General features: G+C 39.8%; 4 protein-coding genes across 12 annotated transcripts; 3 read left to right on the top strand and 1 right to left on the bottom strand.

Annotated features, from left to right (window-relative positions):
* The first annotated feature begins 17,355 nt into the window (after positions 1-17,355).
* DCAF4 (DDB1 and CUL4 associated factor 4) lies at positions 17,356-31,014 on the top strand. Of its 3 annotated transcripts, XM_059849619.1 has the most exons (14): positions 17,356-17,479; positions 17,675-17,791; positions 19,401-19,498; positions 21,137-21,294; positions 22,622-22,704; positions 23,315-23,417; positions 24,202-24,345; positions 25,038-25,087; positions 26,329-26,408; positions 27,982-28,077; positions 28,193-28,290; positions 28,981-29,157; positions 29,781-29,895; positions 30,613-31,014. In XM_059849619.1, exons 2-14 carry the CDS (start codon positions 17,682-17,684, stop codon positions 30,804-30,806), a joined length of 1,506 nt encoding a protein of 501 aa, XP_059705602.1. In that variant the 5' UTR covers positions 17,356-17,479; positions 17,675-17,681; the 3' UTR covers positions 30,807-31,014. The 3 variants fall into 3 exon arrangements, with proteins under 3 accessions (XP_059705602.1, XP_059705601.1, XP_059705603.1); XM_059849618.1 differs by lacking the exon at positions 17,356-17,479 and having other exon boundaries at positions 17,509-17,791; XM_059849620.1 differs by lacking the exons at positions 17,356-17,479; positions 17,675-17,791; positions 19,401-19,498; ... (1 more) ...; positions 22,622-22,704; positions 23,315-23,417 and adding an exon at positions 23,873-23,956.
* A 7,836-nt stretch (positions 31,015-38,850) lies between these two features.
* Positions 38,851-61,766, bottom strand: ZFYVE1 (zinc finger FYVE-type containing 1). Of its 2 annotated transcripts, XM_059849616.1 has the most exons (13): positions 61,625-61,766; positions 60,796-61,017; positions 60,123-60,659; positions 49,289-49,793; positions 47,269-47,483; positions 45,491-45,597; positions 44,578-44,686; positions 43,914-44,011; positions 43,698-43,815; positions 43,192-43,362; positions 42,243-42,423; positions 41,637-41,750; positions 38,851-40,546 (listed from the first exon to the last, which is right to left on the bottom strand). In XM_059849616.1, the coding sequence occupies exons 3-13, from the start codon at positions 60,618-60,620 to the stop codon at positions 40,314-40,316; spliced, it is 2,349 nt and encodes a 782-aa protein (XP_059705599.1). In that variant the 5' UTR covers positions 60,621-60,659; positions 60,796-61,017; positions 61,625-61,766; the 3' UTR covers positions 38,851-40,313. The 2 variants fall into 2 exon arrangements, with proteins under 2 accessions (XP_059705599.1, XP_059705600.1); XM_059849617.1 differs by lacking the exon at positions 60,796-61,017 and having other exon boundaries at positions 61,625-61,764.
* Positions 61,767-65,508: 3,742 nt separating this feature from the next.
* RBM25 (RNA binding motif protein 25) lies at positions 65,509-97,953 on the top strand. Of its 2 annotated transcripts, XM_059849613.1 has the most exons (19): positions 65,509-65,635; positions 71,981-72,101; positions 75,775-75,824; positions 77,258-77,428; positions 77,721-77,778; positions 78,961-79,121; positions 81,458-81,640; positions 83,867-83,920; positions 84,174-84,257; positions 87,814-88,091; positions 88,941-89,157; positions 89,460-89,549; positions 91,181-91,254; positions 91,971-92,121; positions 92,472-92,796; positions 93,774-94,048; positions 94,480-94,578; positions 95,269-95,316; positions 96,370-97,953. In XM_059849613.1, exons 2-19 carry the CDS (start codon positions 71,996-71,998, stop codon positions 96,460-96,462), a joined length of 2,517 nt encoding a protein of 838 aa, XP_059705596.1. In that variant the 5' UTR covers positions 65,509-65,635; positions 71,981-71,995; the 3' UTR covers positions 96,463-97,953. The 2 variants fall into 2 exon arrangements, with proteins under 2 accessions (XP_059705596.1, XP_059705597.1); XM_059849614.1 differs by lacking the exon at positions 83,867-83,920.
* Positions 97,954-100,996: 3,043 nt separating this feature from the next.
* PSEN1 (presenilin 1) lies at positions 100,997-126,408 on the top strand. 5 transcript variants are annotated; one of them, XM_059849612.1, is made up of 12 exons: positions 100,997-101,081; positions 103,628-103,771; positions 105,470-105,508; positions 108,336-108,592; positions 109,856-109,997; positions 113,617-113,684; positions 115,296-115,516; positions 117,357-117,455; positions 118,751-118,834; positions 119,674-119,847; positions 121,854-121,972; positions 122,273-126,408. In XM_059849612.1, exons 2-12 carry the CDS (start codon positions 103,688-103,690, stop codon positions 122,426-122,428), a joined length of 1,443 nt encoding a protein of 480 aa, XP_059705595.1. In that variant the 5' UTR covers positions 100,997-101,081; positions 103,628-103,687; the 3' UTR covers positions 122,429-126,408. The 5 variants fall into 5 exon arrangements, with proteins under 5 accessions (XP_059705595.1, XP_059705593.1, XP_059705592.1 ...); XM_059849610.1 differs by lacking the exon at positions 105,470-105,508; XM_059849609.1 differs by lacking the exon at positions 100,997-101,081 and having other exon boundaries at positions 103,631-103,771; positions 105,402-105,508.
* The last annotated feature ends 1,313 nt before the right edge of the window (positions 126,409-127,721 follow it).

The following is a 127,721-nucleotide window of genomic DNA, read 5'->3' as shown; positions in this document are numbered from 1 at the left end:
TCCCAAAGGTGGTACTACATGACTTCCTCTTGCCCATGATGAGAAAATGGAATGTAATACCTTGCTAATCAATCTTATCTCTTATAAGCCCAGTGCACACAATATAATTATGATTCTAAGACAGGTTTAACATTTGGATTGAGCATAATGAATAGCACCCTACCTGAGAAAATTAACATCTGAGAAAAACAAACTGCCACACTCATCCAGATAAAGTGCTAACTTTGAATCTGCTGCCGATTTGAACTGCTTCACCTTTCCTTCCTTACTGATGACACCACCTCAAAGAAACGAATCAGTATTTTGCTGTGACTATGTTTTTACTCCACTATGATGATTTTTTTTAATAGAGTAGGCAGAAGTGAGCTGTCCAGACACAGCTTAAATGTAATGACTGCAATTGTTTTCTTTCAGTATTCAAGCTTTCTTGTTTACAAGAAATTTGGTCTTTGGAACAAACACTATGATAAATAGGCTGCTTTTGTAGCACATGCAGGAGTTATACAGCTAACAATAAAACCAGTCTTTTTAACTACATGGAAAATTAGATTCAGCATGAAAATATCTCACCTGCTAATTTTTTTTAGTTCAATAATATTTGTGAAAAGCTTTTAATTTTAAGGGGTTTTTAAAATAACTTTAATAACACCTTCAATGGTTTCACCCCCTCTTCCATATAAATACAAAAGAGTTATAGTATTGCAGTCTTTATTATTTTTTCTTTCCTTGTATTTTGCTCCATTATTTCCAAAACTATCATTAACTTAAAATATTTTTCGCTTTGTAAACATTTAAAGTCAGAAAAATAAAATCTGATGTTTTAAAATAAGAAAAAAAATCTGATGGATGGTTGCACTGGAAAGAAAAACATCCTCAAAAACAGCAGTTTAGAATTAGTGAGGGAGTAAGAAGTCACTAGCTCATTTCACTGCATTGATTGGCCAAAAACCAGAGGAAAATGGTAGGAAGAGGGAAATAAGATTATTTTAGCTATGTCTTAAATCCTGCTAAACAGAAACAGCTTCAAAAGTGTCACAAAACTGTTCTTCCATTTCCTATCCAACATTACCTTGGTAGAGGAGAGAAACAGCAGAAAGTTGTGGACTGACCTGGCTAAAATACCAGTTTAGGTCAACTTTCAAAGTTGATGACTGCAAATTTCAGTGAACAAATGCAGTACTGGTATAACATAAAATGATTCTGGGAACCAATCAGTCAATAATTGCAGTCAATGTCACAATGGAGCCAGCCCTGATTTACTTGCTCCCAAGTCTCCCCAGCTGGAGCCTGTGGAAATAATCTGATATAAACTTCCCCAAGCCAAACAGGATCTCAGATCAGAATTCAGAATAATTTTGCTGATACTTTTTAACCAAGATAACCACATTGGAAATGTCCTTTACATAAAACCAGCACTGCTACAGGCAATGTGTTATTTGTTGGGCTTTTTTGTTTGCTCTTGTTTTTTAAGAAAAAGTAGATCAGCTTTGCTGTCAGGACAGTTCCTTCAAATGCAGTAGCCACGTCTGCAACAGGAAGCTCTGCCACACAAGTCTTGCTCCAGCCACCCTCCTCACACATCTAAGCCCTTGTGTCAAGTCTTCTACTTGTTCAGGCTTTTGCTAGAGTTGACAGGCCTTTGCTGACACTGGGACTCTGTGCTGCCTCAGCAGAAAGCACCTAAGAAGAACTTGTCAAAGTTTATTATGAAATCCCAAAGTGACATAAAAGGCTGATGGGACACTGCTTGATGCAAGGTCCAGACTTTTGCTCCCACTGATGATGCTTATTAGGCTGTTTCTAAGACTATCCTGTGGAATCCTTGTGCCATTCCAAGAAAGACTCCTAATGCAGGATTTACCAGGCATCTATACAGACATAGGGACAGATTCTCATCTTTCATGTGTATTACTCATATGGGCCAGTTTCCAGTGTGCCCAGATAAGCTTTAGAGGCTCCAGCTTCCTACCCAGTATGCCCACGAACCATACACTCTTTCCCTCACAGTGCTACAAGCAGCACTCACAGATACATATTTAACCCATCTTCAGATCCCAGGCTGACAGGACAGGAAGGATTCCTACCCAAGAGCTGAGAGTGGAATACAAGTCTGAACACAACATCATCACATAAAACTCCATCAGGCCAAGTGTGCCACATGCAGAAAATTCAAGTTCCCTGCTTTGCTATTCCTTCCAGTGCTTGCTTGTGATGGGGCTTCTCTTGTTGGTTTTAAAGGTCAACAGCCAGATAGGAGCATGCCAGCCTATACCTTTGAGAAAAGAAGGCACAAGCACCTTCAGCATCAGAAAAAAAAACCCCAAGAGACCTGTGAAAGGAAACCTTACAGCACTTCGAATATTTTCACACCTGACATGCCCAGGAATGATCAAGCACTACAGTTTTTAAACTGGGCAAAACTTTGTAAAGCTGTGTGTAAGATCAGTCACCTACTAACAACAGCATCGTATATATGTTGAATTCTGCACTCCCTTGCAAAACCCAAAGGGTTTGCTGATCTCACACGTAGCAGAATGTTTCCTCTCAGCTGGTGTGTATGGCTAAAGTCCTTACGCAATATAATTTAAAAGCACTAGGAACAAGTCTGATAGACTAAGAGCATCTACAAAGAATACTGCAGTGCTGTTGCAATGGTCCAGCTTGCAGAAAGTAGAACAGCTTACCAAATTATTATCTTAGGGAGGATTCTCCCTGCTTGGCTTCTGCAAGCATCAGCATCTCACTATAAAATGCAAGCAGTGGAAATTCAGTCTTCAGGAGCCCTGTGCCACCAACGGCCACAAAATAAAGCCTCATGATTGATTACCCAGGTTATGACACTTCAGAAATGGTATAGCAAGCATAACTGACCTGCAATCTTTTCCACTCCGCTTTGGCGCTGCAACAGCTTCTTATTCTTTCCAAGCCACTGGCTAGTTCTTCTCCGAGTTCTTTTTATTAAAACCTTTTATCTCCCCACACAGTAACAACTTCTCCTAGCAAGCAGGACCATCCACTCTCATCACTCTTCTAGACAGAGGCATTGGCCAAATCCACTTTGGGAGAAGGGGAAAGATACCACAAACATGAGTTGTTCTTGCATTTGTTATGGGAGAGGTGCTTATTGCTTAAGATCACTCTCATAATCAGACAAGCAACGGTTTCTCTTACTCTATTTATATAATTGGAATAACTCACTAGCCAACACTTTTCCCAGCTAAATGCATGCCAACCTCCTGAAATGAATTCAAACTTCTGGAGCATGGAGGTTATACAACAAGGGTCAGTATGCAAAGCCCAGTGCCAGAGATATGCAGCTGTTTCCCTCACTCACACTCCCTCCTTCTGATTATTGAACATGAGAATCCCAGTTGTATTCTAGATACAAATGCAAGCATGTTATATTCCAAAGCTGGGAACTATTCCAAACTGGAGTGCTGGGGACATCCAAGTTTAGCCTACTTGTTAGCATAGCACCTAGCATGCTGGAACCATAGGCATTCATTTCAAAGTTGCTGTATATTTAATTTTCTCTCCTCCACCCCAGAAATACTCTAACCCACCAGCAAAGCTCTGTTTCCCGTTGAATTCTTACAAAAATATCCTAAAACATCTGTTTAAAGGCTTGTGGAAGCTCTATAACATTTTCAAAAATCATATCAAGAAAAGTAGACTCTGGTTCAGCAAAACACCAAGACATTTGTGTACACATAATCATTGATACTATTCATTTGCTAGAGGTGAGCAATACTACTAAATATCTTGTGGAAATAAGCCTGGGAAGAGAAGTCACACAGGTATCAGACAGGACTGGAAAATAATTAGGAAGCAATGGCTGCTGAGATTTGGATATTACAAATAAATGATCTAGATTAGAGGATTGCATGACTAATGCCAAGTCACTAAGTCTAAGAGCCCATAACAATAGGACACCTTGGAAAAGCAGAGTGGAGTATTTTAGAGTGCTGCAATATAGCTGTGTAAGCCTCAACTCACATAGCCCAAATTCCATATATGGGTCTCTGCGTCTAGTGTTTCCTATTAGGTAACTCTGGGAGTTATTGGATTCAGGGCCCTAGGCTTAGTCTCCTTAAGGCTGAACTTTTGGGCTACAGATGTTAAAAACAAACAGAAAAATCCCTGCCAGTCAGGTTCTGTTCCTATTTTTAATATGCAATTCTAACCTAGAGGCTTGGTTCTGCCAAAGTCATCTTCAACAGGAGGAAGAGTTGTCCAACACTGTCATGATCAAATCCAGTTTATTCTGCCAGTAAGATTTATTCTGCATTTTTAGTGGTGTAAACTAAAGCAGAACATCATCTATGCCTATATAGAGCATTTAAAACATGTATGTTTCTATTCACATCTTCCGTGCAAATTTTCATATACTGTTCTCAGTCCGCCCAGAGGAGAAAGGGGTACTATCTAACATCAGTGTTAAGAGTCATGACCTGAAAAGAATCAGCATTTCTTTAAACCCATAAGCAGGATTGGACCTAGATACAGTATTTTGTAATGAAATAATGGTCTTAATCAAAACAAAAAGATAGTTTAAAGGAAACCTCCTAAGAGCAATGTGCACACAACTCTGTCCTGCTACACAGCCATTGCTTAATTTATCTGTTAACTCCCCAAACACACATTACGATACTGCGGGTGTGTCCGAATTAAGGCTCGATGTGTATTACGTGCGGTGAGTACCTCTGGGCGTGAGGCGTTTGAGGTCACGGAAAACCCTGCACGGCTTATTCCTGCCTCTTTGCCCTTCTCCTGCTCGTCCCGCTCCGCCCGCGCAGCGCTCCCCGCCCCGCGCACCTGGGCCCGGCGGGCCGGCCCCGGGGCGCCCCCGCGTGGCACTGCCGGGGGCGCCCTCAGAGAAGTTCAGCATTCCAACAATTTCAGCGTTTCCAGCAAGGGGAGTGAAGGAAGGGCCTTAAATTTAGCAGTCATAAGGCCCAGTGACTCTATGCCTCCACGACCTCGAAGTTCTGACAACTCTATGAATTTGGTGTGAAGTATTTGGCTTTACAAATTTTCTGTAGAAAACATTCGCAAACTGCTTGAGTCATGAAAACCTAGCATCAGAAAGCTGCTGGAATGCGGCAACCAAACACTCCCATGGATTGCACCTGTATTTCTGCAGTATTTGTTTCTCATCCAGAAGTCACTTGCAGCAGGTAGCGGAAGGGACAACCAGCACCCTTCTGCTCTGTGCATTTTCTCTGCTAAAGTACAAGGGCAGCAGGGCAGTGGGAGAAAGGATTCAGTTTCCAGTTGCTGGGATGAATTATAATGTAATCCAGGCAAAGGAGTGAAATTAAGGCTGCTAAGAAAACGCTTGTTCTAGCACCTAATTTTTCTTTTGGGAGGGGGGAGGGGGATGGTGGTAAGGGGGCCTAGACTTCGACACCATAATACTATTTATATTTTCTAATACGTTGTATATATGGTATCATATCTTTACATAGCTGTGATGGAGTATTGTGTACCACTCTGCTTTTCCACAGAACCTAAAATACATGTCCTAGCACTAGGACAAAGAGGTTACACCTCAAGATTCATATTTGGATCACTCTTTTTACATACACACACTGACATACACAAACACAATCCCTCTCCAGCATTTGGGCATGCACATACAAGCACAGACTATCAATTAACCTTTGAAATCATGCTGGAAGCCTTGGGACAATCTCAAAACTACATCTGAGAACCACTTTAAAAAAATCACTGCTATATACACAGCATTATTAGTTACTTTCCCTTTGCTTTACTGGTACAGAAATGCTCCTTGAAAGCCATTTTGTGAAGTGTTTTATCTGCTTTTATCTGTTCACTTGAAATCATAGTTCTGTTTGTAACACTTATATTATTCATACAGCAGCCAAGTTTGATTTTACAGGGATGATGATGATGCTTCAGGTGAAAAACAAAACAAAAGGATCAGAGGAACACCTACACATAAGGTAGTGTTCTCATGCCAAAAATTTTAGTGAGGAATAATCAGATAACAGAAGGATGAAAAACATACAAGACATAAATAAAGTTTAAATAAAGATCATCATATGGTGAAAAAATACTAAAGACTAACAACCTGTATTTGGGGTCATCCAGAATTTATAGTACATGTCCCAAATAACATGTCACTTTAGTTAGAGCCTATAGAGCCAAAGAAGCCTACAAGACATGTATTTAAGTCTTAAATCATAAGGAAGCCAGTTACAGTATTTAAACTGACTTTTCACAAATACAAGTGTGTCATTCAGTTTCCAATACTCTAAAAAAGCCAAAACCAGTAATATCATCCAGTGGAAACCCTTTACAAAACCAAACCTTTGATTTCAAGATCAGATATTTCTTATTTTAAGAAATTTTAAGTTCATATATTATAGCACTGTTTTCAATCATCAAAGTAGTTTCAAGCTTATTATGGAAATATTATTTCCTTAAACCAGAAAAAATAACACAGCAACACTTAATGCTTTTTTTCTTTTCTCCTCCAGACTACAAAAAACCCACCCAAACTTTCTCCAAGAATGAAGATAAACAAAACATTTACCCCAACCAATTGTCTGCAGGGGAAAAAAAAACTTTAGCTGCCCATCTCAAGCTCTCCCACTTAGCCCAACTTCAGCTGAAGTGGACACAGCTTGAAGGACAGCCCTACGGAAAGGATACTGCAGTGAAACAATTTGTCACTGGCCTTGGCATTAGGTCACCTGGTACTACTCTAGCATTTTGGAAGCTGCTCAGGATACTTCTGCTGTCACACTAATACAGAACAAATCCTTTTTTTCCCCTCAACCCTCCCAACCCTTCCCACCTCAGCCAGCCAGTAGCTGGTGACAGGGTAGGATGACATCTACCTGCCATCCAGGCTGACAAGAACCCACTGACAGTAACCAACCCAGGCCACTACCCCTGAGTCTAGGAAAAGAAATGTGCACACAAAAAGTCTCCTACAGGAAAGCAGGTGGTATAACAGGTTGAAACAAAATGCAAGGACAAAGTGAAACAAATGAAGACTTGTAATTTGTCCATTAACATCAGGAGTATTAAAGGATGTTGTCAAGTTACTACACCCCAAAATAAGACAGTGCCTGATTCACCCCTCAGATTAGTTTAGGTAGTCACATCACAAGTCTGACCCAGAATACTTATAAATTACCAAAAATTGTAACATGCATATTATTTTGATACTTTAAGCTAGTAGGTTCGCTTTGGCTCAGCAAAATGAACTGCAGTGGTGTGTTTTGTGCCTCTCAGGAGATTTGGTGTTCTTAGATAAGAAACCTCTAAATGCTACTCTAGGATTTAGTACCTAATCCACATTTCATAAAAATAATTCTAGAGAATGAAATAGGCTTTGCATCAGATCTGTCAGGGTGTGTCTTCCTCCTCCATGGCCAGTCTTGCCTACTTGCTACCTACACCATGACACACAGCAAAACTGGGACTGTCTGCAGCTTGTTTGGCTAGCCAGAGGAGTGAGCTGGGCCAAACTACCCCAACAAACTCCACAAGTCAAGTGTCCCACTTCCTGTAACCTTCAGAGATGCAAAGCTGCACAAAGCTGGGCACAAGAGAAGCACGGCTGGGCCATCCAACAGGATTCACTGCCTCAGACACCTGTTCTGTGCAGGTGTAGAAGTGCCACCTATGCAGCCAGAGGTTTACTCTGACCTACTCTTCCACTGGTGCTGTCATCCTGAAGTTGTCACACAAACACAACATAAATACCAGGCATATCTCTGAACTTGGAAAATAGAAGCAAAACCAGCTGGTTTCAGAAAGCCAGCACAGCTAGTTAGTAATGTTTTAAGAAATACTACAGAGTGACTTTAAACTGGAACTTTTATGAGTTCATTCTTCCTAATGGGTAGGATGAATTTAAGACATTAAGACTAGCACAGGTTAGATAAAAGAGTGTCTGTATTCCAATTGTTTATATCCTTAGATTGTATCTACTGTAGCATCACTAATAGAATGTATTCATGGCACACATTCAGAGAGCAATCAGAAAGCTGTGCATTTCTTCTATGCCACACCTTGCACACTGCAGCTTACTACAGGCCAGCAGCACAAGAGACCACCAGATTCTGCAGCATTAGCTAAGCCTGAATAAATTATTTTTAACTGCAACTACGAAGCTCTTATCCTCTTTAGGGACAACCACATTCTTTGTGTATGTGCTGCCTACAAAAATTTTAATAACATCTTTTCCAGTCCCTGCAGCACTGCTTGCCACTACGAGCAACAGGCAGAAAGAAATCAGGGCCACTTAGTAACCCCTTTCCAGTGAGATTTTTCTTTTCATCAAACTATTTTGCAATAATTCAGAAAGCCTGTAACCATTTCCTTTCAGTCACATTACATTTTTAGTGTATTCCAAGTTATTTCATCCACACTAGAACTGGGAACCTAGGAGTAATGGATTTTTCTCTAAGCTCCCCCATAAAGCAAGCTCCCCCTCAGTGCACCTACTGAAAGGGCATTGTAAGGTGGCAGAGGGTTTCTGTGACTATTTTCAATTAACTGTAGAGAAGCTTTGGAACTGAACTTTATTCTTCCCACATAACAGAACTCAGAAGTAGTCATCTTTCCCTTTTTTTTTTTTTTGTTTTGGAGATTTTCAGAAGATGAGGGGAAGAGGCAGAGGGAAATGAAAAACTGACTCATAAGACATTAAATGGCAGATAAAATGGTGACAAATTGACATACTTTAAAAAGTCCTAACACTGCATGTACACCTTCAGCCTCTGAATTACTTATTGCCAGTCAAGAACAAGATCTTGGGATATAACCAGGAATTATTTGAGAGCAGCTCACTACTGAACCACAAGTCAAAGACGACGCACTCTGGGCATTGTGCCACAACACAGGAATCTATAATGTGCTTAATTTCTCAATACTTTGTACAGTTTGTTAGAGATAGAAAAGGCACAAAGAAGGATAACCAGAATGCTCAAAAAACATAGAATAATTTCTGTACCATCAGTTTGTACAACCAAAAGTAAGAACAACTGTCCAGCTGTTTCCCAATATAAGCTTTTTTATCCACCTGTTATGGTCTATTCTCTATTCCCATTTCAAGTATATCCAACCATTACAACAAGAATCATTGCTTTAGTGATAGAATTGAATTCAATCCAAAAAAATTATGATATGTAGGTTATTTCTTTAATCTCTTTTTTTTTCTTTTTTTTTTTTTGAGAGAGACAAACATGTCAAAATAGTCTTTAAAATTTCTTCTGAAATGATCCCCCTTTCATTTCACAGGGCTGGTGACTGTATGCAATGGTCTGTAAAAAAAGTTACTGAATACCTGCATTCCTCCAAAAGCAATTTTTAGTGGATACTCTCCTCAAGTTAGAAGTACTGCTCTACTGGACACAGTATACATGCAGAACTAGCAACACTGTACAAAGGCATTAATCCGCTCTTCTAATTTCATCCAGAACACATGGGAGCAATTTTATTTCACTGATTTATCAATGTACAAGGTTCACCCTTTATGTTACTTCTTAGAAGTTCCCTTAGACTTTGAACTTACACACAACTCAGTGATAGTCTGTATTTTCCTTTTCTTCCACACTTCTGAAACAATTTGTTTCAGAAGTGCTGTTTTCAGCTGTTCTGAAAAAAGATAAAATATGTTTGAGTACTCAAAGTGAAGATGCTCTACCAGCTGATGTAATCACTCTTGGCCTTAGGAAAGCAGCCATTTTCTATAAAGAAAATAAGTAAACATTATCAGTCAACTTACACTGAGTTTTTACCCAGGTAGAGAAAAAGAAAAAAAAAACCACAACAAACCAAAAACAACATGCCACACACAACTACATCTTGCTGGGTTTATTAACACAGATCAAACCCTGTGGCCTGGTAGTCTCTTAAAGGCCCTGGAAGCTCTTAACCATTTCATATGGAGTTCTGTCATCCTTCCTGATTTCCCACAAGGTTATAGTACAGAATTTATATGATCCTACAGCCAGTTATTTACCTATTCTTTTTTCTTGAGGTCTTCAGAGCTTTCCTCCTCCCAGTTAGAAAGTGCTTTGCTCAGGGAAATAATAGCTCAGCCAAGTCCATAAACCATCTTCTATATCCTACCTCCTCTTTCAACTTCCATCCAATCAAGCTGAGAGCTAAAGTTTTTTTAGTTAGTCTTGGTTTTGTTTTGGAACCGCAAACAGATATAATACATCTTGTATGTGAAATAATTATTGCTTCAGTTCTACGAAGCACATAAGCAGTTTCAGTTGTTTTCAGACTTTCAAAGATCATCTTAAAAAACAGTGCTATGACTACCCTATCTGCAGTGTTGTTTTAATTTAGTAATTTATCTAATATTTCTTCCCAGAAATAGTCTATTGTTTTCACTTAGTGTTGTGTGTCTTGTCTAAAATGTTTTCATTTCATTATTTTCCATAGGTACACCAAAATGAGAGAGCATAAACTGTGCAGAAAGGTAATTGTATTAGTTTGTACTGATGGGAGTTCCTGCAGTGCTACTCCCATGGGCAGACTTCTGCACTAGGCACATGCTTTGAAATCTACAGGCTGGTACCTATACTGGTAGTCACATGCAACCATAGCTCCCTATTCCTGGCTTCTATTCAGTGCCCAGAAGAGCAGCAGTTTGAAAACCAGGTCCTAGAAGGGCTCCACAAAGCAGAGCATCTATGGAGCCAACAATGAAATAAGGCATTCCGGAGTGGAAGGCAATGTCACCATCCATCATAAATATCAGGGTACACATGCAATTAGAATGACCAAAGGCACAGCAGTCTAAGAATAAAATTTAAAACTGAGCCCCAATGATACATCTGGAAGCATCCAGAACATATAAATAGTAATATAAATTACTGTATTGTATTACATTATATATTACCATATAATGTATATTACTGCATGCTATTATAGTGATATAGGCATATAAATAGTAACCAAGACATGAGTAGACAATATACATTATCATTATGAGACCAGGTATCTGCAGATTATCTTCAACTTTCCTTCAAGCCATTCCCCAGTCATCAAAGAAACCAAAGAACCCACACATACCCTCTACAGAAGACAGATACATTGAGACTGCTTTCCCATGGTAACCTTCCCTCCTCCCACTCTTATTCCTTCAGGATATGCTCCTGAAAGTCCTCAAATGAAACTTGCTCACCCCACTTTACACATCAGTAGCAGGAAGCCTCCCACATCAGTCTGCATCCACTGAGCTGAGCTTCCTCCTCTTCCCGCCATGTTCTCCCTGAGAGAGGATTCAGAAGAGAATGAGAGACAAATTCTTACCTCAAACTTTAATTCCCTTTCCTTAAAAACAAACAAACAAACAAACAAACAAAAAAAACCCTAAACCCAACCCCAAAAATAAACCCTCCCCAAAAAACACTTGAAACAAGAAATTGAGGTGTGGGGGGAGGGAGACTAAGGAAGTCACTCTGCATCATTCAAACAGTACTTTCACACAATACATACAAGACAGCACAATACATACAAGACAGTTGAGGAAGCCTGTGCACCCATGCTCCAAAACAGTGTTCATTACTGTCCATTCTGAGAACCACCCTCATATGATTATAATGCCTCCTTGCACACAAGTCTCTCCAATTACTTGCTTTCCTCTGTACATGAGCAGAACATAGACTTTGAGAAATGAGGTGTTAGTAGCCCTGTAACACTGTGTCTTTAGTTGGTAGGAACTTCAATGATAAAGTTGTTTTCTGAAAGCAAAACACTGACTTCCAGATTGAAGTTTCTGGAGAAGGGTTATTTCGTGCAATATCATCAGTCTGTACATTTGCTCAAAGCCTCATGTATTTAATAGAGAAGTCTGCTACGAAAGATGATTCCTATGGTCTGTGTCACTAATTTTTCTTCCAATGGGAAATCAGCTGTCAGACCCCTGACATCTGCTATTGCTGTGGAAAAAGCAAAACAGTTCACCTCTCTCTGTATAAAAGTACAACCTTAATAGCCAAAGCAGGCAAGGGAGACTACGAAGCAACACACAAGATTTTGACCCCGAAAGAGCATACTTCCTTGGAGATGCTGACTAGTTCTTTTCCTGGCAAGTTTTAAAAACAAGACTAGAAATCAATCTTGTAACTGCGAGCATTTTGTGCATTAGAGGCCCATAAGCCAAACAAATGAGTTTGGAGGAAAAAATTAAAAAGATGCCACTACTCTAAAGACAGCATGATTTACACCAGGAACTTCACCTTCCAATGGAGATCTTGAGTTTTCCCCCTAAAAAGGGGCAGGACAGCATTATTCAACACAGGTTTCCTCACCATTGGGATATTCTACTCTACAATGGCTCTGCAAAGAATATTAGTTCCAATTCAGCATTCTGGCAGTGTAAGCCTTGTTAGCATTTCTACTTGCTTGACAGATCACTTTACCATCCGCAGTCATGATTTAAAAAAAAAAAAAAGTAACAAAGGAGCCAGTTTTTGTTTTGAACTGACATGTCAGACCTGTAGCATCATAGGAAACATGGCACAGCACAGACATCTCTGTGCTCAACATCACTTTCAAATCTCAAGCCTTCGAATTAGCATTCTCCCCACCCATACACTGAAATATGCGGTAATGAAGTTCTAGTTTTGTAGACAGAGCTATGTTGATCTATGCGTATACACACACAACTTTCATAAGCCTACACCACCATCAGGACAGGTGAATATCGTTCCACATTTAATAGTCCTTTAGACTGGGCCCACAAGTAATAATGACTGAAGTAAAAAAAACCCCAAGACATTTCAGAGTGTTAAGAAATGGCTCCTGCTGCACATAAAATAATTAGGATATTTAGCTAAAACATCAAAAATGTTCAAAAGGATTACCCATGTATCCAGCACTGTCATTTAAAAGACAACATGCTATTTTGAAAGAAAAGAGGGCAGACCATGGCAAACAGAAAGTCTCACAGGGGTTTTACAGAGACCATCTTTTGGAATGTGCTAGCACATCTGAAGAGACCCGTAACACCACAGCTCCATTTCTACCAATACACGGAACCATGTACATTGTTGGCACCCACTCCTGCCTGCATGTTCTGCAGTCCATCTTCTGATTATAATCAGAAGTAATAAAGTGCCTTCCTCAGTGGCATAAATAATTTTCAAATGCAACTTACTTCTGATAAGTTCTACATACAAATTATTATTTTGGATCCACAGGAAAAAGATTAATTCATTACTCATCAGACTATCCAGTAAATTATGTCTAAGCATTTCTATAAAGAAAAGCATTTAAAAGAAGGCAAGGTCTGACCCTCCTCCCAAAGATACTTGACTGGAAGAGACTTCAGATTTAATGTCAAAACAAAATTTGAATGTGTATCACTTATATATTTTATATATTATAAAAATTATATATATTTTATAACTAAAAGACACACACACACACACACATATATATATATATATATATATAAAAAAATACTAAGAGCTGGTACATATCTCATGGGCATGTTTTATGACCTCTCACCTGCAAGGTAGACAAAGCTGATACCAGGAAAAAGAAGCTTCACCTTCTCACGTGGAGGGAAAGTTGGGCTAAAATACACAACATCAGTGTCCCTAGACTTTAGGGCTATAAATACAAATAAATACACTTTTACAAAGGTATTAATTGGTGCATTTCTGCTTCTAAAATCGATTTTTATAGGGATTCAATACTTGTACAGAAGACCCTACAGAGCCAAGACACGGTGGTTTTGTGCAAGTGCACTGCTGCCCTCTTCTGGCTCAGCTCCCATTCGTTCCCGTCCTTAAAACACCCAGCAGACCTCAAGGGGAGCCGCACCTCCAAGACCATAGGACCGCTTTGGGAGCTCGAGATTTAAACTAGACGGAGTAAAAAAGTGGAACACAAACACATGCAGAATAAACGGAGGAAGTTACTGATCTTTATACAAACCGAACTGCGATAATTCATCACCTTAATTCCTTAAATTATACAGCAGTTTTTTCCTTTGTTTAGATGGAAGACATTTTTCCTAATATCCACTAAAAGGGTTGTCAAGAATTAGGACAAGCTGCAAAAACAGTGGAGTAATCATTCCTGGAGATATTTAAAATATGTGTAGATATGGCACTTGGGGATGTGGTGTAGTGGCAGACTTGGCAGTGTTTGGTCAGCGGCTGGACCATCGTAAAGGTCTTTTCCAACCGAACTGATTTTATGACCTAATGCCAGAGAATCCAAAAGTTATTTACTGCATTAACAGCAGAGCCTGGGGGACAACAGGGCATTCTGAAAACTAAGATCAAACAGCAACTTTCACAGAAGCTTTGACACTATTATTGCAGAACTGCTGCAGCTCATATTGTAGAGTAAGGACAAAGTTTCGCAGACTCTTAAATTGCTTTGATTTCAGCAGTATTAGAACAAACACAAATTTTACTATTAGACAAAATCCTATTTTTGATTACCCTGCATAAACCCAAGGTAATTCATGGGCCCAGGTACCCTTCCCATTTACCAAAGCTTAATGAGATGTCTTATGTAAGCTAAGCTTTAACAGGCAGCTTACACAGGTTTAGCCCCCAGAAAGCGTGAGACAAAATACACAGCTTAAGCCTCAGCAAAAGAAGAGCTTAAACAAACTAATTTTAATTTTGAGATGCAACTGCTAAGAATGAACACAGGCTCAGACCCTGCAGTTCATCTGAAAGGCAGCTCATCAAACTGTAGTAATCCTAAACCTACATTCAAACCCTAAAGTCTAATGTTATTGATAAAATTTGGTCTTTAGCGAATGTTTGAACATAATTTACAAATACATTTCAATCAACTCAATAAGCATAATCTGAACATATGTATTTAATCAACTACAGGGGTATAAACCCAGTCCCTCAGATCAAGGAAGTAGAAAATCAGCCAAGGTGGATACAGTGGCAGAGGGCACTCCTCAGGGCAGGATGGCCTGGACCAGTTCATGAACCAGCGTGAGAGGAGCAGCATTAAATCATTACCAGCACAAGCACAGCCAATTCCACAAACCCAGAGGGGAAACAACTGGTCACAAAGCAGTTCCCAAACTGCTCACACTTCTGGCCATAAGCTTCATTGAAGTTGGCACTGCTGCACAGCTGCGGGACATCCTACAACTCCAACCTGAGCATAGCCTGCAAAACAGACTCTGCACTAGGAAGGCCTCAGCTGAGTAGTGGTATATCCAGCTTTCAGGAACACACTTCAAGGAAAGATCTGCTCTCCATGAAAGGGGTCCAAAAAAGAAAGCAAGAATCATCAAAGCTAAAGGTTGCCATCTATCATATCCTAGTGGAATGGTATTCCTGAGGCAGTCTTCAATCTAGAGAAAATTTTCAAAAGGGACATATTTTTCACATTTCAAATATGAATATAGCTGCAGAGAGCAAGGTAACAAACTGTTTTCTAATCTACAGAAGGAAGAAGGAATAGCAGTAATGTTTTTAATCATCAGGAAACTTTTCAGTGAGATATAATAATAAATACTAAAATAAAATAATCAGAATAAACCAAACCAAAAGGCTTTAGGAAGAGGTTAGACAAACTATGGCTAAGGAACAATGTGCAGGTAAATGTGTGCATTTTACTTGTATATTTTATTTCAATGCATACAAGGAAAACCAGTGATCTTTGAAATATCTTCCAGTCTATTAACTTTCATAGTAAGTACCTGCAATACAAATGAGAAAACAAATAATTTAATGCACTTCTTCCTCAGTGGTAACTATTTCAGTCACAGGAATCCCTCAGCTTATAAGCAGCGTATCTTGGTCACAGAACCTTGAATATTGCTCACTGGACACCAGAAATTAAACAGATGAAACAAAGCTAATGAACAAAGCAGAGTATAACAGTACTTGCAAAACATTAGACATTCTAGACTATTACTCACAAGCCAGGAAATACCATGAAAAAAATCACTCCCTACAACCCTATGGAGTGCATAGGTGTACTAGCATCAAATTTATATATAGATCAAGTATCAACACCATACAAACCATCATTTTGTATCCAGTCAACAGCAATGACAGTTTTAGCAACAGTTCGCTTTTTGTACACACTCTTCTCCTGTTACTGCATTAAAATTCAAAATTATCTCGTGAAAGCTAAAGACCACTATCGTGAAACCACTATGAGAAACAGACCTAACCAACAAAACATGCCTTAGAATTAGACCATGCTGGTGCTCTGACTTATAAAGACAAAGAAATAAAGCTCACAAACTGTATATGCGAGCCACTGGTGATTTCTTCACCTGGTTGTATACTTAAGTGAATACTTTCCAAGACTATCTTTGCATTTTGAACTTAAAACACAGATCATGCGAGTGAGAAACAAAAAATACTATCTCCCAAAAATTACTCTCCTGCCAAGTAAGACAGCAAACTTGTGCAAAGTCTAAACATCAAAAATAGCAAAAACCCATTGCCTATTTTCCCAGTACTGGCATTTTTGTTTAAGTTATTAAAGCAACCAAAAAACCCTCTCATCTTTTTAGAAGCAAAAAGGCTAAACCATTATTTTTCCACTATTATTTTAAGTATAGCTTTTGTTTGTTTTAACCTTAACCATTCATTAAAATTAACAAACTCTTCTACAACTCCGGTTATAACTTTCTTTAAAGTCCTACATGCTAAACAAGGGGAATGTCGTTGTACAAAAACTGCTTACGGGCACCTTTAACAAACGATTAAGAAGAGAGGGGGTTTATAACTGACTGCCAGGGGATGATGGTAGCTACACCAGACCCTTCTGCGCCCGGAGCAGCCGAGGGGCTGCTACTGATCGCTGCAGCCTGAGCTTTTCCGCCCAGCGTGTGCCCCGACACTGCCCACCGGCAGAAGGCTCAAAATAAGAAAAAAATTAAGCACCACGAGGCCTCAGCCCGGAGAGTCACTTTCAAGACATTATCTCATCTGAATTCTTGATAAATTCAGAGCGGTTGTAACAGTGTCTGGCTGCCCACAGCCAAATGATGGCTTTGAGGGAGCCAGCGGCATAAGAGGAGATACCATTTCGGGATACCCTCAAAGCGCGGCACCCCTCAGCAAACCCCAGGCTACCTCTGCCATGCGTTGTTTCCCTACCGTGCTAAGCGACCCCAGCCGCCCCGCGCTCGTTCCCTGCCGTGCTAAGAGCCCCCTTCCAGCCCACACCCTCCATGCCTCAGCGCCGCACCCCGCGCCATCCGCCCGCCCTCAGCCCGGCCCCGGCCTCGCGCCGCGCCGCGCCGGGCAGACTTCCTGCGGTTGGACGGGCGAGCTGTCCGTCAAGCGGCAGGCGCGGCTGAGGGCCAATGAGGGCCGCGCCTGGGGGCGCGGGCGGGGTGCTGGCGCGGGCGCGGACGCGGCGGGCCCGGCGCGGTGAGCGGCGGCCGGGCCGGCCGGCCCGGGGAGGACGTGGGGGACGCTCCGTCATCATTGTCCTTCTGCCTCCGAGGTTTTGGCTTCAGCACTGCGGGGTGAGCCGCGGAGCTGGTCCGGGACTAGTGGGGAAGTCGACAGGCGTAGGGGAGCGCCTGTGCTGCGGGCGGTCGGCCGGCCTGGTCGTTACAGGTTGAAACTGTTTGAAAAGAGGCCGCGTTAAGAGACTTGTCTTGAGTGTTGAGCCGTTCCAGGCAAGTAGGGGTGAGATACCTGTGTATGTTTGCTTTAAGAGGAGAAATGCGGAGAAACTACCGTCGAGGCAAGGAGAGGCGTGGATGGAGCAGTCACAAGCGCAGCCACCAGCCCCCCCGGCACAGAAGACCCAGCTGCAACAACCGCGCCCAAAGGCAAGTACAGGCAGCTTGTGCTTAGCATGGGCTAAGCCGATGGGTCCTATGCCTAATTAAATGTGCAGAATGATGACTGTCTAGAACTGAGAGGGTTGCCACCTCAAGATCTAGTAGACAGTACTTCTGGTATATTTGTCATCCCTACTGGGAGTGGAACTGCGCTGATTTCTGGAAGTTTGTTGTGTGTTCACAACTGTACACTGATTTTAAACTGAGTTGCGTTTCCATGAGCCAGTCCTTTCAGCTATGCATTATCCATAAACCCTTCATCAATATGCAAAGATAGTTCAGGGAAGAAAAATATAATTACTTAATTCTACCTGCCTGTTTATTTTAAGCTTGAGTCTACTGGTGTAAAGTCTGTCATTAAAGGATCTTCCTGAATGTTTGAAAGCATGGTAAGCAATGTGGTAGTACCACATCTAACAGATGAGGAAACTGAAAGAAGGTCTCAGGAGTAATCCCCACCTTGAAAATTGATCCTTTCAGAAAACACGTTTTATATTTTAGAACTTACACTTGCCTATATTTGAGCTGGTTTTGTGGTTGTTTTTTCATTCCCCTGTACTTCCCTTAGTGCCTCTTGCAGGACTAAAAGAGGCTAATGCTTTGCTTTAATTTACTAAGCTTTTTTTTTTTTTTTTTGGAAACCTATTTTTAGAAAAAGAGACACACATATGAGTTGCCACACTAATTGTACTTGTGTAAGAAAACTTAGGAATGCAAATGGACACTGCTTCAGTGAGCAGAATTAAACGAGTTTTCTTACAGAGCTTTAAAGTTAAGTGCTTGGGTGTGATCTGGAGTGGTTTTGCCTTGGTATACCTGTTGTGTCCTTTTTTCAGGGTTGTATAATCAAACCGCAGTAGAACTGGTATTAGAAATAGAGTTTCTTTGTCATTTTGTTTTCAATAAATTATGGCTCTTGCAAAACAGCTTCACCTACTGCTTTTAAGATGACATGTAATAAGACCTGTCTTAAAAAGTGAGAATTGTGCAGATGATTCAGAAAACATCCTAGTGGAAATTTGCTCATCAGTACTGAATGTGCTTATGTATATTAGTTCAAAAAGAGGAAAGCTGCAGTTACCCCTGTAATGTTTACTGGAAAAGAAGAGGCTTTTCTTGGGATTTTCCTTAAACTTTTGTTTATTTTGCATGTTTCTAACCCTCATCAGAGAAATTCTTGTTATGGAGAGAATGGCAAGACATTTTTGACCTGACATCAGTGTTTTACCTACACTGTCTCTTGTTTTGTGTGGTGAAGACTTCCATGCTTTCAGGAGTTGGCTGTTTGTTTAATGTACTATTGCCCAGTTAATCTTTTCCTAAAAAAAGTTAGAGGCACTTGCAGAATCAACAGCTACCTCTAATGTATTAGCAAGTAATTTAAGGCTGCTATCAGTAATGTTCTTGAGAAATTTTTAGGCTGAATATTTTTCGCGGTTTTCATAGTTTAATGTGTGGTGATATGCAGGATGTGCTATCAGAGCACTGCAGAATGGTACTCCATTGATGTCAGTAACAATCTGCTGTCTAGATTCTTTGTGGGAAAGATGTGTGGGGCAATTGTGAGCCTGTCTTGAAGGCAATGCTATTTTTTTAGTCTGGAAGAAGAAGAACCACAGACCCCAGTGAATGCAGGTCCCAGCAGCAATGAAGATCCGTCTTCATCCACTTCAACTCAGAACTGTGTAGCACCAGGTAAGAGATGGTGTTTATAGGTCAAAAGTCAGTTCCTATATGCTGATTGTATGACAGAAGTAGTAATAACTGCATTAATAATAATAAGACAGGAGCCATACAAACAGTAAAGTCTGTGGAGAAAAGTAACATCAGGTGATACAAAAAGATGTAGTAAGCAAGGATCTAGAGAACAGAGCAAGATCACTTTCAGGCCCACAAGTGCTTCTCATGTTTAAAAACTTGTGTGCTTAGCCAAACTGATATAAACTAAAAAAATGCAATTCTGTTTTTCCCTCCAGAAATGCTGCTATAGGAAGAAAACAAACTACTAAGGAAGCAAATAAAATAAGAGAGCATATAAAAAATTACAGCTTGTGTTCAGTTACTCAGTCTTTTGAAAGGCGCAGCAATCCACCACTTTGTGGTGTGTCTCTTGTGTGATGTGTCTCTTTATACCTTCATTGTAGTTTGTAGTCTGTAATAAATAGACTCTGGTTAAATACTTGTTTATTTACAACAAATGATGAAGTAGCAGTGCTGTTGAGAAAGATGTCCTATTTACATTCTGGTTTCCTGACTCATTAAACAATGCTAGCAAAAACTAAGCCAGTGGGAACTTACATTTCTGTACAACAGAAGAGTCCTGGAACAACATTGAGTTTAAAGAGATGGTTTTTGTATATCACTGTTTCGTGTTGTGAGCATCCTAGGAGATGTATCCTGCAAGACATTTATTCCTGTGTAGTTACTGTATAACTACTAAATGTAGTGTTCTTTTATAAACTTTACTGATTCATTGACTAACTTCTTATTTTTGCTGACCTGAAAAAGTCTTGGTCAGTTGTGGTGAAGCTGAAACCTAAAAGATGCAGACAAGGAGCTGAATGGCAAGCAGCTGCAAAAAGAGGATACTTAAAATGAAATTTCTGGTAGTAAAAAAGTTTTTATTTAAAATTCTTGAAATGAAATGTTAACAATTGCCTCTGAATAAATTTCTTTGTCTTGAGACAATCTGTCAAAGTATTTTAAATCTGTCATAGTATTTTACTTGTCTGCCTCTGCATTCACACAGAGGGAATATCAGTCTTGTTGTGATAGAAGATTTTGCTGTATAAGAAGAATTTGAGTGTTTCACATCCCAGTTTATCTTTGGAAGGGGCCAAAATGTACTCTTGATTTTATCTAAATCTCTCCTATGTGCTGAAGAAAAAGGGTCTAGTTCTGGGAAGTGAATCATTTTATTTGAGTTTATTTGATACCTCACTGGCATTTTTTTGCTGTCCTACCAAGTGTTTTAACTAAGAATGTCCCTTTGTGATTTATTTATGAAGAAAGGTTGTGCTGCAGAACAAAAATAGTCTTTCTTTTGTGCTTTTCTGATTGGTCTGAATTTCCTCTTGGTCAGTGGTGATGTGCCTTCTGTAGCTATGTAAGAGCAATGCATTTGAACACTACAAGTAACCTCGTTTTTTCTCCTGTAATTTGCTCGTCTGTTCCCACTCTGTGTATCGTGCTTGGGACGTGTTCAGAGCTTGAGCTTTGGGTCTCACAACTCTCACATTCACATGAAGACGTGGAATATCAAAGAGCAATAAACAAACTTCATTATCCATCTGATTTTGCCACTTTTTCTCCCCCATGTCTCCCCCACTGAAGAACTGCCAGGATTTTATTATGACCCAGAAAAGAACCGCTATTTTCGCCTACTGCCTGGACATAATAACCACAACCCACTCACCAAGGACAGCATTCAGCACAAGGCAATGGAGTGCAAAAGACTGAGACTCTTAGAAGAGGAAGAAAAACAGAATCAGGTATGTTTTGAAAAAGATTGCAATTAGGTTTTATTGTACTCTGTCCCAGGACAGATTATAAACTAAAGTCTTGAAGTTCGGACAATTCAATTTCTTTTTCTGCTAAGAATAAAGTCCTTGAAGCCTTTTGTTTGGCTCTTCCACACATGTATGAAGTCAAGTCATTACAAACAAAAAAATCTATAAAGACAGAGGAACTGTGCTTGGAATTGCAGTTGTCTAACAGTTACACTTGAGTCAGGATAGTGGATGCCAGGTTTCAAGTTCCTGCCTTGAACTGGCAAAGCGGGCTCTTGATTTAAAGTTTTTCACATTTTTAATAAATTTATTTATCATATTCCTGAACCTTGAAGAAACAATACTAATCGTAGTTGATGGAAAGCTTTTTCTTGGAGAACTTTTTTGGACAATTAAAATCAAGGCAGGTCTTATGTTTATGTCTGGAAAGCCTGTGTGCTTTTCTTCATAAAGTGTTACAGTGAAATTAATGCTGATGCTGCATGTTTGTAATGTGAGTAAAATATCTAACAAGGATGCTTTTTCATTACTTGAAAAATATGTCTTATAGCTTTACAAATAACAGCTCAACTTATATGCTGTCATTTGGAAGAAATGAAGAGTGTTCTTTTTCTTAAGCAATGAAGTTCTCCAACTTCAGCTCTTCAGTCTTCAGCGTAAAGAACATTTTGACTCTCAAACACTTGCTTTGTCTGACCATTATCAAAAAGATTTCTTTCTCCATGATTCTGCTAAATACTCTATCCCTTGGTCTCCTCAGAAGGTGTTTGCACTAAATTCCAAAAGGGTTTGTGAATCATGGAATGGAATCATAGAATGACTTGGGTTGGAAAGGACCTTAAAGATCATCTAGTTCCAACCCTAGTGCTGCGGGGGGAATGGAAATGGAATGGAAAAGCAGTTTAGTACAACTGTAAGACTGTTTAATATCAGTCTCATTGTGATAGAAGATTTTGCTGTATAAGAAGAATTTGAGGTGTTGTCATGAAAGTAGAAGGTGATTTTGCACCTCCAGGTGATACTGCTGATTATGTAGAGTGAAGACAACGGCTGTTGGGGTTAAATATTTTTTCTCCAGGTTCTGTATTTACAGAGGCACTCCACATCTCACAGGAGTATATTCTTGTCTAGTTACTGCAGTAGATCAGGGAGATGGTGCTGGAATGTGTTTTATATGTTCTGAAATTTTAATGTGTGTAAGCTAGAGGAAAAAGTTATGTTAACATCCCAAACATCAAAGACCCACAGCCATGTTTGAATCTTAAACAAGGAAATAAACTGAGTACAGTTCTATGTTGCTCTCTTCCAGAAAACAACAAGGGCTGGACTGAACTCATCTGTACTGTTACAGAAAAGGCAGCTGGGTTTGCTCAGCCCCACAAGTTATTGCAGGTACAGTAATTTGATTTGTCTTCTGTTAGCAGTGCCAAGTTCTCCTGTTAGTGCAACTGTTTCTGTCTGCTTTTCTTGCATTTCTTACTGTTCCATTGGGATGAGGAGGAACATATTACTTAAAGTTAGGGAAAAGGTTATATTCTGTAATAATTAGATTAAAATTATGAGAATTCAAATGAGGAAGTTGTTTCCCAATTTTACTTCAAAAGAAGTCCATTTTATATATGTAAATGGCTATGCTGTTTTGTCACATTGTACTCTGAGTATAGCACAGCTTTTTTAGGATAAGTGCCTTTCAAAGGACATGACCATTTCCTTGCCCTCCTATCAGAACAGCAGAAGGCAAGTTAAGTTAGTGACTTGCTATGTTGCTGTTCTGGCTACTAAAGATGTGCTGGGGTTCAAAAATAGTGGGATGAAATTCCACACATGTGGAAGATGCACGTGTTCATGGGTTATTTCAGCATGCTAGTTATTCAGGCATTTTCTCTTCAGTGATTGAGAAGCATTCTATATCCTGGCCAGAATTCTTCTCATATGCATTAAATTTAGGCTTACCTGAATTCTCCTCTCTTCAACCCCCTCACCCTCCTACCTGCTTTTGCAGGCTAGTCCATGAACTAAAAGTGAACTGCATGCAGAGGAGGAAGATAGAAATTCACAGCCCGGATTCCTCAGTTGCTGGAACGAACAATTTTAAAATCATTGTGGTATGTTACGAGAAATGATAAGTCTTTAAGATAAAGAGAGCCTGTCTTCAGTGAAAATTCAGGCTCTTGTAATCAAATCACACAGGTCAAATGTAGCTTTTAAAGATATGTTACTCCTTCTCTGTCAGTTCTTAAAATATGTGCTTAGTAACTTAAACAGGTAGGGAGAGGCTGTTCCTTTCCTACAAAGGAAAATTATAAAAATGGTTGGTTATGAAAGCATTTTTTGTTGGTTGTTTTTTGGGTTTTTTTAAATCTGATCAACATGTTCTTTTGGAAGTAAGTTGGAGTTGAGTGGATCATTATTGTGGGGCTGGGAGGAGGAATGGAGAGGATCAAGAGGAAGAAGAATAAAATGAAAGAGGAGAATTTTGGGAGTGGCAGAGCCTGTGGTTCAGAGAATGTAAGTAAACATCAGTAATCACTTTACATTTCGTGATCTTTCATAGACTATATAGGAAGCTCGCCAGGACCAGCTCCTGGCCTTGTAAACAGAGCACTGCATAGATAGCTGAAGCCAGAAGGGACTCAGAAACAGTGTAAGTGTATAGAATTGTTAACATTGGAAAGACCATTTATTGTAAGCCAAGGACTGAATCTTTTTCTTATCCCCATTTTTTCTCTCTATGCATTTAAAAGGAGTTGGCCACTGATTTTAGAGGTGAATGGAAAGCAGATGGTATCAGAATTAATGTGTTGTTCATTTTAGATTTAATGCAACTCCCTCAAGTTGTTTTTCCTGTAAGTTTCCAGTGAGTGTGACTGGTAAGCTTTTATTTTACAGGCAGATGTTGCTTGTGAACGAATATTCACTGTGAACGATGTAGAGCATGGAGGATGTAAATATGGTATCATCAATCTCAGCGGTTTGGGGAAGGAGTCTCTCACTGTGGAGATGTATGACAACCTCTACTTCACAAACCGCAAAGTACTACTTTCTGTTCCTCCTTCCTTTGGTGGTTGCTTTCTCAGAACTCTGTACTGGGAGGCTCAGGTAGAAGTGCCATGAGGGTTGGGGAAGGGGCTAGGAGAAGAGAGTGGAAGAATCTAGAAGTGTGAAACTTGGGTAAACACAGAACCACAATAAACCTGTCCTGAAAGTGCTCAGTACCAGTGATAGTTGTCAGGAATGTTATACTACACTTGGAATGGAGGACTGCATAGAAGTACCAGCTTCCAAGGATAGTGATTACTTTAGATTTTGACTGTAGCTGGCAAAACAAGTTTGGCTGTCAAAACTACCAAGATTTGCATGCTTCTTTCTTAAAAATAATTTTGGGAAACTGTTTTTCCTTAAAGTTTACCCTTAAACTGTGTTTATCCTCCTTTAAATATGAGGCTTATTTAAAACAAGTTTTCGTGATCTCTTGGGGTTCTTTCAGGGATGGTCTCTTGAATAATAAGATGTGCTTGGTGGCTTAGTCTGTGTTTGGTTAGACCTCTTAATGCTGTTCTGTTGTTATGAGTATGAAGCTGAAATGCTTGTGCCCCGTTACTGAGTTATTTAGTGGGCTGAGGAGTTGTGCCCACTGCCTAATTTTATGTCATTTATGCATGGAAATAATCTTTCCTTAATTGAATTACAGATCACAAAAATAGTATGTCTTCTTCTCTCTGAAGGTGAACTCTGTGTGTTGGGCATCACTGACCCATCCAGATTCTCATGTTTTATATCCTTTTAAAAAAATCGGAATTGTCATTCAGGTTTCATAAGTCTACATCATGCTTCACAGAAAAACTAACTTTAAGGAATTCCTCTCCTGTAGTTCCCCCAGAAGATAAGTTTTCTGGAAAACAGCAGAAGTCAAGAAAATCAAAATATGTTGGAATTACTGAGGCAGATGTATGGTTCTGTTACAGATATATGTATAATTGTTGCCATGTTAATGGTAAATGAAAGACCATGTTTTCTGCCATGGAGAATTCCCACTTCATTATAAGTGGATATAAATGCCATATCCAAAATGATCTGATGTTCAGAAATTGGCTGAGGCAAAAGAACGGGAGCAGAGGAGTAAGGCAGCAACCTTTTTATGAAGTGAACCTTTTTGAAAGTGGGATGTTTCATTTGTGTTTAAAACCATCCCTGTATTACTAGGGATGAGAGGAGAATGGGAGCAATTCAGTAGCATCACCTGCAACTCTTAGAGCATGTTCTACAAGTCTGACTCGAGGAAGCAGTAATGAACAGTGCAGAGCCCAGAAGAGTGGGGAGGAAAAAACTGAATTTTGACATAGGAGATGGCAGACAACAGGTGTGTTATAAAGTGCCAAAAGAAATTACATAGAAAAGCATGGAATGGCGTGTGTGAAAAGCCAGGCAATCCCACACCAGCCCATCAGGGGCAGGAGCTCACTAGGCATGCACACAGCTGGGGATGTGTTCAGGATCCTTTGGTTTGGTGGGTTCGTGATTTCCCCTAGTTGAGTTACACATTTACCCCACTGAACTTGAAATGCAGCTTTCAAATTCTATTTGTACCTGGTATAGTCTTTATAAAATATTTAAATGTAATCTAAAGTGAGTTTTCCTTGCCTCCCATTTTTCCAATTTACCTCCATGAAAAACAGACACTACATATTAATGCAGTGTCATCAACATGAAATGTGAGGATGATCTATATAGGCCATGCTTATTTTTTGTTTTTCCTATCACTAGTACAATACAACAGTACTGTCTTTATCTTTCTGGTAGTGAAAATACACAAGCAAGAATTTGAGTTCTTTCTAGCTCATTCCTATGAAAGAAGTGTCACAACTTAGTTGTAAACTGTAAAGCACATCAGAGGTCTCAAGGAAAAGTGTTGTGAGCTGTAGCTGTGTCAGGACATTTTGCTTTTCCCATTTATAAGTATTAGCCAGCCTGTTCTATTCTTGGGAGAAATCAGTTTTCCTTAACTCACTTCAGCAAGCTGTGTCTCATGGGAATTGCAGAAACACCAGGCTGTGCCAGTCTGCTTCCAGCATCGTTGTTCAGCAGCACTAACCCAGGTAGGGTGTTTCTTGTTGGATTTTTGTCTCCAAGTTTTGGTAGCAATTATAGTATGAAAAGAGCACAAATGAAAGGTTATTCTTTTTCAGTAGTTGGTGATACTGTTGTATTCCTGTAAGACTAAAACAGCTTAAGAAGTGAAATGATGATGAAAGAATTTGAGACTTAATTAAGAAGCAGTATTCAGAGCCCTAGTTTATTTTTAGCTGCTGCAGTACTTGACTTTGGCAGAACACCTCACTTGTGCAGTAAACACTTGAGATTTTTCATGAGTAGCTTGGCCTGCAATTAATATGCAGAAGCTGCACACAGCAAATACTCACATTTCCTTACAGAATGTCCAGAGTCACTGCAGAATCCCTTCTCATAGCAGCTGCTTGGGTATGCTCAGTGCATAAATCAGAGGTGGAAAGCTGGTAAATATCTTGGCCCATAGCTCCTTGTACAAGCTCCAGCTCCAGTTGTATGGAAGCTTGACTGACTGGGAGAGTACTATGTCCTAAGTCTGGCTATAGCTCATCTATTTTGTTGAGTGTTCTTGGGGGCAGTACTTAATTAATTGGACCTTCTTGATAAATGTTAGAACCATTCTTCTTCAAGTCATTGCACTTGAGTGCAGTGACTTGAAGAAGCAGTGCTCTAATCTGGCTTCCATTCAGACATGATCAGTTAAATTTATACAGAGGAAAACTGTGATAGATAAGAGTAATGGACTAATTTTAAATTTTTAATGTCTTACTATATATACAGCCATTAAAAAATTTTGCATAGAGTCAGCATGAACTTGAATGAAGAGTCACTGGGGGTGGATGGCTACTAGGCCAGCATACCCAGTTGCTCTGTGAAAGATTTTAAGCCCTTCACCATAATTAGCTGCTGCGAGTTTCACAAAAGTCCTCTTGTCTAGTATATCCTATTGACTGTTCAGGTATTTCCAGATTTGATTTCCTTCACTCTCCTAAAAAGGTGTTTTGTGGGAGCCTTGCTGAGTAGATGCCAGGAGAAAAGTAGAACTTAAGCTGTCTAAAACTATGTTATCCATCCATTAATGTATGTATGATGTGTCATGAAGGAAGGGAAAACTGAGGTTGTAGTCTGCTAATTGGCATAAATTCTGTGCAAGGGCTACATGAGTAAGGATCAAATCTAGGGTTTTATTACTTAATTTTTTTTTTTTTTTAAATAAGCAGGCATAGAACTTACAGGTTAGGCTTTGGCTAATCTGTAGTTTATAAAGTAAATGTTTTTATTTCTAGCCCACTCATCTTTTAAAAATGGCTTACTTAGTGCTATAAGGTGAATGTTACTTTTCTCATGGTGAGCCCTCTGACTATTGAATAAATTTCACAGTCTCTCAATATCTTCTATTAACATAGACTGTAGGAGTCCCACTTACAGTCATGAACTTTGATTTCTGTTTTCTGTCTCTTGAGTACCAAAAGGATGCTAATTGGGTAACACTTTCTCTGCTTCTGATTGAAATGTTAAAAGAAATGTGACAATCTAAGAACCTGAGTTACCATCCTGTCCTAACATTTTATAAACACTTCATGTGTTGCTCCTGTCTTTTAGGAGATCGACCTGGAATGCTGTGCAGTTTCAAGATATCCACTGCCTGGTCCTGTGCTTGGTGCCTGAATCCCCAAGCAGATAACTGCTTTAGCACAGGTGACCTATCTGCAAGGCTAGCAACCCCCTCTGTCTCAGTGGGGAAGACTTCTTCCATCCATCTCCCAGCTGCTACACAAATTACAGCTAAACGAACATCATCTGTCTTCCTTAGGCCTGACACGACGAGTTCTTGTGACCAATGTAGTGACAGGGCATCGTCAGACGTTTGGAACCAGTAGTGATGTGCTGGCACAGCAGTTTGCCACACAGGTAGGGAGAACCAGACACCATTTTTTCAGAGCACTTCTTCATTGGTGGGCTCTTTGATCTGTTTGAGGCAGGACTTCTCATGCTGTACGTAATGTTGTGATGACAGCTGCTCTTGGGTGGCTGTTCCACAGCAGAGCTGATGGGGTCTGATGCTTGCACACAACTGAATAGCAACAAAAATATTATCTGATTTCAAACTGTGGCCAACAGGGGCAATTTTTGTTAAGATTACAGAGGTTAAAAGAAAAGGAAGTACAAAGAATGCAGTAATAACATGTAAAATTGTTTTGGTTTTAGCAAATAACCTCATTCTAGTAACACTCAGTGTATTGTCTCCATCAAGAAGGAGAAAGTTTCTGTGAAATATTAATGGACTTGTTTACAAAGAATAAGGATGATAAAATATGAGGAATATAAGAATTCCAGTTTGTTTTGCTATTATGTTAGACTGAGTTCTTGCTTACCTAGGCAAACTTTTACAGCTAAAGTAAATAGCTGAGGTTTGAATGAAACAAATTAATTTGCTGAAAAATGCTGCAGTAATTAAAATTCTGCTTCTTAATGCATCTGTTAAAATAATTTGACAACTACACTGTAGAGCTCAAAAGCATGACACAGGCTCTGTCTGTGTAACTTGTAAGACCCTTGCAGATGTTACACAGTATGCTCCTTTCTCTGGGATTCTCCCAGACCCCAGTGCTGTACAATGGCTGCCGTTCGGGTGAGATTTTCAGCATTGATGTGCGCCAACGTAACCGCAAGGGGCAGAGCTGGAAAGCAAGTCGTCTCTTCCATGGCTCAGCAGTTACATCTATTCACCTTATGCAGGCTGAACATTATCTGATGGCAGCAGATATGGCTGGAAAGGTATGGTTTTGTTGTGTTTACGATATTCTGTTCCTTTTAGTTTCTGGGAATTTACAGGTACTTATCCCACTCCCAAGGGCAGATGTCTGCTCTTAATATGTAATGTGGAACTGGGTGGTAGTTCCATTTATGGGTTTTCTTCCAGAGCCTTTTATTTATCACAGAATGTTTGGATTGGATGGAAACTTAAAGATCATCTGGTTCCAGCCCCCTGTCATAGGCAGGGGCACCTTCCACTAGACCTTCATCCAGCCTGGCCTTGAACACTTCCAGGGATGGGGCATCCAAAACTTTTCTGGGCAACTTGTTTTAGTCACTCACCACCTTCAGGTTAAAGAGCTTCCTAATATTAATCTAAAGGTACCCTTCTCAGCTTAAAGCCATTCCCTCTTGTCCTATCACTACATACCCTCATAAATTGACCCTCTCTGGCTCTCTTGTAGCCTCATTTAGGAGGAGGCTGCTTTTGCAAGCTGAATTCTCTCAGTCTGTCTCCACAGGAGAGGTCCTCTAGCCCTTCAATCATCTTCATGGCCCTCCTCTGGACATGCTCCAACACATCCAACCTTTGGGTGCTCTCTGCTTGAATATATCCCCTCTTAAACAATTTCTTCAACTTGCAGATAAAACTGTGGGACCTGAGAACAGCAAAGTGTGTGAAACAGTACAAAGGTCACCACAATGAATATGCTCTTCTCCCTCTGCATGTAAATGAGGAGGAAGGACTTCTTATAGCAGGTACGTTAACTTCTTCCCCCTTCTATTCGTATAGTGTATGATAGTGATTTTCTTAAGCCTGAGGGGTGTTTCTTAGGCACAGCTGTTAGAAGCTGTAAAGCTCTTAATTCTTTACATTTCAGAAAAGATTTAGGCTTAAACATACTGCAATATATTATGAAAATTATGTTATGGATGCATACCCACTGCAGTCAATCCTGTGAGGTGCTCAACAGCTTAATCTGCTGTGTCTTGCAAAAGTCGTATTATCCTTTCCACAATACGTCTCAAGAGCAGAGCAGAAAACACTTGGTTTTAAAATTCAGGGAAACAACATGTAAACAGGAGACTTGGTGATAACTTTATATAGAGACTGCATATCTTTAGTTGGTGCTTAAGTGGAGAATGTGGTGATGGACTGAAGCATTGGCATGTGAGCCTGACTCCTTGTAAACTGTTTATACCACTCAGATTAATTTTGAATACTCCCAGTTACACTCTTATTATTATTATTATTATTATTATTATTATTAATTTATATTTTGCATAGGGGCAGGAAAAGTAGCAATAGATGAAACAAAACCCTTGTTTTGTAAAGTATGGATGAGCACTTTGCCTTGTGTGGGTGTAAAAATATTCAGTGTGTTTTCTCCATAGATCTTCTGCTTCTGTGGTGATCATCTTGCAGAACAATGTAAAGTCCTTTTTGTGTAATGTTGAATTTTGCTTTCCACCCAGTTGGTCAGGATTGCTACACCCGAATCTGGAGTCTCCAAGATACTCATCTGCTTAGAACCATCCCTTCTCCCCACCCATCATCCAAAGATGCCATTCCTAGTGTTGTGTTTTCTTCAAGACTTGGGGGTAGCCGAGGAGTTCCTGGCTTACTCATGGCTGTCAAACAGGATCTCTACCATTTCTCCTATAACTGACATATTCTCCTCAGACCTGGTCTACAAAGCTGCCAATCTATATGTGACTTCAGAATCTTTACACCAGTCACCAAGCTGTTGAGTCATTATATCCTGCTGTTGCATCTGCTTTGCTCATCTAATTGTGAACCTCCTTCAGGAGTTCAGTAAACCTTGTTGTATACATAGATCTCAGACCTCTTGTAAATAAAAGCTGAACACCGACTAACTGTAGGCAAGATTCAGTCTCTCTGAAATCTAGCTGTAAGCCTGCTAAGCAAGCAACTTCAAGAGCCTCTGTTATGCTAGCTGAATGTGCTGTCAAAAGGCTGCTCTAACTTGATTCTAGTTTGGTCACCTAACCTTTAGCTGTGGTCATATCTGCCTCAAGAAGCAGGCTGGCCCAGCAGAGTGAAGCAGCTGATGTTGAGAAGCTGAACACTGTAAGTGCTGTGGGGCAGTTTGGAGTAGCTTTGGTTGGGGTTCCTGCAACTGCCACTGCTCCACCTTGGAAGCAGGTGGTTGGAAGCAACCATGCTCCATGGTTGGAAACAGTTCAAGGAACAGCTGTTTTCCTCACCCCTGCTGTCAATCCTTTTTGCTAGGTCACACTAAACATTGTGCCTTTCAGATGATGGTAGCATGTGACTGCCCTGCCACAATCCCTGTAGAAAGCAGCAGGCATGGAGTAAAGCCCCTTTTCTGGTGCAGTAGCAAAGCTGAATGCCCTTGTTAATTTATCAGGGTTTCCTAACCAAGTCCACACCCCTGACATGCAGTTGGTCGGCGGTCTGGAAGGGTGGCTTGCTCATGCAGCTGTAGCAGGACACAAGCCCAGTTGTACAGACTGTGTCTTTGTGATTTGGAATCACCTGTGCAAAGTCATTATACAGAGGTACAACTGGGCCCTCAGCTGCAAAGCTGTAGTACCAGCTCACAGTAACTGGATGATACCATATCTGTATTTGAGAACAATTACCATCTGCTGGAGCCTCTTCCTGCCTGGTAAACAGTCTGGGTTGGACAATTACCATCCTGCTGTCAGCATCTCTAGGAAGCACTGACCAGATCTGGAACCTATGAAAGGGTAAAGGCCCATCAACTAGGATGGGCTTTACAGGAAAGACACACTACACTCAAGTTTTCCAAAATTCTTACTAAAGGAGTGCCAGAACCATCTTTTCATCCTGGGATCTGCTTAGAGCATTCAAGTGTACAGTTGTGTCATCAGAGATGCTACTTCCCCTGGGGTCTTGCCAGCTCAGCAGATGAGCATACAAATGGGTTCTAATGACAGCCAGCACGTTAAGAGGGCACAGTGAGATGGCCCTGGCAGAGAGCAAGGCTGGGATTCGGCATTCCACGTGCCTTCTGCCAGCAGGCATGGGCTGCACATGCTCACAGAGATGAGTGCTGCTGCTCTCTACAGGTGTGGCCTCTTGCAGCAGTTCCTGGAGCAGCACTTTAACCTGGGTCTGTGTCCTCACTGGAAAGGGCTGCAACAGTGCTGAGCATCCTAGGCAGGAAGGGGCTTTCATGTCCCACACTAAGCAATCCTCTTTCTGCCTTCAAAGTAAGCTCCAACCAGCACCCTTTTAGGCATATTACAAAGTTTTCCAGCTATCTCATTTTTAACAGATATTATTAGTTTTGCACCTAAAGCTTTTGGCCAGAGCAATATATTTATGGAAGGATTGTACCCTGCCACCTTCATCCTAACAGGCCATCAGCTTTGTTTAACCTCACACTGGTGCATGTGTAAGAAAGTTCTTGCTTCTTACTTCTCTTGAACAGGAGTATTTGTAGTTTAAAAAGTGGATTAGTAAAACTGTTTAACCAGTCACAAAATGTTTTTCCCAGAGGAGAGAGTGAGCTGCAGCATAAGCACAGTGCTGTTAACAGGGATAAGGCACTCAGGGTTCTGGTGTGAGCTCCACAGGAGTTCATTGAGGACTTGGTGGTGCAGCCAAATCATCCCTTTGCATCCCTGCTAGTGGCCTGAGCTTGCTGAACACACTTCATGAGGGTGTCTCTGGCTTCTGAAAGGAAGCCTCAGAAGTGCTCTGCAATGCAAGACACTGGGCAGGGAGATTCCCTCTACAAGCCCCATGAAAACCTTAGTAGAGCCTGTAGGCTTTTGTTTCTTTCCAATGCATTCCTCTCTCCTGCTTTGCAAGTGACTTTGGATAAGAGGGAATTATTCAAATACAGATAAACCAGAAAGGGTAGGCCCTAGTAAAAACCCCCTCTGACCTGCAGGGCTCCACACTCATTTCTCCTGTTCTCTCACAACCGTCAGGACTAAGCAATGTGCTTGCTGTTCCAAGAGACTGTGTTCTCAGGAGTTCTTCTTGCTCACCAACACACCAGTGTCGTGTGGTGACCTAACCTTTCTTTGTATTTCATTTACCCATAAATCTATACAGAAGACAATAGAGCAGGAACACTCTCCTCTTGGGAGCAGTGTCAAAACTTTACAGTGTGAATATATTCTGTCAGAAATCGCTGCTGCAAGGGTAATCAAGATGAATCCCAGCAAATACTCAAAATAGTGTCTTCCCTCTTTGAATATACATTCAAAACCCCCAAATCTTTCTTCTATCCCATTAACAGCCAACTTGTGTTTTCCCATGGGCAGACTAAGCTGTTAATTCCTTACAACCATGGTTCCCCTCATACCTCTGGCTTTAGTATTCCTTTGCAGAGGAACACACTTCTTTCTCACACAAAACAGAGTGGGTACTGCTCACAGCAGAAGTTCTGTACTGCCCCTTCTTTCTGCAGACAGTGTTTATGAGACCAGGGGGTCTCCTGCTCTCCTAAATGGTAAGCCTTGCAGGCTGTTTCCATTCCCTCTACTACCTTTTGAAAACCAATGGACCTAGTTCCTGGTTGCTTTGCTTTTCAATTTGAGAAAATACTCCACGATTTGTCTTGATTGGTATGTTAATTTTTGACATTTTCTGTTGCATACACAATGATAAATGCACACAGTAAAACTTTCAAAAGCACTTGCCTTGCCTTAGTTAATAATGCATACTGCAACTAAGCATCTGTTTAGAAAACAGAAGTATAGTTAACCCCATCCCACTGCAAAGCCCTAATATTACATCTGATAATCAATTCAGTTGCAACATACTATAATATCGATCTTCTTGCTAGTAAACATGTGGTTCAAACATTTTCAGGTAGTAACCTACAAAGATAATGAAATCCCTTAAAGCAGAATTATTTCCAAAATTTAAATTAGAATTTAGACTCTTGCAGTGCTCTTAACTCCAGTAATTCCTGTTCTGCAAGAACAAGACCATGCAACAATTACATCCAGTTACCATGAGAAACACAAACTAAGAATTGTGGCCGAAAGGCATCTTACATAATTGAAGATAGTTTCATCTCTATGTTCCTTTGAGGGAAAATCCATACAACAAAAGAAAATAATTTCCTTTCTGTTGTTTCCAGGAACCAAGTGCACACACGTCCCTTGCAAACCCATTCACCCAACTAGTGCTTTTGCAGCCAACACTTCTAATTAAGCCTGCAAAAGCACTAAAAATGGAGAGGGCAAGCAGGGCAAGAAGAGAGGCAATTTGGCTTCAGTGACAAACAGCAAGCAGTTTAAAGGTAGCAGCTAAAGTATATTGAATAATCTCTTCCATCACACAGCAACAGTGGGGCCCTAAGGCAGTTTAAAATGAACTGCAACACTCTTCCTGTATGCTACAGTATCAAAACATTGTATTTCTTTGCCTCTGTGTCTCAACAAGGACTGAACTAGTGGGCAACTTCAGAAAGGCCACTGTGCTCCAAGCCAGGTTGAAGAACCCCTCATCCAGCAGACACCATTTCCTTGGTCCCACTGGTTCCCTGAAGCATGGCACAGCCTACCCAGCTCTCCTCACTGGCCTAAATGCCAGTGCCTCCCATCAACACCTCTCTCAGAAGCCACAGTCTCACCCTCGCTCTGTTCCATGTCCCCTGCTGCTATCAGTCATCTCTCAACCCTGATTAATAAAGCTCTTTACACATAAACCCCTTTAGGACCTGAAGGCATAACAGGTAGAAAAACTTCAATTTTAACTTGAAATTTCTAAAGCAGGGAAGAGATTTGCTTCTGGGTCTTCTGTGGTGGTGTTGGTCCCAATTTACTGCAGTACATGCATGCATGGTCATTTTTCCTCTATTATCCTGATGAATACTGAAACTAAGAGGTTAAAAAAATTCGATTTTGCTAGTCACCAATTCACATTGGCATTTTTGCATTTTTAAGTTTAAGAGGGACCTATTCTAACAGGACTAGAAAATAATGCATTTGTTATAAGAAAGGGAGCATTCAAACCCAACTACGTGCATAGTCTCAAGGTATCCCCTTACAGAAGCTGCTTTCAGAAAAGTTACAATCTAGCAGTGGAGAATTCAGCTTTGATCCCCAAACCTTCAGTCTCTAGTGGCTGCTTGCACAGCCACTTGCTGCTTGTAGTACACTGTATCTACCATACATACTGTGAGCTGAATCCAGCAGTCAACACCAACCCAAAGTATTTTCTAGACAGGGGTTTTGGGGTGAGGGCCTGGGGGGTGAGAGAAGCTTGACCCAACTGTTTAAAGCACTTTACAAATCAGTGTAATAATTAAAAAATGGAGGTCAAGGCACAAAATTGATTAACCTTTTCAAGTAATCAATTTTCAGGTAATGTCTGAAAATATAATCAAGATCACCTGCCTTTTCTTGTTGAAACAACTTCTTTCCTATCTCTTGGTATCATGGTGTCTGTGAAGCACTTCAATGCCTTCCTGACAAGTCATCATCTGCACATCACCATCAGACATATGTACCTGCTTGTCTCCAGTGCTGCTGAAAAATTGCCTTTTAAGCAGAAACAGAAATACTTAACCAGCTTTTCAGAACATTAGAAATCAGTATGTTTCAAAATCTCTGGCATTCTTGAAATTAGAACTATTAGAACTTCTATATTGCCACAATTAAAACATCTTCTACATAAGGACTTACACACACACACACACACACACACACACACACACATATATATATATATATATATATAAATAACTGGTTTTTTTTTTTTGCTTGAGTTATATCCAACAAAAAGAAAGTTAAAAACCTGAATGTATTTTAATTTTGGCTTGAGATAACTAACTAGCTGCCATTCTACTTTAGCTTTGTCTTTGTCACATTATACTGTTGATTTTGAAAGCCCTCATAGCAAATTTTAATTTATTTTGGCATTGACATAATTTCATTTTTGATGTACCTGCACTACAAGCAAATACATTTTATGACATAATACATGTACTGTTACTGACAGAACATCTATGTCAACATTGCTTCACCATGAAAGAGTGCCCAACTAAAAGTACAGGAGGGGGATGAAACCTGGATGACAGAAAGCAGATAGTTCTATCACTTGTCCAAATCACTCTGTTCTCAAATTACTGGCATGCAGACGTATTTGTTGGTGCCAAATTATATTACAGCCATCAGCAATAATTAAATGCAAGGACAATGCCACAATACATGGCATTACAGTGACTGACAATGGTAGTTGACAAATGAAACATGAAAATGATGAGAGGCTGCCAAAATTGAATTATATTAGTATTTAAACCTAATTGGGCTGGCTATGCTGAAAGCAAAAATATGGACAACAAAGTCTGTAGAACCAGGTGGGGAAGCGTGTCCTGCAATGTTAAAGCCCAGGCTTCCAAAGCAACAGGGGCATTTGTGAATGTCTCAGCACAGTCCTAGCAGACACCTGGCATAAATGCAAGGCAGATCTAACTTAAGGATGGTGTTTATTTCCACAAACGAACTCCTGTTGACATCAAAAGCTAGCAAGGGTTGTCTTGTCTTCCAGAACACAACCAAAGGTCCAATTCTCAAGGGACACAGATAGGAATGTACAGGATACCTTGGCCAACTTGAGCCTGTGCAACTTCACCTGCACTGGGCAGAACGAATGAACAGGAAAACCAGTGCAGGGAATGAAGGACAAAGCAGTTTTTCTTGTGCAAGTAACTCCAGCTTAGAGCCTGTTCCTGCCCTGACAACAGCTACGTGTTGTAGCCATGCTGTTCCACCATCTGTCCTCTGGCTGCAAGTCTCAGGTGCAACATGCACCTGGTACACATTTAAGCCAAGAATGGCCTACAGGGTTTGGATAGGGAGTCTAAGTAAAAATGTTGACGTCTATATGAAGCTTACATATATCTGCTTCACAGAATGACAGGGAAACCCACATCATCTACTTGAAGATGAATCTTCATGCTAAATTGCCATATGTACCCATAATGGAAATAAATCCATCAGAATAGAGCAATCAACAAGTCTAGACTTGTTCTGTGGTGCTTTGGATAAGGAATTCAGTTTTTCACTGGCACACACCTTTGCATATTGGCTAGTTCACATGATTGTTATTTTACTCAATGTTTTCCATAGCATTTCCTAATCAGAAGAGGTGCAGATGCAGCTCAATCTGACATAATAATCAATAATCAATCTGACATAATTTTTCTGACAAGAGATTTACATCAGTCAACATCAATCTAACTCAGAATAGGCTTTTATCATGTCACATATCAGACCAATTGAGACCAATTAATTATCCTATCAAGTAAGTGTGGTAATTTTAACTGCTAAAATATTAACATTACAGTGAACTTCAGTTGACCTAAGGGACACATCATCATTTTGACTGACTACAACTTCATGGTAGTTTCTTTTCAGTGTAACACACAAAGTGATGATCTTCTAGAAATTTCCTGAAAAAGAGTCTCCTGCTATCTTTGCCCTTGTCAATACAGAAGACTTTTTCACATGGGAATTGCATTACTGTCGGACCTGTCTCATGGTACTGTTATGAAACTCACAATTTGTGCTTTTGCATAGCTCCAGCAATGTTGCTGTGAACTTTTGACAGGTTTTCCAAAAACTCACTCTTGGCTGGTGCTACCCATAACACAAAGCATCTCTCCCAACAGTTCAGGAATAGAACGCTCACAGGTTTCTATTAACAGTCTGACCCCAAACACAACATGCTCTCATGAGGCTTTGGGGATTTTTTTTTTCCCCAGGCCCCAGGATTTCCATTTCCTTCATATTTTCTGTAGAGCTTTCTGTCCACAGACATCTCTTAGGGCTCTTTTATTTATTGAATCCTAATGTGTTAACACTGAATAGCATTGGGCTCTGCTAACATCTATCCCCTTTCAATAGCTAAGCCATTTAATTTAGTATATTCTATACTGTGTACTCACACCACCAAACAGTACCAGAAAAAGTAAGTGCTATTCTGTACAGGAAACAGCAGGGACCTTAAACCTGAAATCTTTTTCTTTTTTCATTTTGGAAAACAAAGATCCCAAATACACCTCTCAGCATTCTCCAGAAAGAATTACACCAAGCCTGCTGCAGTTCAAGCACTTTGTTTTGTAGAGAAACATCATAGAACATTCAGGTCCAGGATAATCTATCAAGAAGAATGGACTCTGATACTGACAGGTTGCTAAGTTACTAAGACCACATATATATTAAAAACGTTTATACATTTTCCTTTTGATTGAGTAGTAGTTCTTGCTTTGACAAGGAAAAAAAAATCAGACAAGTTGTTGAAACAGATGCCAAAGATTTTATACAAGGAATGTCATGGCTGCTTTCTCTTTGTGCATTAACATGGTAGTAAAGCTACATGCATAAACAGCACACAGGGCACAGCCTACAAACCAAGAACACATTGTTCACCCATTAAAAAAATAAAGAATACTTTGAAGCACGGAATTATGCTAGATGTACAGAATGTCTTTTAAGAGAGGATTTCTACCTACTCATGCCCTTACTTGGACAACAGTAAGTTTATGGCAGACTTTTGCTTACAAAAACATAAGACAGTCCGCAGTAAACTTGGCCAGTACCGAAGGTGTCCTGGAACATCTTCTAAGTCTACTTCCTTGTGTAGGCTGGATGTAGTTGTGAAGGGACAAACACTTTGTGAGCACGATCTTTCAGAGACAAAGTGAGAACCGCTTGTTGCAAGGAAAGTCAGTACACTTGTTCAGAAGATAAAGTTCTTTATAGCAGTTAATTTAATAATACAGTCTTAAAACAGGGTGTTGGGCATCTCATCACACAAGAGCACATTTAATAAGCTGGGGAAAAAATACCACAGTTGCAGGAGTCTGCATTAAACTCCAGCCACTCCAAGAGGAGGCAACTCTCATGTAGTAAAAGAATTTTTGTCTATGTAAGCCAAGAAGGGAGAATTTTAGGCTGTTTAATCCACAATGGTCTCATACTTCTTATAAGTGGAACCACAAATCCACAGTACATGACAGTATAAGTTAGGTTAAGTGGTGCTTTTCATAATAAAATCAGTGAATTCATTGCAGTCCTTTCATAAAAAGATGAAGTCCAGTGAGTGCCAGTTGCTAGAAGCAAAGAAGAAAGGTTTCATTTTCCAGGCTGATTTGTAAGTTCATATAATTAGAAGAAAGTAAGTCAAATCTGTGCAGTTTCTATGCAACCATATCTGAGAACACAGAGGCTTCACAGACTATAGGATCACTTAAAAAGTGGGGGAAAAGGAAAGTCATCACAACCCAAACAACTCAAACTTTGTATCTCATAATTGCCTACAAAACTTGTTCTCTTCTTCTGCTCCAGACAAAACTTTTAACTGCAATGATCTTGCAGAGAAACTTGAAGAAAACCTGAGTACATGAAAACATTGACAGGGAGAGAAAAACCCTACTACCTTTTGATCTGGTATTGAAGTTGAAATGTCAAGATCAGAATGCTTTGCCTCCTGCCATAGGATTTGCTTCACTTTTCAGAGCTCTACCCGTCTCTGTCAGAGTCTGTGTTAACTTGATACCTCTTGCACTGCAAGACCATTGCTCATATCAAAGTTCAAACAAACTTGTTAGTAAATCTGGGTTTAATCTTCCATGGCCAGAAGGGCAGCACCTCTAGATGCAGAGCTGGCTGAACTACCAGGTGTAATTCATATATCAACACTGGAGATTCCTGGCAGCACAGAGTCCAAACCTTCCTCACAGGACATCACGATCAGCAAGACATTCCAAAAGAAGAATTAGAAGGCCGTAATTCTGATCCAATACAGTAAGGAACACCACCATCCATCATTTGAACTAGGAATACTCAAAGCTTCATTTTCAACCATATTCCTAATGTACTAAATTATACATAGTTTTTATATATATATATATATATTTTGGGGGTTTTATTTTAATTGGAATAAAATACACTGGATTTTGGGTTGCTCATTTACAAGGGAGCTCCCTCCCTTTCCCAGTTAATTTGAAATTAAAACCTAGAGGCTGAATGTAAGCTCATTCCCAGTGTTCAAAGATGGATGTAACACAAGAGGAGGCCAGAAACTGGAAACATGCACTCTGGCTGCAACAGGTTAGAAGGTAAAAGGGAGACCAGATATTTTCATTTGTAACCCTGAGAACATAAGGAATTGCAAAGATCTGGAGAGCGGCCTGGGGTTAAAGGTCACCAGGCTTTTTATTGCAGTTAAAACAAACTCGGACCGGGTGATCCCATCCGCGAGAGGGAACCGCTCTGCGGTCGTGTGAGCACTCGTCACAGAATCCCTGGCCACAGGCCCGACAGTGGTGCTTGGAGAGTTTGATACTGAATTCCTTCCGGCAATTGTGGCAGTGCAGGATTTCATGATCTGGTACCCAGTATGCAGGTCGGGCAGCATCTTTTACCAGACCTAGGGAGGAAGTGAGGTGGGGGATGAGAAAGAGGGAGAACAAAATAATCCATGAACATGAGCATATCAAGAATGTACTCCAGTGGAGGCACTCACACACTGCAAGTCATACCGCTGCCATTAAGGGGGACGTGACCTACTGACAGAATCCTTCAATGCAATGAGCAGCCATTTAGAGTATTCTACCATTCTCCCACATTCTGCCTCTCTTCAAAGAGTAAACTGTGTCTCTTTTAATAGTGGCATCTTCCCTTACTCAGACTCTTCCAGAGGTTAAGACACTTGCTTTTCCCTACCTTCAGTTTCAGCTGTGGCCAAAAAAACTGCCAAGCCACCAAATCAAATATTCAGAAATGCATGTACTGTCTGAACTGAGAAAGGGATTTATTCTGCCCTTCATTGAATCAGAGAGCAAACATCCACAAAGGTGAAGGCTGGACATGCTGCTGTAGGCAAAGCAGCTGAGCAATGATCTGTGCAATGAGTAGGAAGTCAAGAACAACAACAGAAGATTCAAATGTGAAATGTTTGCTGACATACCTAAACTGCCACTCAACACAAGAAAGAGCAGCAGAGGTTCCCTGCACTAAGCTCACCATGAAAGATGAGACTACTAATTACACTTCCTCATCCTTACCAACCTGGACAGCTTCAAATTCTCAGCCCTCACCTCAGAAGTACCAAGAAGTACCAGCCGTATTCATCATCACATTTAAAAGGCACTCAGCATCTCTGAAAGAAAACCAAACCTGATAAAATGCTTCCTAATTGGCCAATCTTTATGGAACTTCAAATGGCAGGTCACTGCAGTGAATCCATCAGGGGAGCATGAATTACTCACAGCTTGATGCACAGTTTTGCATAACAGGGTGAAAAGAGAAAGTGTGATCTGCAGAAACAACATGCTGAAAACCAAGAGGAAACATCAAGCAGAAGAGGTCTAGAGGGCTGTAGAACTCTCAACCAACAGTGGTATCATAGAGGTGCCAGCCTGTCACACAAACTCTTGAAGCTTAATAACAAGTTTTGCTCTTTGAAAACAAAAATGCCTTTAGACAAAAAAACCCCATCAGAACAGAAGAGAACTCACCTAAGGGAATGTCCATGGCTGTCACCACCGCTCCAAGCGTGTTTTGCACAGCTTCCCCCACCTTCCTGGCAATAAGTGTACCCCCTTCCTCATCTGAAGGCAGTTCAGCCACATCTGCATGACACAAGAGTGAAGGGCTCAACACCTAAATCCACCAACCTTTTGGCCAAGTTTCAGTTAATTTACATTAACAAAACCAGCAGCAAACATAAAAGGCAAGTTGTAATCTCTCCTCAGCCTTTATGTTCCCCATCCACAATCCTGGATTGCAGAGTGTTCATTTTAGCAATAATGGACAAAATATGTAGTCTGCTGTAACATAAGCACCCCTGCTCTAATGTTAGCACCAGACCATTAGCAGTTGCTAGGAAAACAAAGTAAAGATACAATTAGAAAATAATTTTGTCAGCAGTTCAGGTGTCTGGTAGGGTCATCTTTCTTCCAAAAGGCATTGACCTCTTTAGCTTCCTTACCAAAAACTGTTTGGAAACCCAGTGTGAACAACACTGTCTACACCCACTGAAAATGGTTGTGATCCAGACATTAGGGACAAAGACTTCAGGCTAGTGCTCAGGAATAGTTCTGTCAGAATCAACTCAAGATTACCTAACTGGATGCCCCTGTTGTCATAGCAGTTGTCACACACACGCACTGGTGCTGGTCCCCAGCCTCGCTCAGGCACTGGACGGGTCTTGGAAGAACAGCCATCACAGAAGCCCTCTCCACAGGCCCGACAGTGATGCTTTGTGTCGTTATCTTTGAAAGGCGTGTTGCACTTCTTACAACTCTAATCAGAACAACACAGAAGGAAGAACTGTTAATTTGATCTTCCTGAAGCAATAAATAGAGAGCAGAAGCCCAGGATGGCAAGCTTCAGACTGAAATTGTGAATAATACAGTTACACACAAGACTTGGGTGCTATCAGCCCCATAACTTTACCCCAGGGAAGCGATTTAGAACAGTAGGTGTGTATTGGTTAAGCCAATACATTGCTACGATCCCTTTGTTCACAATCACAAATAAACACAGCCATAACATGCAGGGCTGAATGATAGATATTTGACCTTTGTGTGGGGTAAGAATTCAGAAGGCAGTTTTCACTGAAGAAGAATCTGTGTTCCCACAAGACACACGGAATCCTTTCCTAGTTGAACTGTTTGGGTCAGCTTTTTGCATCTGGAAATCGGAGTTTAATCTATAAAACTAATACTATCAACTGCAGTGGCCAGATTTAAGATGTTGATTATTTGCTTTGAAAAACAAGTTCATGCAAGCCAGGATTTTCTGTAATATTGCTGGGATAGTAGCTCACAAAGAGCAGGGAGAAACCGTCTCTTTATCAGGGCTGGGCCAAGTCTCTGTTCTTAATTTCTCGGGCTAAGTCAAGAATGGGAAGAGGAGAGAGCACTTCAGTTTTTTCAAAGTTGTAGGAGTAGGGATTGCTGCAGTAAAACAAAGAAGCATTTAGAATCTGCAAAGTACTTTCTTACTTAAAGAGTAAGGAAAAGGGGTTTTAGCTAAGCAAAGCCTTTCTCTCCAGCAGCTGCTATTTACCAGAATCTGAGAGTTGGGTCTCCAGTAAGCTGGGGCAATCTGGTCTGTCAGCCAGGAGGTCACAGCTTTTGTGGGTCCCAGGCTAAGTTCAGATACTGATTGGGCCATGAAATTCATGCCATCCAACAAACGCTGGGCTGCATTGTTGTTGTCTTTCAGAAATCCATCAGTCTGGAATGAAACATATATTGATTTGAGAATAAAAACAAGGAAAGCTTTTTTTTTTTAGATTCAGATGGCTCTGCAACCCATTACTCCTGATAAACTGGAGGGCAAGCAGAAGTAAAAGGTTCACCAGCCCTGCTTTGAAAGACAGAAGTAGGTAGGCAACTTAGCCATTTCAAGATAGCCCAAAGATGTCTGAAAGCCCTTACAAAGTCTCTTCTGAACAGCAGGGACCAGCTTAATAAAAGGCAATCTATTTTCTCCATCAACATCCAGAAGAACCAAATTAGCATGTGCATGGCTGCACACATACACAAAGACTATCCAGCAACCAGACTTACCCCTGGCCAGACATGCTCAATTTCTGTCCTCACTACAGTGTTCACAGGGTCTTGGTTGCCAAACCAGTACTGCCGGCTGCGATACACCACCCCGCAGTTGGGGCACTCGATCACGTACCTGCACAGGAGGAGGACAGGTCACCTCTCTGGCAAGTCCCGTGCACCAAGCAGCACAGAGACCACAGAGAGCAGAGACATGCCAGCTGCAGTACTCACCCTGACCAGGCATACTTGGCAAGGCCCAGCCATGGGGAATCTGTGGAAGCAGAGGTTTTTGGCACCACGCTGACCTCCATCCCTCGTTCGTAACAGGCCTACAACATAAAGGCTCAATTAAATCTACATTACTGGGAATCCAAATCTACATCTGGCTGCTGTTTGGCCACGTAAAGCATATAATTAGCATACAGAGGTCCACAGCAAAGGAGCACTCATCAGAACTCATTTAAAAACAAAGCAAAACCAAACCCACTATCATTAAGAACATCAGGGAAGTATTTCTGCATCAATAATGACCATGACAGTAGCCAAAAATTTTCCTGTATCCTGCACAGATCCTTCAGAAGAACTGGCTAATACTAAGCACTGGGCATAAACAAATAAGAGTAACTATGTCAAATATATAAAAGGTCAACATCACCCAGGTTAAGAGCAGCCAGCTTCAAATTTAGCTAGAAAATGACACATAGCACACAGAGCTGATGAACTCTTCTAGCAAACATACAAATCAAATAAGGATCAATTTTTCTTGTCAAGGCTATGAGCACCTCTGACATTAAAAATAGACAAAGAAAGAAAACAGGCACATGCCTGTGATATTCCTCATTTACTTGGTCATCCTTTCCTTTTTCATCCTTCAGACCTTGTCCTTGTATCTCACCTTGCAAGTGTAGACTCTGTTATCATACTGGTGAGAATATCTGCATCGACTTTTGGATTCATGAGGGACTCCTTCCTTTGCATGGTTCATGCTCTTCTTACAGCCACACCTGAGATGCAAGAGCAACTCATGAGTTGTTGTTCTTAGACCCAGGACAGATGTCACCAAGATTTCATTTTTACTGCTATCTTGCATTTTTATAGATATTGTGCCCTCAAACCATCTTCACAATTGTACATACAGCAATGACATAATTTATTTTTGAAAGGCAGGCTCTCCAGAAGGAGATGTAGCAACCGTTTCTCATACAAAGCAGCACCACACAACAATTCACTGCAGAAAATGCTCAGCATCAGAAGCATAACCAGCCACAACATTGTGCTGCTATACAGCTCCCAGACTCAGAGCACTGACTGCCATCTACTGCCCTTCCAGGCTCAATCTTGGGGCTCTTTTCAGAGAGCTACAAGCCAAGATCTAATCAAATATGGAGCTCCACTTAGACCTAGTCACTGAATACAGACCCACTCCATGATGTATGCTTTAGGATTGTTCATACTTCTTGGGCAATAAAAATGTCAGGAAAAAAACATCATAAAAAATTTCAGGGGATTTATTTAGACACTCCTTTCTTCCTGCCCTGCTTGCATTTGGGAAAAGATACGAGCAGCACAGGTTTGTAGTCATGCACAAAAATAGAGTGGGCAGAAACCATGCATCCAGCTGGGATGTGGCAATAGTGGCTGTCCAGTTCACATAAGAGTTGAATTTCAAGCTGATTTTGCCTGGAAGTACTAGCTGAGGATAGATGATGTCAGAATGTCACAGAAACTTTACATTCTGTGCTGCAGTGCTGCAGGTGGGGGCAGCACTATCCTCTAAGAGGATGGAGAAGCATTTCTTATCTACTTACCCACAGCTGAGGCACACAGAGGAACATGTGAAATATTCATCTGGAAAGAAAGAGCTGTGAGCCATCTGGTCATCAGGGATCTCCCCACTGAACCGGTCACTAAGAGCCTGTCAAACAACAAAGAATGAACTGGAAAGGGATTAAGGGCAATGAAGACCTTTTGCAAGAAAAAGCATGGATTCCTCTACTGGAGGGGGAGGCAGAGAGAGTACACAGCTAACAAATGTGTCTAAGTAGCCTGGAAAAAAAAAACAAGGATTGGAAATGAACCAAGAAGGCAATCTTGCACTTGTATGGAAATTACTTGAATACTTGTAAGATACTCTTTTTCTCTGCTCTCCTCTCCTTTTGTCCCTAGCTTGAATTTTGTAGTAGAAATGGGTGGTAGAAAATTGCATCCACCTCTGTGCATCCAATCCATGCTCAAAATACCAGGGTTCTTGCTAAATGGGCTTTGCATTCTGGAAACCTCTGAAAAGAAACTCACAGGATCACCTCCCCTCACAGGGTTGAGGTAGGTGAAGTGGGTGTATCTTTGCTGTGTAACAAGGGTTGACTGCACACACACACAGACTTGTGTGTACCTCTCTCACCACAGCTTCCCTCACATAAGTACTATATTTAAACATTTTATTTCACATAATTTCAAGGAAATTTGCTTCACATTGTCTTTTAAGTTTGACTGATACTGATACTTTTGAACGAACTCAAAAGTTAAAGGAAGTGGACAGAAATCTCTAGAAAGTCTTGTGTCCTCAGCAAGTGAAGCAAAAGAAGTTAATTTGTAGTTAGTAGTGATTTGAACACAGCAAACACTTTACTGGTCATGAATTTAAGTATACCAACAGCTGTATCTGAAACCAGGCTCCTTGATTAATGCAATAATGTCCTAGAAGTTAAACTAAAATTAATGATTCCAACTGTTTTTCCCCTAGCTGCCTGTCTGTTCCCAAATGCAAAGAACTGAGTACATGCCACCCTGACACTTCCCTCTGTGCTTCAGCTACCACTAACGCAGAGCAGTCAGAATTATCTGTTCCAACAGCTGTGACTAACACCAGAAAAGACTGCTAACACTACCCCCTTCTGCAGATATGTCCTGGCTCTGCCTGCCCCTCCCCAATGACAACTATGCTCTTCAGGCCAAAGAAAATATGATGTTAATCAGGCAGTGGTATGTGGAAACTTGTAGGAGACTGCAAATTTAAAGACCCAAAAACCCCTCTGACATCCTAGCATCTAAGAAAATCACTTGCTCTAAAGTAATACATCATTTGACGTGATCCCATCCTGTTCCCTAGCTACCAGCACAAGTCCTTCTTCCTTTTTGCCTCCTAGCCCATGGGTTATACTACTCAGTGTTAGGTTTCGCCAGCTATTAACTCTCCCCAAGTCACTTGCATTTCCTCCTCTTGTGCTGAGGCCAACTTTAGGAATTTTATTAAAAAAAACCTTCGAAGGTCTCTCTTTGTCAATCACTGTCATTAAGTACTTGTCACTCACAGCATCAGTTACTTTTTTCTTCCCAGCTCCGATTTATGATCTTGCTCAGTTTGGCTCTTTAATTTTTCTTCCATGGTCTTTACTGAAGTGTTTGTTTTGAAGTAAAAAAAAAACCTACTCAGCCTCCCTGGCTGTTAGACAAAATTATCATTCTCATGGAAGACTTGCATGCAAGTCTGCATTGCTGTTTCAGGTGCTCTGCCTTTCTGAGCCACAGCTGAGTTACTAGCAACAGTGGTACAAATAAACACTGTGACAAACTCTTCTTCACTTACTTTTAGTGCTTTGTAGATAACCCCGGGCTGTCTAGGTGACCGAGTAGTATTGTTCTCCAGCTGCTGCTCCACAGCTCGCCTAAGCCCAGAGAAATCTGTTGGAGGATTGTATGTCCTTGTTCCCTTGTAGTGAATTGAGCTGAAAGCCTCAGGAAAACAGCTTAGCTTCCGAAACCGATCCTGAATGAGCTTCTCAGGAACCTCAGAAGGATGATCTATATATAAGAGCATAAGCAAGTTCATATACAACCGATTGTTTAAAATAATACTTCAACTGCATAGTACTTTCATATGCAATATAGACCTAGTTTTCTTAATTAAATCTTCTAATACATCTGGAATGCAGTTATCATTATATTCTAAAACAAGGAAGAGAAACTTTCCAAAAGCAGTCTCTGTTTTGTGATACACAGCTTTAAATTCTAAGACTGAGTTTCTCAGGTAAAACCAGACACATCTAGATTTTGAAACACAGATATCCAGATTAAGGAGCAAGTTAGGACATAATACAAGGAAACACAATGTCAGCACATTTGTTAGTTCTTCTCACCAGACCATAACTTGGTATAGCTATTCTTAGCACCTGATAAGTGGAGGACATGAACCTTACATGGGCTGCCTGTTCTCCATGCCAACCCTGTAGCAAGGAAGACCAAGCCTTTATCAACAACCTGTACATGGCAAAGCACTTCAGAATGGGCCTCATCAGGTCAGACTCCACAGAGCCAACCACATTCTCCTGCCTGCTTCCAAGTACCTGCTGTACATTTCAGAATAAGGCAGGTCCCATCTTCCCTGTCCTAAAACTACATAAACGCACTTACTTCAATTATCCATTGAGACATGGTTACAGCTCTCTGCATATGCTAAGAGGCTTCTTTCCTATTCCTACTGTGATCAGAAGTGACCATAAAATTTTTTTTTTTTTTGGTGACCTTGACTTTGCATACAGGTGCAAAGTGTCCTCATGGGTCACTAAAGGCTGAACTGATGAAACAGCAAATGTCAACAACTTCATGAAAGGCTGAATTGCTAATCAGCAGATTGGTATATAAGGAAAGGACTTGCCTTATAGGTAAGTTAAAAGTTATTAAGAAGCTACTCCAATAATAACCAGAAAGAATGTCAAGTTCTTCTACTAGTTTAAAACCTCACTGTTTAGAAAAGCCAAAATGAGAATGTGGGTCAGCCAGGACTGCTGAAGTATTTATTACACAAGAGACAGCTCCTAGATGTTCAAAAACAGCAGGACTGAGCCTCAGCCGCTGTTGCCCATGGGATAGACTCGGGTCGGAGAAGTTCATGGAGAACTGTCTCCCATGGGAGGGATCCCACACTGGAGCAAGTAAAGGACTCCTCTCCCTGAGCAGCAGCAGGAGCAATGTGTGATGAACTGGCCATAACTCCATTCCCTGTCTTCCTGCATGGCTGGCAGGGGAGGAGGTAGACTGGGAAGGAGGAAGCTATGAGGGAAAGCTGGTTTTAAGATTTATTTCACTTCTCATTACCCTGCTCTGATTTTGTCAGTAATACATTCAATTAATATCCCCAAGTCAAGTCAGTTTTCCCCATTATGGTATTTAATGAGTCATCTCTCCCAGACCTTATCTAAACTGGTTAACTTTTCATTATATTTTCTCTCTCCTGTCCACTTGTGGAGGGGAGTGACAGAGCAGCTTTGGTGGGTGCCCGGCACCCAGCCAGGGTCAACTCACCACATCAGTTTTCACCTTCATCTGTTGTCTCACACATGCTCATGAATTTGTATGACGACCCCTCCTGTGGCTGGCAGAATTCATTACTATTCAGTACTGATGTTCAGCTGGCTAAGAGGATTATTCTAGCTGATTTGGAAGAGGGAATGCTCTTCTAGTTCCATAGCCTGGTTCCCAGACTGAAACCAGTGAGAGCAAAACCCAAATCACATTTTTACAGGGTAGTAAAGAGTGCTGAATATTCAATGCAACCTGATAGTTTATAGACAGTGTTTAGCACGTTGTAGTTGGAATTGCCTACTCACCAGAGCCTAGTAGCTTGGTGTACACAGTCTCGTGAAAGATGATTACACCCGGACCCAAAGTTGACAGAGGAACATCTAGGCCACAGCGAGCTGTGGTAGCTTTTAGCTCCTTGGTGAAGTGTTTTAAATAAGCCTCCGAGGCATCACCAAGGAATTTGAAGAGGTCATTGTGGAGCCTGTCAGCACGAGTACGGTAGATGACAAGGTCAGAGATGGCCAGGACCTTCAGCAGCAGCCGTGTTCTCTGGCTCAGGTTGACAGTGGCCCCCAGCAGGCCCTCTGTATCAATGACCACCACTTTGCGGACAGGGTCATAGGCTGCCCAGACTCCAACTGTGCAAGACTCCTGCGCAGGAGACGTCTTGAAGACTTCCCGGCCATAGAAGAAAGTGTGGTTAAGGGTGTGAGACTTGCCATCCCCTGTGTTCCCAAAGATGGACACTACCTTTAGGTGCTGGTCAGGACTGCAGTCCAGTTTCTTAATAAAGTCTTCCTCATTCCTTACCTTCCAAAACAAAAAAGAGAAAAATATTATAACTATGTAATTGGAGTAGACAAAACTGAAAACACAGCTGGTGTCAGAATCATAAGACTAAAAAGAGTGATTACCTCCTCTTCAGATTTCATCATAAGTTTCTGAAGCACCAAGAAGTACAAAGCAAAATACTAGAATGCATTTTTGTAAAATATACACATTGATGGGATTTATGTTGTTCCATCATGTTTGGAAGTGATGTTTTGGAAGTGATGCTTCACTGTGATTATGTATGTAGTCAACTCTAGTACCTCACCTGATTCTCTGAGACAGCCCTTTCAGACAAGGGAGCACAACATTACTTCCAAGTCTGTCAGAACAGCTACCTGGAGCATGACAGACTTTCTCAGTAGCACTGGTCTCCTGACAAGCATGCAAATTCAAGAGTGAAAGAGGGGATTGCTTTTACCACTTTAACTCGCCTCATCCAAAGAGGTTGAGCACTTGTTTAGGTACAAAAATCTCTGCCATGCACTTGTGCTGCACCTATCCACAGCCAGGGGTTCTCAGACACAGACTGTCCTATTCCCACTGCTCACCAGCTGATCAATCCTTCATCTGGAAAGTCGGAGCAGAGAGGAAGCAGCAAAACTGTGCACTGCAGTCAGGTGCTTGAAACAGGTCAAACTGGCTCTCACAGAAGTGCCACAACTACCTCAATGATCCCTTTCATAATTTACTGTATCGTACTTTAATTAAAAGATAAAACAAAAGAACTCACACACACAAAATCAAAAAGAAGTGTAGGTAACTTGCCTTTGGCTTTACATAGTTTAAGTGTCAGGCATTGTGCTGTCTAGGCTAAAGAACTGGGCATTTTCTGTTCAGATACTGGAACAACAGGAGCAGATAAACAAGCAGTGAAATGGGCTAGGGCTCTGTACAAGAGCCTGCCCTTATCTTGTTGTAGAATAGGTCCTTGGCTTTCACAGGTTTCATGCTTCATTCACTTGTTTAGCTCTTACTTTTCTGTCTTCCAACAGATTTTATCTGTATATTATATGACAGGGAAGAATATGACAAACACACTTTTTGAGAAAGATTAAATTCATTTTCTTCATCTCAATTCACTCTTCAAGGAATCCCCATCAACTGGAAAGAGCAGGGCTTCCATCCCCTCTCACCTGCCACTTAACTTCTGGAAGCTCTTAGCTATTTTCATCCTGCCAGTACAGTTGGAAGATCTCACAGTCTATGAACCAGAGAGGCAATGAGGTAATAAATGGTTTCTTTGAACAAGCTTATTTGTACATCAGCAAATTAGTTTAAGGCTCAGCCAGCCCTATTTGCTTTGGTCACATCTATCAACAGCACCTAGACTTTGAAGGAAAATAAAAATCAGCCAGTGTGCCAAAACCATAAAAAACAGCCAGTGTGCCAGATTGTGGTTGGGAACAGCATTCACAAAGAAAACCTGTGAGCTGTGGGCTTGCAGTAGCTTCTCACAGACTCAAACTATTCAAGGCAGCCTCACAGTGTAGAAGAAAACAGGAAACAAGAGACATCAAAATGCTCTCAAGAGAATCTTTCCTGGTGTCTGTGGGGGAACATCAAGATACACTGAAATTACAGGTGCACAAGAAAGGGTCTGCTTTCTTGATAGCTGTGATTATTAGCTTATCATCAGGAAGGTAGCTTAGATGATGGATGCAGTTTTGTGCACCCAGCAACATAAGTGCAACAGGCTATTAAAAATGCAACTGGAAATTCCCTACTTTTGCCCCAGAAGAAATTTTTGTTGATATCTACAAGTGTCTCTTGTTATCAAGTGACAAAAAAGATTCCCTGTGAGGAAGAGAAACTTTCTGCTATGAAACCCACAAGATCAACAGAGCTGAGAGATGGTCCCTAAACCACAGTAATTCAAATCCTGTTTCCTCAAAGATCTTAGGCTAATTCAGGTTGAAAATGACCTCAGGAGCTCATTACTTCCTCTGATTTTCAGAGTCTTCCAAAACAAGAGATTTTGACCATAAGCAGGTGCTCAAGAAGAATCAAAGCTGACTTTTAAGTCCAAGCATCTCTAGTTTTCTACCTTAGCTTGCCTCCTATACCTTTTCTTCTGCATGACTTTCCATGGAAAATATAATTTATGCCATTACTCAAGTCTTCCACATATAACTTAAAATTCATCATCTAATTACTCCAATTTGATACATAAATAAGTGCCTCTAAAAGACAAATTTCCTGAAAGTTTGATGAAAAGGGACAACAAAGTAGAAAAGAAAGACTCCAATAACCTTACTGAGGAAAGAGCATGTCTCATATCTACCCCCTGCCACCTCCAAGTCACAGTAGCAAGCTGAGCAGTCTTGCCCACATGTGTTAGCCAGTAAGCACACTAGCTGGGCCATCAGAGCACACATACTGCTTCTTACTCAAAAGGCAGAAAATGTGGACAAGCACTAGATAATGGGAAGAAGACATCCCAGAAATTAGACTTCATTAATTCTACTGGTCAAAGAGTTACTTTTTACTAAGTAAATGTTTTACAGTAGCCTGACAAAGCTTCTGCAAAGGGCTGTGTCAACAGATTAGTTTCTAGAATTGTGTACGTCATACGAGTAGTTCCAATCTGGTATTCAAGAGTAAGTTATTAATCACTTATCACTTATTAATCACTGATCCAGTGAACACTTAAACACATTAATCACAATTGTTCTCAGTGATCTCCTGGCCTTCAGCCAAGCTGACAGTGGACATCAGTATTTTCAGGTCTGGAGTCCTATAGAGCCTCAAGCCCAAATTGAAGGACTTGACATCAGATGGAGAGAGGACAAAATAAAGCAGGGGACAGACATGCTACAGGGATCTAAGGTTAGATTCTCACACTTAGATCTTATTCCCCATGTGGGTGCGGGTCTGGCTCAAGCAAATGAAAGCATATGTATTAGAGGTGTTTCCTAACCTGAAGGGTTTTTTTCCTGTTTATTCATCTTCACTGCAGTACCACCTCTGGGTTCTGTTGAAAATTGTTATCAGCCACAGTACATACCCATGGATAATGCTGTCCTTGAACTGAATATATTTTTCAGACCAAAATTATCCTGTTCCTTCCCACAGTGCTGGCATAGGAGTTCAGGTTCAATATCTTCATGGGTTTGCATGGAGCTTAACAGCATGAGTTTCAACAGGACTTACAGGTCCCTGCAATGAAGGGCAGAGGCTGCCCATGTGTGAGGCCCATGTCCATTATAATAGAACTCTGAGAGAGGCAAAGACAGAAGAGTTAAGTCCTGCTTAACAACCCTATTTTAAACGTTTTAAGACAGTGGTGGAAAAAAATCAAGAAGATTGGAGGTAACCCAGTTTGACTGGACTCCTCCCTTACCCAAGAGGCAATACTGACTGAAATATTGCTATTACCAGGTAAGTTAACCTTGTAGACAACAGCTAAGTTATATCAAACTTCTGAAAGCAGAAAAAAGACTACAAAATCCACTAAACTGTTTGCTTGCTGAAAAAGTACTTTTTCAAGGACTGAAAACTAATAAAGACTTTGAGGTGAATGCAACTGCTGCAAAAATAACACTAACATAATAGTATCATCTAATCCTAAAAGGCAACACTAAACAGTGATGCAGAAATCATGGTTTTGTATCCTAAATACCTTTCAAGTTCCTGTAGTTATTAATTTGGCCACAGAGCTACCAACTACCACCCCAAAGTCACAGTTCTAGCAGCAGAGACCACATCCACATGAACAGACTTGCACAGATAACATCAAGTCAATGAGCAAGTTCATGCTGTCTTCCTAAATACTCCTAAGAGGAACTCAATTACCTGTGTGGACACTACTTACACCACTGTCCTTATTAAGAGGGGCATTTACAAACTTACTTGTATAACAGTTGCTAGAAAACAGTAAGTCTGGTTATTTTCCCAATTTCTGGGTGTTTGAACCAATCAGGCCTAAGGACTCAATCTTCTGCCTTTATGTGATCTTACAGCAAAGCATTAACAACCCAGGTAAAAAAGCCAGAAGTGTGTACTGCAGTGACATCTGCCTCCCAGTGATCACTGCAGAAAAAAGAAAGTGAAAGCAATGGAAAGGACAGAAGGGCGAGAAGACAGCAAGCTGATTTTACTTTCTTGAATCTACCCCAAAGTACTCACATCCCATTCCTACAGGAACTATCCAAGAGCACAAAAGGATTCTTTGGAAAAGTGCAAAGAGGGGTACAGCAGGGGAAACACTAAAACACCCCATTTTCCCCCTCAAGACTATTTAGTTCAGAAACTGAACTAAGTTCAGGAACTTCTTGAATGAAAGTGTGGGTAATTCCAGAGTGGCTTGCAGGGTCCCTCACCTGAGAGACAAGACAAGAAGAGTGGAAGGAAGAGTCAGTGACAACTGACTCTTCCTTCCACATCAGCACTCATTCAGCAGATGGACAAAAGAGACAGGAAAGAAGCAAAGTATTTGACTGTAATTAATGACCAAGAGTACTGCATCATGAAGAAGGTACAAGACTGGTTCCAGGGAAAAGCACTGTTTGTAAGTGGCTATGTTAAAAATTAGCTAAGAGTTAGCCTGAGACTGTCAAAAGAGCTGTGTTTGTTAAATGGATGGCTCTCTCTCCTACCTTCTAAAAATACTCTTCAAAATACTGGTATATGTCCAGTGGAAAAAGGAATTCTCCTAACTAGCAATTGCTGAGTAGTTTCTCTATTACTTTATTCCAAAGACAGAAAAACTGTGCACTTAAATTTAGGTGAACTGATAACAGAGTGAGATAGGAGGAATACTGAAAAATAACAAAGTAATAAGAAAAAAATTCTTAGAGTGTACAACAGTAAACTCCCAAAAATACTTTGGCAAGAAAACGTCTCTAAAGCACAAAGAGGAGGAAAACTCATCTATAGCACATCAACAGTATCAAGGGACAGAAATTACATATCCTGATCCAACAGATCACACCAGTCTAAATAATTCAGATCCTTCAATATTTTTTCTTCCTCCTTTATATCCATGACAAATATACTAGCAGGACTTTAGACCTTATTCTGGGACTAAATTTCCCAGAAATTTACAGCTGACTGTGCTACCCTAAAGCACATACAAAAAAAAAAAAAATACCCCATCAAAAACACATTCCCCCAACAGCAAATGAAGCAATAGTGTCACAGGAACTAGCACTATTTGCTAGAGAAATGCAAGTCAAACTTAATAGATCATGACTTTCTTTCATAAAAGAACACAACATTAGCTCCCATTAACGGACAAAGAATACTTGACAAGAAAAAGTATTCCTAGAGACTCCATTCTCTCATCCCTAGACTTTATCCAGGCTCAAATCAGTAGATAATAAGGAAAAATTACAGTACTTCCATCAGGTTTACAGCATGAGTGAGAACAGCAAAGCAGCTAGCAACTCTGCAGAGTCATCACTATGTATGTGTAACTTTTTAACAGGAGGGGACAGAGGAGGACACAAGGACTATTATGCTGTTAGTGACAGGTTATTTAATGATTGTACAAAACGGTCTGCACTTAAATAAGGGCTCTGGGTCCTTCTGCGTTATCTTAACTGACTGCAAAGCATTACATAGATGCTGCTCATATTTGCTGAGGGGAAGATCTTTCTCCTTTAGATGTCTAGACCTGCTAAAAGGAATAGAAAAAACCTCAAGGAATGGGGCTATATTTAGGAAGTTGAGATATCTATTGGCACAACAAAAAGACCCTGCCAACTGAAGAGAGGGAGCTCATATGGGTATCTCAGGGGAGACACAGCAATAAATATATGTTCCTTTTCCTCATAAAATTACACAGCTGGGAAAATTATTTTTGTGACTAAACAGAGGAAAATTTTTTTCTTCTAGTCTCCTTAGTAAGTCAGACTACAAAGTCAGTACCTTTTATTTTTGTTTGGAATTCACAGATTGGATAATTTTTTGTGACAGAGCTAGTTTCTGGTCAAAGATGAGCAAACTCTAAGGCAGATTATTAATAACCAAGCATGTCCTCTATCTTCTGGGGTCAAGGAAAGACTTTTTCTACTTCTATTAAGCATATGTGCTGAGTCCTCAATTAGGGCTTTGGACAAAATGCTATCATGGAAGCCATTAGTGACACTACAACCAAGTTCTGATCTTGTGGTAAGAGCTCCCAATATCTGTTCCCCAAGATAAAAATGTTGTTATGCATTGTTAAGCATTCAGCCCTGCCTCAAAAGCAGTAGTAAATGAAAGTTCATTGTACAACAGACGTATAGCTCTGCTTTATGCTAAAGAGCTCTTTTGCAAGTGTGTTGCATAAAGACAAAGCAAAAATTGAAACTGTTCCAGAAACTGCATAAATATAAGTACAAGCAACAAACAGAGATCCAGGTGAGTGGAAAAATTCATGGGATAGTAAGAGAGCCTCACAATTTAAAACAAGTATCACAACCTGAGTCATGTTTTTCTTGCTGCATTTCACTGTGTTTTTCTTAATAGATACACAATAGTTTAAAAAACCCAGGTAATTGACTGACTTCTAATGGGAAGTGCCTCCTGTGCGCAAGGGGCAGCACTAGTGACAACACAATGATGCTTGTCTGAGAATCCAGGAAGTTAGAGATAAGAAAGGAAAGCTGACATCTTGGCAGAGCAGATCAGATCAGGAGATTCAATTGAGGGACATACACATATAATAAAAGAAGGCACACAGTTTGAGTCTAACAAGGCAAAGAGGAGATATAGAAGACATAAAGAGAGCAGTGTAAGTGGAAGATGTAAAAAGTGACATGACCAAAGCAATTGACTGAGGAAGTAATCCCCACAATATCATTCTCAGATGAGCAAGGAAGATAGACTATGTCAGGGCCAATTAACAAACAGATGTAGCAGTTATCAAGAACAATCTGATTGAAGCCTCAGCTTTAGATATGCAATAGATAAGGCCAAAAGTTTAACACTGTGTAAATAGAAACTGCATAACCGAGCTTGAGGAAGACAGCCTAGAATGGGGTCTAAACTGCAGGTGATGCCAGTTTGTAAAACAGTCAAGTTTTGTTTTGGAACAGAAGTCAGTGAGGTCTTATGAGGAACAGCAAGTCCTGGAAGAAGGAAGAAAAAATTCATCATGTATGTCAGGATGCCTGGGGACTAACTCACAAGAGTTGCAAAGCATTGTGCTGTGTGGTGTGAGATAGCTGGGACTGGGCTCCATGAGGAACAACCTCCCTCTCTGTTCTTCCACAGACATGCAGTACAAACTTGGATTTAACTTTTAACAACCTTTTTTTTAACATGAGATAGCCAACCTCTTTCTGAGGTGCTCAGATACAGTGCTCTTATGATGAACATCACAGAAAAAGCTTGTATTTCACTGATACAAACTTTAGCTACCATTAGTTTTCTAAAAACAAGCAGTGGTTTAAAATGGGACCTTTTCTGTCTATATGAATTTGAACAAGCAGAAGAAGTCCTCAGCTTTCTCAGCTTATGCTATGCCTGCAAAGCACAAAAAGCTTTCAGCAGGCCAGCACATCTGTGCAACATGGCACAAAGACAATTATGCAGATCTCAGAATTATCATTGCTGTATCTGTGTAGTGCTGAGCCCAAACTCAGAATTTCCACTTCTCCCATGAACCAATTTGCTTAGGCACAGCTCCTTAAGGATTAATCCACATTGCTTCTGGATCTAGAACTAGATCAGTCATTTGCTTACACACTATAAATATTCTTCAGTTTTAGAGCTACCACCTCCAAGAAGCCAACAGGAACAGCAAGATGAAACAGAACCACTTGAGCTTAACAACTCCAGGTTCCAAAAGGAAACTAAAAACCTAATCTTTTAGCCCTGTGTTCAAGTTAGATGTTTGTAAACAAATATACATGAGTGATTATCTCAATCCATCATCTGCTGCTCCAGCAGCATTACCTAGTTCCATCTAATTGGCGGGGGGGAATTGGTGTAAGGGTGGTGTAGCTTTTACCATCTGTAATCTTGTAGCTTTTAACATTGCTATGGCAGAATCTACCATTGATAGCAAATCAGCAGTTTCCTCTCTTATTTCCCAACCAATGCAACAATTTTCAAGTTCCAAAGGTCACTAACAGTTAAAGACAGCTGAACTACATAATTCTGTTGAATTCTTATCCTGTCTGCTCAAACTTAAAAAGCCACACACTCTCAAACTCTGAACCTCCATATTTCAAGTTACTAATATTTTGGCATTTTTGGACAAAAAGTTGGTCTAAATAAAGAACATTTTAATGATTTCTCCCCAAGTAATGACAAGCACAAAATAAGAGACTGATGATCACTTTCCTATAGCTCAATTGGCTCCTCAGTATTACCAAGAGCAAAAGATGACTACTTAGCTCTGAAGATATTTTCTGTGGCATCTGACAGGCCTTTCTAAACAAAGGTCCTTATGCTCACTAGCAGAATTATCACTATAATAGCAAGCACTCTTTAAATTCCAGCTGTCAGAAAATAATTTAATTGAAATCTCTCAAATGTTTTGATACTGGCTGTGAGATGTCACATACATATTCAACTGTGAGGAAGACAGGACCACTCCAGATGGAAGAGCTCTGATTCAACATCTTGATAGTGAAATAAGATCATTTTTGGAGAGCTTTTCCAACCCAACCCTGTTCTCACCAAATCAGTATGATCTGATAAAGGACCACTGCTATCCCAATAAGGAAGTTGGCTTTATTGCCCATGACATTTAAATAGCAAATGCACTTGCTTGCAGGAGGCAGCCAAAGGTCTACCTCAATAAGGCTTACAGATTCATGAGTATAAATATAACTTAAACCAGTACAACCACACACAGACACAGTTCGTGAGCAGCTTTGCAGGACAGCCCTGTTCCAAGGCATTTCAGAGCTTGCTCTAGTGGCCAGAGGAGGATTATTGAAAAGTCTGTATCTTAAAGTACTAGTTACATCTGTCACACGTTACAAGGAAATAAGTGTGTGCTTAGGGCTTGGAGGCATTCAAACTTAAGAATGCTACAGACCTGAAACTTAAGCACTCAGTTTACAGTCACTGCTGTCCTACATAGTGTGTGTTTTATGTCAGTGCACCATAAGGACTGTTATCCTTTCCTCCCTTTCCCTTTTAAAAGCCATGACAGTTTAGCAATCGGTCCACCTGAATGAACAAAACTATGACCCAAGCATCTTGCAACTATTCTATTATTGTACAATTACTCTGTACATACATATAGATGTATGTACACACACTTCTATAGTACAGAATAGATATGAGATACTTAAGTCAGGTTTCCTTTAGACGCATGACAGGCACATCAACTGTTACTACTACGATGGATACAAATAACTATCTAGAATAAGAATATAATCCCAATTCTTTTTAATGATGGTAGCATGAGTATGTTAAATTAGATCAACCTGATACTGAATCTCCAGGTGACTATACATTTTCTTTCAGTGGCTGCTGAATAAGATTTAACATAGGGAATGCAAACTGAAAGTCAGAAAACAAAGTTCAATTTTTAGTTGTGTAATTAATATGCTCTATGGCTTTCACACATTTTGCCTTCTAAAATGCTTACCAAATATAAGGGCCAACAGGAGAGTTCTCTAACTACATATATTGAATGCTAGACTTTCTAAAATAGTGCCTCCTGGGAGGCTGCTCCTAGTCAACTAGTTCCTATCATTTTTATCAGCAGACCTACCCCAATGGCAACTTCCCCCTCTTTCAAAAAAAGGCTAACATGTAGTAATATTTGTGACAAGCAATATAGCTTAACCATAGTGTCTGTAGAACTTGTATGGAACACTTAGGATGCTTATTTCTGTTTTGTTCTACTCCTAAAAATCAGATGGATTTACTGGTGCTAAATGCAATGGGTTGCTGTCTTGTATTAGCACTACTTGGTACAGTGCCCTGTCCTAGTCATACAGCAGGAAATTGTCTGTCAGCACTCCCATTTGCAGGACACCTACCGCAATACAATGTATTCAATTCTGTTCAGGAATGATTAGCATCCTGCACAGACAGCTCTTATCTTAGTTGTGTGTGTCTCAGTACAGAGTCAATTCTTCCACCAGCTTTGCTTATCAAGCCTCTTAGAGGAGGCTCTTGCCACACATAAGGTTTTAATGAACTTGACCTTTTGAGGAACTCATGAGCAAGTCCACTCGAAGGCACTGTGTCTTTTCAGCCCAAGATGCTCAGTGGCACTTGTACTTTACCTGACCATCATTTTGCTATCATTGCCACCAATTACACTTCAGGTATTAACCATACATCACAGCAGTCTCTTAGACTAAGAAAGAAACTAAAGCATCCTGCCTGTTCACAACAAACCACAACAGTTCTTACCTGAATCTCTTCAGTTTCATCCACCAAGAGGAAACTCACAACCTTCTCTGTCATCTTCCTTCTCTTAGTCTCCTCATCCATCTCCTCCTCCTCTTCCTGTTCTTGGGCTTTGCCAGCATGGTACACAGTGACAGGGTGCTTCCTTCTGTTCCCCCCAGCATGTGTTCTCTTCTGACACTCCACACAGAGGTTGATTTTGCACACCTGGCACCTCACTGCTGCTATCTGCCTTGAGCCTGTCATACTGGCATGCATTATGTTCCCATTGGCACCTTTGCAGGAGTCACAGTAAGGGACATGGCCGGGTCTAATACGGGTCCGTTCATGGTTCCGCAACCTCTCTGGCTGATGCAGCTCTTCTTCACAACGCTGGCACTGCAGGCTCCTGCACTCATCGCACTCAAAGATTGCTTCATCTGTCCCACTGCAAACATAGCTTTCCTGGCACAGGAGTGTCGTGTTCTGTCCTTTCTCCACAGTTTGCGTGTGGGCACTCATCTTCAGGTTTCTTTAAAGCAATGTTTTTCTCTCCTGTTTCTGTTCCAAACAATGATACGTGTAAAAGTCAGTTCCAAATTTACTATTTCCACAAAAGAAAGAAACACAAGAGGAATGTTGTCTGTACTTAATTTTAAATAATGAATATATGTTTCTGTAAGATTCATACACTGACCTGCCTTGCAGGAAGTGTTATTAAGTGCTAATGAAGTTTTCTTGCTCCAAAATAAACTTAGACAACGTGGCTGGTTTCATGTATTATTATACCCAAATGCTGGTATACATTCTTTCTCTACTTAGCCGTTTAGCGTACTGTCAGTGATGAGAAAAAAAAACCCAGCCTGGTGTGCTTCAACAGATACAGCAAGTATTTCCCTGAAGCTCTGAACGGAGACAGCTGGTGACACAGAGACAAAAAAGGCATCAGAAATGTACAAATGCATATACATGTACACACATACACACAAAAGGACCGTGTCAAGACTAGAAAATTCTCTGCTTTCACTCCACAGCTAAGCTCCTCCTTCAGAGAGTTGACAGTATTTATTTGCTGGGAATTTCCTGATGTGCTTTGCCAGATAAACAAAAATCCGCTCTCTTTGTGCACTCCTTCTAGTAACACTAGAAGATGATCGCTACCGCGGTCAGGCTGACAGACGACGGATTTTTTCCCCTCTTCCTCTGCGCCCCAAGCTCTGCCAGAGCACAGCCCCGAGACCAGCGCCCGCTGAGGGCAGCCTGAGCCCCGCCGCCGCCGCCTTTGTCTCGACCGCTGCCTCCGGGCCGCCTCCCTTGCTCCCAGCCAGCGCGCAGCCCCTCTCGCTCCGGTATGACCCTCGGCGCCCCCTCTCCCTGTCAGTCCCGCGGCCTCGGGCGGGCGCTCCCCCGGGGGTGGCCGCACTTGTGGCTCGTCCGCCCGCGGGGGCTGCAGGCGGACCCCGCGACCCGCCTGCGGTTACGTAACGGCGGTGCCGGCCGGCGCCTCCCCCCGCGCTCAGACCTACCTGGGGCTGCGCCCGGCGCCTCGCCGGCCGGCCAGCAAGGGAGAAGCCCCCGGGTTCCTCCTGCCAAGCAGCGGCAGCGGGCGGGAGCCGCGGTGGGACCTGGAACAAAGGCGGCACGGCACGGGGCGCCGTGAGCCGGGCTATTGTTTACAAGCCGGCGGCCACCTTTCTTCCCCTTCCTCCCGCCGGCACCCGGTGACTAAGGACTGGGGTCCCGGCCGCGGCTTCCTCCTCCCCCCCGACCCCTCTGCGCCCGGGGGGGAAATCCCGGTTCTCCTCCCCCAGGAGTCGACCATGCAGTCGGGACACCCGGGGGGACTGAGCAGGGCAGGGCCGGCCAGGACCCGCGCCCCCTCCGCCCGCTCCCCTCGTCGTCAGCCGGGATCAGCTGATCGCAGGGAACTTCGGGGTTATTTTCTCAGCGCGGAGACGGGAAGGCGGCGAGCTGAAGGCGGGGCGGCGCTGGCACGCCGGGAGCTGTAGTCCGGAGACTGCAGCGCCCCGGACTCGCCGCGCCGGCCGGGACGCGCGGTGCCCGTGGCGGGCAGGCGCGGTGCCGCGGCCCTAGCGGTGACGCGGAGGTTTTCTGTTCCCCTCGTTTTGTTTTCGCCCCACTGTCTCACACACGCCTGGGCTCCCCAAAGAGCTGCGCCGGAGGAGTGTAAACAGCCCCCAGCAGGGTTTAAAGGGATGAAATTCGTAGTGAAGTTCTTTCCTCCCGCTGCCTGGAGAACGAAGAGGCGGCTGCTCCCACGCCTCCGAATCTGGCAAATGAATGGATCACGGTGTCTACCTGAGAAGAGAGCACTTGGCGCCCAAATCTCATCTGCCACTCATAGGTTTAAACGAAGTCTCGCCAAGGAGAGCCACTGGTCACTGTCATTGCAGCCTTTGGGGTTTCTCTCACGTCTGTAGCTTCAACCTATGGGTAAACATCATTTATATAGCTGAAAGAGTCTGCAGGTCCAAAATAGAGGCACACACCTGCCAAGAAATGGCAGATTCACTGTCACAAATTGGAGCCACAGGAATGGGAGGTGAACCCCAGAGATGATCAAAGAAACCACTCGGTGAGGAAGGACCTTGGCCTGTAGTGGCTCCAACCTCATATTGGCTCATGGGGTGCTACAAGAAAATAGCTAATTACTTTTCATTGGCTCTTTTAGATAATATGCAAAAAATATTTTTGTTGTAGCATAGCCAGTGCACAGGCAGTTTCTCTTCTAAAGTAACAAGAGTTTTCAGATGGATGTTCAGATCAAATGCTAGCGGTTACTTCACCAGAGGAGGGACATACACTTTTTTCCTTCGGTGGACATTGCATGTTGATAACCACTAATAGACAGCTATAAGGTGCCCCATCCTTTGGTCCCCTGCTTCAGTTTTAGACAAACAGTTTAAAAAGGGAGCAAAATTACAAAAATTGGATATCCATGTAGAAGGCACTGATTTCAAGTTTTCCTTTGAAGTATCATCATTTCACAAAACTGAGTCAACAGGTCCAAGTACTGTGAAAATGAGGCATCAATGAATCTTCTAACACAAGGAGTGACTGAGGCCCTCTCAGAATTAAAGTCTATTGCTGAAGTACTTTCGTTATACTAGATTGTACTATATATTTGTATGGGCATATACATGATTTATTTATTTTATGCAGCTTAGTGGTGATGAATGACTGAAGATTGGCACAGTAACTCTTTTTCCTGTTCTCTTTAATGCTGTAACAATAATGTAATTTCACTTGGTATTTTGCATAAAAGATTAATTTAAGAGATTGACAAAATAGACTGACATCTGTAAGAATAAAGTTTTGGTGAACCAAATGTCTTCAGACTGAAAAAATCCTGAATAATGAATATAACTAATACATATGAGGTAGAAACTTCTAAATCTCACAGTGCTATTCAGAGGAGCCAAGTAATGAGATCAATGAGTCTAGCATCTAAGGGATCTTCCTCTAAGTGCCTCTATTTAGACTGGTAATGTGATAGAGGGAGCAATTAAAGGATATGAGGAAGGGAAGAAAAAATGCACATAAAATGTTTAGAATGCATAGTCTAGAAACAATGTGACCCCTGTACCCTGAGGTGCTGCCTAACATTTTTGGGATGATTTCTCATGCTTGAAATACAAGACAATTGGCAGACAAAAAGAGCACCTCTTAATTTTAACCTCAATATTAAAAGCCATGTAGTGCAATCTTCACTATTGGCTTCAGCACAAAATCCTGCAGTTTGCAGTGAGAACTGAAGAAAGTGAACTGTGATCAGTATCTGGAAAAGGGATCTCAGTTGTGTAACTGAAAGGCAGAAAGATAATACAAGCACTAGGGGTGGGCAATTATAAAATCCCATAGCAGAAAGAGTAAAGACAGGAAAGTAGTTACATTTACTGGATGCTTCTGCTGCTATTCTTCCTTGATTAAGAAGGACACAGAAGGCTATAGTTGATTTGTGTAAGAAGAATAAATGCAAAATAGCCTATTTCTTTGGCTAAAAAAATAATGAATGTCTAGTTGAGCAAAGCCTTTGCAATGTTTCCTGTAAATAAAAACTTATTACAGCAGCACAAATCAGTTTGGGATTCACATTTCTTTTTTAAGCTGAGCTGTTGTTGTCTGAGCTGTTGAGACAAGACAGAGAAGATTCTGAAAATTTTTGTTATGCCCTTTCTCTTTTCCTTGGTTTTCTTAGGTATGCTTATAAATGATTTTAAATATTAACAATAGTCAGTATTGTGGTCACTAAATTTGTATTAGTTTGAGGGAGATATGCCAGCTCTTTAGAATAAGCAGTAATTAATAGAAAGTAAAAATGCTGTTTCTGGTGGGAGAAAAAAATTACATTCAAACTTAAAGTATTTCTTGAAGTATCTCTTATTGCTAAAATATTTACTCTTAGACATCATGTAAAGCACAGTGATGAACAGGACCTTAGTTCCAACACAGTTGTTGGCTGTTCAGTAGCACGTATGACATCAGCCGGATAGTTTTAATCTGCTTTGTACTGAAGAAGTTGTTCTACAGGTGATTTTGTCATTGGACTCTTGTTTTTTGAGCACTTTTCTTTAAACAATGTAAAATACAACACATTTTTTCCCTAGTTAATCCAACACTTTTTAAGCAGATTTATGCACGTGCTCATTTTGTGGTCTACCTCATAATAGTCTGTAAGGTCACATTCCTCTCATTCATAGTCACTTCCTCTTTCCACTTGCAACTCCTTGCCACCAGTGGCATAACTACAGCAATTACTGTCTTGCATTTCGTGTTGAAAATTGTCTCTTAATGTAGTTTAAATGCTGAAAGTAGGTCAAAGAAACTACCAGTTGTAGACCATGGCTAGGCCCAAAAGCACAGTGGCGTCTTTCTGATGAGCATACAGCTGCCTAAGGCACGCTCTTTTTGCTGTGTAAATCCTTAGGTCTTTTACAGCACACAGAACCTTCCATTAAAGGCAGTTACATCCTGGGGTGCATCCCAAACAATGCGGGAGGGGATTCTCTGCCTACGGTACAGCCCGTCCCGACCACCGTCACGGGCGAGTCGCAGCTCAGCCTGGCCTGAGTGCCTGGCTGAGGGGGTCATGACGGCTGACAGACAGGCAAGGCTCCGTGCCACCCACAGCCGGGGGATTTCCAAGGCCTCCTGCCCCGACCGGCGGCACTTGACCCCGACATGGCGGAGCTCCGAGCCGGGTCACCGCCCCGCGCCGCCCCCCGCACTAAAGATGGCGGCAGCGCGCATGCCCCTTGGCTGCCCCGGCCCTTCTGCCCGCCGCCTCTCTATGGTCAGCCGCGGTACTGCCTGGGCGCGAGCGGGGGCGCTCTGGCACGGCCGCCTCTGTGGTGGCGCGGCGCGGTGCATGCCGGGCCGCTGGCGGAAGAGGCGGGTCACATGACCCCGCGCGGCGCGGCGGCAGCGGCTCGGCGCGGTGTGTTCGCGGCCTAGCGGGGCCTCAGTCGGCCCAACGCCTCCCCCGCGCCATCCCCGCCCCGCTCCGCAGCCGACGGGTGAGAACCGAGGGGCTGCGGGGGGATGAGGGAGGCAGGGAGGGAGGGCGCGAGGCGGTGGCTTCTCTGCCGCCCGCTGGGCGGAGGCACGGCCGGGACCGGGCCGAGGCCACTGGGCCGCGGCGGGCGCTCGCTGGGGAGGCGGCTCGGGCCTGGACGGGGCGTGGAACGGGCGAGCGGCCTCGGGGCGGTGCTCGCGAGGCTCAGCGCTTCCTCTCCCGCTGAGACGCGTGGGAGTCCATTCCGCCGGCCACGGCGGGAGGTTCGGGAGCGGCCCTGCGGGAGGCGAGGGGAGCCCGTCGCACGCCCGGGACCAGGACCTGCGCGGAGCTTTGCTGGCGCCCGACGCTGTTCCCCGGGCCCGGCCGCCTTGGACTGTGGGTGGGATTTTTACTTTTGCATGTCGGGGAAACCGATCGCGCTAGGAAACGCGATATATTGCGACAAAGAAGTTATTGTCCTTAGTGTGGATTGGCATGGTCATCTTTAAACACGTGTTAGCAGGTCGTGCGTACAGTAGTCAAGAGTGATTCATCCGTGTCAGGAGCCGTTGTGATGTGCACACGGCATGTTTTTCTCATGATGTCTTTTTTCCGTTGAAGAAAAAGACCTTTGTCTGCCTGAAGGAGAATTTTTGTTTCAACACAGGGACCATCCTGAAGACAACTAATGGTTTTATTGTTTCTTTTTTTAAGGTCGCTAACGGCCCAAGAGAAAGTTAGCTCTCAAAAGTTTTGTATTTCTTAGCCCATTCAGACTGAAATACACACACACTGAATTTTAGTCCTTTTGTGTGTGTGGCAGGAAAGCATTATTTCAGATATTGCATCAGCATTTATGAGGTGAGTTCAGAACAAATTAAAAGGAAGAATAAGAGAGTTTCTTACTTTCCTTGTGTAGGAGTGGCATTGATCAGAGAGCTTTGTGTTTGCTTGTTTCTCTGCCTCTGAGTGCTCATTCATGTAAGTGCTGTAATGCCACAGCCGTGTTTCTGGTTTGGGAAGAGTCAATAGCCAAGTTAGAATGCAGAGTCACTTACTTCACTAACCAGGGCTTTATATGGGTGCAGAGGCACAGAATTAGGAATTAAATCAAGTATCTTAAAGTTCTGATGACACACTTAATGGACCTCTACTTAAAGGGCTCTTGGACTGAGACTGGTGGACACACTGCTTTTTGTGTTGCTTTATAATAACAGTGGGATGCAGCTATTCCACAACAATTACTAAACACTTTCTAGATCACCTCTGAAAAACAAGTTAGAGCAAATACTACTATTTTTGTTCTTAGCTTACGAAATCTATAATATATTTTATCTCTCCCTGTGTCTGTTGTATTTAACATTTAAATCTTGCTTCACTTGCAGGGCATTTTGGAGAAAACTATAGGGGTCTGAGAAAGTGGTCATTTTCACTGAGGAAACCAGTCGGCTCGGAACAGAAGATTTTTCTTTTAGGGAGCTTTTTTTTGATGACAAGTAGTAATATAAACAGCACTTTTGTTGGGTGACAAGCTAGGAGGCTGCTTTTATAATGGAATGGCTTAAATATCCACCCATCGTGTGGAGACCAGCACACAAACCTGTGTGATAGTACAGACTTTAACAGACGGGTTTGTTGCCTATGTTTTCTTCAGCCTGCACAGCTGTTTTGTGCAAGTTATTCTAGACTAAGGGTACAGATTTTTTGTGGTGCAGGAGAAGTGTTTTGGGAAAACATTGAAAGGAAGTTAAAATTAGATAAAATTGAATCAAACTAGATCAGCCATACTGTCACTGTTGCTATGACATGTCATGTATGTATTCCTAAAAGACATGAAGTTTGTTTGTGCATTAAGACTTGAGGGGTTTTGCAGTCAGTTTTAACTTTGTTTGGTGTAGCAGTAGTAAGTATTGCAACTGGTTGCTCCATGGGGAACCTGAGTGCTTTGAAATTGGTTCAAATGTTTTGCAAGTTTCTAAATAAAGTTTCTGATGTGTAAACAGAGATACTAATATTGATCCTGTAACAATGGTAGAATTACGACGCTGCCCTGAATATACGCTGCCCTGAATATACGATGGAATTGCCAATTTAAAATACATTCATTACCAGCAATTTTTATAGAGTTTACGTTCTGCTTATGGCATATCTCTTCACCCCTATTAAAAAAAAATGGGGTCAGTAAAACAGAAGGTTAAAAGAATACTATTTAAAAAGAAATTACTGCGTTAACAGTGCAGCCAGACCAGTACAATCTCAGTCCCCTCTTATTGGGACTTCTAGGAGTCAGAGATGATAAAGAAGAACAGGGCAGCAGTGTCTCGGTGATGTTGACTCTTGTTTTGTAGTAGTTTTGAGTTCTGTGTGGACTCAGACACTTGATTCCAGCCCTAAGGTGAGCTCTCTGCATTTGCTCAGCTGTAAATCAGAGCCAGCATGCTCCTGGTGGACAGAGCTCCCTCCCAGCAGGGATCTCACCATGACAGGATTAACCAGTCTCAGTGGATTTTACCAAACCTTAGAACCTATGCATATATCCCTGTACTCTCTCGTTTCAGGAGATTGGTGCAGTTTGCTCTGCATGTTGCTTATTTCCACCAGGACTTAAGTCAGAAGTGCAGTGTAGAAAGCAGCTGAGTTCCTTCTGGGCCAAAGTTGAACCTGGAATATTATAGCTGTGTTTATGTAGCACTTGCCTTAGTAGCTCAGGCTGTTTTTGAGCTAGGTCTGCATAGAGTAAACTTAGGTGTTTTACTATTCATTATATAATTAATCTGCAGCTTAGAGAAATGGCCCAAGGCTAATAAGGTGTTCACCTACGTTACTGTGTTCACTTGGATCAAGGGTGTGCTCTTGAAGGAAATCTCACAGTCATCATCACTTAAGAAGTTTATTTCATATAGGCTTGTGCTATTCCAGTGGATAAGCTGGATTCCTTTTGGATGAAAATATATTCAAAAATGCACTCATACCTACAAACTGGCATTTCTTTTAGTGGGGTGAGCCTCCCCAAAACATGTAGTGTAGACATTAGGGTCTTAATTTCCATTGGTTTTGTTTAACAGACTTGTTCCTATTGTATGGCTTGCTGGCACAGGCACAGCCTAAACTGACTGCACTTTGAGTCTGAGACCTGACATAAGTCCATCATTCTGGGAGGTAAAGATGTTGTTTTTTCAGTATTTTGAGTGCTATCAGGCCAGATGATCACTGCTTTTCTGTATTTTTTGACCGCTGTAACATTCATACAGGTTAAACTCTTGCTTAGAGAGCTGCTAGTTTAACTGCAGCTGTCAAGAATGCTGCTTACATTCAGTTTCACTAGAGGCAATACTTCTGTAAGTCAGCTGATGTTTTAAAAATATGTTAGGACTGTTTAGTTTCTTACTTAGACGTTTGAATAAATTAGGGAAGTTGGTTGTTCACTGTGTATATTCCTGAGATCACAGTAAATGTATCAGAAATTGATCACTGAACTGTACTGGCAAGGTAGGAGGAGGAGGACAGTCTGCAGAGAAGTTCAAGGTGCTGTTCCTGATATGTCTGCAAGTGTATTCTACGTAGATTCAGCTTAGCATCTCCTAAATTTTCATACCTAACCTTTGATTTGTAGTTGCTTAGAAATTTGATTCAGAGCCCCGGTGACTGTTGAAGGTGTATCTGTGTTTTTGGTGTGTTGTCTAGCTCCTGACAGAAAAGAATGTGTTGTGCAGTTCCCTTAATTGTAGCATCTTGGATGCATCTTCCTCCCTTGGCCAGATCTCTCACTTCTCCAGTGAGCAGTTTCACTCCTGGTATCTTGATCCTCATAGCTTTCATAACGGAAACAGAATTAAACTGTTCTCTCTGCTGCTTTCACATTAGCAGTTACACAGAGTAGTGAGAAGGAGACCAAGGCTTTCCTTAGTTCTAGTTTTGATCTTAAATGCCACAGGCAGCAGAGTTGCTAGGATTTGTCCCTGTAAGAATTAAGTCAGTAACAGGGCAGCTTTCTAGCTGCTGTGAAAATAATGGTACAAACATGGGGGGTGAGGGGTGAAAGAAGGAAGTGCTTTGAAATGGACTGTTGAAGTCCTGTGTGTAACAGTGTGTTCCACATCATCTGCTTGAAAGATTGAAAGACTAAGTTTGTTCTCTTCTTACTGCCTTTTACGCAGCAACAGTAACTTTGTTGACTGCTAAATCTTTGGTTATTAAATTTAAATTGTAAAAAAACCAACCAAACAGTTCCTTCTCTGCGCATATTTAACATCCACTGGCTATGGTATGTTTCAGCATACCATTCTTTTAATTCAAATAACTTTAATTTCTTTTAATTCAAAGTACTTCTTAGTCCCCAGGCTTTTTTTGTTGGCATCTCCAAAATGATGGCTCAGATAAAGTGTTTATCAGAGCGAGAGAAGGGATTGCACCCACAGGCAGCCTGGAAAATTACTTCCCCAGTTATTCTTATATGTTTTACAGACCATGCATTAACATCGTGTGGACCTCTAATGGTGCAACTCTGTTGTAGCCTGTTTAGAACCATTTCAGACACAGTAGCTTATTGTTTGTACCATCTGCCCCAAAACAGCTTTGAGTTTTATCCAGTTGTTTATCAGCTTGAAACGTAGGTAAGAGCTGGGAGCCTTGAAGATCTTAATTTTGTGGGTTTCTCTTGGTTATTTTTTTCTGTGTGTGAAAGTTTCTGCCATCTTAGACCTTGTGTCACAGGAGTGTTCATTGTTTTGCCTGGTGATATATTGATAAATGCCCTTAGGGGTCAGTGAATGCCCTCATCACATACCTTGTGTCATTGATGTAGTTGTAAATGTTTCCTTGGATGAATTATGTGATAGGGTTATATATGTGTTCTTAGACCAGAATAAGTAAGTTCTGGTGTTAGAAGGTATTACCAAATACATCTGGATTTCTCTTTCATCCTTTTCAGTCTGCTATATGCATTTATCTCTCATAGTTGTTTCCAGAATCTGAGGAAGTAAAGTTTTTCCAGGTGGTAGTTACTAGAATTTTTTGCATCTTTCAGATGTACCCGCTGTTATTTTAGAGTACTGATACTGTCTTTTACTTCTCGTATTTAAGACTAATGGCTTGCTCTTGAACAAGTCTGGAAGGTACATCTGTCTCCAGCAAAGCTTGTTTTCCATTCCTTGTGTGTTCAGTGCCATTGTGTTCCTGGCTTGAAGAAAGCATGTTACAATCTATGGTTCTGTTGCATGTATCAGAATTTTGCTTACCATAACTGTTTCTCCAGACAGCCTTGCTTCAGTTTTGACTCATGGTTGCCTGTTTGGAAAGCAGGTGCAGTGCAGATCTGATACTGTAGGTTGTGAGGCAGTTTGTAGAGTCCAATGAGAAATGCAAACATTTCTGCCGACAGCTTACTGGGTTCTTGTCACTTGTGATACTGTGTCTTCATGATTCATAGCCACATGATCCACTGTGTGTGAACTTCTCCAATGCTTCCTCACTGCAGTGTGAATGTAGGTATATGCTCAGTAGTAATATTGTGACCAGTTTTGGTTTTTTTAGAACTGAGGGCCAGCCTTCCATGAGGACTTGACTGTGTAAGGTTACTGAAACAATACTGGAAGCAAGAATGCATGCCTTAGTTGTAGTAAGGGTGATGTTGAGTGTTTTATGACTGGGTGGTCTCTGTTTCAGGGTCAGTAATATGCATGTAAAATAATAATCTGAATAGAAAATGGTGTTTGAAGTTATCTTTACTCTCTATGGGAGTGTGTTGACCCTCAGCTCATGGGCTAATGTCCAAGTTGTGCTCTAGGAGATTTGTGGACTGGGAAGTTAAAAATAGATCACAGAACCCTCTTTCAGGCTTTTAACTCTCTTTCTGCTGGGATTTGAGAATCTCTCCAATGTCATCTTAAATACAACTCCCCTTAGTGCTGAGCATTGCGAATGTCCCACTTCATTCTGGTGTCTTGTTCTACAGTTGTATTGTGTGTGATCAATTCTTGTACAACAGAACTACTTGCTTTATTGAAAATGTGTTACAAGATCAGTTTTGCTTTCTAATACTGCAAAGATAGCTTTATTTTAAAGAAACTGTACTAACTGTTAAATGCTCTTATTGATATGAGGAGTCAGATATAGCTTTGTTTTTCACTTCATTCTGAAACACTTCCTTAGAAGTGCTGTTTTTAATTGAGAAAGAAGACTTCTACTACATCTCTAACATAATGAATAGCTGGGGGAAAAAAAGTTGAAAAAAATTAGTTTTAGTTTGTAGTTGAATGTCCATATAAAAATTTTAAATAATTATGGACATTTACCACTTCACTGCTTTTGTAATTCACATTTGGGAACTGACTAGTACAAGTTTCCTTTTCTGTCTTTTTTACAGATTGTGACTGCAAGTATGTCTTTTCCGCCTCATTTGAATCGCCCTCCTATGGGAATCCCAACGCTTCCCCCTGGGATCCCACCTCCACAGTTTCCTGGTTTTCCTCCGCCTGTACCTCCTGGTAAGTTATATTAATATATGGAAGTATTGTAGAATTTAATTTCTTTATATTATTCTGAATGCCTTTAAGAGCCAGTAACTTTTGTAAATAATATATCTTGGTAACTCTGATTTGTGTACATTGCAGTTGAGTTTCTAGTTTTCCCACAGATCATGTCATGTGAGCAAGCTCCTTTTGGTCTACCAAAGCCAGTTTACTTTTGATCAGAAATGAAATACTGACTTTTCTTGAGCCTTTATTCAAGACTGAAGCTGAGTGACGATTTCTGTTTATATTAGGTGTTCCAAAGCCACTGTTTTGAGAGTAATCCATTGTAATAGCCTTTGGAAACTCTTGGGTACGCTGAGTATGTGTAATGTGAAAATAGAGGAGTAACTTTCAGAGAAGGTTCAACTTGTTTAGTTGTTTTCCTCCATTTTAATGTCCCACTTTCTTTTGCTTCTTCTATTCTTTCCTCTAAATGTCTTGCAAATTTAGTTAGCCTTATAATTTCTTCTCATCTTCCCAAAATTTTTTCTACCTTTTTTCTTTGTTCATCTGTAAGATCAGCCTCTGTTTTTTGAGTTGAGACTTTAACTGTCTGGAACAGCTTGCTTTCTGTACATTGTGAGTATACATAATGATGACTTGAGGTAGGAGACCATAGAGCAAGTGGGAGAAGAGAAAACATCAGAGAATTACCTCTTCAGAATTCATCATAAGAGCTGCAGAAAATAACTCCTGTCTTGTCTGTATTGTCTTAAACTGTGTTGTACAGGAGTGTTTTATAGACAATAGAGGCATTAAAAAACAGATGGTTGAACTACAAAAAGATTTCTGCATATCATTTATCAGACTAATCTTGCATTAATTTTTTGAAACATTTTTATTGAAAACTATGAGATGTTACCTATTTTCTGATAATGGCAGAGTTCTTCCTTAGGTAGCATCCTGCCATCAAAAATTTCAGGTTGAATTTTAAAATCATACATCTTATTTTTCCTAGCTCCAGTTTGTGTATACTAGTGTATAAAACACTAGATCCTTAAAAAAAAAGTCTTTCTGAAATATCTTTTAAAATGCTTGTTATAATTTTTGGCTCTGAACATTTTGCCTCTTAGCATGTGTGACAAAGATCTTTTTGTTCTCTTGTGCTTAAATAGTCTCATTTTAGTATTAGGAATCTGAATAGTATCTACATACTATTCAGTGGAGAAGACTGGTATTAGGTGAGAATAAAACTTCTGTCTGCATAAGAGAAACATGATTTGCTTGCTTGCGCAGACAACATATTTTGACTTGTAGAGGGAGGAATATAGATCTCACTTCTTAGTATAAGCACATCGGTAGAGCTGAAAATGCCACAGAGATTTTATGAAATCTGCTCTGAATTTAGTCCATATGTAAGATCACAATTTTAGTGACTTAAAATATTATCTTTAGCTAGCTGTTTGGTCAAAAATTCGTGTCTCATTTTCCTCAGCCTGTAATTTTTTGAAGAGTTTCAGTTGGAGTAGTTTGCTTGCATAATAACGAAGTTAGGAAAGGTGATTTGCTTTGCTTAAAAATGCAGTTGCTAAAACCAGGAAGTTTTAGCATTTCCCAATATTAGTGTGGGAGATTTGATAAGGAGGTGATTCTGATAAATCTCTGAAGATTTCTGGATACCACTAAGGTGTAAAAAACCCCATTTTGCATGCCAGAAGTGCTGTAGTAGGTCAGACCTGCAGTCCATGTAGGCTGATGCATTGTGTGGGCAGTGGAACTAGAAGTCAGTATTTAGGGTGGGTATGTATCCCTGTCTGCTTTCTTAGTCTTTTGCTTCATACACCAGTAGTGTTAGGGATCTTAGAGTATGATCTGGTTGTTCTTTGTATTTTTCTGGACCTGTCATTTATGAACATTTTGGAATTTTTTACTCTGTTCATCTCTGTCACATCTTAAACCAAATTTTAAAAGTTCATTAACTGCGCTGTGAAAAGTGCTACTCTGTTACTCTTAAGTCTGTCTTTAAACTCACTGCCTACTCAATGTCTCCCTCCTTCCCTAGTTCTGATGTGGGAGTCGGGTGAGCTGAGTTTAGGGTTCTGTACACCTCAGCCACGTTCCATGCCTTGCAAACCTCCACACTTGAAGAGTCTCAGAGTTTGCAGCCTTTCTTAGTAAAGCAGCTCCTTCACTAGTGAAGTCATGAAGGTGTTGTCCTGTGAGGCTAGGCAGCCTTGGGTTGCAAAGACCAGGTCTGTAGGCCTTAGTCAAAATTGTAGGTGCACCAAGCTTTTGTGTAGCAGCTAAGTGATGCCTTTATGGTCATTATGTTTCCTGACGATGCCCAATATTTCAGTGGATTTTTGTGGCTTCCACTGAACATTGGGCAGATAATTCTGTGAAACTATCAGTGATAACACAAGTGTGTTTGCTGAGCTATAACTTTAAAAGCCATTGTGATAATTAATATAATTATAGGGCTGCACAAACAGTCTTGCTTGGGAGTAGTTGCTACAGCCTGTGAGATGCTGTGGTGTGTTAAAACAGAGACCATGGGAGAGCAATACAGTTTTGATTGTCTGAATGATTTGGTGGAATGAGCGGTATTATGATCTTAATATGAAGGGACCGAGGAAGAGAATTGAGAGCTGGAGAAAATAAAAACATAAATAAAGCAAAACCAGAGTGGATGAGGAAAAACTTGGAAAGGATGTCTGAGGAGAAGTGTTTTAAGACTAAACACTAGAGAAAGTGGGGTAACATTAAGTCTGGGAGCAGTAGGTTGCAGTAGTTTGTTCAGGATTTTCTGAATACAACAGTAAGGGAAGGATTGAGAGGGGAAAAACAATGAAGTCTCTAGAATGAAAAAAAAAAAAAGGAGATGCAGGATTCCTGTGAAGAACATGAGATTGACCCCACTGTTCTCAAGTCACAATGTGTGTTCTGACCAACAAGTAGTTTTGATAAAATCCATTCGCTTAATATACTTAACCTCTAGCAGCTGGCTTGTAAAGATAAAGAGCCTTTCCTATGATCAAATATTGGCTCCTGAAAGTGCTTAAAGCTGTCAGTGAATTTGGTAGTGTAAAAGAGGTATTGCATGGTTTCATCTGATTCAATAATAATTTAAAATATTATTTAATATTAATTAATGAATATTATTGAAATTCTGTATTGTTCTAAATTAGATGTTGGAGACTGACAAGTGAAATATTCAGCAGCTTCTCAATAGAGGTTTTTTATGCTGCCTTTATTAAGCTATTCCATAAATAGTGGCATGAAGCCTGGTGCCATTCTCTACAGGACCTCATCCCTAAAGCCATGTTCAAAAACCATTGTGCTGTGGGAATTCTGTAAGCTGGGAACAAGATCATCTGTAGGGTATCAGCTGCCTTTGCTCTCAGGCATTCCCTGCCTCATTCATCACCACACTGTCTTCTAGAACAATATTGTGGCTTGAATATGCTCTGAAAATAGATTTGTGTGTGACAAAGTTGAAATGGTTATACCAGAAAGTGACCAGGATGCCTATGGTATGTTATATATACTTCCTTGGAATGCTTGAGGAATTACTGGTAATCAGTACTGTGAAAGTCTTACGCGACCAAAATTGCTGTCTAGTTTGAAAATCATGTCTGCATTGATTCCATTTGTATTCATCAGTTCTCAACAGGGCAGACTAATATTTTTGTGTTGTCTTTCTCAGGGACCCCTATGATTCCTGTACCAATGGGCATCATGGCTCCTGCTCCAACTGTAAGTATTACAGTAGGGATAAGATTATAGCCAAATAAAATTGAGAGTAAAACTTAATATATGTCAACAGTGTTTTAGTTTTGCTCTGTTGTGTCAGAATTCTACTATGAAAGGAGCTGCTTCATTTTAAATGAAACTATAATGCAAATGTTATGCTAGTTTCTCACCTAGACAAAGTTTGAAGTAATGTCTGGAGACAGCAGCTGCAGAGGTGAAGCAATTATTGTTCTGGCAAGAAGATGTACTTCTCTCAAATACAGTGCAGAATACAGTGAAAGGCTTTATCTTTGGTTCATGTGTGCTCTTCCTGTGCAGTACAGTTACATCAGAGAGATTCCAGGTCTTTTACTCTGGAGTTTTGTAGCCATGACATAGTACCCTGGAGGCACTACCTCATCCAGGTTTATAATGCCATCACGCAGCACTGCTAGGTTGTCCAAAAACGTGTGATTTGACAAGCTTGCAGATAAGCTTGCTGTCTCCATGTTGCAGGAAAAGGAATAATTGCTTCTAATATCCATCTCTGGAAATGCAAATAAAAGGTTTCTTTGTCTATCTTACAAATTTCAAGTTGGAAGGGAGGTTTATGATTTTTGGGTGGAAAAAAATGTGCTTTAAAATATAAATGTTACTTCTTGACTTCAAAGTGAGTTACCATTTGTGTGATTTTGCAGAAGTGAAATCTCCCCAAAATACAGAATTTTTGGATAGCTTGTATTTTCTTCTACTGGAGGGTATGTTCATGGTAACCAGTGTGTTTAAGACCGAGATACTGAAACAAATTTATTACTGATTTTTGTAATTAGACTAACTTTTAGTAAGTGACACTTCTAGAAAGGTGTTCTGAGAAGAGAGACTATTGGTGAAAGAAGTGTAGCAAAATGGAGCAGATAATCCTGCCTGCCTTTCTACAGTTAATGTACAGATGTTTGCTCCTTTACCTAAAGAGGCTTTGCATTGTGTGTTTATTAAGTGAAGCAGTAGTGTTTCTTCACTGTATGGATGCTTTAAGATCATTTGTCATTTGTCCATTGAAGCCTTTGAGCCAAAGTTACTTTTCTTATTCACAGCTTGGTTTTTACACTATTAGGTAAGGTAATTCAACTTCCAGTGACTCAAATGTTGCAAACTTGTTATTTGTAGGAGAATTAATAACATTAGAGTGTTACTGTATGCTCACATTGAGACCTCCATTGGCTGTGTTCAGTTATCTTTTGTTATCTTTCTTTGCCAGAAAATAGCCATCTTTTTTTGTGTTGTAGAAAATATTAAAGCCTGAACTGCTTATGGGTGTCTTACTCCATAAGCCTGAGGTTCGTATGAAAATTCAAATTTGAAATAAGTGTGCATCCTTAAGTCTCATGTCTTATCAATTGAAAAAAAAAACAAACCAGTCCAATGCTTTATTTTACAACTTCTCCTCTTCTTTATAGGTGTTAGTTCCTACCACAGTGTCTATGGTTGGAAAACATTTGGGAGTCAGAAAAGATCATCCTGGCTTAAAGAACAAAGAAAATGATGAAAACTGTGGTCCCACTACTACTGTTTTTGTAGGCAACATTTCAGAGAAGGCCTCAGACATGCTCATACGGCAGCTTCTAGCAGTAAGTACAGCAGACTGCTTGTTAAATTTCATCCCTGGCTGATGAATAAAGGAGCCATAAGCAATGTATTGAAACTTAAAGCCGAGCTATTCCCACTCACTGAAATAGCAGCCCACTATGCCTGAATCCAATAATGGCGAGTACAGCTTTTTTACACTAGATGTCTCTGAATATAGGCATCTTTTATTTTTAGTAGTTTACCCTGTTTTAATTTTATAATATTTTGCAAAAAGTGGTCACATTTTTGTAATGTTTTGAATGTAATAATTAATGATAGTTCTCTTAATTGCAGAAATGTGGTTTGGTTTTGAGTTGGAAGAGAGTGCAAGGGGCATCTGGAAAACTTCAAGGTAACTGTTTGTGCCTTTCAAAATCTCTAGATATATTCTTGTTTTTATTAGCTGGCAGCATTTTAATATTGTGACACATTGCACACATTCTTAATCATTTTACATTTTGAGATGCTGTAATATGATAGCTGCAAAATGCTTTTTAGTAAAGGGCCAGTATTTTCTGGAATTGAGAATAAAATAATATAAGTGAGCATGGTTAAATGGAGAGATGTCTTGGGAGCCTAGTTTTCTTACCTTTCTTTTCTGAAATGGAATGATTTATAGACTATTCCTGAGAAAGCTTTGCCAGTTTGGACTTAGCCCCCAAAGGAAGATAGTATTCTAACACTTTTACAAGTCACTTCCAATAATATGTGTTGTTCTTCTCTATGAAGGAGGTTTTCCTGATGCAAAATATACCCTTCCTGTTGTCGAGTTGAACTCCTTTAATTTTTTTGACCTTTCCAAAGTGACTGCAAGATACTTTTTTGCTGTGTTTTTGTATCTTGCTAGGTTTGTGGGGTTTTTTCCTTTTAAGGATGTAGTTCAGTTCCTTCAGCTTTTTTATATCTCACACTTTTTTTTATTTTGCTGTCAAAAATGTTTTTTCTCATTTAACACTTTTATATAACTGTTGTGAAGAACCTAGTTTGAAATATTTGAAAGTTTGAAACCCTTCCCTCTCGTTTAACAATGAGCTGTTGATTGATGCCCTTGGTCGTCAGACAATTGCGAATCCACCTGAGATGTTGTCGTATAGACTGCATTTCTTAGTTAAGACAGATATGTCAAAAGCTTTACAAACACAATCATAGAGTAGTTAAGAGTTGGAAGGGACCTTTCAAAGTTCCTCTAGCCCAACCCCCTTTGAAGGGCAGGAACATCTTCAACTAGATCAGGTTGTTCAGACCCCCATCAAACCTGACCATTTAAGTTTCCAGGGATGGGACATCTACAATGTGTGTACTGGTTCTATCTTATTTATTGGACTATAAATTATATCAAAGGTGAGTCCAGTGAGTGAACTTTGAGTTTTTGTGATGTGTACTCTTGGCTTTGTAAAAGCAAGTGCCTGTGTTCCAAGTCTGTTGATTTAAAACACATTTTTAAACACATTTTTAAAGCTCTTCAATTCATTTTAAAGTAAATGAATTGAAGAGCTTTAATGTCTTTACTTCTCATTTCAATCATCTGTTTCAGCCTTTGGATTTTGTGAGTACAAAGAGCCAGATTCTACCCTACGAGCACTGAGACTACTCCATGACCTCCAGATTGGAGAGAAGAAGCTGCTGGTCAAAGTTGATGCAAAGACAAAGGCTCAACTAGATGAATGGAAAGCAAAGAAAAAGGCATCTAATGGGGTATGTATATGATGTGTGATTTGCATTCTTTTAGTAGAATGTCAGTGTAACATTTCTTTCTAGATCAGATTCTGAGCATGTCTCAGTTTCTACTTCTTTCTGTGTCTTCTATTCATTTTAGGATTTTCCCTGAATCACATTAGTGAGTCTGAAGATAAGTTGAAAGGTATAGAAGTGTAGATCATTCAGTAGAAGAGACGGGTATCGGGCAGTGGGCTGCTTTCAGATATTTAGTAGAGGGGAAAATTGCTTTTGTACTATCTCTTTCTAAAACTAAGGATCTGCTCTGGAATAATTGCAGATACTTGGTATGTTGAACTCTTATTGAGATGCAAAGATACTTAATTGACAAGTTTGCATTGAAGTTAATGGTGTCTGTTTCTTTGCTAAAAGAAACCTTTGCTGTATTTCAACCCAAATCAAATTGGGCTTTGTCTCTTAACTCCTAAAGTTTTGTATGTGCTTTGAGATACCACTTAAAACCAGTTTTTTTCTGTAAAATCAAAGTGAGAAGAGGCTCTAGTTTAAAAAACTAAAAATTCTAATCATACTGTAGCAAGTAAATTTTAAAAATTTCAGTTTGAAATTTTTCTTAAATATATGTAGACTACAGTGGAAACATAGATACTTTTATTTCATTTAACCAGAAGTAGAGGCATAATGATGACTTGAAGATCTTGACATATTTCTGACTGCATACCCTGTGTTTGGGATGAAATCCAATAGTTTAGTAAAGCAAAGTGCTAACTTTGTGAGGTTTGAATGGAGTACTGTATGAGCTCTTAGCCTAGGTAAGGGCTTGATTGGACTGCTCTTTCATTCTGTACTTCCTTGTTTCATGTTGGCATCACCTGTGATACTGTTTCACAGCTGATGTTACAAACAATCTTAAAGTATTTCTGGAGTTCTTGTATATCTCTCCTGAATTTTGTTTTCTGTGAGTTACAGTCAGTCTGGGGGGATTGATGGTAATACATCAGCGTGTACTGTGTGTGGCTTTGGTGAAGGCAACTGTATGGTAGAATGAGATTAACTCCATGGTTTTTGTTGGGTTTTATTGGATTTGCCAGGTTTCTTGCTCTTTTTTTGTGGTGGTGCAAAGAAAGGCTGTGAATTGCTGTGGAGTATTGATGAAGTGCATTGTAATCAAACTGCTTGCAATTCCTTTCAAACCATTGTTGGTGTGCTGGTGCCGCTTGGATCCAAAAGTTTCAATTTTCTTGAATATTTTGAACTAAGAAATCAAATATATAAACTACAACATGATTTCATACAGAGACACACCAAGGAAACCTTTATCTTATTAGCTGCTCTCCCTGATCACTTCTCCCTGGATCTCTTCAATTCCACCCCTATCACCAGCTTCTAGCTCTTTTCAGCCTACTCCTCCTTGGCCTGGCAGCTTCTTCAGCTCCATCTGAATCCTCCCTTCCCCCTCATTCTTAGCTGCTGCTCCATCAGACCCTTCCCTCCCCCTCACTCCACCCACCACCTATCGTTTGACGGGATACTCAGCTGGATTCTCAGGTGAGATTCCATTTTTCTAAAAGATTCAGGGGATCGAGAGGTGGGCTACCTTGCTTGGTGTGCACATCATCTTTCTATGCTTTCATGCAATGTTTAGGGAAAGGCACTTCATTGTGTTCCTTTTCCTCCCTACAAGGTTGAATGGGGCAAAAAGATGAAGAACTGCAAAGTACTTGATCAACAATAATTTTTAAAATGGTTTGTTGTGCAAGGAATGTTTTCCCTAATGATCTTTCTTTAATATAGTTCTCCAATTTGAAGTTGCAGCTTGGAAGTTCTAGGTAGGCATTCGTATTGCATGGCATTTAAGTAGGAGGCTTGGAGGAACTGCTGTTGAAGTGACTTGAAGTTTTGGAACATAAAAGGCAAAACTTTTGACCAAGAGCTGCACTATAGTGATTGCCTTTCTGGGAGCGTGTGGGTGCTCTCTCTTTTCCTGTCTACTGCCTTAATCACCATTTTTCTGTTCTATTTTAGTATGTCATTTTATTATACAATCCTACACTTACTCTCTGCAGCCATTCCATAAAACTGTGCAATAAACTGTGGTATTACCAGTGTGAAAAGATCTGACTAATATAATGCAATTGATAATTGTATTTGTAGGTGGTTTGGTTTTCATGTGGTGAGTTGTTTGGGTTTTTTGTTTGGTTTTTTTTAATGTTTTTTAAAAATTAGTTTGTTTGGGATTTTGCTTTTTTGTAGTAAATACTGTAGGGGCATGAATGCGATGATTAAAGGTGAACTTCTGATAAAACAACTCTTACACTCAGTTTGTTAAGTCCTGTTATTCTGCCGTTTTTCCTTAGAACTCCAGACCAGAGACAACAAATGATGATGACGAAGCACTGGATGAGGAAACGAAGAGAAGAGATCAGATAATTAAAGGGGCCATTGAAGTCTTAATACGAGAATATTCCAGCGAGCTCAATGCCCCCTCCCAGGAATCTGACTCTCACCCCAGGAAGAAGAAAAAGGAAAAGAAGGAGGACGTATGTGTTTTGATTTTGGACAAAACAGATTTTTTTTTTTCTTCAACTCACCTTTATATAATGGCCAAACCTTGTGCAAATACTTTAAACCTAAACTTCTGATGAGAAAACAAATCAACAAGCGTTGATGTCAGCAGCAGTTCCTTTTTTTTTTTCTTTTTGAGCTGAAAGCTAGTCAGTTATAGACACCATCCCTTCAGGATGGTTTAGGGGCTTAAGCACATAAACTTCCTGGAACAACAGGTTTGAATCTGGGCAGGACTGAACCAACCTTTCATCCCTCCGAAGGTGGAAATACTGAATTTAGTGCAGTTTAATCTGTATGTGCATATAGGGTTTTTCAGATAAGAACTTAAAAAACAACTGTAAAGAGTTCCTGCATACCATCCACTTCCAGTGAAAGATGCCAGGGTGCTATTGTAATGCCACAAATTTGGTAGTTTTTGACAAAATACTTCTCTCTGCTTCTAGAATGCATTCTTGTAGTGTGCCTTGATCCACCTGGTTGCAACTGTCTACCCATATGTGGAAGCACTTCATTAGTTGTGTATGTCCTTGAAGGGATCCTTCGGGGATGAAAGGCACATTGTAATCTTCCTGCCTTACAAAATCACTTTTAAACATGTCTCAATTTGGCTGGATTTGGTCAGCCAGCTTTCCTGTCTTGTGCAATGCGGTAAAAACCATGTTAAGCAGGAATGAATGTTCTGGTTTAGACCTGCTTCTGTGAATGACCTTTTTATGGATTAAAACAAAATGGAGAAGGGGGAACAAGGATAAGCAAACTCAGACTTAGCTTTTCCAGCAAAGTTTCTAACCATGGGAAAATGGGCTTTCCCACCTACCATTCTGCAACTTATATGAAAGAGAATTGGAAAGAGATGAAAGATATTGGAAAATTGTTTGGCCAAGATTTTTACCCACTTAAGTCTTCTGCAAAGTACCTATTCCAAGGCAATAATGCAGTTTCAAATGCTTGTGGAGTTTAAATGTGGTGCAAGAAACATCTCCCTCAGGGAGCAAGTCTATCTTCCCACAATGTTGTTAGTCATGGCCAACCTGAGGTATAAAAGTGCTGAGCTGAGAATTTCTTTTTCTTTCTTCTCCCTCCCTTTGGGAGAAGATGTTTTCTTTGATGACAATTTGCAAATGAGTCACTGTCTAATGCTATCAGCTGTATTTTTTTGTTGCAAGCACTGTTACAATGTGTATTGTCCTGTGGGTAAATATATATATATATATGGCCATGAGTAATGCCAGGTAGTTAAACATTCTAAGAGACCTTTGCAGTCATGAAGAGCTGTGCTGCATATATCCTTGTGACAGAGCAATATTCTCTTAGCTCTGTGTTGTGTAGAACTTTACCAATCTGAGCCAGTCAAGTGGCCAAATGAGCTCTTTTAAAATTTGCAGCACTTGTGGGTTGAAATTGCACCCTATCATCCTTCCCATACTGGGAAGGAAGACAAGAAACTTGGAAGTTGCCATCTTTGGCCTGTGTGGATAGAGGTGGGAGTGAAGAGATGGTACTAGCTTCTTGTTCTCTTGTCCATAAAGGAGAGGGGAGAGAAAGACTGTTGAGGGTGGGGGGGAAAGGGAAAGTGGATGCAGATATATTGTGGGGGCGGTTGAGGGGAGGGTTGTGGAAACTCACCAGCTTTGGGGCTGTTGTCCCCTGAAGGGCTTGATGTGGAGATGACTCCCGCTGGTGTTAGCAGCAGAGGCTGTTAGTTCTTCTGGGTGAAGGCATGACTGCTGTGGGGGAGTTGAAAATGTGTGCGGGGAGCTGAGAGTGAGTGGAATCTGGTTGTCAATTTCAAGCACGGGGGAACCTCGCTAATTCGCACTAAGTATAAGAGCAGGTGAAAATCTTCCAAATTCTGCGAATTAGCGAGTAAATAAGATCAAGATATACCCACTGCAAATATATGTATTTATTTTGGCAAGTGTAGCTTAGCCTTGTTTCTGATGCTACCATAGCGTACTAATATCCCGTAGTACACTTGTAATTCAGTGAAGTCTTACTAACATGAGACATCACTATGTGTTTTTAAGTAGTTCAGCAAAGGGAGAATTAGCGAGGTTCTTCTGTAACTTTGATGAATCGAAGAAATGAGGTCACAGCAATACAATTTTGCTTTGTAGTACAAACATACAAAACATTGTTTTTCAGAGTAGTGTGCAATCAATTTTTAAAAAAAAAAATCTCCGTGGATTTTTCCGCAGATTTTCCGCAGATTTCCAGTGGCCCCACTGATACCTTATCCACTCATCACCAAGGTTCGTTTACATTGTAGGCTTTGACAATAACTATGTTTACTGCTAGTTGCCAGATTTGTGACTCTTGTCCATCTGATTTTTTTTTTTTTTTCCACTCATTAACATCAGACTGTCAGGTTTGGTACTGCAGAAGGACTTTTTTTATCTCTTGCAAGACTGGTTGAAAACTTCTAACCTTCAGCTTTTCTCTTGTTCTCCTATGTCTGTACAGATGGCTGTTAATGCTTTTACTCCTGTCCCCCTTGTTTTTTAGGAGGATATAAATGCTATAGAAATGGAGGAAGACAAAAGAGACCTGATATCAAGAGAGATCAGTAAATTCAGAGACACACACAAGGTAGTATTCTTGTTTTTGCGCTTGATACAAATTAGGCTTTTTCAAAATCCAAAAAACCACTATTAAAAAATTTAGCAGTACATTGCAATATCACTTAAAATTGTGTTTGTATTAGGTTTAATATACATGTAGTTCTTTACAAGTCAGAAAAAGACAGTTGCCACGTTAAAGTGGCCCGTGACGTCTTTATGCTAAGACTTTGATTGCTACTGAGTACTTTTCAGTCTTCTCACTTCAGCATGAATAAAGGCAGCTTAAGTTGCTACACATACATTAAGTCAATATAGTTATAAGTGAAGGCTAAACGGGGCTGCAGTATAAGACATACACTTGAGTGTGTTTCTCTAGGTAGATTTGTAACATTATCCAAGATTTGTGAAGAGATGAAACGTGAATTAAATTAAAGTATTTTATTTTAATAGTTCTAAGTTAAGAGTGGGGGAAGATTAAAACTAGGTCAGTGGTTACCAGACTTACCAAACTTTAGATGCATGGAAGAACTGTAAATTCCCATAAAGCTAATCTATTCATTGACCCCCACCATTATGATAGAGATCATATGGTGACTAATGCAAGATGAAACTCACAGCTTGGAAAGTAACATGGAATAGGATGTAAGTATGAGTTTCTGTTTTTTATTATACTTATGGATGCCCCCTCAGAAAAATATGCAAAGGGGTAACTGGCTTGGAAATGTTTGTGCACATCAAGTCCCACCCCAGGGTCCCCACTTACAGAAGTTTCCACTAATGCTAGTGCAAATATGAATGTTTCTGCTTTGGAAAGTGATACTTGTGGATCGGAGAGCATAGCTATGCATGTGATGTTCTTATTTTAATGTTTAGCTTTAAGTTGGTATTAATTTTTCCCCAACGAGATTGGAGTGGTCCTTGGCCTAAGGAAGTATCAACAAGCTGCTCTTTTGAGCACATACTTTTCTTTCAAAATACCCCCACATCAACATTAAAGAAAATGTTGAAGCTACAGCAAGGTGAAGTGTGCCCATGTTGTTCAGCTTTACCACATGCAGTCACTGGGGATGGTACCATGTTTTCATGCAACCGTATCAATATGAACACAGGTGACTACATGTTATTGTATGTACATGTTTTCAGTTTTTCTCTTGACTAAAGTTTTGCAAGATAGAAACCTGGGGAAAAAAAATCTAGAAAAAGTCAACTGAAGAAGCTCAGCAATTGAATGTGAAACTGGTTAGTGGTGAAACTTCAGTAGAATTATGTTCAATTCCAAGCCCCAAGTTGTCACTGATACTAAAATGCAAACAACTAATACTTTTTTTAAATTGCAAACAAAACAAACAAAAAACCAAGCTTCACTGTTTCAGAAGCTATTGGGCATTTCACTGCCCTTGATTTGTATTTTTGGGGGGCTATTTTGGATTTCTTAACATCAAAAATCAACTGGAAGAGTCATTGTGTATATTGGATATGTTTAAAAGGGGCTGTTGAATCTTTAGCAGCGGGCTAGTGAGCACAGTGAACCTTTGCATGTTTTTGGTATGAGTTTATAAACGATAACGACAGACTGTCAGGGTATCAGCATTGCAGGGGGCGTCCATTTACAGCACGGACGAGTCTGAAGAGAGCTCAAGGTAAGATTTATAATTCTTCTACCTGTTCATTTCTGTTCATTACTTCAGTTTATCTGATACTGTTCCCATCCCATTACCCTGTCAGATCCTTTTATTTAGATTACAGAAGTTGACTGTTTTGATTACAAAATACACCCGTTTATTTTTTCTATTGGATTTTAAGGAAGTGGACTTAAGAAAAGGATTTTAATATACCAAAACTTGTGCGTGTGTATTTACACTTCTGTGACTATATTTTTAATAAAAGAAAGAAACCCACTCTCTTGAGAAATCTCACCATAAAAATATTTTTTGAGAGTGGAGAAAAAGCAGGAGTTCAACTAAAGAAATTTCTATTGGAACATCTAAGATAACCTGTAAGTATCAACCACTTCAGTATGTAAACTTTCTTTAAAAGTATATGAAATTTGAGGTAAGTTGTTTTTAAAAGTTGACAACCTAGTTTAAAATTTGACCCTACTGAGGTTTAACACTGTAAAGCTCCTGGATAATACAGTCCTTAGAAACTAGTTTTTCAGCCCAGTATGTATTACAGGATCTAAGTTTTATTTTTCTCACATCAGTTTTCTACCAATTCCTACCATTTTTAGTCCCTTTTTCCTTTGTGATTTCAATGTATCCAACATGGGTTTGCCGTATTGTGTTATCAATGCAGCATAGTTTCACTGGATACATTAATCACTAGTGAATTAGCTTTATTTCTGTAATCCTTTGTTGGTTCTCTGGTCCCCGTGCCTATGGCAGAAGAACACTAATCAGGTAAGATTGCTTTTTAAAGTTGTCTTAAATGCTTTGTTTAAAAGAAAAGAACAAAAAAACACAAACCAGAGAAAATGCTGTTTCATTGTTCCAGTTTTTAATTTCATTTCAGTGATGGTAAACGTGGAGCCAAAGGGGATAAACCTGTTTATTCTGCTCAATATTTGTTCAAAAAGTGGTATTCTTGCATCCATCAGGTTGAAATTTGGTATATTTGGTTGTTATTTGGTATATTTGTGAACCGTGTACTTGCTCTTCCTCCCAGAAACATAGCTAATAGGCAAGGTTAATCCAGTGTTGGCGGTCCATGTCCTAGCACAGCATCTGTAAGTGAACACATAACAATTGCTTCCAAGGATGGATTTATCTATCGTTCTGTTGATGTATTTTCTATTGTCTTATAGGAATTCTGGTCATAGGAACTGTTTCTATATGAAAAAAAGGGGCAATTTTGTACAATTTTTAGTAAACTGTAGCAGGTAACCTTTAGTTTCTGTGTTTCGAAAGAGCTATTTCCAACCTTTTTTTAACTGTCTCCATCTTGCAGTGGTGGAAGTTAAGATTCCATTCTGCAGAGTCCAGTTCTTACCAGTGAGCACTTAGAACTTTTTTAGGGAGGGAAAAGGGGAAAAGTGGCAGTTTTCTTCACTGTTTTACCACATGCACCGTGTGTAAGTGGATATATTTCTTTACCCAAGTTTTCATCTAGGATGGTTTTGGTGTGCCAAGACTTTTTGGGAAACAACTCACTGTCCCAGTAAGCATTCCACTGAAATATATTTTCCTAATTGAACAGAGGTAATTTTATCAGCTGCAAGTTCACTTTACTCGTACCCAACTGGCTTAAAGGGCCAGTGGAATTTGAGTTCCACCTGAGTCATGACTGGTAGTGCACACTGAATGTGCAGTTTAGTCAGCTCATAATACAAGGCCAGCCCTACTCTGCTAAGGTTGGAGATTGCTGCTGGTCTGTGTAGATCTGTGCTTTTGCACAAAACTTCTTGTGATTGCTGCATTTTGATTTCATACTTAAAAATTCCAAAAAATACCCACCAAACCCTATTTAATATTTAAAAATTAGTGGCGGTTTTGGTATTTCCATTACCAGCCTTGTGTGTTGCGTCGGGAATATCCAGTTTGTGTGACTACAAAATTAACTATGAAAGTTCTCTTGTTGGTTTTTAGAAACTGGAGGAGGAAAAAGGCAAAAAGGAGAAAGAAAGACAGGAAATTGAAAAAGAACGCAGAGAAAGAGAAAGGGAACGGGAGCGTGAACGAGAAAGGAGGGAGCGTGAAAGAGAGAGGGAACGTGAACGAGAGAAGGAGAAGGAACGGGAGCGTGAACGGGAGCGAGATAGGGACCGTGACCGAACTAAGGACCGAGACAGAGACCGCGAGCGAGACAGAGACCGGGACAGAGATCGTGAAAGGAGTTCAGATCGCAAGGATCGGAGCAGATCAAGGTAAATATACTTCAGCTGCTATTTATTTCACTTCTTCTTAGTGCTGTTTACTAAATGCATATAGTTCAGTAGATCAGCTGCCATTCAAAAGAGAATGATCCTTGTGGAAGATCAGAGTAACAGCATTAAATCCAGACTGGGAGAATACTTGACTTCCCCCACAGCACAAGAATATAAAACTGCAATATGCAGTAAGCAGCTCTCCAAATATGATATAAGCATACTGGTTTTATCTCAAATGTCTCCTATTTTTCATTATTAGCTTTATTCCTGCTTAAAGTTATCCTATGTTTGTGGTGTTTCTTAAGCAGGTTTTATCATTTCCTTTGTTACATGACGGGCTTCTTGGTTGGATTTTGGGGGGTTTTGTTTCAGTTGGTTTGGTTTGGGGTTTTTGTTTTCATTGTGGGGTTTTTTTAGTAAAAGCAAGGGGATTACTCTTTCAAGCTGTACTTAATATCATATCATATTCCAAGTGCTGCTTTCACATTAAATCATCTTGTCAGAAGTTTTAAAATTGTCTGTAAGCCACATGAACACGAAAGATTTGTTAAGGATACCCTTTATTTCTGGTAATTTTGGCTGTGCAGAACTGCTAACTCAGTCTCATAAGAAATTGCTATACGCTGATGCTTAGTTTCTGTAAATATTGCTATTTAATGGTTAGTGTTCAAGCAATTAGTTTTAGTGGGTTTTTGAATACCCATCAGTAAGTATTGATTTTATGCCATTTCTGTACCAGCTAATCATCTTCTACAACTACAGAAGAAAAATAACCTCTGTTAATCATTTGATTGAATGGAGAGGAAGGCTCTCTACTGAACTTCGGGGTTTTTTTTCTTCCTTCAGGGAAAAAAGCAGAGACCGGGAAAGAGAACGAGAACGTGAGAGGGAAAGAGAACGAGAACGCGAGAGGGAACGGGAAAGAGAACGGGAGCGGGAAAGAGAACGGGAAAGAGAGCGGGAAAAGGATAAGAAGAGAGACCGAGAAGAAGATGAAGAAGATGCCTACGAACGACGAAAACTGGAGAGGAAACTGCGTGAAAAGGAAGCTGCATATCAAGAGGTAGGTTGGAATTTTTAAGATTCTTTAAATAAAAAAAAAAATCTCTGAGAGTTGATAACAAGTTCTCTAGTATAACATACATCATTCTTCTTTTCCTAAATACGTTTTTTATCTTTTGAGTACACGAGCTGGGGCAGAATGTGTTTGTCACTGTCAAAACAGACTTTTTATTCAGGTGTTTTGAATTAAAATGATGCAAATTATTTATAGTACAGTTAGGAACAGCAGTTCAAACTAACTTTGAAGTAGTACTGCTGTTCTTAATGTTCTTGAGGATTGAAGTGTATTTTCTTCTGTTGCAGCGTCTTAAAAACTGGGAAATCAGAGAGCGAAAAAAAAGTCGAGAATATGAAAAAGAGGCTGAGAGGGAAGAAGAAAGAAGACGGGAAATGGTAAGGCTTATAGTTTGACTTGTAATTTTCCCTGCCTCGTTCTCTTGGTCCCATTTAGAATGGAGTATTCTACTGTTACATTTATGGATAGTAATAGAACTCTCACTTTGTATAAATGCCGCGTGTGTTTTTATACCAAAAAAAACCCCAGTTAATAGACTTGAAACAGAAGATGTCTGGTAAGTGGGAGTACTATTTAAAGTCTGAAAAACAAAGCCTAGTGGTTTGGTCTTATGAAGGCAGAAGTGTGAGAAGTAGGCAGCTGCAAAGTACTGTGGTCTGATCATCACGTACTATTACACTTGTAACTTCTGTCAAATTTGTGACAAAACCTACTGTGTGTTCCATGTCATTTAGGTAGAACTAGACCTGTTTTTTTAACTTCCAACCTGCTCATGTGTGCAAACCTTTTATGAGATATGATACAATATTCTTTAATGTATCTATGCACTTAATAAATGCTTGTCTTTAGTTCATTAGATGTGAAGTTATCAGTTACCAATGAAACACTTGAAAGCTTTGTTGGAAAAGACACCTTTGGAAGATAGATAATTCTGTAATCTCATCGTTTTGTGCTAAAGCATTATAGAAGTTATTCTAAGTTTTAGTGGTGTTATTTCACTTTGTAGATTCCCAGAGAAGGAGAGAAGATGTTGAGAGTAGCGAATGGGTTAGAAATTGCTTCAAAGCCATATATGCAAAGAAACACACAGGGGAAATAGATGATAAAATACATTGTTTCATGTGAAATCAATGTTTTCCTTCTAAATGAATGAGGGGGGAAAAAATGTTTGAAATTGACTTTATGATATTTTCCATTCCAAATCCTCCTGCATGCTGGCTGTGGATTGCAGTTATAGAAAACAGTGTTTCACTTTGTGCTGAAATTACAACTATAATCATAATTTGTTTCTCTAAGTCATTAGCACAGAAATGTATTGTTGCTGGTTTAAGGATATTGCTTAAATACAGGTTAGAACGTCCTAATTTAATTTCCCTTGACAAACGGGGAATTTTGCCTCTTTTTTCAGAGGGGGAGAAAGAGAGGAGACACTTTCTCCCTCGCCCCCTACAGTGTTAGGCCTGCACATTAATACCACATTAGCCTGTACATTAGTGCCACATGGTTTGTTTCAGTACCACAACAGGAGGGTGCTTATCCTAGGAGCAGCCATCAGATTTATTTCTGTGCATGACTGTCTTAAAAAAAGCTCTTGAAACAAAGCAGTACTGATAAAATACAGCTAGGCTGCCATCGTAAAGTACTCAGTAGCAGACTTAAAAGATTTGGAGAAAAGGAACTTTTGATCCTCTTCATCTGTAATGTAAAACAAAATAAACCAATTAAATATATGTATATGTGGGTGGGGCTGTATGTGTCTGTGTGCATATATATATATATATATATATGTATGTATGTATATACATATACATACATATATATATATATACACAGTACCAGTGGACCCTCTGGATGCAATACCAAAACTTTTCCATTTTCTATTTGGAAAACTCTGTATTTTTAGTTTAAAGCAGAGGAGACTTACAATTAACTTGCTAATAATATTAATAAATTTTAAACTCCTGGAAAGGAAACCAGAAGTTGTTATTTATGTTTCAATTCCTTGCAGGCAAAAGAAGCCAAACGGTTGAAAGAATTCTTAGAAGATTATGATGATGACAGAGATGATCCAAAATACTACAGGTATGTCTTTGTATTCCTAACCAAAAAAGGTCCATTGTTAATTTGAAACACAGTTGTGGTGTTTGTTGGCAGGGGCTTATGGAGTTTATATTTGCCTGGTAATGTGGCACAGTAAGGTTAATGTGGCAATAATTACCTAATTTTTTTGTGTCACTTCATAAGTGACAGAGTGAAAAGGGAAGCTCCTTACTTCTGCTGGTTAATGCTTGGGAGTAGCTGTTCATTCCCATGACTTTACTTTTGTGAGGCAGGGCAGAGGTCAGTGTAATGTCAAAATAAGGTGCTGGGAGGAGGGAGAAGGGAACAAGCATGCCTGTAAATAATTCCCAGCAAAGAAGCTGTAAATAATATGAAGAACAAGCTTGTTAATGTAAATGATTGGGAACATCCTTCAGCATGGGACTAACTAACATTTGCATAAAACTAATTTAGCAAAAGTGGTTGTGGCCAAAAACCTATAAAACTTAATTCTTTCTCCAAAGAGATCAGCAGCCACATTCTCCACTTCTGTTTAATTTGGTGGGGTAGATTCTGTACAGTAAGGTAGAGAACTGGTATCTTAAGATTCTACTGTTACAAAAACAGAGGATTCCGGGTGCTCTTATGAATCTTATTTTCATTTAGTGGGGGATATATCTGCATGAAGTTTTTAATATATTGTGGTACAAGCCCCTCATTGAAATGTTGTCTCAGTAAAAAATACGTATCTTTTATAGGGGTAGTGCTCTTCAGAAGCGACTAAGAGACAGGGAGAAAGAGATGGAAGCAGATGAACGAGATAGGAAAAGGGAAAAGGAAGAATTAGAAGAAATTAGGCAGCGTCTTCTGGCTGAAGGACATCCAGATCCAGATGCAGAACTCCAGCGGGTGAGTTGCTGTTGGTCTGACAGGAAAACGAGTCCTTTTTATTCTGGTTGTATTGAGCAAAATTGTGTAAGACACCTGATATTTACTATTATCTTTATATGCTTTTTCTTATAAAGAAGTCCAGATAGGCAGTAGGAGCCATGAAAACAAAAAACTTTCCAGATCAACATCTAGATTTGATGGAGTTGAAAACGAATTTGAATTAATCAGGATTCCTTACAAGAATGCCAGTAGTTATGGGTCTTTTTCTTGACTAACAGCCTTCTAAAGAGGAGGATCTTTAGATTCTTTTCAAAGAGTACTGGTTTTGAGAGAGCTTCTGTTTTTGCTAATTGTCTGTTTCATTGTAGATGGAGCAGGAGGCTGAGCGGCGTAGGCAGCCACAAATAAAACAAGAGCCAGAATCTGAGGAGGAAGAGGAAGACAAGGCAGAAAAGGAGGAAAAAAGAGAAGAGCCAGAGGAAGAGGAGGAGGAGCCCGAACAAAAGCCCTGCCTTAAACCAACTTTACGACCCATCAGTTCTGCTCCATCTGTCTCTTCAGCTAGTGGAAATGCAACTCCTAACACACCTGGTGATGAATCTCCCTGTGGCATCATTATCCCTCATGAAAATTCACCTGAACAACAGCAACTGGAGGAGCATCGGCCCAAAATTGGACTCAGCCTCAAATTGGGCAAGTTTAAGTTTTATTTCAGTATTCCTTATGGGATCAAAATAAAAATTGTTCAGCTGAGTAGCCACATGGATTTCCAAATATGTCAGATGGTTTGATGTATTTATATCAAGTAGTTGTTAACCAGATACTGTGCTTGAATTGACCTATCCGTAGAGCTCTCTTCTTCCAAAACCTTGAGGCCAAAAAAGGAGGGAAGTTCAGGCATGTTCAAGGGCTAATTTTTGTAGGAATGTTCTGAGCTGGGATTGGTTATTTTCACATGCTTTTTCACCTTAATATATCTGTAAATATCTCTTTGAAACTCATTGCTACTTTTCATTGGTGTAAGTATATGTTAAATTTAAGACCTAGGTAGTTCTTATGTTTACTTAAGACCCTTTTCAAGAAAAAGAAAATTAGATTTTTTTTTTCCTGTTAGGATATAACAGTAAACTGATGACAGTTGTGAGTGAAGTTTGAGCCTAGAATTCCTTAGTACAGTAGCAATTTCCTGCTGTTTTAAAAAAATTATTTCTGAGCAGCAGAACTGAGAACCTTTCTATTCCAGAAGGTTTATTATTTTGATTAATTTATGCTGGGCTGCACTTTGAGCTCACACTTTGTTATGTCTTGAGTGATGAGAGACTGTATGGTATTAGGCTGATAAACGCTTTTCTTACACGTTGAAACCTTTCACTCTGTGCTCTGCCTTTGCTAAGGTTGGTGCTCGACTGTAGTCCTCCCTCAGAGAGAGTGCTAATTGGTTTCAGGGCAGAGAAAGAAGACCCTGTTTTTCAGATGGGTCAGTCATGAACACTCTCCATTAAAGATCTTTACCTCTGTTACCACTTCTGTAACAGAGTTTGAGAGATGAAAAGCCAATGCCAGGCATTGATAGACATTTATGTAACATACAAAGCAGTATTCCTCAGTAATGGGGGAAGAGCAAACTAGTTGTAGTTGATGAATATGTTACTCTGCCTTTTGGGTTGTAGGTGCCTGCAACAGTCCTAATCAGCCCAATGCTGTAAAAAGGAAGAAACTTGCTGTGGATAGTGTTTTCAATAAATTTGATGATGAAGACAGTGACGATGTGCCCCGGAAAAGGAAACTTGTTCCCCTGGATTATGGAGAAGAAGATAAAAGCAATATCAAAGGCAGTGTCAATACAGAAGAAAAGCGCAAGCACATTAAGAGTCTCATTGAGAAGATACCCACAGCAAAACCAGAGCTCTTTGCTTATCCTCTTGACTGGTCAATTGTGGATTCAGTAAGTTGATTCATTTAACCATTTCAGAAAAGGCTTAATTTTTCCAAGTAAACATAATTGAATAGAAAAGCAAGGTTGCTGGGACCCCAAGGTTGAGTACCATCATCAAGTGGAGTCAAACTTGAGTCCTCCATTGTTCATACATAATCCTTATTCTGAAGTATGGCTGTTTATTTTTGTTTGGTTTGCCTCGATCTGCCTCTACAAATTACTGAGCAGTTTTATGGAAGGAGGAAAAAAGACTGTAAAATGTTTGAGTGGCTCTCAGAAATACTTGGCAGATGCCAAATCTCTAAGGGTTGTATCATTGATAGCAAAATGTATCTTCTGCTAAATAGCTGTTTGAGTCTTCTGGATTCCTATTGGGCAGTTTTTACAATAGAGTTAAGCTTAAGGTAATTATTAATTTTGGTTTTGTGTTTTTTTCCCAGACACTAATGGAACGTCGAATTAGACCATGGATTAATAAGAAAATAATAGAATATATTGGTGAAGAAGAAGCCACACTAGTTGACTTTGTTTGCTCTAAGGTTTGTATCTTCTGCATTATCTGAAGTTAGGGTTCTGCTCCCTATTTAAAATGCAGCAGTGACTCCTGTGCTTGTGTTTATAGTGGCTTGTCTTGGTTCATCTTGGGGCTACCATATATATGCAAAGCAAGTCCTGAGAGTTTTGTGACACAGTTGATTAGCAGAAAGTCAAAAGCAGAAGTTGAATGTTTTCCATGCTTACATTATATATGGGTATGTAAATAAATGAAACTCTGTAGTATTGAAAGACAACTTATTTGGTTCTGGGAAAAAAAAAAAAAACAAACTTAACAGGTAGATGAAAAATCCAGTTAGGAGGAGTGATACAGGGAGAATTTTGCCTTTGTCTTCCATTAGCAGCTTATTGTTGAAGGAAGGCAATTTTTTTCTTTAAATTAAGAAAACATAGTTGGAGATATAAAAATAGACAGTAAATTCTGGAACGTGTGAATCTCTAGAGCTTCCTGGAACTTGTTCCTCAGTAGTTGGCCATAAACTAGGATTCACTATGATGGATTCTGATGCAGTTTAATACTAATTTTTGCCATGACTATTACTGGAACCTGTTGAACTGCAAATACTTCTTGCACATGCAGCTTTCAGAATTCCTTGGACATAGCTGGATTTTGTCCAAAAATGTGTATAGGGTTTATTCTAAGTTTTAAGTCTAAAAACATTTGTTTCTCTCAGGTTATGGCTCACAGCTCGCCTCAGAGCATACTGGATGATGTTGCCATGGTAAGCAGAAATTCTGTAACTGATAATACCTTCTACATTTTACTGAAGCTAAAAGTCAATTATATAAAATAGCAAGAGTCCATAACAGAAAACATGTGTTAGAAATGATGAAGCACATCATGCTAGCACAGGCATTATTTTGCCATTACAGCACCTAGGTACAAATTACTGACCCCTCTTCAGAATTTCTCAGTACTCAAAAATGTGGAACAAAATTTTTTGTCCCTAATAGTAGATATCAAAATCAACAATAACAGAACTGTATCAGAAAAAATAATTTTCTTCCTTCTCGTTCTTGTGAATAGAATTTTATTTGTGGTTTAGTGGGTCTTTTCCTAATTAATGAGCAAAAGGTGATTTTCTGTAGAAAAGTAAAAGCTCTTTTTTGCCTGGTTTTGGAAGAGAGAAACAGTATAAAATAATGCTACCGTTCCACCATGTTTTCATACATTGAAAGGTGAATAAAAACTAATCCATTCTCTTCCTGTAAGGAAACTTGGAGGCAAAGTTGATAGGAACCACATGCATAGTGCAAGATAGTAGATTGGTTTTGGTGTGACTAATAGGTGACTTGGGGAACTTTGGAGAGATGCTGTGCACTATAAAAATCTGTACAGATTCAAGAAAAGCCGATATAATAAGTTCAGGGAAGAGAAATCCTTTGAGGGTTTCTTTAACAAATATCCAAGGAAGTTCCAAATGAAAATGAGCAGAGATTGGGAGTTAATTTAAGGGAAGATACCACATGTGAATGTCCTGTTCTTACATTGTTTCCAAGCTTGCCATTTCTCTGCCTCTTCCCGAACAACGTTTGGATACTAGTTTACTGATGCTTCTACCTCTGAGTGCTCACCCGCTGCACTATTCAAGTGTGTAGTTGGAGCCTGGTCAAGTCACTGATGCTGGACAGAAAAACTCACCAGTTTTATTCGGTCCCTCTCTCAAGGACTTGTATTACACTATATCCATTTTTTTCTGATGTATCTACAATTAGTCTTTATAACTGGAATGCATAACCTAAAAAATAATCTGTAAAATGTGTATTTCCTACAGGTACTAGATGAAGAAGCTGAAGTTTTCATAGTCAAAATGTGGAGGTTGTTGATATACGAGACAGAAGCAAAGAAGATTGGCCTAGTGAAATAAAGCACTCTCCTTGCTTCTAGGGTTCCATTTTAATTTTGGGCTTTTTTTTTCCCCCCCATTGTTCAGAGACTTTGAATTCTCTCTGTTCTCAGAGACTTGAGACCTGTATTTTTTTATGTAGAAAATGTGAATTTTTTTGTCCTCTGCTCTGAGGCCCCTTTTACCCTTCTCAATTAGTTATCAAATCCTGCATTGGTTCTCTTTATAATACATGAGGTACAATTACCGGTATGTTTTATAAGCTGCAGCTACTGTACATGCTCTTTGGTAATTTTGTTATGTTACTCTGATCCTTGTAAATATTAAGAAAAAAAAAATCCCGTGTTTTGCAAAACATTTGCACTTAATGTGGAACTATATCAGTTACAGATGAAGACAAAGGATTTTACTGCAAGTTTATCAGTCTTTTTTTGGGAGCATACTTCCCCTTTTTTATTTAAGAAATGATGAAAATACAATTTAAAAATAAGTGTCTTGAGCTGTTTTCACAGAACAGCTTTGTGTGTTCATTTGATCTCTTCATCTGACTGGAAAAGGAGTTCCTTCAGACTTCTCTTTCTAATGTGAACCAGTAGTAATCTTGGTACTTTGTTGCCCATTAAGAGTTACTAATGAAGCTGGGAACCTAATCTCTTACAGATGTTCTGCTTCTTTCCCAGAAAGTGCAAATCACAGGAAGTTTTTTATTTGCTCAGTTAAAACAAGAGCAGGACCTAAATTCAGTAAGTGCTATCTAATGGTTTTTGGTTTTTTCTTCTGCTCGATTTCATTCTAGCCCTACCTACTATCCCTTCTGTCTCCAAAATAATCAGATGGCTTTTTTAAGAAGAAACTATTTTTAAAAACTTTTTTTTTTTTTTTTTTAGTATTTAGAAACAAAACAAAAAGCCCTGTTTGGATGTAGCTGTCTCTTAAAAAAAAAAAAAAAACCCAAAAAAACCAACCATGTAAACTAAAACATTAAGTTGTCAAACACAGTGGAAATCTTGTTTTTATCCATACTGTTAAACTAGCCCTGACTTTTGTTTTCTACTGTTTGCAGTCTGTTGTCCACAAAAAGAGGGTAATATTTTCCTGCCTTGTTTGTATGTTTTTTTTATAAATAGACTGATATGGTATAAATGATGACATGTACTGTAAACTGCATTTTTTTTATCTCATACCTGGGTAAGAAGTCAAATCTATAATGTGCTGTGAGCTGTTTTGATTGCAGGAGGACTGTGTTCCAGGGAGCAAACGGTCTCAAAGTTATTTTTAATTTTTGAAACAAATTCTTAATATCAAACAAATTAAGTAAAGGTGTTCCAGTATCTCTGTATTGTATTTAACTGAAGGATACAGGTTGACCTGTTCAGAAAACATAACTGTGACCTTGAGTTACTAGTTGTTTGTATCTGGAGAGGACACTTGAAAACACTGTTCTTAACAATTGGGATCGTGTATAGGTTCCACCATGTAAATATTTCAGATATTAAAAATGTATATATTTGATTTAAGGGTTGATATTCTTTTGGAGTCTTATGCAGCATGCAATTGTATTTAACACTGCTTACTGAATCAAGTGTTCCCAAATTAAGGGGGGTGGGGGGGGTGTGTGTAAAACTACCTCCTGCTTCTATCAGGTGACTAGAAGCCTGCAAATTTAGATGTGATCCCAGTATGTTCTTTCTCATCCCTGTGGTACTACGCTACACACCACCAAATGTTCTTTTTTAACTTGAAGTGTCATACTCAGATGTTAATTTCATGTTCTGCTTGAATTTGCCTGAGACTGTTTTGGTTTGCATGCTTACAGGTTGCGATCTTCCTACTTTTTTCTGCAACTTGATGGTTGCAACCCTTAGAAATTACTTCCCTGTTCTCCCTATACATTTCTGCATCACCATTTACCAAAAAGTTTTCAAAATCTAAATAAATTCAAAGCTTGCTCTGTTTGTAGCAAATACAGAGAAGAGGGAGAGTGAACGTCACGAGTGCCTTTAGACCTGGTAAATGGCATTCTCTGTCATGAGTAGTAGTTAAACGAGACAAATGTGACAAACGCATCGTAATGCCACTGTGTGACAGATTGCGCAACATCCTCATCCGGATTCTTCAGAGAAAGCTCAAGTTGTGAAGCTTCAGTTTATTTCTGCCCTAAACTAAAGCTGTGTGTGCAATGAACATAAGGTTGTACTCTCCTAAGGAGACTGAAGGTGCCAGGATGAGAAAGACATATAAACTCTAAGCTGCAGTGTAAAATATCTAGGTAAATAAGTATACAGAATCATTGTGATACCATTTAAAAAATCAGTTTTGTGGAAGTTCAGGTTTTTTTCAGTAGTGGAAGAAGAAAGGAATGTTCACTAGATGAATTCTGGTTTGGCGTATCAGCTTTTCCTCTTTCCTTTTCAGCAAGTATAAAGTCACTTCTACTTTTACCTCTTACTGAAAGTTTTTTTTATGTCTCAGTGATATTGTATTTTGTGTCAGTGATGCTGGGGAATATAACACAAGTTACGGTGAGGTTCTTAGTATAGAAAGTAAATTCCATTTGTTAACTTTCAACATGCACTAACAGAATTATTTCAAGATAAATATGGAAAATCTGGGGTAGAGAAAGCCTTTTGTGCCAATATTACCAGACTTCACTGTCTGGATGTATGATTTAATACTTTGTGTTAGGTTAGACACAGATCAAGCATGTGCTCAGAATGGGATACAGGAGTAAAGTACAGATGTTGCCACCAGGTACTCAGTGCATCATGTCATAGTACAACCCATACTGTGAGGGAAAGTTACTCCACAAGTTCCACACACTGTGTAATGAAAAAATACCAGTATTTACACAACAGAACTGGATGTACTTGTTTATTTGGACCTTACAGTGGAATAAGGCTTTAAAACTTGACATAACACATGCTCTTATTCTCATGATAATCATTTTGTGTAACTGCCATTCAGTGCTTGGAATATGTCAATACAAAATCAAAGTATCATTTTTCTGCATTAATATGCACTGAAAAGAAATGGGAAACAATGAGCAAGTAAGATCCATTACCAAGAAATATATATTTTTATATTATCTTCTAAGTTGGTGAGAATCTTATTTTGTCCTTAGAGTATTTAACTTGCTCACCTGCTGATTTGTTCTTTCTAATCTTAGCTGTTTCCTTCTCTTTAGGCAGGAACCCATACTAAAAACAATGATCTAGCTGGATGGTCATGGCTCTAAACGTGGGCAGGGGAAAGGCCCTAAACAATGAAATTTAGCTTGTTACTGAATTCCTGTGTCTTGCTACTGATGCTTTCCTATTACTGAGAGGGAATTAGACCTTTCATGTTCTTATTAAACAGGGTTTCTAGATAGCTGCTTGCAGGAGTAGTATTTTGGAATGTGGATACGCTGAAAACTGCAAGCTGTTGGGTTTTATATTACAATTGAGTCACGCTTTTTCATATTCTGTACATTATCTGGTGTAGGAACATTGGGTACAGAATTAAAAATTAGTACACAGTCATGCAGTGTGAGCAGTATAAGGTATTGTTTAATAGACATTTCATCGTAGATCAAACTGATACTAATAATAGAAAATAGTTTGGTACAGCTGTATGCCCCTGTTTGGTTGGTTGAGTTTTGTGTTTGGCTGTTTCTCCTTTTTAAATTACAAGTAGCTTTATTTATGGTTAGACATCACTTTCAGTCTAAAAACGGCTTCTTTTAAATGCATTTCATATTTCTGTGAGCTATTGAAAGTCAGTATTTGTGTTGCAATGCTTACATCAAACTTTTAGGTGCATTAGTTCTGTCCCTTTTAATTTTACCATAGAGTTTCCTGTAGTGTAGTCAAATACTGAAATACAACATTGTTTTAAACATGTAGAATTGCAGGGCCCCTCAGATTTTACATTTTTTATATGGAGTATACATATTATATATGCATCATAGCATTTGCTATGTGTTACTAACCCAATTGATTATGCACTTGAAAAGGAATTGTGGATGGTGTTTCAAATACGGATAGCAAGGTAAGTTTCAAATTTAGAATTGACTTTTTTGTTTTTTCGACTAACCAGTCACAAGTGTACTTTGAGGCTTCTTGAAAAAATACCATGTTGACTTTTAATACTGTTTTTATTTTGGAATATAAATGTCCCTTTAGGTTACTTTCTCAACCCCTTTTTTTGTGGGACCATTTGAAAACAGGGTTACTGGCATATGTATGGCTTGTATTCAAAAGAGCCGAGAATTGTATTTTCTCATAAAACCTCTTTATCTGGCACCAGGTTAAAAATGTCCAGGTGCATTTCCTTTGCACGATTCCTCGCGGCCGGACTCAGCGAGTGCTCACTCTGCTGTCCACCAGTTCCCACCCGCGTGCCTTGGCTCCCGGCCCTTGCGGACGGCAAAGCCCTCAGCGTGTTCTTTGCGAGGCGCTCCCCGCTGCGCCCTGCGCGCCGGGCTTGCCGGGGCCGCTGCGGCGGGGGCGCGGTAGGGCGGCTGCCCCGGCCCGGCGAGGCTCCTCGCCGCCCTTCGGAAGTGAGGTGGCGGCAGGGCGGGGCGCGGGCCGGAAGCGAGCGGGGCCGGGCTGCGGGCGGCGAGGAGCCGGTGGCGGAGCGCGGGCAGGGCTGCCGTGCAGGTCCGTCTGTCGGCGGGGGGCGGCGGGGCGGGCGAGGGCGCGGTGTTCGGCGGGCCGGACGGCGCTGGGGGCCCGGGCGCGCTGCGCCACCGGGGACGGGCCGGGCCCGGCGTGTGGGCGAGCCCTGCGGCACCCGCCCACGGGCCGGGGAGGGTCCCTGCTGCTCTCCTGCTGCCCAGAGCGCCGGGCCTGGGCAGCTGCTGACACCGAGCGGCGTCGGGCCGGGACCTGGCCCGCACCCTCAGCGCCGCGGAGGCCTCCCGGGGCTGGGACCGCCGCTCCTCGGTTGCGGCGAGGCTGCCCCGGCCCGAGGCAGGGCTGAGGACGGGGGTGGCAGGGGTGCCCCCAAAGCGGTGGCAGCTGCTTCTTGCTCCTCACTCGAAGGAAAAAGCAAGGGTTAACCGCCCCGCGTTTGTCTGATCGATACTTGCTTTGCTTTCTCTTCTGCGAGCAGCTTACTTGGCGTGTCACCTCTGTTTATTATGCTAAATGTAAGCGCATGATAGCGACAGTTGTAACTCCTGTTGTTCTGACCTAGGAGAGCCAAAGGAAGCAAGGAAGAACTTTTTTAGACAGGCTATTTTAACATTAACATCTTCATTAGGAAAAAAAATGTCTTGGTGAGTCCCTTTTCAGGTAAAACAAGCAAAGTTTTAGTTTGTGTCTGTATATACACAGTTCATTTATATATTTCATTTATTCATAGTTACGGTTCAAATAAAAATTTCATTTATTTAGAAATATAAAATAAACTTGTTTGGGAAGATGTCCTGAATCCATTTTCAAAGAAACTGTTTTCACAAATCATAAATGTTGAGGTCTGTCATTCAAACTTTGATGCAACTCTTCCATCAGTTACTCCTCCCTGTTTTCCGATTCTCTCAGCTTATCAGTAGCTGAGGGTTTTTTGTTTGGTGGATTTGTACTGGCTTTCTTTACCAGTCTATAAGTAGGATTTTGCGATTGGTGTTTCATTTTGGTTTACCCTCCAGTAATTTAATTAGAATTTTAACATGCTGCTGTGTGAAAAATCTCATTCTGATAGTCCACATCTGGTTGAAACTTTTCAATTTTTTCCATAGTGGTTGCCCTGTCACTGAGAATTACTACCAGTAGCAGCCTTAAAACAACATTGTTTTTATTCTGTAGCCCAACCAAAGAATTAGAGTAAAATTTTAAAAATAGGAGTAGTGTAATTAATACTTATTTTCATCTGATCTTACATTTAAATTACATTTTAAATTACATGTGCCTTTTTTTTAATGGCAGATGTGGAAGGGAGCTATTCTGGTGAATACTACATTTACTTTCTTTTTTCCAACAGTTTGCATGCTCCCAGTAGACTTGTGAAATTGGTTTGGCTTCCTATTGGCTCTTCATTTGTTAGCTGCCCAAGTTAGTAAGCACTGTGCCCTGGACTTGTTAGGTACATATTTATTTGTAAATAGAGAAACAGCTTCTGTTCTGTTAATGAAAATAGGCCTAGCTCTTTAAGTACGATGCTGTCTTGCAGGACTCTTTTTCTTGCTGCTGCCAAAATGAGAGGCTTTGCTTTGTGATGTCCTCTGTTGTAAGAGTTTTTCAAGATCTCTGAATACATTAACTGACTATACTAAAGCAGCAGGAAAATATTCTTGTTTTCTTTTCCTGGATTTGTTTTCTTCCATTTTTGTGAATAAAATTACTGTAAGGAGTTCTGGTGAGTGCTGGAATTCACACAAGGTAGGAGCCACTTGGGATGGACTGGCACTCAACCCTTAAGGTGTATTCATTATTTATTTTTTATGTGACCAAACCTGTGATTCATCTAGGCCTGCTCATTTTCTCATAAAATCACGGGGTTCTTTCCTGAAACTTATTTAGTTCAGTAAAACTTCCTCTTTCCCCTGTATTGCTGTATCCTCTTTTGTTATGGAACACGTAGTTCACATAGGACAGTTTTCTCATCTGACTTTCTTACGGAAGAACATATAAAGCTGTTACATACACGTGGCATGTAGATGTAGTTGGTATGTAAAGGGAACTGAATGCGTGTTAGTTCTTGAGGCTCAGCTGAAATACTGTCTTGTGTACAGGTCACTTCTGTAGCATCACAGTGTTAAGGATATGTCTAGATTTTAGATAGTCGAGTGTAACTCAGTCATCCTTGAAAATTACTGTTAAATTTATCAGCAATCCAAACCAGAACAACTTGGAGCAATTGTGCTCTTCTGAGATAAAACATGGAAGCTGTGTTTTGAGCAAGTATGCAATGCTTCTCATTTATTGCACAAGAAGGAACGAAGAACTGTTTAAATTATTAGTCTGTTGCTGACAGATTTCTGTAGCTGATGAACTAATTTGATAACACTTAGAGGCCCTTATTTTTGTGCTGGAAAATCCCTATTATGACCTCTTAGTAGATGTGACAGTTTGGTATCATGGTTAAATACAGAATGGTTGTCTTTGTTATATGTGAACTCCAGAAACTGGAGTAGGGAGGGGAGGGGAGGGAAAACCTGTTCATGTTAAGAACAAAGGTTTTTTACACATCTCTTCCCTTTCAGCATCTCAAGAAGAAAGGTCCATTTTGTGTGGAAATAAGTGATTCCCAGAGGACTGTCCCAATGACAGAGCTGTCTGCACATTTGCCCCAGTTTCAGCATGGGCAGCTGACAGAAAACTTCCCCGATACCCACCTCAGCAACACCGTATGTAACAAACAATTTTAGTACCTGTTAAATGGGGATGAATGGTTTGTTGGGATTCATTTTATCTTTCTGAACTGTTGTGGTGATAAGCAATGCCAAAAGAAATATGCTGCAAAATATCTGATGTTCTAAACTCATTTTTATGTACAAATAAGACCTCATCCAGTTTAAAGTGGTGTTGGAGTGACCAAGCCATCAAGGGAAAAAAAAAAGGGTCAGACACTCTGGTTTCAAACACTGACATTTACAGTATTTAGTGAGCTCTCATATCTGCCTGGCTGTGGTCTGCTTGGTTCACAGATTTCTCAGTCACAGAGTTAATTTTAGTCTAGGTAGAGCTTGAAGCCTGGGTTTTGTTACTGCTATTGCTGGAGGACTGTTCCTATGCAGGAAGAACAGCTCTGTCTTGTCTTACTTGTGAATAATTTTCAAGGTGCTCTCCTGGTTCTTGAGGTTTTGGGGGAGGAGGAAGTCAAAACCTGAAGTTTTATATGATTGCTTTGAAAGACCTAAGCACATACTTGTTGCTGAAGCTATACCATTGTACCATTTTGGAAAAATCAGGTTTAGGTGATCTCCTTGGGTGTGGTGCTCAGGCTCTTAGACTTGTCACACTGTTCCTTGTTCCTGCTATAGCTGTCGAATATCAGGTTTCCTTGTGGCACGGAAATGCTTTTGTGAGGCTGGGCCACTTGTAAAAGTGTCTATAGCAATAATTCAAGAGAATGTTCTGATTCCTGCTACAAGTCTTCTGTACAATTAGCAGTTTAAATAGAATTTTGAAAAATCCTCAGATAAGCATCATGCTTTATCAACAAAAATATAAAACATTTGAAAAGTTAGAAAAGTGGGAACTTTCCTACTGCATCCCTTCTCCTTTTACTTCAGAGGAAATGAAAAAGGTTTCTTTTCCTCTTGGACAGGTGAGAGATTAATTGTTATTGGAAACTTCTGCCAGATTAAAAAGGCAGAGCTCAGTAGTAAGCTGTGGGCTCACCACCCTTACAGATAACTTGGTGGTGCTCCTTACCAGCAAAGGGTTCTATGTTCTTCTGACTAACAGACTGTACTGATGAATAACTGCTACTTGTGCCTTTCCTTTCCATGTTTAAGTAACTGTAGTTTTGATGCTAAGTTATAATGATGTTTCTCCCCTTTACACATCTACTTTGTTTTTGTATACACCTAAAAAAGTCCTTTCCTGCTTAAGTATACTAGCTTCTGTGGCTAACAAGTCAGCGTGTGAAATCCCTAAGTGCTATAATTTGCCATCTCTTCTTCTAGTCACACACTAAGAGTTCAACCCAGTCTTCAATATCTGCTACTGCATAATGACCTTTTAACATCAGTGGGATATGTGACAACTGAGGAAGTCCATGCCCACTGTCAGGCGTGGTGGTCTGCTCCTTATGGATAAATCTGGATTTAATAGCTAAAAATTTCTTATCAAATATGCTGTGTTTTTATCTCTTGGTTCAGGGGCATTGGTCTGGGTTTGCTATTAACTATTTTCCCGATAGGGAAAGAAACCACTATCATTTGCTTTTGATATTGTTTATTCGCCTGAAAGCGCGTAGTTCATAACTTACATTTGCTTACGGTGTTACAACAGGTGTTACTGATTTTTTAGCTTCAGAGTTTTCACTTTTAACTATGTCTGAGGAAAGTGAAGAGTCTGTTCCTTTGCTTCCACTTCAGCAAGAGTCCATGGCCTCTGCTCTGTTTAATACTGATCAGGTAGGATATAAGTGCACTTTGTTCTTTTAAGCAGTGGGGCACACACATGTCGCGTTTAGCTACACTAGTCTGAAAGGACAGCTTATTTTGCAAATGAGAGAATAACTTGTGTAACTCTTGATGCTGATCTGGTTTTCATGCGCTGTGTATGCCTTTTTTTGATTGCATCTTTGTTCCTAACTAGTGAAGGGAGTAAAATGATACCTATTGGTCTAATTTCTTCCATTTTTCTCTTTGTTAGATGTAACAGGTTTTTGTAGTGGTATGCTTAGTTGATCAGGCTTTTCCTTTGAATGTTTTTGTGTTTGCTCTGTGAAGCTGTAGATTTTTAACTTATTTCAATATATTTCTGTTCCAGAGATGGGGTAAGTGCTTCCTCATGCAAGACTGTTATTACAGCAGAGAAAAAGCTACACATTCAGCAAGCGTGCGGAAACCAAAGTGCTCAGTCTGCTCTGCTTGTGCAGAGTTCCAAGGCTCTATTCATAAGTGTATTGTTACTTATGATCATCTTAGGCAGTTTATTTAGATGGTTAAGTTTATTGTTGTCTTTCTGTAGACTGAGAGAAACTGAGTATTTTACTATCAAAGTGAAAAATATTAAATTTCTGCTATAATCTGTACAGAAATAGGTTTAGTTATAGCCAGCATTTCAGATTAATTAAATATGACCTCTTTATTTGCATTCTCCCTTATTCCCATTTCTATCTGACTTTCAATAATTGTATGTAGGGACTGTATGCAAAAGACCAAGTGATTTATAATAAAGTTTTCATTTAGTAAGAAATAATTTTGATCCCAGCATCTTTTTCAGTGCATATTTCAAATTAATGATACTAAATTCAAACTGAGATTAAAACCGTGACTCTAAAAACCTAGTTGTATCCTAGTTTTAATTGTTTAATTGAAACAATTTCAGTTTGGGGTTTTTTCTCCTCTTACATTCCATTTCCTTATTGAAAAGTGAAACAGATTTTCTGAGAGGACAGATCTTGAAACCCTGCTGAGCTTGATCCTGAGGATACTACAAAAAAAGGAAGGAATAGGCAGAGCATTTGGTGCATATTATTGCTTTGTACTGCTTTGTAAAAGCAAATTTTTCATGAGTTGGGGAAGTTGTAAAGGTTCAACCAGGGTTTTAGCAGTGTCAGTATTTGCAGTTCGAAGTCCAGGGACTTGTGCTCCTTAATGACTTAAGTGCTTTTAAAAACCCCACTAGGAGTTTCTGAGTGTGTACTTACCGTCTTCTCTTTTCTGAGGGTGGGGCTGGGAAAATTCTGTAGAGAGAATCTGTAAAATTATTATTGATTTATTGAAAAACTGCAGTGAATTAATGAGATGCGAGTCAGTAGTTATGTTTGGCAATGCTACTGAGGTCAGGTAATTAGACTTGAACATTGCACATTTAAGGAAAAAACTGCCTGAGTAGGAATACTTAAGGAAAAGATCATTAGGTTATTTTCAGTGCCCTGTCTTATGTCCAGATGAATTTTAAGAAAACTGAATGATACTTTAAAGGTATTGCAAAGGGAATCATCCTTCAGTTTATTGTACATTTTAATCTAATGCTGCTTTAGTGCACTTAGTCAAACAGAACTGTTCTGCAGGAAGTAATTCAGAAGAGATTAATTTTTTAAGGAATCAAAAATATTTTTATCTCCTATATTAAACCTCTTGAATGTGAATAGTACAGCACTGATTTTGGACATGGAAATGCACTAAAAAAAATGGGTGTTCTGTATCAACTGTCACATTTTAGTGCTTATTTAGAGTGTCTGGTAATGGTTTTATTTCTTTGTAGTCCAGAAAAGGTAAAGCATAGATCACTCTCCTGTTGTGCTCTCTGTATGTGAACACAATGTATAAAAGGTGAATGCCCCCTGCTCATGGTGCTTCTTGAAGAGGGCGCAAAAGATTTGCGACACCAGGAGCTTGGAGTGCAGGCCTGATCCCTTGCTAATAGGTGATGTTCCCAGTTTGTGTTTTTGCTTCCATTGGAAGTTCACCACTGTCTTGGTGTTTGAATTATATGCTTGATGTTTCATGTGTTACACCCTTCATGTTTCAGCAGTAGGAAGGACGGGAAGCTCTTTCATACTTGTGATTAGAGTGGTGGAATTTCTTCAATATCAGTGAAAGGATGTGGCAGTAGTTTCCTTGGGAAAGAAGAAAATCTGCATTAACTTTCTTAATCTTAACTTTCCGTGCTGAAACTTTGGGATCAAATAGCAGTCTAAAGACTGAGAATAACCTGAGTTTGATCATAATTTCTGTGTTATTTTTACTAAAAACATGAGAACACCATACCTCATGAAAATCCATTTTAATGTATATTCTGCTTAGTGTTCTTTAGTGGAAGTAACACTGTAAAGGAAGGAGACATTTTCTTGGGATTTTCATGAAGAGGGAATCCTAAATGCCTAAATGTCTGTTTGGCGTTATTTTTAAGGGTCAACACAGCTCATTCTTGTCAAGTTACAGGCATTCTACTGTCATGCATCCTTTTACCAACTGTAGTTTGAACTGAGGGAAAGAGATGCCTTTATTCATCTTTTGAAATTCTGTTTAAAGGAAAGGCTCTTAGGTGCCACCAGCCAACTTTTGACTGTTGGTGTTTTTAATGTAAATGTTTCTAACATGACCCTGCGCTCCCATTCTTTTAATAAACTGTGATGCAGTTAATTACTACTGTTTAAATCTCTGCTGTAGCAAGTGGTCTTGACAGTAAATATTATCTTACATGTTTCCTCCTCAGGGTCATCTTTAGCTTAACTCACAAGAACATGATTGTGGAGAATTGCTGAGGACACTGATTTTTGTGTTGCAGAATGACAACAGTGAAAGACGTCGCCATGATAACAGTGAGCGCAGAAGAAATGACAATGCCGAGTCTGAGACCAATGGGCAGCCACAAAACAACATTCAGCGGGTGGTGGAGCAAGATGAAGAAGAAGATGAAGAGCTAACACTGAAATATGGGGCAAAACATGTGATTATGCTGTTTGTGCCTGTCACGCTTTGCATGGTGGTTGTTGTTGCAACTATCAAGTCTGTCAGCTTTTATACACGCAAGGATGGACAGCTGTATGTATCAGTATTTTCCCCTATCTTTTTATTGGATTTAGATAATTTTCTTCAAACTCCCATTTCTTTTGGAGTCTGATTCAAGCAGTGAACTTTCTCTTGCCACCATTTTCCCCTTCTCCAAAGATAGTTTTGTTTTATTCTTTCCAGAAACCAGACTTCTCTTTGTTGTACTATTGACATTTATTGTTTGTCTGGTGGCCAGTGGGGATAATATCTTGGTTGTTACTGCTTGATACAAATCCTCATCATCATTTTAATACTTATCATGCAGTTTGGTATTTGTAAAATAAACACCATCTTGAGCCAAAGCCATTTCCCTTGTACTATGCTAGCATACAAGAGTTTTGGAAAAGGAACAAAACCAGTAGTATAAATGAAGTAACATATATGCCATGTTCTGGTTTGCCCATGCTGTTTGATAAAGAAATTCAAATGCAAGGGGAATATAACTTCAAGAGATTCACTTCTGGTGAAGTTAGAGAAACTTTCCTAGCAGATGTTTCTGTAGAAGTTTTTGGGATTTTGGTAAAATATTAATGTTGCCAAAAAAGACCCCAATTTCAGTGAAAGTTAATTTGAGAGGAAGGGGGCAAAGGAAGAATACTGAGCCTGTCAGAATCTGCAGCAGATCATACAATCATAGAATGTTAAAGAGTTAGAATAGACCTTAAAGATCAGTTCCACTGTGAAAACATTTATACAAAATGATTCAGAGTGTGTTTGGCTTTGAAATGTTTGTATAATATAAGCATGTCATAATTTTTTTATGATAAAAAAAATTTTGTTTGCTCTCTGTCTCTTATTCCCACCCCACAATGAAGTAGTCGCCCCAGGAGATTGTATTTCTTTACCGAAAAATGACTTGAGCCCATACATTGTGTTGTTGAAATCACAGGGGAACCTATCATGGTGAATGTGTAGGTGAAATTCCAGCTGCACTGGTCAGCACATGAGTGGTATCGTGGGAGAGTGGCAGAGACACACAGCTGGGAGTAGCCATATCAAACTGTGGGCTTTATCTGCTTAACAAAGCAGAAAGCAGTAGTAATCTAAGAATGTAGGAAAGGCAGGTGTTCTAAGGAATTCAAGTTTGCCTAATATGATACTATGCCACCTTTCAAGTTTTGCCTTAATAGAAAATAGATGTGCTTTTACAGCTCTGAATTTGAAAAATTACTGCAGTTTTGTTTGATGTTGGCCTCACATACCAGAAACATTGGTGCATTCAGTGTCATTTCAGTTGACTTTTTGTTTTTGTAGCATCTACACTCCTTTCACAGAAGAGACAGAGACAGTCGGACAGAGAGCCCTGAATTCTATTCTTAACGCAGCCATCATGATCAGCGTTATCATTGTCATGACCATCCTCCTGGTTGTGCTTTACAAATACAGGTGCTACAAGGTAAGTAGTTGTGCTAGTTTTATTTACTAGTACAGATTATTTAGAGAATGGAACAAAATGAAGGCTTTTGAAGGATGAGCGAGTGAAAGTAGCAGAACCGGTGATTTAATTCACCATTTCAATTTTGTGGCTTCTGTTCATTTGGCACAAAGCAGGGCAAAGCCCCAGTGCTATCACTACCATCTGTTGTGTCAGTTAGAAATACATTGCTTCTGTTCTTTTGAAATTTTCGTGCACTGAAATCTTTCTGTGGTCAAGAAACACAAGGGACAGACTTGGTCCTATTTTATGGGCCCCCTCTGCCTCCGTGTCCCCAATACAAATGTCTCCCATCAGTGTGCGTGACTGTACACACCAGGCAGTATTCGTGTGGCAAACACAGAGACTCTAAGGCTCTTTGTGAAAGGCTTCGATCTTGTAATGATGTCATCTAGGCAACTCCAGGCTTAGCATAATTAATTGCAGTGCCACCTACATGGGAGGAGTTGTCCATGAAAATTCCTGGTTTGTTTTGGTCTTAATGATCCATTTGACAAGGCTTAGCCTAATAAAGCTTCTTGGTATGCAGCCAGGACCTTGAATCAGTTGTAAAACACATAGTAGGATTCAAAGGTTTGTTTCATTTCATTTTGTTTTCAAGAGGGAAGAGTGGTTTTGGTCTTCATGTCTGTGGGTGAAACCCCTTAAAAATTATCTGTGGAGTGGCAGGGGAAGTTATTTTTGCCTGATTCTGTATACATTGTGGAATACTGGTTTTTGGCATATGGACCTTCACTTTTATCATAGTGTGGAGTTACATCTGAACTGACAAAGTTCTTGTTAAACTGGCAATTCTCTTCATTCTAATGAAGTCAACTACTGTGCTTTACCTAGGTTCCTTAGTAGCCACTTGGTTCTCAGGTGCTGAAGGCAACAATTAGTTTTTAGTTTTTCTTTCTTAACCTTTTAAAGCACAGCACATTTTCCTTACAAAAATAATTGTTCTACTAAAAATTAGAATTATTACATACCTTAAATTTCCTGTGGTTATATTTCATGCTGATTACACTAAATAATTAACTTATTTTTAAATTTCCTGTCAGAGTGTTTCTATGCTGCTATATCAGAATGCTGTGAAATGTCATTACCTGCAATAAAGTTATATTTTACATGCATTCTATACATGTAAAATATGCATAGAATATGACATACAATCTACATTCTGTATGTAGATTGTAGTCCAGATTATGAGGAATGGAATTTATAATGAAAGACCATTAGGTCTTCATCTGGTAGCGATAATTTGCTTATCCTCACAGGATTTTTATCTGAAAACTCTTTTGAAGAAAGGAAATACTGCTTCAGCTTCACTGTTGTTAGTTTCCCGTGGTTGTCTTGTACATGATCTGTTAAGCACAATCCTGATTCTAGCTCCTCAATCTAACTGCAAACAGCATCTTTGAAGGGAATTGTATTTGATTTGCTTTTTGTTTTTAATTTATTACTCTCTGCAATCTTTGTTGTCTCACTCTGCCTAACCAAAGTCTGACTGCTGTAGCTCATTTTAATTCTCTGTATCCTGCAGCCCATCCTTAATTTTTATTCAAGTTGTAGCAGTTAAAGCCAAATTTATACCAGCAATCAATTAGTACTGAAGTTGTTGTTAAATAAAGAATGAAAATTCTTTAATGAGAAGGCAAAAAACCTGTTGTGCTACCCTGCTAGGAAAACAGCGAGTAAAACTTACAAGTAATACTCTGGAAAAGTCACTTGTAAGAAAAGAGACCCATGATCTGGAAAATGCTATAGTAAATGAGATACATACTGAGAATAAAGCAAACATCTGTGTGTAAAATGCCAACTTAGATCAACTCTTGAAACTGCCTCTTCTAGTTCTGTTTAGAGTAGTTATGCAGGGCGTGTGTAGAAGTTTGTTGGACTCTGGCCTTGGTGTATGTCAACATTCACTATTTTTTTAGGATGAAACATTACTGTTCACTTTATTTTCTTACATGATAGAAGCTTAAGAACTTATATTGCAAATATAAAAACTTCAGGTAGAAATCATGAGAGAGCTTTCTTTGGTGTTTTCTTAAAGTAGTTTCAACTAATTTTACAGAGGAATAAAATTACTCTTGTTAAGTCCCTGCTTAGTAGCTTTACAAGTTGTTGGAAAATTTGGTTCTGTTTGAATCAATATATACTGATATTCACCTTTGAAAGGTTCTTTCTCCCGCTTGCTGTGAGTGGTGAGAGTTTGAAATACTGAGACAGATACTTTGGCAGTTTTCCTGCAACATCTTGACAGGCACCTTGCTTATTGCATGTGTGAATTTCTTAAGACTTTTGGAGAACATACTAGCAAAAGCCAGTCTGTTAGATTAGGAGGTTAAATGACAGGTTTTATTAGGTTCAAAGTTAAATTTGAACCTCTTTTGAGAAGCAGTGTAAAGGAGGAGAGTGAATGTTTCATAAATGGCCAAAAATTTTAAAATTTCATATGAAAAATGTATCATTAGACTCAGTGTACTAAATTTCTAGCTATAATGGCTGGATTCTTGATTTGTCAGAACGTCCTGGTTACATCACATAAGTGTGATTCCGTTAGTCTTTGTGCATATGTACTTTGCTTTTAAGCTAATTTTTGCTAAATATTTTAAGAACATCAGATGCATTCTACTACACATCTTTAAGAGGAGGACAAAGAGATAACATGTTTTTTTAGCAGTTTCTGAATACTTTAATCTGGTGTACATATATAGCGAATTTAGCCAGGTAATTTTCCACTGATTGTATCTGTTGAAAGCAGGATTTCTTATGTAGCTTTGATTTCTAGATTATTGCTTCTGATGGGTTGTCTACTTGTAATAGTGGGTTAGGTTTTATAAAAGAGATTCTGTGCTGGGACTTCGACCAATATATGTTAATTCTCAGTCAAGAGCTATGAAGACATTACTTGAGTTAAAGGGGTCTTCAGTCGTGGTTTTTTCACTTTGCACAATAAATACCAGAAAAGTGCACTTCTGTCAGTCTGAGTGCCTGTCATTTCTAGGTTTAAATCTTTGAGTGGCCTTGCTGGGTACATCACTGAACTGTTCTTTATTGAATTGTTGGGCATGTAAGTCTACTCTCATACCAAAATTAAGGATTATGTCTGTAGATGACTGATAGAGAATATCGAAATCCATATAGTCATTCATCAGTGACATTTCAGCAGATAAGTACTGAAGGTTTTTCTGGGTTCCAGCATTTAATTCTATAACTGCATTCTGAAAATGATTTGAAATCAGAGCAGCACAAAAGTGAATCATGTTTTCCATCTGTGTTCATGCTGGATGATTCTGCTATGTTATAATGCCACTGCTATCAAAATGGTCTAAAAATACGCAAACAGTAGTTTTCAATAGAGCTAAAGAGTATCTACTGAAAGTTCACACAGCACTTAAAATTCTTAAGTGTAAAGTGAAATACACCAATGTGCATAGACTAAACATGAATGTAGCACCAACCAAAGAAGGAGATATCTTAAATAATTTTCTTGCTTTTAGCAAAAGGAAAAATAACTTTAAAAGTCTTTTAATATATGCTAAATTTAAAATAACAAGTCTAAAAACATCTGTATTGATATCTTCTTCTCCAGGTGATCCATGGTTGGCTTATCATTTCTTCTCTTTTGCTGCTTTTCTTTTTCTCATTCATCTACCTGGGGTAAGTGAACACTTAATATGCTGTTTTTCATGTATCATTTTATGTATGTATGTATTTTTGAACTAGGCCTTGAATCTTAAGAGGAATGATAGTGAGTAAGCTATTGCAATAAAATTTTTAGTTTTGCATAGGCTGATAGAGTACACATAAAAGAAAGAGTGATTCATAGGTTTATAATGCATCTGATGCATCTGGTACAGATGGTGTGTGTGTCCATCACATGCATCACCAGAATAAGCACATCTTGCTTACCAGAATACACTTATCTTGGGAGGAGTTTGTTCTGCTGACATGTCTTCTGATAACCTAATTCTTCCTTGACATATGACTCAAGGGCAGTTGTTTACATCATGGCTTTGTTGGCTGTATATGCAAAGGCTGTTTGCATGGAAGTGGTGGAGTCAGCTGAAAAGAATCTACTATTCTCACCAAAATATATTCAGTGCTTTTCTTCTCAAATTTGGAAGCATGCCCTTGTCCAGACATCAAGAAAATTTGGCCAAAATACTCAGTATTGTCAAAAATGAGAAGCCTCCTCAGGGTTTGTAACTAGAGTTATGTAATGAAATTATTATACTCTGTATGTTTTTATGACACTTGATGACAAACACTTCTCTTTGAAGAAGCTTATTTAAGTTGGTCTCTGGAAGGAGAATGTGGCCTTCCCTTTAGTCACTGATTTTTGCTAAAAGTGATCTGTGATGCCTTTTGTGGTCAGTAGTTTCTCTGACCTTAACAATGGCTTCTGAAACACAAGGCAGTTCCTTCATCTGTCCCTGCTGCCTTAACAGCAGTGCAGGCTTCCTTTTGCCAGAGGTTCAGAGAGTGAGGGGGCTTGTAGACCAATTGTGCATGATGACAGTAAGGGACATCCTGTTAACACTGTAAATCTCAAAGGTCAGCTGACAGCTGCAGACAATGAGTTTGCTGGAGGAAAGTATTATGCAAATTACAGGATTTTTAGTGGCTTGATGAGTTGGTAGCAACAGATTCTGCAAAAAGACTTCACAGACGTTTTTTTCCCTGAGTCAGCAGATATCACCTGTCACTTTGTGATGGCATTGTCTATTTTGGTTTTACTTATTGAGGTTCCTAATTAATTTATAGTATTTCATGTGACAGGGACATGGTTCATCCAAAAATAAAGCTTTTTACTTCAGTGTTTATGGGGAATAATAGAATAAACATGTATCTTAAAAGTTATCAAAGCTTTCTACAGGCAGCATGTTAGTAGAGAGAGATCTTTGCCTGCCTTTAAAGATCCATTACAACCTCACAAGTTCTGATTATTCTGATTTTTAAAAGTTATGAGCATAATCAAAATGATTGATGTTGCAGTAATGTCCTTTCATGTCAGCTTCTGCTTTGATTGAGAAGGAAATGAAAACTTAATGAAATTTTTCAAAAAAGCAAAAGAGTTGGTGTGAAGCAAATACTGGCAAAATTTATCCTATTGTGAAGAATAGTTAAGTATGAATTAGAGAAAGAATTTTACATTTATGCCACTACATTGAATATGAAAAATTTTAAAAGGTATTCTGAAGTTTGCATCTGTAATTTGTTTCCATTGTTTCAAGCAAATGCCATCTATGTTATTTTCCTTTTTTTTAGCGAGGTTTTTAAGACATATAATGTTGCCATGGACTACATTACAGTGGCACTCATGATCTGGAACTTTGGTGTTGTGGGAATGATTTGTATCCATTGGAAGGGTCCTCTTCGGCTCCAGCAGGCATATCTCATTATGATAAGTGCTCTCATGGCCTTGGTGTTCATTAAGTACCTTCCTGAATGGACTGCGTGGCTTATCCTGGCTGTCATTTCAGTGTATGGTAAGTTTGGGAGCAAGGCACGGTAACAGGTCCTGTGGTGGGAATTTCTTTTGTTCTCTGACTTTGCCACTTATCTGACTAGACCTTAAAAAAAAATTGTGTGTGTGTGTGTATCATCCAAAGTAACAGATAAGGTGATTATGATCTTCATAAATAAGATCATGGTCCTAAACTGAGATCAGTTCCCTGCAGCTGAGGGCTCTGTATAACTGTATGATCCCATCTTCTCTCATATTTCCTGGACTTTCTAGATTCTTTGGGGAGAAGAGCTGAAGTAATTCAAGAGAGGAGGAGATGAGAGAGACCCGTTTTGATCTTTTTTTGTGAAGATGGAGAACTTTCAGCTTCTCATTTCCCCCAAGAATCTTTGGAATCCCTTGTACATTCAGAATCTGGGAGCTTGTTCTTTCTGTACAGTCCCATGCAAATATAGATTTGCCCAACCTATGAATTGCTCAAATTTGTGGACATAGAAGCAACCACCTGATCCATACCTGATAATATAGTGAGAAAGAAGGAAGGAAGGATTAAGAGCAGTTTGCATTGCTCAAAGTTATTTTATATTTAAAAGGATATGGTTGTGAGATCTGTTTCATTGGCTTTTTTTTGTTTTAATTCATTGTGGTTGTCGCATACTGCTCTTTTTCAGAATGATGGCTGAGAGAAACTTAGCTGTAGTTTTTCCATAAAGCTTTAGGGGGCACTGAGCACTTGGTAAGAAAATCATGTATCCTAAATACTGATTTAATTTCCAGGCAAGACTAAAATTCAGTTACTTAGACATAATTAAAACTTTACAGCTAAGTGAAGATGTGCTCTTAATTTGAATTTTTTGGAGGCATGTAAGTGTTCTGAATGTGTGCTCTCATAGTCACTGATCATTATAAAGACTGAGATTCTGTCCAGATGTAAGTGCAGGGGTTGATAAGATTTGATTAGCTCTGATACATCAGTGTTCTTCTTAAGTGTCCTCTTTCTTCAGGGAGGGGAAAATTGTCCCTTGTGTGTATTCTCATGGATCACAGAGCCCATTAAGAAAAACTTCCCATCCCCCAGCCCCATTTCCACCCTTCATGCAACTGGAACAAATCTGAGTGCTTCAAGCATTCAGCCTTTATTCAGTGATAGCAAAAGGAAATTACTTGAGATCGAGTTCCAAGACCATGATGTGGGTTTTTTGAGTACAGGGGATGTAAGTTTTCAAAGCCTGCAACCCCATTCTTTACTGGAGTGGGACCAGCAGTGATGCCAGGGCAGTTGGCTCAGGTGCAGAAGGCCTGCTCTGAGCAGCACACAGCTCCTGACAAGTCAGCTGTTCCTTTCAGTGTCAGATTGAGTTTCAAATTAATTTAAAAGCATATGGTGAGTGGACAAGTGCAGAAGGCAGTAGCAATGTTATAGCTCTCTATCCCAATATGCACAAGAATTAAATAAGCTTCAGTTGTTGTTTTAAAATTTCTTTTAGCATTAAACTTTGATTACAAAAAGCTTTCCTAATAGAAGGCAAGCTTGGGTATTTCCAAGATGGTAGTTGAGGAGTAGCTTTCTTGAGTTACTCACAGGTCAACATATAGACACAGGTACATTTCCAGTTGCATAATATCTTAAGTGAGGAATATAATGTTTTAAAATTTGTATGCATGTTACAGTAATATGTAAAATAGTTGCATAACTGAGAATATTAAAAAGCATTGCTGTAGGATACTGAATTGTGGCCAATGGCTGTCTTTGAAATCCTTAGGCAGGGTGTATTTTGTTACTTCAAGTCTCTCCAAATGTTATAGAAAAGAAACATAACTATGTCTACAGGGATGTAAGATCTGTTTGCTTTTCCTTTCAGATTTGATTGCCGTCCTGTGTCCTAAAGGTCCTCTTCGTATGTTAGTTGAAACAGCTCAAGAGAGAAATGAAACGCTCTTTCCAGCACTTATTTACTCCTGTAAGTACATTTTGCTAAATTCTTTAAGCTTGCAATCACCCACTCATCTGAAGCAATCTTCTCATTTTTCTGGATTTTAATAAGATGCTTTACAGCTAGATTCTTGATTTATTCACTTGGGCCTCAGTTTTCATTTCACTGTTGACTGAAAAATGTGGAACATTATCTGGCTGAGACATTTCAAGATAAAAACCAGCATGTTTTGTTCCAAAAAACAAACAGGAAGAATGGTAACAGACCTTGTTTTGGATAAAGTACTGTGTCCTTAGGCTGTGAATTAAGCCTTCTCAAAGAGAGCAATTGTTTCCAGAAAATATTTACCAGCTTTCAGTCCTTAAATAACCCATGTCTTAGTATAAGAAATGTGAGAAATTACTAAAAAGAGGTTTGTTTGTGTGACTGTTTTCTCAATGGCTTGTCCTTTTTGGCAAATTGTTTCTCCCTGCAGTTGTGAAAAATAATCTACTGAATTGAACTTGCTGTTGTGACCTGTGTATCAATTAGTACACAATTCCGTTGTTTCTGAAGTTCCATGTTGCTACTTGTAGTCACATGGATAACAGTGAAAGAGGCTAATCATAAGTCATTATGCTGCTGGTGCTCCAGACAGGCCTGTATTTGAAAGCAGGAAGTGTGCTGCAGACTGGCCACTTCAGGGACAAGCTTACAGTGGAGAAAGGGGAGGACTTTCTCTATCTGTCACACTTGCACAGCATCAGTAAAATGTAGCATAGCTGCCTTTTACTCTGTTTTGTGAGAGGAGCAGTTAACTAACTGCTAACTAACTAACACTGAGAGCTTGAATTAAAAAACACCTTTTATATGTAACAACATTTGGTTACCCCCAGATTGGAAGATTTTTTGTGATGAAGACAGAGAGCATTTAACTTTGATGTAGATACTGCCTCTGAATTGACATAACTCTGTAACAGTGTTTTGAGACCTTTTTACTTGCAGATAAAAGAACTGATTAATGAAAAAGCTGAAAATTGTTGATTTTCAGAGGGAGCCTTATATGTAGAAGTTATTTGTCTGGCAACAGCTGTTGCTTTTTTTTTCCCAAAATCTAGTAGAAATAAAATTTTATTCACCAGTTTTTGTAAATGTGTTGTTGCCAGTACTGGCTGTGTTCCAGATATTATTGTGCTTTTATGAGAGTAAAATTGCCTGTTGGAAAATATAGTTGTATCCAAAAAGCATGAAAAATGAGAAATAATGGATTGGTGCTATCTCAGAATTTCACACATCTGAAGATACAATTAGCTATGCTGTTGTGGTTTGCATTTTTTTGATAGCAACAATGATATGGCTTGTGAACATGGCTGAGGAGGATCCAGAGGCCCAACGGAAGTCCAAAAACTCTGCTTTTGATAAGCAAGGTGAGCTTTGCTTTGACAAACCTTTGCCACTTTATTGGAATACATGTTTATGGATACTTCTCTTTTAGTTTTTTAAGAATGCTGGCTGCTGTAAAGAGTGAAAGCATGGAGGCCTAATTAAGAATGATGGATCTGTCAAGATTTGAAAATTTGTTTACTTATTGTGCAGTTAATATTCTTGCATTCATTTTTCTGGGATCTGGGATGTTGCTGTTGAAATGACTCAATATAAAACTATCAACTGACCTCAACTGCTTGTCAAACTGGGATGATACAGTATAATACCAACTCATTTATATTTGTGTTAGACAGAAATACACCTAGCTCTTTTGGCTATGCAGATAGCATTTAAAACATGGAGTTTGTTTATTTATATATGTTACTAAAGCAGAGTGCAGTTTCTGAATTTAACATGGTTGAAGGCATCCATGTATATGTAACTTACAGTAAAGTTTTCTATTTTACTGGAAAATTAAGCTGTCAATGTCAACTAAAGAAGCTAATTAAATATAAGATGATAGTTTATTCCTTAAATTGTGATCTTTGTTAGGTTACCACAGAACTTCCACTTTCATGTGGATGTGTTCCTGAATATTAGGACTTGAGTGCAACATGTAGGTGCTGTGACTGCAGAGTGTACATTGTCTCCTGAATGTTTGAGTAAATATTAAAATCCTACGAGAGGATGTGTTGTGATTGTGTGTGACAGTATTGGATGTTGCTAGTATTATGGAATACTTCTTTCTATCTTGTTCTTCTGTGATCTTATATGTGGAGAGACTTTCATGTTTTAGAAGGCACATTTTTGGAGGAGTCTTAAATGCCTTTCTTCCTTTGAGCTCCAGCAAGCCGGGCCCAGAATGACGATGCTGAAGCAGATGATGGTGGCTTTAGTCAAGAATGGCAGCAACAGAGGGACAACAGAATAGGACCCATTGAATCAACACCTGAATCACGTGCTGCTGTTCAGGCTCTACCCAGTAACTCTCAAACAAGTGAAGACCCTGAAGAACGTGAGTGTGGACTACTGTGTCTGAAAAGCTTACTAAATCTGAAGCTAGTCAGTCAGGCATCCTGAGTGCAGGATTCATCAATGACAGATGCAGGATTCTGTGAGCTATTAGCAAGCTGAAGAGATGCACTTGCTCCTGATGAATACTGATATGCCTCATAGGAATAATGGTGTTGCTTTGTGATAGCATTTCCTTTTGTTGCAGGAGTGAGTAATATTGGCTTAATTGCTCTTTAGTTTGATACACAGACTCAAAACTTTTGTTGCACAAGCTGTTTTCAGACCATTACATGGTTGGTTTCATTAGCCTTTGTATTTTTCATGCAGTGTTCTGCTTTATATCACCTCTTTTGGATTTTAGGCCCTGTAAATGGAGTCATTAACAGGTTTTTTATGCCTCAAGATTAAACTGCTGTGATCCACTTGGTAGGAAGCAATGTTTAAAACTTTATGGGAGACTAAAATGAATGCAGAATGCAATGGGCTTACTTAGTTTTGTCCAGCGTCTTGCTAAAGTGAATGATATGATATGATATCAATACTCAGATACCTGTTTTAACAGACTCATCAGACTTCCACTTGGAGTTCAAGCTGCTATTAGATATACAAAGCTCTAAATAAATTAGGGTGTGCCTGTCATGTGATTCTGCCGTATTTTAGCAGATGCAGCTGCTTCCTCTGATCATCAGGTGCTCCTCTGTTTAAAAATACAGAGACTTCTACTTTAAGAAGTTTTAAAGTTTGCTTACTAAAAAAGTCCAAATTCAGCATGCTGCAAATCCTTTTTAATTTCCTGAGCTTAAAAAAATAACATTAAGATACAAAAATTTTAGCAAAGCAGCTATTTCAATTAATTTTTTAACTAAAACTCTTGTCAGGCTTGGCTTGTAATTTTCTCCTTCCTGTATTCCTGCAGTAAGTAGTAATGATCCAGCCAGACTTGTCAGCCAGCATTAGTTTACTACAAGTCTGGTGCATCCAAGGTCTGTTTCAGCAGTTTGAGGGTGTTTTAGTGCTTAAGAGCTTTTCATTGATGCACTGTTCTAGGCATTTTATTGGAGTCCAGTTGAAAGAGAGTAGGGATACCTTTTTTCTTTTATGCATTTTCTACCTTTTTTTTCTTTCCTCTCTCCCCCCACCGTCATAATTAATCAGACATCCACCTATGTTTTGATGTTCTTAGTTCCTCTTGGAACTCCAGAGTGAATGTTGGGCTGGACTGTAGTGAGGTGGGAAGGTAATCAGTAGGCCAAATGGAAACAGCTGGTCACCTGATGCTGGCCCTTCTTGATTAAGATCTTGGACTAAAAGCTCAGAAAGTGAACTGGCATTCAGGAAATCTTACAGTGCTTGCAGAAACAATTGAGTATTGTGCTTCCAGAGTTGTTGCTAAAGTGGTAATTACTATATAAAAGAATAAGAGAGAATGAATTTTCCTAAATCTCACATCTTGGACTAAGTATCTTGAGTTTTTGCCTCTGGGATATGCTCTGTACATGCACACATGTACTTTTAAGAACTACCTGCACAAGAATTCCCTAGGAAAATTGGGAAAGCAGTGGGATATTTCACAGTTTACAGGTTTCAAACTGGCAAATAATATATCTTGTGCAAGGGATTTATTTTTTCCCCTCCCTCAGCCAGTTTAAGGGAATTGCGCTTCAGGATTCTGTTGGATATGACAAGACAACTGAAAGTGGACACCCCTCCACAAGTAAAATTACAGATATCTGACTTTGTATATACTGCATTTATATGTCCAGGAAAATAGGATAATAGGGAAATTCTAATTAAAGGGTGAGTTAATTGATTAGTGTAGTGTTTCTTAGCCATCTTTTTTCACAGGAGTTTATCACTTGATTCAGGAATGGTACTAATTTTGAAAATAAAATGTTATTTTTAGCAAGTCTTGTTAATAATTAATGTAAATATATATTATTCTTCAATAATTACTGACATATAATATTAGTAGACTGATACTCATGCTGCCATATGTTCACTTTACAGGAGGAGTAAAGCTCGGTTTAGGAGACTTTATTTTCTACAGTGTCCTCGTTGGCAAAGCCTCTGCAACAGCAAGTGGGGACTGGAATACAACTTTAGCATGTTTTGTAGCCATATTAATTGTGAGTATAAAGTAAAACTATAATAGGCATAGTTTGTAATGTTCATCAAGAACAAAGTTGTAACTGGTGTATTTTCTCTTTGATCTTGTTTATTGGGTGGCCAAACTGAAAACTGGTGAGGACTTTAGCTGTGATTTTCATTGGCTGTACATCTGTCACTAAAGCCTTTAATTTAGGAAGATATAAAACATAACTTGTAACATTAGTATTTATACATATGTATTGTATATAATTTTTGCTAGTCAGAGTTCCCTAATTTCTCCCTATGTCTTTTGTGTTTTGTTTTTTTCTTCCCCTCAGGGTTTGTGCCTTACACTTCTGCTTCTTGCCATCTTTAAGAAGGCCTTACCAGCTCTTCCAATCTCCATAACCTTTGGGCTAGTTTTTTACTTTGCTACAGATAACTTGGTGCAACCATTCATGGACCAGCTAGCATTCCATCAATTTTATATCTAGCAGACATGATTCTGAAATGGATATTTGTAGCAAATCTGGGAGGAGGAGAAATGGTTTTCCCTCAGTTCTCAAGCGAGACTGAAGCTAAATACTCAGGATTCCAAGGCGGAATCATTACAACTTCCTCCGATGGTGGTTTTTGGTTTGGTTTTTTTCCTGAGACAACTGCTACACTGGGCACCATGTGATTTTTCCTGTGTGAAAGTGGCTTCTTCCTGATGGCCAGTCTAAGCCAGGTGCTGTTGTATCAGAGGTCATCTGATATACATATCTCTGGTAAGGACCACCTGTGTGAAAATTGCTAATGCTTCCACCAGCAATGTGATCTCTTACCACAGGCTGATTGTTTTCACAGCACTAAGGGTGCTCAGGACTTCCTTGATGTTAACAGAGGAAGCTGACAAATCCCGTGGAACTTGTCCCTGTAACCGCTTGAAGAGAGAGAGCCCAATCTGGACTTCTTCAGCAGTGCTATATTGACAGTGGAGCCCCGACTGTGTAACGGGAAAGGACTTTGTAGCAATTCAACGAAGGGAGAAAGTACTGTCACTCTAAGAGTGCTCCATGACTTCATAGCCTCTGTGCCTGTGTTTGGTTTAGTAAATCCAAAACTCTTTTTCTTTTCCCACACTGGAACTAGAGCCACTTCTCAGTTTTAATACTTTGCATTCTCAAGCATGGAGTGCACCTTCTGTACACCTGGTCCTGTTTATTTAGCTGCTTAGATTTGGACTGAATTATTTGGCAGTATAGGATCATAAGGTCCTAATTTGGATCCTACATTCTAAAAGGTTAATAAACTACATTAAAAAGCAGGTTTGGGACTTACTCTTTGTGCTCTTGCAAATCATTTTGCTAGAACACCATTTCAAGCCCCGCGTTTGAAAATAGTCACTAACAGCATGGACTGCATCACTGATGGACGTTCCTTCTTGTTGGCATTCTTATGAAATTAGTAGGTGTTTGCAGCAATCCCAGATGGAGTTTAGCTTGCCAGATCTAGAGATCAAAGTGCTATTAGGAGCTCTTCTATTGCATCACTGAAATTCTTGGTCATCAAAAACATGGTTTAGAGTTCTGTTGATCTGAGTATTGGTCCTCCAGCTATCTAACACCTCAGGCTGGCAAGGTTTTTTTTTGTGTAGTATCTTTATTGGTGAGGATGCTTAAGTTAGGTGAGAGATTGCTTAATGTCACTAAGGAGCAAAATTTGTGACCTTCTTCACTTTAATTACCTCTCTTGTGAGGAACTGGTGATTGATAAAATGAAAGAGAATTCAATATCACTGAAAAGATAGGAGATTTTGAACTTCTTATAAGAGGAGTCTGTTCAAACCTTAAAACTGCTAAACTGATTTCTTCTTCATTTGAAAGACTTCATTTACGAATAATTGCTTGGAAATGAGACGGGTGAGATGAAGTTGGTTTTGCCATAAATTCTTACTGTGTACAAGTAATGTTTTTTCTTGGGAGCCCTAGGGAGTAGATGGGCATTCTATTTTACTTGCATCTTGATATTAGAGTCCTTGCCAAGTAGAGCAACTGTCAAAGTCCTAACACTAGCTCTCTTTACTTTTTTTTCCTGGCGTTTTGTTTCAGTGCCTATAGATTCATAGGACTGAAACATCAGAGATGCTCACCAACCATTGCCCAAGCAAAGAAAGAAAGACTGTGATGTATAAATTTGCTTTAAAACTAAGAAGGGCTTTCTTTGATTGTCCTTGGTAATATATGTCTTTTCCAATATGACTTGTTAACTCTAGTGTTAGCATTTACATTTTCATAAAATACATTGTCTTGTCTCATCTAAAGTACTTTCATTCATCTCATTTGTGTGCTGATTCATTGTGGATAGCATTAATAAACCAACTATATCAAAATTGCTTACAGTGACTTTTCAAGTCAAACTTCTTTGTGTTTTCTAGCTTAAATTACTGCTCCATATTTTGTTGCAATGCAGTCTGACTTAAAACAGGTTGGTTGATGAGGGGTTTAGAGATTTCTGTTGTCATTTTTTTATTGGTTTTTGAGTTTGGGGGGTTTTCTAACAAGACTTTGAGTTGTTTTTATACCATTGTAACTTGTTCTTTCCCTGAGCATTATATCTAAAAAGAAAAAAAATCCCTCATATGTTTTATTGGGCATCCCAGCTATAGTTCCATTGTATAGAACAGCTTTTCTAGGAGTTGGCATCGCTGGCATTTGTGTATCTGAGCTGGCTCTCAGTTAAGGGCTGTTACTTAAATGCAGAAGTCATCTCTCTTATTTCTTTTTTGGCTTCAATATGCCCCAGGGGAGCAGTAGCTCCACTAAGAGTTGCTTTAGAATATGTAGAAATGTACAAAAGCCTTTTCACATACTTGAATGGATGTTAGATGTGCAACCCAAGGAGGAGCTCAGAACCTTCCAACACTAGACTTCAGTCTTCCACTTCCCAGAGCTGCTTCTGTTATTCTGAAGGGTTAATTTCTGAGCTAGTGTAGAGTTACTGTGGCGGAGACCATAAAATTTGTGTTCACAGAAGCTGTTCAAGTTTGTGTTTGAATCACAAAACAAGTTTAGAAGGGAAATTGCCTTTATAAGCAGCTATGTGTTAAAGTACACTGCTTATTGCCAGGTCTTAGGTACACCTTCAAAAACCTGGTGAAATTTTCCAGATTTGCCCTCTCAGGCCAAATCATGGTAGCTTATGTTTCAGATGAGATCTTGCAGCTAAGGATTATCTCAGAACATAGGTCCAAATAAGGTTCAGTTGCCAATAGGTTTTGTTTGCATTTGGGTTGTTACTATGCAAGAGTGAAGGTTGTGTCACTTTTCTTTGTCTTGAAACACCAATGTAATTTGAGGATTCACTTCGGTTAGATTGTTGTGTCCGAAAGATTTCTCATAAGTAGTCTGCATTTTTGAGTTTCCATTATTACTAAATTAGTATGTTAGTGACAGCACATTAGGCTGTAGCTCTGAAAGAACAATGGTGTAATCTGAGTAAATTCATCCCTTCTGTGCTCGGGGAGATGGACTTGGAGCTGTTGTGTGGCTGTTCAAGTGCTCATACTTCAAAACTGGCTGTCACAGTAGCTTTCCCCATTCAACTTACATCAATAGGTCTCCTTCTTTGGCTAAGATTCAATTCAGTATATAAATGAGAAGACATAATAGTTTTCCTAAATTCCAGGCTCTTCATTTGTCTCTTCTTTCCCCTTTATGGGGGGATTTAATCCAGGCAAAGAAAGAGACCCTGGAAGTGTGTTTTACAGCAGAGGTTTAGGGTGCTGTTGTACCTGTGTATGGCTGTTATGGTCACACTCAGATTCAAGTGTCATCTGTGTGAGGTGCATCCTGAAGGTGTAAGAATTTGACACTGCAACACATTGACAATAGTTCTGGATGGGTAGATGATGGCTTCTTTGAGCCAAAAAAATCAAGGGCTGTGCTCCACATAAAATGGCTGATCTCCTCAATGTACAAAGCAGACACAGGCTACTTCAGGCATGGGAGGCTGGTGCTTCTTGGATATATGGATATATATCTGTACCTATAGCGATACAGATTCATGGACTCTGGACCTGTGGATGACAACTCTTCTGCCATTAGTGCAGTCAAGGATTAAATATGCAGAAGGAAATTTTGGGTTGATGGTACTGTTCAACAAAACTTATCAAAATGCTTTATTTCAAAAATTACTTCTGACAATGCTGTTGAAACAAGTTTAATAGACTGTGGAACATGTCTGCACTGTGATTGCATCTCAGTGGTAACTTGGTCATTGGAAATGTTGAAACAAACTAGAATGGAATTCTTCTACACTCAAAGCATTTGCTGTTTTCTTTTTTACAGACACTGGTTTGTACATAACCTGAATTAAATGTGAATGTTTTTTAAACATCTTTCTGGTTCTTGATAAGATATGGTTTTGATAGATTATTGCAAATTTTCCTGTATTTGTCTAATTATTAAAATAAAAGTTGCATGGATCCTGATTCATCTTGCCTTTACTACATTATTTTAAAGCCGTGACTTAAAGCTCTTGGAGGCATAAGCACTGTAGTTATTTTTATTCAGCATTTAATGAGTAAGATTCCTTTCTTAAGGCATTTTAAGTAGCTGCCGTATTTCCTACCAACAGAGCTTCAACTGATTTTTGTAGAATTACTTTCTTCTAAAAGCTACTTTTTGTGTTCCTTTAAAGAGTCAGTCAAAGCCCATTGCAAAAGCACCCATAGGATGTAATTAAGGCACGAAAAATGAGATTATACTGAAACACCAGCTGGTACAATGAAGATTACCAGGAAAAAACACGTAGGATGTTCAGAAAGAAATCACTTCATGAACAGTGTTGCATATTGTTATTTTGAAATTGATTTCTTATCAATATGATTGAAACAGAACTTTGGGGTTTTTTGGTTGTTTTGGAAAAGTATTCCCCGAAAAGTTCAAGTTTGTTTGAGTTGACTAACCTCTGTTGAAGAGGGTTTGGGTTTTTTGGGGGGGGTTAACCTTTGTCTCTGCATGAAAGACCTAAAGAGAGGTCCATTCTGACAAGTAAAAAGTAAAGCACGAGTGGTAGGAGGCCTGTGTGGATGAGCAGAGAGCTCCTAACAGAGTCCAAACAGGAAGTGGAGAAGGGGTGGAAGCAGGGGCAGATGACCCAAACAGAGCATAGAGTTGTTTTCTGATCTTGCAGGGATAGTGTTAAGAAAGCAAAGGCCCCTCTAGAATTGCATCTGGCTCGAAATGCTAAAAGGCAAGAAGAAGGGAGGCATTCTACAATTATGGGGAGGCATTTTACAATTATATAATGGCAAAAGGAAGACTTGGGAAATAAAGGTGCCCCTCTCCCCCACCCCTGCTGAATGGGGCAGGGTACCTTGTGACAAAGGACATGGAGAAGGCTGTGGTACTTGTCGCCTTCTTTATTGGCGGGAAGGGCTGTTGAGAATCCCATATCACTGAGACCAGAGGGAAAATCTGGAACAAGGTAGATCTTGGTGGAAGAGGTCAGCTTAGGGAACTTGCAGACTAAACTGGATGTACTTAAGTGTATGAATCCTGACAGGTTGCATCCATAAGTGCTAAGGGAGATGAATGACGTCATTGCAAGGCCACTCTCAATTGTCTTTAAATGGTCATGACAGCTGGGAGAACCTCCTGGAAACTGGAAGAGAGCAAATTTAAGTCCTATCCTCAAGAGGAGCAGTAAAGAAGAGTGGGTGAGCTACAGGTCATTCAGCCTTGCCCCAGTCTCTGGGAAACTGACATGGAAAATCATGCTGGAAAGCACTTCCAAGTACCT

Source organism: Haemorhous mexicanus, chromosome 6 (genome assembly GCF_027477595.1).
Source record: "Haemorhous mexicanus isolate bHaeMex1 chromosome 6, bHaeMex1.pri, whole genome shotgun sequence".
In the NCBI taxonomy this organism is placed as follows: Eukaryota; Metazoa; Chordata; class Aves; order Passeriformes; family Fringillidae; genus Haemorhous; species Haemorhous mexicanus.
Note: the sequence above shows the minus strand (reverse complement) of the source record. Positions and strands in the feature narration are given on the sequence as shown.

Excerpts from the sequence above, each read along its gene's own strand:
- ZFYVE1 (XM_059849616.1), bottom strand. The coding sequence starts at position 60,620 with ATGAGTGCCCACACGCAAACTGTGGAGAAAGGACAGAACACGACACTC. Across the intron at positions 43,363-43,697 it reads TTGAGCATGTCTGGCCAGGG|ACTGATGGATTTCTGAAAGA; the intron begins GTAAGTCTGGTT and ends GTTTCATTCCAG. Across the intron at positions 41,751-42,242 it reads CAACAGGGGCATCCAGTTAG|ATGTGGCTGAACTGCCTTCA; the intron begins GTAATCTTGAGT and ends TGTGTCATGCAG.
- DCAF4 (XM_059849618.1), top strand. The coding sequence starts at position 17,661 with ATGTTTGCTTTAAGAGGAGAAATGCGGAGAAACTACCGTCGAGGCAAG. Across the intron at positions 22,705-23,314 it reads AGCCCCACAAGTTATTGCAG|GCTAGTCCATGAACTAAAAG; the intron begins GTACAGTAATTT and ends CTGCTTTTGCAG. Across the intron at positions 28,078-28,192 it reads AGATAACTGCTTTAGCACAG|GCCTGACACGACGAGTTCTT; the intron begins GTGACCTATCTG and ends TGTCTTCCTTAG.
- RBM25 (XM_059849613.1), top strand. The coding sequence starts at position 71,996 with ATGTCTTTTCCGCCTCATTTGAATCGCCCTCCTATGGGAATCCCAACG. Across the intron at positions 84,258-87,813 it reads AATTCAGAGACACACACAAG|AAACTGGAGGAGGAAAAAGG; the intron begins GTAGTATTCTTG and ends GTTGGTTTTTAG. Across the intron at positions 94,579-95,268 it reads TTGACTTTGTTTGCTCTAAG|GTTATGGCTCACAGCTCGCC; the intron begins GTTTGTATCTTC and ends TGTTTCTCTCAG.
- PSEN1 (XM_059849612.1), top strand. The coding sequence starts at position 103,688 with ATGACAGAGCTGTCTGCACATTTGCCCCAGTTTCAGCATGGGCAGCTG. Across the intron at positions 113,685-115,295 it reads TTCTCATTCATCTACCTGGG|CGAGGTTTTTAAGACATATA; the intron begins GTAAGTGAACAC and ends CCTTTTTTTTAG. Across the intron at positions 119,848-121,853 it reads AAGTGAAGACCCTGAAGAAC|GAGGAGTAAAGCTCGGTTTA; the intron begins GTGAGTGTGGAC and ends TTCACTTTACAG.